This window comes from Camellia sinensis, unplaced genomic scaffold (assembly GCF_055761805.1).
Source record: "Camellia sinensis isolate YWXY unplaced genomic scaffold, ASM5576180v1 Unanchor2, whole genome shotgun sequence".
Lineage (NCBI taxonomy): Eukaryota > Viridiplantae > Streptophyta > Magnoliopsida > Ericales > Theaceae > Camellia > Camellia sinensis.
Window position 1 is genome coordinate 10,633,219 of NW_028129079.1, and position 144,179 is coordinate 10,777,397.

Sequence of the window (144,179 nt, forward strand, 5' to 3'; positions counted from 1 at the left end):
ATTTAATTTCCAAATAGATCGTCAAGGTATAGTTGTTTCTGGATTGAACTTCCATTTTTATTTTTATTCAACTTCCATTTTTATTCAATTTACTTTTCCATTAAACTTCCTTTTTTATTTAATTTCCAAATATATCGTTAAGGTATAGTGTTTCCTTGAATGAACTTCCATTTTTAATTTTCCGCAACTTCCATTTTTATTGTTATTCGGCTTCCATTTTTATTGAAGTTATTTTTCGATTCAACTTCCTTTTTTATTTAATTTCCAAATAGGTCGTTAAGGTATAGTGGTTTCTTGAATGAACTTCCAACTTTAATTTTCTGCAACTGCCATTTTTATTTCTATTCAACTTCTTTTTTTATTCAAGCTTCTTTTCTATTCAACTTCCTTTTTTATTTAATTTCCAAATAGATCGTTAAGGTATAGTGGTTTCCTTAATGAACTTCCATTTTTAATTTTATGCAACTTCCATTTTTATTTTTATTCAACTTCTGATTTTATTCAAGTTGTTTTTCTATTCAACTTCCTTTTTTATTTAACTTCCAAATAGATCATTAGCGTATAGTGGTTTCTTGAATGAACTTCCGTTTTTAATTTTCTGCAACTTCCATTTTTATTTTTATTTAACTTCCTTTTTTATTCAAGTATCTTTTCTACTCAACTTCTTTTTTTTTGTCATTTCCAAATAGATCGTTAAAGTATAGTGGTTTCTGGATTGAATTTCCATTTTTAATTTTATGCAACTTCCATTTTTATTTTTATTCTACTTCCTTTTTTATTTAATTTCCAAATAGATCGTTAAGGTATATTGGTTTCTTGAATGAACTTCCATTTTTAATTTTCTGCAACTTTCATTTTTCTTTTTATTCAGCTTCCATTTTTATTCAAGTTATTTTTCGATTCAACTTCTTTTTTTATATAAATTCCAAATAGATCGTTAAGGTATAGTGGTTTCTTGAATGAATATCCATTTTTAATTTTCTGCAACATCCATTTTTATTCAATTTCATTTTCTATTAAACTTTCTTTTTTATTAAATTTTCAAAAAGATCGTTAAGGTATAGTGGTCTCTTGAATGAACTTCCATTTTTAATTTTATGCAACTTCCATTTTCATTTTTATTCGACTTCAATTTTTACTCAAATCATTTTTCCATTCAACTTCGTTTTTTATTTAATTTCAAAATAGATCGTTAAGGTATAGTGGTTTCTTGATTGAACTACCATTTTTAATTTTCAGCAACTTCTATTTTTATTTTTATTTAACTTCCTTTTTCAAAGAAGTTTCTTTTCTACTCAACTTCCTATTTTATTTAATTTTCAAATAGATCGTTAAGGTATATTGGTTTCTGGATTGAACTTCCATTTTTAATTTTCTGCAACTCCCATTTTTATTTTTATTCAACTTCCATTTTTATTCAATTTACTTTTCTATTAAACTTCATTTTTTATTTAATTTCCAAATAGATCGTTAAGGTATAGTGGTTTCTTGAATGAACTTCCATTTTTAATTTTCTGCAACTTCCATTTTTATTTTTATTCGACTTCCATTTTTATTCAAGTTATTTTTCTATTCAACTTCCTTTCTTATTTAATTTCCAAATTGATCGTTAAGGTATAGTGGTTTCTTGAATGAACATCGATATTTAATTTTCTGCAACTTCCATTTTTATTTTTATTCGACTTCCATTTTTATTCAATTTACTTTTCTATTACCTTTTTTATTTAATTTCCAAATAGATCGTTAAGGTATTGTGGTTTCTTTAATGAACTTCCATTTTAAATTTTATGTAACTTCGATTTTTATTCAATTTATTTTTCTATTCAACTTCCTTTTTTATTTAATTTCCAAATAGATGGTTGAGGTATAGTGGTTTCTTGAGTTAACTTCCATTTTTAATTTTCTGCAACTTCCATTTTTATTTTTATTTAACTTCCTTTTTTATTCAAGTTTCTTTTCTACTCAACTTCCTTTTTTATTTAATTTCCAAATAGATCGTCCAGGTATAGTGGTTTCTGGATTCAACTTCCATTTTTAGTTTTATTCAACTTCCATTTTTATTCAATTTACTTTTCTATTAAACTTCCTTTTTTATTTTATTTCCAAATATATTGTTAAGGTATAGTGGTTTCTTGAATGAACTTCCAATTTTAATTTTCTGCAACTTCTATTTTTATTTCTAATCTACTTCTTTTTTTATTCCTGCTTCTTTTGTATTCAACTTACTTTTTTATTTAATTTCCAAATAGATCGTTAAGGTATAAGGCTTTCTGGATTGCACTTACATTTTTAATTTTATGCAACTTTCACTTTTATTTTTATTCCACTTCCATTTTTATTCAATTTACTTTCCTATTAAACTTCCTTTTTTATTTAATTTCCAAATAGATCGTTAAGGTATAGTGATTTTTTTAATGAACTTCCATTTTTAATTTTATTGAACTTCCATTTTAATTTTTATTCAGCTTATATTTTTATTCAAGTTATTTTTCTATTCAATTTCCTTTTTTATTTAATTTCAAAATAGATCGTTAAGGTATAGTGGTTTTTTGAATGAACTTCCATTTTTAATTTTCTGCAACTTCCACTTTTATTTTTATTTAACTTCCTTTTTTATTCAAGTTTCTTTTCTACTCAACTTCCTTTGTTATGTAATTTCCAAATAGATCGTTAAGGTGTACTGGTTTCTGGATTGAACTTCCATTTTTAATTTTCTGCAACTTCCATTTTTATTTTTATTCAACTTCCATTTTTATTCAATTTACTTTTCTATTAAACTTCCTTTTTTATTTAATTTCCAAATAGATCGTTAAGGTATATTGGTTTCTTGAATGAACTTCCATTTTTAATTTTCTGCAACTTCCTTTTTCAATCAGTTTATTTTCTACTCAACTTCCTTTTTTATTTAATTTCCATATAGATCGTTAAGATATAGTGGTTTCTTGAATGAATTTTCATTTTTAATTTTCTGCAACTTTCATTTTTATTTTTAAGTAACTTCTATTTTTATTCAAGTTACTTTTCTATTCAACTTCCCTTTTTATTTAATTTCCAAATAGATCGTTAACGTATAGTGGTTTCTGGATTGAACTTCCATTTTTAATTTTATGCAACTTTTATTTTTATTTTTATTCAATTTACTTTTCTATTAAACTTCCTTTTTTCTATAATTTCCAAATAGATCGTTAATGTATAGTGGTTTCTTGAATTAATTTTCATTTTTAATTTGCTGCAATTTTCATTTTTATTTTTATTTAAATTGCTTATTCATTCGAGTTTCTTTTCTGCTCAACTTCCTTTTTTATTTAATTTCCAAATAGATCGTTATGGTATAGTGGTTTCTGGATTGAACTTCCATATTTAATTTGATGCAACTTTCATTTTTATTTTTATTCAATTTCCATTTTTAATCAATTTACTTTTCTGTTAAACTTTCTTTTTTATTTAATTTCCAAATAGATCGTTAAGGTATAGTGGTTTCTTGAATGAACTTCCATTTTAAATTTCTGCAACCTCTATTTTTATTTCTATTCAACTTCTTTTTTTATGCAAGCTTCTTTTCTATTCAACTTCCTTTTTTATTTAATTTCCAAATAGATCGTTGAGGTATAGTGGTTTCCTTAATGAACTTCCATTTTTAATTTTATGAAACTTCCATTTTTATTTTTATTTAGCTTCCATTTTATTCAAGTTATTTTTCTATTCAACTTCCTTTTTTATTTAATTTCAAAATAGATCGTTAAGGTATAGTGGTTTCTTGAATGAACTTCCATTTTTAATTTTCTGCAACTTCCAATTTTATTTTTATTTAACTTCCTTTTTTATTCAAGTTTCTTTTCTACTCAACTTCCTTTTTTATGTAATTTCCAAGTAGATCGTTAAGGTATACTGGTTTCTTGATTGAACTTCCATTTTTAATTTTCTGCAACTTCCATTTTTATTCAATTTACTTTTCTATTAAACTTTCTTTTTTATTTAATTTCCAAATAGATCGTTAAGGTATATTGGTTTCTTGAATGAACTTCCATTTTTAATTTTCTGCAACTTCCATTTTTATTTTTATTTAACTTCCTTTTTCAATCAGTTTCTTTTCTACTCAGCTTCCTTTTTTATTTAATTTCCAAATAGATGGTTAAGGCATAGTGGTTTCTTGAATGAATTTTCATTTTTAATTTTCTGCCACTTCCATTTTTATTTATAAGTAACTTCTATTTTTATTCAAGTTACTTTTCTATTCAACTTCCCTTTTTATTTAATTTCCAAATAGATCGTTAACGTATAGTTATTTCTGGATTGAACTTCCATTTTTATTCAATTTACTTTTCTATTAAACTTCCTTTTTTCTTTAATTTCCAAATAGATCGTTAAGGTATAGTGGTTTCTTGAATAAATTTCCATTTTTAATTTGCTGCAATTTCCATATTTATTTTTATTGAAATTCCATTTTCATTCAAGTTTCTTTTTTGCACAACTTCCTTTTTTATTTAATTTCCAAATAGATCGTTAAGGTATAGTGGTTTCTGGATTGAACTTCCATTTTTAATTTGACGCAACTTTCATTTTTATTTTTATTCAATTTCCATTTTTATTAAATTTACTTTTCTGTTAAACTTTCTTTCTTATTTAATTTCCAAATAGATCGTTAAGGTATAGTGGTTTCTTGAATGAACTTCCATTTTTAATTTTCTGCAACTTCTAATTTTATTTCTATTCAACTTCTTTTTTTATTCATGCTTTTTTCTATTCAACTTCCTTTTTTATTTAATTTGCAAATAGATTGTTGAGGTATAGTGGTTTCCTTAATGAACTTCCATTTTTACTTTTATGGAACTTCCATTTTTATTTTTATTCAGCTTCCATTTTTATTCAAGTTATTTTTCTATTCAACTTCCTTTTTAATTGAATTTCCAACTAGATCGTTAAGGTATAGTGGTATCTTGAATGAACTTCTATTTTTAATTTTCTGCAACATCCATTTTTATTTTTATTCGACTTCGATTTTTATTCAAGTTATTTTTCTATTCAATTTCATTTTTTATTTAATTTCCAAATAGATCGTTAAGGTATAGTGGTTTCTTGAATGAACTTCCATTTTTAATTTTCTGCAACTTCCATTTTTATTTTTATTCAACTTCCATTTTTATTCAATTTACTTTTCTATTAAACTTCCTTTTTTATTAAATTTCCAAATAGATCGTTAAGGTATAGTTGTTTCTTCAATGAACTTCTATTTTTAATTTTCTGCAACTTCCATTTTTATTTTTATTCGACTTCCATGTAATTGATCATTCCGAGATCACAGTTAATGAAGATTTGGGCTACGAGGAGAAGCCAATGAGGATTGTTGATCGACAAGTGAGACAATTGAGGAACAGATTGATACCGATGGTAAAGGTCGAATGGAAGGAGCATTATGGCACAGAAGCCACGTGGGAAAAGGAAGAGGACATGAGAGTCCGTTATCCGGAGTTGTTCTGGGAACAAGGTAATCTAAGTTTGGGGACCAAACTTCTTTAAGGAGGGTAGGATGTAACAACCCTCACCTTACTCTTGCCATACTTGCATACTTTTTTTTTTTTGCATGGTCTAGCTTATTATGTTAATTTGAAGGTTTTGCCTTGTCTTGATTTGCTTAAAGTTTGCTTGCATGATTTTGTTCTTTGCTTAGTGTGTGTGTGCATAGCCGAGGTCATCTTGAGCTTAGTCCGCCTTTGACCCTTTGTACTTAGGACTATCTTGAGGTCTTGTTTAACCCCATCTTCACCTCGGGCATTCTTTGCCGAGATGTTTCGTACTTGAACCTTGTCCGCAGGCAGGTATGGCCTAGGCCGAGATGTGGCGCACCCCGGCCAAGGTGTGGCACAGCTTAGTCAAGTGTCGTCCTCCCTAGCCGATGTTTTTCTATTCCGTTACTGGATCCATGTTTTGAGCCGATGTCATCCCCTTGCCGATGTGTATTACCCGAGCTTGCTGCATACGATTTGTCAGAGACCTGTCTTGTCTATCAATCACCTTTTGGAGCTGAACCAACCCGATTATGCCACGTGTCCGAGCTGTTTGTTAAGGCAGCCGACAGACCTTGAAACAAATCATTTCTTGTCTCAAATCTTTGTTTTAGAGAGAGAAGCTCTAGAAAGGGAGGGAGAAGAGTTCTTGAGTGAGAGTAGTCTTCCAAGCTTGATCTTGGTGGCTTGAGCCGTTAGATCCGAGTTTTGAGGTTAGAATCTTGATCTCCTTCGGTTGTTCTTGCTGATCATCTAGTTGCATTGCACGATCGGATTTGTTTTGCATGTCATGCATCGTTTTGAAGTTGGTTTGGAAAGAGAAAATGGTTTTTCATGTGTTCTTGAACAAAGTCTCATTTTGATTGAAGAGTTTGGAACGAAAACCATGTTTTTGTGTTTGTTCTTGCATGACCTTCTTGAATGGGTACTTAAGCCCATATGTTTTGAACTCTTGGCATGAAAACTCAGATTTTGTAACAAGTTGTGAACTTGCATCCATCTTTCAAATGATCATGTTCTTCATATTCTCCAAAGGAAAACCCAGGTTTCTCCTGACCTTGTTTAGCGGGACCTCGGCCTAGCCCTGGTCAGTACCGGTGTGTTTTTATGAAACGGGAGCAGTAATTAAGCTCCCCGCTTGTTTTGTTTTGTCCTTGACTTAGATCTGGCATGAATGCCGAGATCATTTGCATGTATACATAGAGCTTGCTTTGAGAATGTGACTTGCCATGTGATTGTAGGTCCTTGATATTGCTTTGAGTTTGCACCGGAAGAACTAGGTGAGTGGTATTATTGATAAAGCTATGTTATACTTGTTTGATAAATCTTGTTGCCTTGTTTGACAAAGTATTTTGTTAGCATGAATAAATAGCCCTCGTTTTGATGTGCCAAGTATACTCCTCGTTTCGATACCATCTTTGGAAAGGATACGGTCCTTGTTAAATCGGGCTACGGGCCTAATTAACACAAGTCCCTTGTGCTGGAGGACTCTAAACTTTCGCAGTACTAAGTATAAAAGGATACGGTCCTTGTTAAATCAGGCTACGGGCCTAAGTAACACAAGTCCCTTGTATTGGAGGACTCTAAACTTTCGCAATACTTTTGACCAAACGATTACAGATCGTACATGTTATGATACTTGTAATACTTGATGATGAATACGGTTCATCCCTTGCTTTGCCGATGTTATGATACTTGATGATGAATACGGTTCATCCCTTGCTTCGCCGATGTTATGATACTTGATGATGAATACGGTTCATCCCTTGCTTTGCCGATGTTATGATATTTGATTGATGAATACGGTTCATCCCTTGTCTTGATAAAGTTTCGATATGTTCTGTTTTGAAAGACCTCGGCTTTATTCATGCAAAACCTTTATTTTTAGTACCATTCACTGAGTTTTGTACTCACCCCTCTATATATATGTAGGTGATGAGCAGGATGGCGGTGACGCCTAGACCGTTTTGGATGCTTGTTTTGGATTTGTGCTTACGTCGGCTTTACTGTTGTAATTACGTCGGCGATGCCCTGTTTTGCATGTCGGCAGATCTTGAAAATCATGCTTCTTGACTTATATTAGCTGTATTTTGTATATGTCGGCTCGAGAAGCCTTTTGATCAAGATGTAACCTGTATATTTTATCTTGATGTATCTAAGTTGCAAGTTAATTGGAATGTTTGGCATTGCTTTAATCTACGCACAGCTCTTATGGACCACTTGTATTTGACTTATTGCTTCCGCATTTGTGAGCCCCCTATATCCATACTCTGATTGTGTTGAGTTTGAAAAGTTGGCCTTCGGTAATTACGGATTACTGGCCATCGCGGCACCAAACTACTAGGGGCGGTTTGGGGTCGTGACACTTTTCTATTCAACTTCCTTTTTTATTTAATTTCCAAATAGATCGTTAAGGTATAGTGGTTTCTTAAATGAACTTCCATTTTTAATTTTCTGCAACTTCCATTTTTAATTTTATTCAACTTCCATTTTTATTCAATTTACTTTTCTATTAAACTTCCTTTTTTATTGAATTTCCAAATAGATCGTTAAGGTATATTGGTTTCTTGAAAAAACTTCCATTTTCAATTTTCTGCAACTTCTATTTTTATTTTTATTTAACTCTTTTTCAATCAAGTTTTTTTCTACTCAACAACCTTTTTTATTTAATTTCCAAATAGATCGTTAAGGTATAATGGTTTCTGGTTTGAACTTCCATTTTTAATTTTCAGCAACTTCCATTTTTATTTTTATTCAACTTCCATTTTTATTCAATTTACTTTTCCATTAAACTTCCTTTTTTATTTAATTTCCAAATAGATCGTTAAGGTATATTGGTTTCTTGAATGAACTTCCATTTCTAATTTTCTCCAACTTCCTTTTTTATTTTTATTTAACTTCCTTTTTCAATCAGTTTCTTTTCAACTCAACTTCCTTTTTTATTTAATTTCCAAATAGAACGTTAAGGTATAGTGGTTTCTTGAATGAATTTCCATTTTTAATTTGCTGCAACTTCCATTTTTATTTTTATTTAAATTCCTTTTTGACTCAAGTTTCTTTTCTACTCTACTTCTTTTTTATATAATTTCCAAATAGATCGTTAAGGTATAATGGTTTCTGGATTGAACTTCCATTTTTAATTTTATGCAACTTTCATTTTTATTTTTATTCAATTTCCATTTTAATTCAATTTACCTTTCTATTAAACTTCCTTTTTTATTTAATTTCCAAATAGATCGTTAAGGTATAGTGGTTTCTTGAATGAACTTCCATTTTTAATTTTCTGCAACTTCCATTTTTATTTCTATTCAACTTCTTTTTTATTCAAGCTTCTTTTCTATTCAACTTCCATTTTTATTTAATTTCCAAATAGATCGTTGAGGTATAGTGGTTTCTTTAATGAACTTCCATTTTTAATTATATGGAACTTCCATTTTTTTTTATTCAGCTTCCATTTGTATTCAAGTTATTTTTATATTCAACTTCCTTTTTTATTTAATTTCAAAATAGATCGTTAAGGTATAGTGGTTTCTTGAATGAATTTCCAATTTTAATTTTCTGCAACTTCCTTTTTTATTTTTATTTAACTTCCTTTTTCAATCAAGTTTCTTTTCCACTCAACTTCCTTTTTTATTTAATTTCCAAATAGATCGTTATGGTATACTGGTTTTTGGATTGAACTTTCATTTTTAATTTTCTGCAGCTTCCATTTTTATTTTTCTTCAACTACCATTTTAATTCAATTTATCTTTCTATTAAACTTCCTTTTTTATTTAATTTCCAAATAGATCGTTAAGGTATAGTGGTTTCTTGAATGAACTACCAATTTTAATTTTCTGGAACTTCCATTTTTATTTCTATTCAACTTCTTTTTTTATTCAAGATTCTTTTCTATTCCACTTCCTTTTTTATTTAATTTCCAAATAAATCGTCAAGGTATATTGTTTCTGGATTGAACTTACATTTTTAATTTTATACAACTTTCATTTTTATTTTTATTCAACTTCCCTTTTTATTCAATTTTCTTTTATATTAAAGTTCCTTTTTATTTAATTTCCAAAAAGATTGTTAAGGTATAGTGGTTTCTTTAATGATCTTCCATTTTAAATTTTATGCAACTTCCATTTTTATTTTTATTCAACTTCCATTTTTATTCAAGTTATTTTTCTATTCATCTTCCTTTTTTATTTAATTTGCTAATAGATCGTTAAGGTATAGTGGTTTCTTGAATGAACTTCCATTTTTAATTTTCTGCAACTTCCATTTTTATTTTTATTCAACTTCCATTTTTATTCAATTTACTTTTCTATTAAACTTTCTTTTTTTATTGAATTTCTAAATAGATCGTTAAGGTATAGTGGTATCTTGAATGAACTTCCATTTTTAATTTTATGCAACTTCCATTTTAATTTTTATTCGGCTTCCATTTTTATTCAAGCCATTTTTCTATTCAACTTCCTTTTTTATTTAATTTCCAAATAGATCCTTAAGGTATAGTGGTTTCTTGAATGAACTTCCAATTTTAATTTTCTGCAACTTCCATTTTTATTTTTATTTAACTTCCTTTTTCAATCAAGTTTCTTTTCCACTCAACTTCCTTTTTTCTTTAATTTCCAAATAGATCGTTATGGTATACTGGTTTTTGGATTGAACTTTCATTTTTAATTTTCTGCAGCTTCCATTTTTATTTTTCTTCAACTTCCATTTTAATTCAATTTATCTTTCTATTAAACTTCCTTTTTTATTTAATTTCCAAATAGATCGTTAAGGTATTGTGGTTTCTTTAATGAACTTCCATTTTTAATTTTATGGAACTTCCATTTTTATTTTTATTCAGCTTCCATTTTTATTCAAGTTATTTTTCTATTTGACTTCCTTTTTTATTTAATTTCCAAATAGATGGTTGAGGTATAGTGGTTTCTTGAATTTACTTCCATTTTTAATTTTTTGCAACTTCCATTTTTGTTTTTATTTTACTTCCTTTTTTATTCAAGTTTCTTTTCTACTCAACATCCTTTTTTATTTAATTTCCAAATAGATCGTCAAGGTATACTGGTTTCTGGATTGAACTTCCATTTTTATTTTTATTCAGCTTCCATTTTTATTCAATTTACTTTTCTATTAAACTTCCTTTTTTATTTAATTTCCAAATATATCATTAAGGTATAGTGGTTTCTTGAATGAACTACCAATTTTAATTTTCTGGAACTTCCATTTTTATTTCTATTCAACTTCTTTTTTTATTCAAGCTTCTTTTCTATTCCACTTCCTTTTTTATTTAATTTCCAAATAAATCGTCAAGGTATATTGTTTCTGGATTGAGCTTACATTTTTAATTTTATACAACTTTCATTTTTATTTTTATTCAACTTCCCTTTTTATTCAATTTTCTTTTATATTAAAGTTCCTTTTTATTTAATTTCCAAAAAGATTGTTAAGGTATAGTGGTTTCTTTAATGATCTTCCATTTTAAATTTTATGCAACTTCCATTTTTATTTTTATTCAACTTCCGTTTTTATTCAAGTTATTTTTCTTTTCATCTTCCTTTTTTTTTATTTAATTTCCAAATAGATCCTTAAGGTATAGTGGTTTCTTGAATGAACTTCCATTTTTAATTTTCTGCAGCTTCCATTTTTATTTTTCTTCAACTTCCATTTTTATTCAATTTATCTTTCTATTAAACTTCCTTTTTTATTTAATTTCCAAATAGATCGTTAAGGTATTGTGGTTTCTTTAATGAACTTCCATTTTTAATTTTATGGAACTTCCATTTTTATTTTTATTCAGCTTCCATTTTTATTCAAGTTATTTTTCTATTTGACTTCCTTTTTTATTTAATTTCCAAATAGATGGTTGAGGTATAGTGGTTTCTTGAATTTACTTCCATTTTTAATTTTCTGCAACTTCCATTTTTGTTTTTATTTTACTTCCTTTTTTATTCAAGTTTCTTTTCTACTCAACTTCCTTTTTTATTTAATTTCCAAATAGATCGTCAAGGTATACTGGTTTCTGGATTGAACTTCCATTTTTATTTTTATTCAGCTTCCATTTTTATTCAATTTACTTTTCTATTAAACTTCCTTTTTTATTTAATTTCCAAATATATCGTTAAGGTATAGTGGTTTCTTGAATGAACTACCAATTTTAATTTTCTGGAACTTCCATTTTTATTTCTATTCAACTTCTTTTTTTATTCAAGCTTCTTTTCTATTCCACTTCTTTTTTTATTTAATTTCCAAATAAATCGTCAAGGTATATTGTTTCTAGATTGAGCTTACATTTTTAATTTTATACAACTTTCATTTTTATTTTTATTCAACTTCCCTTTTTATTCAATTTTCTTTTATATTAAAGTTCCTTTTTATTTAATTTCCAAAAAGATTGTTAAGGTATAGTGGTTTCTTTAATGATCTTCCATTTTAAATTTTATGCAACTTCTATTTTTATTTTTATTCAACTTCCGTTTTTATTCAAATTATTTTTCTATTCATCTTCCTTTTTTATTTAATTTGCTAATAGATCGTTAAGGTATAGTGGTTTCTTGAACGAACTTCCATTTTTAATTTTCTGCAACTTCCATTTTTATTTTTGTTCAACTTCCATTTTTATTCAATTTACTTTTCTATTAAACTTTCTTTTTTTATTGAATTTCTAAATAGATCGTTAAGGTATAGTGGTATCTTGAATGTACTTCCATTTTTAATTTTATGCAACTTCCATTTTAATTTTTATTCGGCTTCCATTTTTATTCAAGTCATTTTTCTATTCAACTTCCTTTTTTATTTAATTTCCAAATAGATCCTTAAGGTATAGTGGTTTCTTGAATGAACTTCCAATTTTAATTTTCTGCAACTTCCATTTTTATTTTTATTTAACTTCCTTTTTCAATCAAGTTTCTTTTCCACTCAACTTCCTTTTTTATTTAATTTCCAAATAGATCGTTATGGTATACTGGTTTTTGGATTGAACTTTCATTTTTAATTTTCTGCAGCTTCCATTTTTATTTTTCTTCAACTTCCATTTTAATTCAATTTATCTTTCTATTAAACTTCCTTTTTTATTTAATTTCCAAATAGATCGTTAAGGTATTGTGGTTTCTTTAATGAACTGCCATTTTTAATTTTATGGAACTTCCATTTTTATTTTTATTCAGCTTCCATTTTTATTCAAGTTATTTTTCTATTTGACTTCCTTTTTTATTTAATTTCCAAATAGATGGTTGAGGTATAGTGGTTTCTTGAATTTACTTCCATTTTTAATTTTCTACGACTTCCATTTTTGTTTTTATTTTACTTCCTTTTTTATTCAAGTTTCTTTTCTACTCAACTTCCTTTTTTATTTAATTTCCAAATAGATTGTCAAGGTATACTGGTTTCTGGATTGAACTTCCATTTTTATTTTTATTCAGCTTCCATTTTTATTCAATTTACTTTTCTATTAAACTTCCTTTTTTATTTAATTTCCAAATATATTGTCACGACCCCAAACCGCCCCTAGTAGTTTGGTGCCGTGATGGCCAGTAATCCGTGATTACCAAAGGCCAACTTTTCAAAACTTAACACAATCAGAGTATGGATATAGGGGGCTCACAAATGCGGAAGCAATAAATCAAATACAAGTGGTCCATAAGAGCTGTGCGTAGATCAAAGCAATGCCAAACATTTCCAATCAACTTTACAACTTAAATACAACAAGGAAAAGGAAATACATGTTACATCTTGATCAAAAGGCTTCTTGAGCCGACATATACAAAATACAGCTAATACAAGTCAAGAAGCATGATTTTCAAGATTTGCCGACATGCAAAGCAGGGCATCGCCGACGTAAATACAAAAGTAAAGCCGACGTAAGCACGAATCCAAAACAAGCATCCAAAACGATCTAGGCGTCGCCGCCGTCCTGCTCATCACCTACATATATATAGAGGGGTGAGTACAAAACTCAGTGAATGGTACTAATAATAAAGGTTTTGCATGAATATAGCCAAGGTCCTTCAAAGCGAAACACATCAAACTTTAGCAAGACGAGGGATGAACCGTATTCATCAATCAAATAATACAAGTATCCAAAGATGTTTACTGACATAGGCAAACAAGGGATGAACCGTATTCATCATTCAAGTACCATAACATCGGCGAAGCAAGGGATGAACCGTATTCATCATTCAAGTAGCATAACATCGGCGAAGCAAGGGATGAACCGTATTCATCATTCAAGTACCATAACATCGGCGAAGCAAGGGATGAACCGTATTCATCATTCAAGTATCATAACATCGGCGAAGCAAGGGATGAACCGTATTCATCATTCAAGTACCATAACATCGGCGAAGCAAGGGATGAACCGTATTCATCATTCAAGTACCATAACATCGGCGAAGCAAGGGATGAACCGTATTCATCATTCAAGTATCATAACATCGGCGAAGCAAGGGATGAACCGTATTCATCATTCAAGTACCATAACATCGGCGAAGCAAGGGATGAACCGTATTCATCATTCAAGTATCATAATATCGGCGAAGCAAGGGATGAACCGTATTCATCATTCAAGTATCATAACATCGGCGAAGCAAGGGATGAACCGCATTCATCATTCAAGTACCATAACATCGGCGAAGCAAGGGCTGAACCGTATTCATCATTCAAGTATCATAACATCGGCGAAGCAAGGGATGAACCGTATTCATCATTCAAGTATCATAACATCGGCGAAGCAAGGGATGAACCGTATTCATCATTCAAGTATCAAGGGCTGTGCGATCCGTAATCGTTTAGTCAAAAGTATTGCGAAAGTTTAGAGTCCTCCAATACAAGGGACTTGTGCACTTGGTACCACGAAAGTTTAGAGTCCTCCAGTACAAGGGACTTGTGTTACTTAGGCCCGTAGCCCGATTTAACAAGGACCGTATCCTTTTATACTTAGTACTGCGAAAGTTTAGAGTCCTCCAGCACAAGGGACTTGTGTTACTTAGGCCCGTAGCCCGATTTAACAAGGACCGTATCCTTTTATACTTAGTACTGCGAAAGTTTAGAGTCCTCCAGCACAAGGGACTTGTGTTACTTAGGCCCGTAGCCCGATTTAACAAGGACCGTATCCTTTCCAAAGACGGCATCAACAAGGAGTATACTTGACACATCAAAACAAGAGCTATTTATTCATGCTAACAAAACACTTTTGTCAAAACAAGGCAAGCAAGATTTATCAAAAACTAGTATAACATAACTTTATCAATAATACCACTCACCTAGTTCTTCAGGTGTAGACTCAAAGCAAATATCAAGGACCTACAATCACATGGCAAGTCACATTCTCAAAGCAAGCTCCAAATACATGCAAATGATCTCGGCACTCTTGCCAGATCCAAGTCCAAGACAAAGCAAAACAAGCTGGAAGCTTAATCACTGCTCCCGTTTCATAAAAACACACCGGGTACTGCCCAGGACTAAGCCGAGGTTCCGTTAAACAAAGTCAGGAAAAACCTGGGTTTTCCTTCGAAGAGTATGAAGAACATGATCATTGAAAGATGGATGCAAGCTCACAACTTGTTACAAAAATCTGAGTTTTCATGCCAAGAGTTCAAAATATAGGGACCTGGGTACCCATTAAAGAGAGTCATGCAAGAATAAACACAAAACATGGTTTTCGTTCCAATCTATTCGATCAAAATGAGACTTTCTTCAAGAACGCATGGAAAACCATTTTCTCTTTCCGAAACCAACTTCAAAACAATGCATGACATGCAAAACAAATCCGATCATGCAATGCAGCTAGATAATCAGCAAGAATAACCAAAGGAGATCAAGATTCTAACCTCACAACTCGGATCCAACGGTTCAAGCCACGAAGATCAAGCTTGGAAGACTACTCTCACTCAAGAACTCTTCTCTAGAGCTTCTCTCTCTAAAACAAAGATTTGAGACAAAATGATTTGTTTCTAGGTCTGCCGGCTGCCTTATCAGTCAGCTCGGACACGTGGCGTTATCGGGTTGGTTCAGCTCCAAAAAGGTGATTGATGGACAAGACAAGTCTCTGACAAAGTGTATGCAGCAAGCTCGGCAAGACACATCGGCAATAAGATGACATCGGCTCAAATCAAGGATCCAGCAACAGGATAACAAAACATCAGCTAGGGAGGACGACACTTGACTAAGCTGTGCCACACCTTGGCCGGGGTGTGCCACATCTCGGCCTAGGCCATACCTGCTTGCGGACAAGGTTCAAGTGCAAAACATCTCGGCAATGAATGCCCGAGGTGAAGATGGGGTTGAACAAGATCTCAAGATAGTTCTAAGTACAAGGGTCAAAGGCGGACTAAGCTCAAGATGACCTCGGCCACACACACACACCAAGCAAAGATCAAACTCATGCAAGCAACTTTAAGCAAATCAAGGCAAGACAAAACCTTCAAATTAACATAACAAGCAAGACCATGCAAGAATGTATGCAAGCATGACAAGAGTAAGGTGAGGGTTGTTACATCCTACCCCCCTTAAGGAAGTTTGGTCCCCAAACTTAGATTACCTTGTTCAGAAAATAACTCCGGATAACGGATTCTCATATCCTCTTCCTTTTCCCACGTGGCTTCTGTGCCATAATGCTCCTTCCATTCGACCTTTACCATCGGTATCGATCTGTTCCTCAATTGCCTCACTTGTCTGTCAACAATCTTCATTGGCTTCTCCTCGTAGCCCAAATCTTCATTAACTGTGATCTCGGAATGATCAATTATATGCAGTGGATCTCGGATGTACTTCCTCAACATCGAAACATGAAACACATTGTGGACTTGGCTCAAATCTGGCGGCAAAGCAAGTCTGTAGGCAACGGGATTAATTCTCTCAAGAATTTCAAATGGCCCAATATAGCGGGGTGCTAACTTACCTTTCTTTCCAAATCTGGAAACTCCTTTCATTGGTGAGACTTTCAAGAATACATGATTCCCAACTTCGAATTCTATCTCATTCCTTCTCTGATCGGCGTAGCTCTTTTGTCGGCTCTGGGCAGTTTTAATCCTCTGTTGGATAAGTTTAATCTTTTCTGTTGTCACTTGAATCAATTCGGGACCAAGCAGAGCTCTGTCTCCGACTTCGGTGCAACATATCGGCGACCTACATTTTCTTCCATACAAGGCTTCATACGGCGCCATGCCAATGCTAGCTTGATAACCGTTATTGTAAGCGAATTCTACTAAGGGCAAATGTGTACCCCAACTTCCTTGGAAGTCCAACACACAAAGTCTAAGCATATCTTCAAGCGTCTGAATTGTCCTCTCTGTTTGTCCATCTGTCTGGGGATGAAAAGCTGTACTAAATCTCAGCTCGGCTCCAAAAGCCCTCTGTAAACTCTGCCAAAATCTAGAAACAAATTTAGGATCTCGGTCTGAAACAATTGACATCGGCACTCCATGAAGTCTGACAATCTCATTCACATATAGCAAAGCAAGTTGGTTGGCGTTGAAGGTAGTCTTAACGGGTAGAAAGTGTGCTGACTTAGTCAACCTATCCACAACAACCCAAATTGAATCCATACCCTTTGGTGTTCTCGGCAAACCAATCACAAAATCCATGGAGATGTGCTCCCATTTCCACTCAGGAATCGGCAAAGGTTGAAGAAGTCCTGCCAGTCTTTGATGTTCTGCTTTCACTTGCTGACAATGTAAACACTGGGACACGAATTCGGCTATTTCTCTCTTCATATTTGGCCACCAGAAGGTCCTCTTCACATCTTGATACATTTTGGTGTTCCCTGGATGGACAGCAAACTTAGAACCGTGAGCTTCTTGCAAAATTTTCCTCTTTAACTCTGGGATGTCGGCCACACATAACCTTCCTTCAAACTTGAGCACTTGGTTCTCGATGGTATACCCTGGTCTCGGCCTTGTGTCAATCTCCTCGGCTATTTTCTTGAGGAAGTTATCCTCCATCTGTCTTGTCTTTACTTCATCAACAATAGTCGGCTCCGCTGACATCACGGTTAAACACGCCAAATTTCCATCTGACTTTCTGCTCAAAGCGTAGGCTACACTGTTAGCTTTTCCCGGGTGATATTGAATTTGCATATCATAGTCTTTCAACAACTCAAGCCACCGTCTCTGTCTCAAATTCAATTCCTTCTGAGTGAATAGATACTTTAAGCTCTTATGATCTGTAAAAACCTGACAAGTAGCTCCATACAAATAGTGACGCCAAATCTTTAAAGCAAATACCACGGCCGCCAATTCTAAGTCATGGGTAGGATAGTTTTTCTCATGAGGTTTCAACTGACGTGATGCATAAGCTATAACCTTACCCTTTTGCATTAATACACAACCCAAACCCTTATGCGATGCATCACTATAGACATGAAACTCTTCGTTACCTGATGGTAGTACAAGTACTGGTGCTGTAATTAACCTCGTCTTCAGTTCCTGGAAGGCTAACTCCCGATCTTTAGTCCATTCATACAGTGTTCCCTTCTTAGTCAGTTGCGTCAATGGAATTGCAATCCTTGAGAAGTCTTTCACAAACTTTCTGTAATAACCTGCCAAACCCAGAAAACTACGAATCTCGGACACATTAGTCGGCCTCGGCCAATTTACTATGGCTTCAACTTTGCTAGGATCTACTGAAATACCCTCTTCATTAATCATATGACCCAAAAATGAGATGGTAGAAAGCCAAAACTCACACTTGTTAAACTTAGCATACAACTTCCGTTCTCTCAAGATCTGTAAGGCAAGTGTCAAATGGTTTTCATGTTCAATATCACTCCTGGAATAGATCAATATGTCATCAATGAAAACAACTACAAATTCATCTAAATATGGTTTGAAGATTCTGTTCATTAAATCCATAAATGCAGCAGGGGCATTGGTCACTCCAAAAGGCATTACTAAAAACTCGTAGTGGCCATATCTTGTCCGAAAAGCAGTCTTCTCAACATCTTCGGCTTTAACTTTAAGCTGATGGTAACCAGACCGAAGGTCGATCTTAGAAAAGACTCGTGCTCCTTGTAACTGATCAAGCAAATCATCAATTCTAGGTAACGGGTACTTGTTCTTAATGGTGACTTTATTAAGTTCTCTATAGTCAATACAAAGACGGAGTGTGCCATCCTTCTTCTTAACAAATAAAACAGGTGCTCCCCATGGTGAAGTGCTCGGCCTAATAAATCCCTTATCTAACAACTCTTGCAATTGCAGTTTCAATTCTCTAAGTTCAGCGGGGGCCATCCTATAAGGTGGTTTGGAGATCGGCTGCGTTCTCGATATAATATCGACAGTAAACTCTATTTCTCTATCGGTCAAGTGGCCAGGCAATTCGTCCGGAAAGACGTCGGGGAAATCATTAACAATCGGGATGTCGGCTAAGGTAAAATTTCCATTCTGATCACTCAGTATACTACACAAGTAACCTCGACACCCCTTCTGAATTAACTTACAGGCCTTAATGGACGAAATCAAGTATGGTGGGGGCACTATCCCTTTACCCTGGAAAATAACCTCGGCTAGGTGTGGGGGTCTCAGTGTAACACTTTTCGAAACACAATTAATAGATGCATCGTTTGCAACTAACCAGTCCATTCCCAGTATGATATCAAAATGAGCTAGGTCTAGAGGCATTAGATCTACTAGCAATTCAACATTCTCAATCATAACAACACATGCTCTGTATATGGATGCAACAATCATAGATCTCCCAGATGGAGTAGATACAGACAACACATAATCAAGGGGCTCTAGTTCTCTATTAATTTTCTCGACAAACTTAGTAGATATAAACGAATGAGTAGAACCCGAGTCAATCAACACATAAGCATCTTGGGAGCAAATTAGTAACATACCTGACACTACTGCCTCAACATTCTGAGTGTCTCCTGGCACTAACGCAAATACTCTGCCCTGTCTCTTCTGTCCTTTCCCAGCATTTCCCTTCTGAACGGAACCCGAGGTATTCTCTCCTTTCTTGCGGTCATCAGCCTTTGCTTTGGGGCAATCCCTCAAATAATGGCCCATCTCACCACATTCATAACAAGCTCCAGACGTTCGTCGACAGATTCCGAAATGCTGTTTCCCACAATCCGAACACATCGGTTTGGCACTCCCTTCCTGCCTTAGGTCACTAGTACTGCCCATATTCGTTCTCTTCTTGGTGCCCAGCTGTCCTCGGCGATTGTCATAGTTCTGCCTCTTTCGCTGGTTTTCTCCCGGGCTCTGGTATCGGTTCAGATTAGCTTCGGCCTGGATGGCTTTATCCAATACTTCGGCATAAGTCGGCATATCGAGCAAGTTGACCCGGTCTTGAATCGGTCCACGAAGCCCACACTCGAACTTCCTGGCCTTCATATATTCATCGTTGGTCATGTGAGGTACAAACCTTACCAATTCAGTGAAAGCGCGGTCATATTCCGCCACTGTTCTGTTGCCTTGCGTCAAAGTATGAAATTCGGTAGCCTTGCAGTTTCGAACACTTAGGGGAAAATGTTTCTTGTAGAACAACTCTAAGAATCGGGTCCAGGTCAAATCTGGATTGCTCCCTCTAACCATCATCCACCACCTGCGGGCGTCATCATCTAATGTGAATGCTGCCAACGTCACTTTCTGAGCGTCGGTGCTAGGGAAGATCTCGAACAACTTCTCCATTTCTAAAACCCATGCTTCAGCCTTCATCGGCTCTATACCCCCAGAGAATCTCAGTGGTCTCATCTTCTTGAACTCCCTGATCAAAGCTATCGTGCCATCCCCATATAAGGCTGGTTGCGGGGGAACCTGCGGCACTGGAGGAGGTGGAGGTGGAGCTACATTTCGGCCGTTGGTCTGCTCGGCCTGAGTCGACGTAGCACTAGCGAACTGCTGTCTGGTTTGCCTCAACTCGCGGGCCAAACCTTCAACTAATCTTTCCAATCTGTCCATTCTATCTTCGGGCTGATCTCGGCCAAGTGGTGGTCTACCTCTCCTCATGATACTATGAGTGTGCAAAGTATGATTTTAAAACAATTGAGCAAATAACCACATAGGCAAATAGCAAACAAGCATATCAAAACAATGCACACCTTGTTCGGATAGCAAACACCATGATGCAACCCTAACATCCTTCTAAGGGAAATCCTATGCTCTTTAGGACTCAAAGTGTGTGAATAGCGTATACCGAGGAACTTGTGCTCTGATACCATTCTGTCACGACCCCAAACCGCCCCTAGTAGTTTGGTGCCGTGATGGCCAGTAATCCGTGATTACCAAAGGCCAACTTTTCAAAACTTAACACAATCAGAGTATGGATATAGGGGGCTCACAAATGCGGAAGCAATAAATCAAATACAAGTGGTCCATAAGAGCTGTGCGTAGATCAAAGCAATGCCAAACATTTCCAATCAACTTTACAACTTGAATACAACAAGGAAAAGGAAATACATGTTACATCTTGATCAAAAGGCTTCTTGAGCCAACATATACAAAATACAGCTAATACAAGTCAAGAAGCATGATTTTCAAGATTTGCCGACATGCAAAGCAGGGCATCGCCGACGTAAATACAAAAGTAAAGCCGACGTAAGCACGAATCCAAAACAAGCATCCAAAACGATCTAGGCGTCGCCGCCGTCCTGCTCATCACCTACATATATATAGAGGGGTGAGTACAAAACTCAGTGAATGGTACTAATAATAAAGGTTTTGCATGAATATAGCCGAGGTCCTTCAAAGCGAAACACATCAAACTTTAGCAAGACGAGGGATGGACCGTATTCATCAATCAAATAATACAAGTATCCAAAGATGTTTACTGACATAGGCAAACAAGGGATGAACCGTATTCATCATTCAAGTACCATAACATCGGCGAAGCAAGGGATGAACCGTATTCATCATTCAAGTATCATAACATCGGCGAAGCAAGGGATGAACCGTATTCATCATTCAAGTACCATAACATCGGCGAAGCAAGGGATGAACCGTATTCATCATTCAAGTATCATAACATCGGCGAAGCAAGGGATGAACCGTATTCATCATTCAAGTATCATAACATCGGCGAAGCAAGGGATGAACCGCATTCATCATTCAAGTACCATAACACCGGCGAAGCAAGGGCTGAACCGTATTCATCATTCAAGTATCATAACATCGGCGAAGCAAGGGATGAACCGTATTCATCATTCAAGTATCATAACATCGGCGAAGCAAGGGATGAACCGTATTCATCATTCAAGTATCAAGGGCTGTGCGATCCGTAATCGTTTAGTCAAAAGTATTGCGAAAGTTTAGAGTCCTCCAATACAAGGGACTTGTGCACTTGGTACCGCGAAAGTTTAGAGTCCTCCAGTACAAGGGACTTGTGTTACTTAGGCCCGTAGCCCGATTTAACAAGGACCGTATCCTTTTATACTTAGTACTGCGAAAGTTTAGAGTCCTCCAGCACAAGGGACTTGTGTTACTTAGGCCCGTAGCCCGATTTAACAAGGACCGTATCCTTTTATACTTAGTACTGCGAAAGTTTAGAGTCCTCCAGCACAAGGGACTTGTGTTACTTAGGCCCGTAGCCCGATTTAACAAGGACCGTATCCTTTCCAAAGACGGCATCAACAAGGAGTATAGCGATCCCGGGTTTACCCTTGTTATACCGTGATCCGGACATGTGTCCGTGGATGTTGGTAGTTGTTTATTATTTTGTTTACATCCTTTTACTTCGTATTTGAGTTATAGGATGTGTTGGGCGGTTTTGTTTCAGGTTGGTTGAGTTTAGAAACCAAAACTAGTTGCCCAGATTTTTGGCCTGTGCGCTCAAGCGGAGGTATTGGCGCTCGAGCGGGGAATACACCCATCCAGTATTTGTTGTGCAGTGTTGTACGCTCGAGCGTAGGTTTGGCAGCTCGAGCGTAGGTCTGTTTCTGCAAAAGTGCTGAGCGAGTGCATTCTGCGCTCGAGCGGGAGGTTGGCCGCTCGAGCGTAAGTCTGTGAGTGGACGCTCGAGCGGGGTGTTTTACGCTCGAGCGGAGACCTGGGTTAAAGTCCCGAAATTGTGACTTTTCAAATCACTTTTTCACTTTCTCTTCTCTCTCTTACTTTTCCAAAATCACCATTGTTGAGCCTCTCACTCTAGACTCTACCTTCTCTCTAGGTTTTGATCTAGTAGGAGTGATTTACTCACCTTTGGCCTTTACAAAAAAGTTGTTGATCGTCGAGGGCTTCATTTTAATCTTAAAATCTCGGGTTTTGGAGCACGTTGGGTTTTGTCGTCTTCTCCTTTGGGACTCCGAATTTGAAGTAGGGATAACCTACTCCTCTCTATGGGTTTTGTCTTTAAATTTTGGTATTTTGAGATGTTGGGCTTGGTTTGGTAATTTTGTGAAAGATTGGGACTTTTGTGTAATTTTACAAAAGTTGGGGTTTTATTCATAATAAAACTAGATGCATGTTTGGCATAGAAAAATGGAATGATCGTTGAATCATTGATGAAAATGGGACCTAAGGGTTGAAATGGTAATTATGGAAAATGGCCTAATTACATTGTATAATTAATTGGGATAATTAATTGGTGAGAAATGAGGAAATGAAATGTTGATTGAATATCCATTTGTGCATTTATTTTCTGTTTTAGAAATAATTGCTATGGGCTATCGGTGGAGGATAGTCGAGATTGTTGTAGACAATGCATGATGATTAGGTAAACGGAAACTAATTAATGGAATGTGTCATGGAACTTGACGGTTGATAGAATACATTGATTGTGTGTATTGTGTGATTGTATATAGAACCAATGTGTTTATATACGTTATGTGTAGAGGAGGAGATAGGGGATGTACTCCGCGGTTTAGGGGAAGATAGGGGATGTACCTCTAAACCGGATAGGTATTGGGAGGAGATAGGGGATGAACTCCGTAGACAGAGCTCATATGCTTGTCTAGAGAAGTGAAGATAGAGCTCATATGCTTATCTTTGTGAAGTGTGGATATAGCTTGTATGCTTATCTGTGGATATTGTTGATATACATATCTGTTGTGAAGTGTGGATATAGCTTGTATGCTTATCTGTGGATATTGTTGATATACATATCTGTTGAGAATGTGGATATAGCTTTTATGCTTATCTGAATGAGAGATATTGTTTTTATACATATTTGTGGAAATGATGATAGAGCTAGCATGCTTATCTGTTGGAAAAAGGGAAAATGAAAAGTAATTGGGACTTGTAAGTCGTTGACATAAATATGTGATTTATGTGATTGTATCAGTGTTGACCATCTATCAATTGCTAATATTTTAGTCATTGTCCATGGTTGGTTTAGTGTATTTCTACTGGGCTGTGGCTCACCCTATATGGGAATATCATTTTCAGGTGCAGGAAGCATGCCACCTCCAAGGACATAGCTGGGAGGCTAGTGGCGGACATACTTTTGTCGCTTAACTTTTGATGTATTACATGTAACTTCAAGCCTAGGGCTTAATGTGTAAACGAGTTAGTACTCTTTGTTGTAACCAAGTGTTAACTTGGAAAGCTGTAAGCCCGTAGGGCATTTTGTTTTGATGTTAACATGTAATACTTATGTAATGAAACTCAATGAAATAAAGAAATATGGTTGGTTTATATGTAAATGCATGTCTTATCTGATGGGTTTAATGTTACTATTTTGAGGGCGTTACAACTTGGTATCAGAGCGTACCGGGTTCGAATACTTTGGGTACGTGGGAAGTGATTAGCATCACAATGGGTTTGTCTCGCTTGATAGAGACTTAGATGTAGTATCATATGATATGTGCTTAATTGATAACATGCTTATGTGACTATGTGGGTATGGGATTTAATTTCTGGGATATTGATTGGATCCTTGAGTTTCTGGGAGTCTTGTTGGAAAAGCACTTGATCAATGCTGTTTCTAACCGGAACTCTAGTAACGTCTCGGGACTATCATTATCCGGAAATGAAATTCGTAAGTGCTTATGTGTTTATGTGCTTATGTGGAGTGAATTACAGTGGTCCATGTATTAGGACGTGAGTGTTAGTTTCGGCACATTTATGAATGTGCTAACGTTCTGTGTTGCCTTTATTAGGATGTCAGGACGAGGAAGAGGTGCTAGGCGTGGTAGACCTGCGAGGCAGGAAGTACCGTTACAGGGTGAGATTCCGGCAGTGCAGGAGGGAGTTGGGCAGGCCAATGTGGCCGAGCCAGTAGGTCAGCAGGCTATGGGTGCCTTGGCCAGAGAGATAGCAGGAGCTTTGGGTATTCTTAGAGCTGGGAATCAGGCAGCCGAGACAGGGCCTTCCTTCTTGAAGAGGGAGTTCTTTCGGTGTAATCCGGACGAGTTTATCGGGGATCCTAAAGAGCCGCTTAAAGCAGATGAATGGCTCGAACAGACAACGAAGACGTTTGAGATGCTTGGCATCGAGGACGGAGCACTGAAAGTGACCTTGGCATCCTTCCAACTGAAGGGAGATGCGGGTCAATGGTGGAAGTACGAGAAAGCTCGTGTTGGTGGTACTTGGGAGGCGTTTGTGAATGCTTTTCAGGAGAGGTTTTTATCAGCAGCAGCTAGGGAGAAGCTGAGGGATCAGTTTAGCCGGCTTAATCAGCAGGGCTTGTCAGTGGCCGAGTTTGAGGCTACTTTTACCAGTCTGTCTAGGTTTGCACCTGAACTGGTGGCGTCTGAGGAACGCCGTTGCTATGAGTTTGAGCGGAAGTTGAGGCGGGGCCTCAAGTTGAGAATTGGTGGGTCTTATATTCGAGAGTATAGACACCTAGTGGACGCTGCAGCTCATATGGAGCTTATGATGCAGGAGGAGGATGAGGGTCAGAGAGGCTCCAAGAGGAGCCAGGATAGTCAGGGTGATGGCAGGAGACAGACGGGTTATAACCCTCAGCAGTCTCAGGGTGCAGTCTCTAGATCGACCTTTCCAGTGCCGAGTGTTGGCTCAGGGAGAGGCAGTCAGGGAGAATTCACCTGTTACAAGTGTGACCAGCTGGGTCACAAGGTATCTGTTTGCCCGCAGAAGGGTGGGGGTCAGAAAGCTGCTTCTTCTTCAGCTAGACCGCAGAGTCAGAGTTTGGGCAGGGGGCAGCTCTTGACTTGTTATCAGTGTGGACAACCTGGGCACATGAAGAGGTTTTGCCCACAGTTGAGTGCCACTTCGGGAGCGTCTGGTTCTAGGCAGACGCAGGGTTTTCAGCCAGCTCAGTCTGTGCAGGCCTCGAGGGCCAATCCGGGAGCTTCGTCATCCCAGTCTGTGCAGCAGTCTTTTGCTCCGAGAGGTGAGCAGGTAGACCAGGGGCCTACGGGGCGCGTGTATGCCGTTACCGCGCAGGATTTAGTACCGGCTCCATCAGTAGTGAGAGGTACTTTTCTGTTTTGCAACTCAGTTGCTAATGTGTTGATAGACACGGGTGCATCTCATTCTTTTGTATCTGCTGCATTTGCATCTGTTTTGGAATTGGAGTTAGCACAGTTAGCATCTCCTATTTGTGTGGTATCGCCTTTGGGCGGTGAGTTGATCCTGAAACAGGGTGTTAGAGGATGTGATATAGAGGTCGCCGATTATAGGCTTCCTTTTCCGTTTGTTGTCATGCCCATGAAGGGTTTTGATGTTATTTTGGGTATGGACTGGCTATCGTCATACCGGGCTGTTATTGATTGCTACCGCCAGAGGGTTACGTTATGTACCTTGAGCGGGGAGTGGTTCCATTTCTTGGGAGACCGGGTTGGTAGTGTTTTGCCACCGGGGTATGATTCGCGAGGGCGGAGTGAACTTAGTAGTCTACTTGCTAGTTTTGGGAGTGGTGAGAGTGGTGAGACCCAGCATGTATTGCCGAGGGTGGTTTGTGAGTATTCGGATGTCTTTCCCGAAGATCTTGTTAGTTTGCCACCTCACTGAGAGATAGAGTTCTCTATTGATTTAGTGCCTGGTACGGCGCCGATTTCTATGGCACCTTACCGTTTTGCTCCAGCAGAGTTGGTTGAGTTGAAAGTTCAGCTCCAGGAATTGCTCGATAAGGATTTTGTTCGCCCTAGCGTTTCACCGTGGGGAGCACCGGCACTCTTTGTTAAAAAGAAAGATGGTGCCTTGAGATTGTGTATTGACTATCGGAAGTTGAATCGGGCTACGGTTAAGAATAAGTACCCTATGCCCCGTATAGATGATTTGTTTGACCAGTTGAAGGGTTCCCGTTGTTTCTCTAAGATAGACTTGAGATCGGGTTACCATCAGTTGAGGGTCAGGGAGGAAGATATTCCTAAGACGGCATTCCGTACGCGGTATGGCCATTACGAGTTTTTGGTGATGCCATTTGGACTTACCAATGCACCGGCAGTCTTTATGGACTTGATGAACCGGATTTTCCGGGAGTTCTTAGACCGATTTGTGGTCGTCTTCGTGGACGACATTCTTATCTATTCGCCTTCTGAGGAAGAGCACGAGGCACACTTGAGAGTGGTGCTTGAGTTACTTAGAGTCCATAGGCTGTATGCCAAGTTTGGGAAGTGTGAGTTCTGGCTGAGGGAAGTCAAATTCTTAGGCCACGTGGTATCCGGAGAAGGGGTGTCTGTTGATACATCCAAGGTTGAGGCAGTGCAAGATTGGGCACAGCCTAAGAGTGTGTTCGAGATCCGCAGTTTTCTGGGATTAGCTGGGTATTACCGTCGGTTTGTGAAAGATTTCTCCAGGTTAGCGTCACCGTTGACTAGACTGACTAGGAAGGGAGTCAAGTTTGTGTGGAGTGAGACTTGTGAAAAGTCGTTCCAAGAGTTGAAAGTTAGATTGACCACCGCTCCGGTGTTGATTATTCCGGAGAGAGGGTTGGGTTATGCGATTTATTGTGATGCCTCACGAGAGGGTTTGGGTTGTGTGTTGATGCAAGAAGGAAAAGTGGTAGCTTATGGCTCACGTCAGTTGAAAATACACGAGAAGAATTACCCCACACACGACCTAGAGTTAGCAGCTGTGATCTTTGCCTTGAAAATCTGGAGGCACTACCTTTATGGTGAGAAGTTCGAGGTATTCTCGGATCATAAGAGTTTGAAGTATCTGTTTACACAGAAAGACTTGAATTTGAGGCAGAGGAGATGGATGGAGTTCATCGAGGATTATGATTTTGAGTTGCATTATCATCCCGGAAAGGCCAATGTTGTGGCCGATGCCCTTAGTAGGAAGACCATTAGTGATGTTGCTTGTATAGCCATCCGGGAATGGGAGATGTTGGGAGCACTTGGCGAGTTTGATTTGCTATTGGGCGAATCTGTCGAGGCTGCGGCCTTGTTTTCTGTTGTTGCGCAGCCTACACTTGTGATTAGAGTGTTAGAGGCACAGAGAGATGACCTTGAGGTAGAATCCCTCCGAGAGAAGATCTCCAGTGGGAAAGTTGAGAAGGGTTTGACGGTGTATCCCGACCTGAGTGTGAGATACCGAAACCGTTTGTTTGTACCGGAGTCTTGCAGAGAGGAAGTACTCCGAGAGTTTCATCATTCGCGCCTTGCGGTGCATCCGGGAGGTACTAAGATGTATCAAGATTTGGGTCGCCAGTTTTGGTGGCGGGGTATGAAGAGAGATGTGGCTGTTTTCGTATCGAAATGCCTTACTTGCCAACAGGTGAAGGCCGAGCATCAGAGGCCAGCGGGTTTGTTGCAACCCTTGCCTATTGCCGAGTGGAAGTGGGAGCATGTCACTATGGACTTCGTTGTGGGTCTTCCGAGGACTCAGCGGGGTAGTGATGCTATTTGGGTGGTTGTAGACCGGTTGACTAAGTCGGCGCACTTTATTCCTATGCGCGTGAGAGATTCGGTAGATCATCTTGCCGACCTGTATATTCGGGACGTAGTGAGATTGCACGGGGTCCCAGTGACGATCGTCTCAGATAGAGATCCTCGTTTTACTGCTAGGTTGTGGCAGAGTTTGCAGAGTGCCTTGGGCACTAAGTTGACCTTTAGTACGGCTTATCATCCTCAGACTGACGGGCAGTCCGAGCGTACTATTCAGATCCTCGAGGATATGCTTCGGGGTTGTGTCATGGACTTCAGTGGGACGTGGGAGAGGCACTTGCCATTGGTAGAGTTTGCCTACAACAACAGTTTTCAGTCTAGCATCGGTATGGCACCGTTTGAGGCCTTGTATGGCCGACCGTGTAGGTCTCCAGTGTGTTGGGCCGAGGTGGGTGATGCACCTTTGTTGGGTCCAGAGTTAGTTAGGGAGACGACGGAGAAAGTTGAGCTTATCCGTAAGAGGCTTGTTACAGCCCAGAGTCGACAAAAGAGTTATGCCGACCGTAGGAGGAGGCCTTTGGCGTTTGAGGTAGGTGATCATGTCTTTCTGAAGATATCACCTAGACGAGGCCTGATGAGGTTTGGAAAGAGTGGGAAGTTATCCCCTCGGTTTATTGGTCCTTTTGAGATCCTTGAGAGGATTGGTGAGGTTGCTTATCGATTAGCCTTACCACCGCAGTTGTCCGGAGTGCATGACGTGTTTCATGTGAGTATGCTTCGGAAGTATGAGCCAGATCCATCACATGTGCTGGATTGGAGCGATTTAGAGGTAGATGAGGATGCCTCGTATGAGGAGAGACCGGTACAGGTCTTGGATAGGCGGGATCAGGTCCTGCGTGGCAAGACCATTCCTTTGGTGAAAGTCTTGTGGAAACATCACGGAGTGGAGGAAGCCACTTGGGAACATGAGTCGGGAGTCCGTGAGAAATACCCGGACTTGTTTGTTGATATGTAATCTTGTATTTAAATTTTACTTTTGTTGAACTTAAGAGCTTTTATATATGTCTTAAGTTGTGAAACATTGAAAATGTTTTGATTATTGGAAGTATGTTTGGAACTTGCCTCATATGGAAGTTGAATGTGACACTATATGTGTTGAATATATTGTTGAAATTGAGAAGATAGTGCATAATGTTAATGCATGTTGAAAATACATATGTTGTTTACATATTGTGATATGTCTCTTGTTAAAGGGATATGATGACCGGTAATGGGTCGAATTGTTGAATGTTAAATTGTAACATTGTCTAAAATGAAGGAAAACTTGTTTTGAAAACTTGTGCTTAATTTCGGGGGCGAAATTCTTTAAGGGGGGGAGGTTATAGCGATCCCGGGTTTACCCTTGTTATACCGTGACCCGGACATGTGTCCATGGATGTTGGTAGTTGTTTATTATTTTGTTTACATCCTTTTACTTCGTATTTGAGTTATAGGATGTGTTGGGCGGTTTTGTTTCAGGTTGGTTGAGTTTAGAAACCAAAACTAGTTGCCCAGATTTTTGGCCTGTGCGCTCGAGCGGAGGTATTGGCGCTCGAGCGGGGAATACACCCATCCAGTATTTGTTGTGCAGTGTTGTACGCTCGAGCGTAGGTTTGGCAGCTCGAGCGTAGGTCTGTTTCTGCAAAAGTGCTGAGCGAGTGCATTCTGCGCTCGAGCGGGAGGTTGGCCGCTCGAGCGTAAGTCTATGAGTGGACGCTCGAGCGGGGTGTTTTACGCTCGAGCGGAGACCTGGGTTAAAGTCCTGAAATTGTGACTTTTCAAATCACTTTTTCACTTTCTCTTCTCTCTCTTACTTTTCCAAAATCACCATTGTTGAGCCTCTCACTCTAGACTCTACCTTCTCTCTAGGTTTTGATCTAGTAGGAGTGATTTACTCACCTTTGGCCTTTACAAAAAAGTTGTTGATCGTCGAGGGCTTCATTTTAATCTGAAAATCTCGGGTTTTGGAGCACGTTGGGTTTTGTCGTCTTCTCCTTTGGGACTCCGAATTTGAAGTAGGGATAACTTACTCCTCTCTATGGGTTTTGTCTTTAAATTTTGGTATTTTGAGATGTTGGGCTTGGTTTGGTAATTTTGTGAAAGATTGGGACTTTTGTGTAATTTTACAAAAGTTGGGGTTTTATTCATAATAAAACTAGATGCATGTTTGGCATAGAAAAATGGAATGATTGTTGAATCATTGATGAAAATGGGACCTAAGGGTTGAAATGGTAATTATGGAAAATGGCCTAATTACATTGTATAATTAATTGGGATAATTAATTGGTGAGAAATGAGGAAATGAAATGTTGATTGAATATCCATTTGTGCATTTATTTTCTGTTTTAGAAATAATTGCTATGGGCTATCGGTGGAGGATAGTCGAGATTGTTGTAGACAATGCATGATGATTAGGTAAACGGAAACTAATTAATGGAATGTGTCATGGAACTTGACGGTTGATAGAATACATTGATTGTGTGTATTGTGTGATTGTATATAGAACCAATGTGTTTATATACGTTATGTGTAGAGGAGGAGATAGGGGATGTACTCCGCGGTTTAGGGGAAGATAGGGGATGTACCTCTAAACCGGATAGGTATTGGGAGGAGATAGGGGATGAACTCCGTAGACAGAGCTCATATGCTTGTCTAGAGAAGTGAAGATAGAGCTCATATGCTTATCTTTGTGAAGTGTGGATATAGCTTGTATGCTTATCTGTGGATATTGTTGATATACATATCTGTTGTGAAGTGTGGATATAGCTTGTATGCTTATCTGTGGATATTGTTGATATACATATCTGTTGAGAATGTGGATATAGCTTTTATGCTTATCTGAATGAGAGATATTGTTTTTATACATATTTGTGGAAATGATGATAGAGCTAGCATGCTTATCTGTTGGAAAAAGGGAAAATGAAAAGTAATTGGGACTTGTAAGTCGTTGACATAAATATGTGATTTATGTGATTGTATCAGTGTTGACCATCTATCAATTGCTAATATTTTAGTCATTGTCCATGGTTGGTTTAGTGTATTTCTACTGGGCTGTGGCTCACCCTATATGGGAATATCATTTTCAGGTGCAGGAAGCATGCCACCTCCAAGGACATAGCTGGGAGGCTAGTGGCGGACATACTTTTGTCGCTTAACTTTTGATGTATTACATGTAACTTCAAGCCTAGGGCTTAATGTGTAAACGAGTTAGTACTCTTTGTTGTAACCAAGTGTTAACTTGGAAAGCTGTAAGCCCGTAGGGCATTTTGTTTTGATGTTAACATGTAATACTTATGTAATGAAACTCAATGAAATAAAGAGATATGGTTGGTTTATATGTAAATGCATGTCTTATCTGATGGGTTTAATGTTACTATTTTGAGGGCGTTACAAGGAGTATACTTGACACATCAAAACAAGAGCTATTTATTCATGCTAACAAAACACTTTTGTCAAAACAAGGCAAGCAAGATTTATCAAAAACTAGTATAACATAACTTTATCAATAATACCACTCACCTAGTTCTTCAGGTGTAGACTCAAAGCAAATATCAAGGACCTACAATCACATGGCAAGTCACATTCTCAAAGCAAGCTCCAAATACATGCAAATGATCTCGGCACTCTTGCCAGATCCAAGTCCAAGACAAAGCAAAACAAGCTGGAAGCTTAATCACTGCTCCCGTTTCATAAAAACACACCGGGTACTGCCCAGGACTAAGCCGAGGTTCCGTTAAACAAAGTCAGGAAAAACCTGGGTTTTCCTTCGAAGAGTATGAAGAACATGATCATTGAAAGATGGATGCAAGCTCACAACTTGTTACAAAAATCTGAGTTTTCATGCCAAGAGTTCAAAATATAGGGACCTGGGTACCCATTAAAGAGAGTCATGCAAGAATAAACACAAAACATGGTTTTCGTTCCAATCTATTCGATCAAAATGAGACTTTCTTCAAGAACGCATGGAAAACCATTTTCTCTTTCCGAAACCAACTTCAAAACAATGCATGACATGCAAAACAAATCCGATCATGCAATGCAGCTAGATAATCAGCAAGAATAACCAAAGGAGATCAAGATTCTAACCTCACAACTCGGATCCAACGGTTCAAGCCACGAAGATCAAGCTTGGAAGACTACTCTCACTCAAGAACTCTTCTCTAGAGCTTCTCTCTCTAAAACAAAGATTTGAGACAAAATGATTTGTTTCTAGGTCTGCCGGCTGCCTTATCAGTCAGCTCGGACACGTGGCGTTATCGGGTTGGTTCAGCTCCAAAAAGGTGATTGATGGACAAGACAAGTCTCTGACAAAGTGTATGCAGCAAGCTCGGCAAGACACATCGGCAATAAGATGACATCGGCTCAAATCAAGGATCCAGCAACAGGATAACAAAACATCGGCTAGGGAGGACGACACTTGACTAAGCTGTGCCACACCTTGGCCGGGGTGTCCCACATCTCGGCCTAGGCCATACCTGCCTGCGGACAAGGTTCAAGTGCAAAACATCTCGGCAATGAATGCCCGAGGTGAAGATGGGGTTGAACAAGATCTCAAGATAGTTCTAAGTACAAGGGTCAAAGGCGGACTAAGCTCAAGATGACCTCGGCCACACACACACACCAAGCAAAGATCAAACTCATGCAAGCAACTTTAAGCAAATCAAGGCAAGACAAAACCTTCAAATTAACATAACAAGCAAGACCATGCAAGAATGTATGCAAGCATGACAAGAGTAAGGTGAGGGTTGTTACATATATCGTTAAGGTATAGTGGTTTCTTGAATGAACTACCAATTTTAATTTTCTGGAACTTCCATTTTTATTTCTATTCAACTTCTTTTTTTATTCAAGCTTCTTTTCTATTCCACTTCTTTTTTTATTTAATTTCCAAATAAATCGTCAAGGTATATTGTTTCTGGATTGAACTTACATTTTTAATTTTATACAACTTTCATTTTTATTTTTATTCAACTTCCCTTTTTATTCAATTTTCTTTTATATTAAAGTTCCTTTTTATTTAATTTCCAAAAAGATTGTTAAGGTATAGTGGTTTCTTTAATGATCTTCCATTTTAAATTTTATGCAACTTCTATTTTTATTTTTATTCAACTTCCGTTTTTATTCAAGTTATTTTTCTATTCATCTTCCTTTTTTATTTAATTTGCTAATAGATCGTTAAGGTATAGTGGTTTCTTGAACGAACTTCCATTTTTAATTTTCTGCAACTTCCATTTTTATTTTTATTCAACTTCCATTTTTATTCAATTTACTTTTCTATTAAACTTTCTTTTTTTATTGAATTTCTAAATAGATCGTTAAGGTATAGTGGTATCTTGAATGAACTTCCATTTTTAATTTTATGCAACTTCCATTTTAATTTTTATTCGGCTTTCATTTTTATTCAAGTCATTTTTCTATTCAACTTCCTTTTTTATTTAATTTCCAAATAGATCCTTAAGGTATAGTGGTTTCTTGAATGAACTTCCATTTTTAATTTTCTGCAACTTCCATTTTTATTTTTATTCAACTTCCATTTTTATTCAATTTACTTTTCTATTAAACTTCCTTTTTTATTGAATTTCCAAATAGATCGTTAAGGTATAGTGCTATCTTGAATGAACTTCCATTTTTAATTTTCTGCAACTTCCATTTTTATTTTTATTCGACTTCCATTTTTATTCAAGTCATTTTTCTATTCAACTTCCTTTTTTATTTAATTTCCAAATAGAACGTTAAGGTATAGTGGTTTCTTGAATGAACTTCCATTTTTATTTTTATTCGACTTCCATTTTTCTTCAAGTTATTTTTCTATTCAACTTTCTTTTTTATTTAATTTCCAATTAGATCGTTAAGGTATAGTTGTTTCTTGAACGAACTTCCATTTTTAATTTTCTGCAACTTCCATTTTTATTTCTATTCAACTGCTTTTTTTATTCAAATTTCTTTTCTATTCCACTTCCTTTTTTATTTAATTTCCAAATAGATCGTTAAGGTATTGTTGTTTCTTTAATGAACTTCTATTTTTAATTTTATGGAACTTCCATTTTTATTTTTATTCAGCTTCCATTTTTATTCAAGTTATTTTTCTATTCAACTTCCTTTTTTTATTTAATTTCCAAACAGATGGTTAAGGTATAGTGGTTTCTCGAATTAACTTCCATTTTTAATTTTCTGGAACTTCCATTTCTTTTTTTATTTAACTTCCTTTTTTATTCAAGTTTCTTTTCTACTCAATTTCTTTTTTTTATTTAATTTCCAAATAGATCGTCAAGGTATAGTGGTTTCTGGATTGAACTTCTATTTTTATTTTTATTCAACTTCCATTTCTATTCAATTTACTTTTCTATTAAATTTTCTTTTTTATTTAATTTACAAATATATCGTTAAGGTATAGTGGTTTCTTGAATGAACTTCCAATTTTAATTTTCTGCAACTTCCATTTTTACTTCTATTCAACTTCTTTTTTTATTCAAGCTTCTTTTGTATTCAACTTTATTTTTTATTTAATTTCCAAATAGATCGTTAAGGTATAATGGTTTCTGGATTGAACTTACATTTTTAATTTAATAGAACTTTCATTTTTAATTTTCTTCAACTTCCATTTTTATACAATTTTCTTTTCTATTAAAGTTCCTTTTTTATTTAATTTCCAAATAGATCGTTAAGGTATAGTGGTTTCTTGAATGAACTTCCATTTTTAATTTTATGCAACTTCCATTTTTATTTTTATTCAACTTCCATTTTTATTCAAGTTATTCTTCAATTCAACTTCCTTTTTTATTTAATTTGTCAATAGATCGTTAAGGTATAGTGGTTTCTTGAATGAACTTCCATTTTTAATTTTCTGGAACTTCCATTTTTATTCAATTTAATTTTCTTTTAAACTTTCTTTTTTGTTGAATTTCCAAATAGATCGTTATGATATAGTGGTATCTTGAATGAACTTCCATTTTTAATTTTATGCAACTTCCATTTTTATTTCTATTCGACTTCCATTTTTATTCAAGTCATTTTTCTATTCAACTTACTTTTTTATTTAATTTCCAAATAGATCGTTAAGGTATACTGGTTTCTAGAATGAACTTCCATTTTTAATTTTCTGCAACTTCCATTTTTATTTTTATTCAACTTCCATTTTTATTCAATTTACATTTCTATTAAATTTCCTTTTTTATTGAATTTCCAAATAGATCGTTAAGGTATAGTGGTATCTTGAATGAACTTTCATTTTTAATTTTATGCAACCTCCATTTTTATTTTTATTCGACTTCCTTTTTCAATCATGTTTCTTTTCTACTCAACTATCTTTTTTATTTAATTTCCAAATAGGTCGTTAAGGTATACGGGTTTCTGGATTGAACTTCTATTTTTAATTTTCTGCAACTTCCATTATTATTTTTATTCAACTTTCATTTTTATTCAATTTATTTTTTATTAAACTTCCTTTTTTATTTAATTTCCAAATACATCGTTAAGGTATAGTGGTTTCTTTAATGAACTTCCATTTTTAATTTTATGGAACTTCCATTTTCATTTTTATGTAGCTTCGATTTTTATTCAAGTTATTTTTCTATTCAATTTTCTATTTTATTTAATTTCCAAATAGATCGTTAAGGTATAGTGGTTTCTTGAATGACCTTCCATTTTTAATTTTCTGCAACTTCCATTTTTATTTTTATTCGACTTCCATTTTTATTCAAATTATTTTTCTATTCAACATCCTTTTTTATTTAATTTCCAAATAAATCGTTAAGGAATAGTGGCTTCTTGAATGAACTTCCATTTTTCATTTTCTGCAACTTCCATTTTTATTTCTATTCAACTTCTTTTTTTATTCAAGCTTTTTTTCTATTCAACTTCCTTTTTTATTTAATTTCCAAATAAATCGTTGAGGTATAGTGGTTTCTTTAATGAACTTCCATTTTTAATTTTATGGAACTTCAATTTTTATTTTTATTCAGCTTCCATTTTTATTCAAGTTATTTTTCTATTCAACTTTCTTTTTTATTTAATTTCCAAATAGATCGTTAAGGTATAGTGTTATCTGAAATGAACTTCCATTTTTAATTTTATGCAACTTTCATTTTTATTTTTATTCGACTTCCATTTTTATTCAAGTTATTTTTCTATTCAACTTCCTTTTTTATTTAATTTCGAAATAGATCGTTGAGGTATAGTGGTTTCTTTAATGAACTTCCATTTTTAATTTTATTCCACTTCCATTTTTATTCAAGTTATTTTTCTATACAACTTCCTTTTTTATTTAATTTCCAAATAGATCGTTAAGGTATAGTGGTTTCTTGAATGAACTTCTATTTTTAATTTTCTGCAACTTCCATTTTTATTTCTATGCAACTTCTTTTCTTATTCAAGTTTCTTTTCTATTCAACTTCATTTCTAATTTAATTTCCTAAAAGATTGTTAAGGTATACTGGTTTCTGGATTGAACTTCCATTTTTAATTTTATGCAACTTTCACTTTTATTTTTATTCAACTTCCATTTTAATTCAATTTACTTTTCTACTAAACTTCCTTTTTTATTTAGTTTCCAAATAGATCGTTAAGGTATAGTGGTTTCTTTAATGAACTTCCATTTTTAATTTTATGGAATTTCCATTTTTATTTTTATTCAGCTTCCATTTTTATTCAAGTTATTTTTCTATTCAACTACCTTTTTTATTTAATTTCCAAATAGATCGTTAAGGTATAGTTGTTTCTTGAATGAGCTTCCATTTTTAATTTTCTGCAACTTCCATTTTTATTTTTATTTAACTTCCTTTTTTATTCAAGTTTCTTTTCTACTCAACTTCCTTTTTTATGCAATTTCCAAATAGATCGTTAAGGTATAGTGGTTTCTGGATTGAACTTCCATTTTTAATTTTCTGCAACTTCCATTTTTATTTTTACTAAACTTCCATTTTTATTCAATTTACTTTTCTATTAAACTTCCTTTTTTATTTAATTTCCAAATAGATCGTTGAGGTATATTAGTTTCTTGAATGAACTTCCATTTTTAATTTTCTGCAACTTCCATTTTTATTTTTATTCGACTTGCATTTTATTCAAGTTATTTTTCTATTCGACTTCCTTTTTTATTTAATTTCCAAATAGATCGTTAAGGTATAGTGGTTTCTTTAATGAACTTCCACTTTTAATTTTACGGAACTTCCATTTTTATTTTTATTCAGCTTCAATTTTTATTCAAGTTATTTTTCTATTCAACTTCCTTTTTTATTTAATTTCCAAATAGATCGTTAAGGTATAGTGGTATCTGAAAAAAACTTCCATTTTTAATTTTATGCAACTTTCATTTTTATTTTTATTCGACTTCCATTTTTATTCAAGTTATTTTTCTATTCAACTTTCTTTTTTATTTAATTTCCAAATAGATCGTTGAGGTATAGTGGTTTCTTTAATGAACTTCCATTTTTAATTTTATTCCACTTCTATTTTTATTCAAGTTGTTTTTCTATACAACTTCCTTTTTTATTTAATTTCCAAATAGATCGTTAAGGTATAGTGGTTTCTTTAATGAACTTCCATTTTTAATTTTCCGCAACTTCCATTTTTATTTCTATGCAACTTCTTTTTTTATTCATGTTTCTTTTCTATTCAACTTCTTTTCTAATTTAATTTCCAAAAAGATTGTTAAGGTATACTGGTTTCTGGATTGAACTTCCATTTTTAATTTTATGCAACTTTCACTATTATTTTTATTCAACTTCTCTTTTTATTCAATTTACTTTTCGATTAAACTTCCTTTTTTATTTAGTTTCCAAATAGATCGTTAAGGTATAGTGGTTTCTTTAATGAACTTCCATTTTTAATTTTATGGAACTTTCATTTTTATTTTTATTCAGCTTCCATTTTTATTCAAGTTATTTTTCTATTCAAATTTCTTTTTTATTTAATTTCCAAATAGATCGTTAAGGTATAGTTGTTTCTTGAATGAACTTCCATTTTTAATTTTCTGCAACTTCCATTTTTATTTTTATTCAAGTTTGTTTTCTACTCAACTTCCTTTTTTATGTAATTTCCAAATAGATCGTTAAGGTATAGTGGTTTCTGGATTGAACTTGCATTTTTAATTTTCTGCAACTTCCATTTTTATTCAATTTACTTTTCTATTAAACTTCCTTTTTTATTTAATTTCCAAATAGATCGTTGAGGTATATTGGTTTCTTGAATGAACTTCCATTTTTAATTTTCTGCAACTTCCATTTTTATTTTTATTCGACTTCCATTTTTATTCAAGTTATTTTTATATTCAACTTCCTTTTTTATTTAATTTCCAAATAGGTCGTTAAGGTATAGTGGTTTCTTTAATGAACTTCCATTTTTAATTTTTTGGAACTTCCATTTTTATTTTTCTTCAACTTCCATTTTTATTCAAGTTATTTTTCTATTCAACTTCCTTTTTTTATTTAATTTCCAAATAGATGGTTAACGTATAGTGGTTTCTTGAATTAACTTCCATTTTTAATTTTCTGCAACAACCATTTTTATTTTTATTTAACTTCCTTTTTTATTCAAGTATCTTTTCTTCTCAACTTCCTTTTTTATTTAATTTCCAAATAGATCGTTAAGGTATAGTGGTTTCTGGATTGAACTTCCATTTTTAATTTTCTGCAACTTTCATTTTTACTTTTACTAAACTTCCATTTTTATTCAATTTACTTTTCTATTAAACTTCCATTTTTATTTAATTTCCAAATAGATCGTTAAGGTATATTGGTTTCTTGAATGAACTTCCATTTTTAATTTTCTGCAACTTCCATCTTTATTTTTATTCGACTTCCATTTTTATTCAAGTTATTTTTCTATTCAACTTCCTTTTTTATTTAATTTCGAAATAGATCGTTGGGGTATAGTGGTTTTTTTCATGAACTTCCATTTTTAATTTTATGGAACTTCCATTTTTATTTTTATTCGGTTTCCATTTTTATTCAAGTTATTTTTCTATTCAACTTCCTTTTTTATTTAATTTCCAAATAGATCGTTAAGGTATAGTGGTATCTGAAAAGAACTTCCATTTTTAATTTTATGCAACTTTCATTTTTATTTTTATTCGACTTCCATTTTTATTCAAGTTATTTTTCTATTCAACTTCCTTTTTTATTTAATTTCCAAATAGATCGTTGAGGTATAGTGGTTTCTTTAATGAACTTCCATTTTTAATTTTATTCCACTTCTATTTTTATTCAAGTTGTTTTTCTATACAACTTCCTTTTTTATTTAATTTCCAAATAGATCGTTAAGGTATAGTGGTTTCTTTAATGAACTTCCATTTTTAATTTTCCGCAACTTCCATTTTTATTTCTCTGCAACTTCTTTCTTTATTCACGTTTCTTTTCTATTCAACTTCTTTTCTAATTTAATTTCCAAAAAGATTGTTAAGGTATATTGGTTTCTGGATTGAACTTCCATGTTTAATTTTATGCAACTTTCACTATTATTTTTATTCAACTTCTCTTTTTATTCAATTTACTTTTCGATTAAACTTCCTTTTTTATTTAGTTTCCAAATAGATCGTTATGGTATAGTGGTTTCTTTAATGAACTTCCATTTTTAATTTTATGGAACTTTCATTTTTATTTTTATTCAGCTTCCGTTTTTATTCAAGTTATTTTTCTATTCAACTTTCTTTTTTATTTAATTTCCAAATAGATCGTTAAGGTATAGTTGTTTCTTGAATGAACTTCCATTTTTAATTTTCTGCAACTTCCATTTTTATTTTTATTCAAGTTTCTTTTCTACTCAACTTCCTTTTTTATGTAATTTCCAAATAGATCGTTAAGGTATAGTGGTTTCTGGATTGAACTTCCATTTTTAATTTTCTGCAACTTCCATTTTTATTCAATTTACTTTTCTATTAAACTTCCCTTTTTATTTAATTTCCAAATAGATCGTTGAGGTATATTGGTTTCTTGAATGAACTTCCATTTTCAATTTTCTGCAACTTCCATTTTTATTTTTATTCGACTTCCATTTTTATTCAAGTTATTTTTATATTCAACTTCCTTTTTTATTTAATTTCCAAATAGATCGTTAAGGTATAGTGGTTTCTTTAATGAACTTCCATTTTTAATTTTTTGGAACTTCCATTTTTATTTTTCTTCAACTTCCATTTTTATTCAAATTATTTTTCTATTCAACTTCCTTTTTCATTTAATTTCCAAATAGATGGTTAAGGTATAGTGGTTTCTTGAATTAACTTCCATTTTTAATTTTCTGCAACATCCATTTTTATTTTCATTTAACTTCCTTTTTTATTCAAGTATCTTTTCTACTCAACTTCCTTTTTTATTTAATTTCCAAATAGATCGTTAAGGTATAGTGGTTTCTGGATTGAACTTTCATTTTTAATTTTCTGCAACTTCCATTTTTACTTTTACTAAACTTCCATTTTTATTCAATTTACTTTTCTATTAAACTTCCATTTTTATTTAATTTCCAAATAGATCGTTAAGGTATATTGGTTTCTTGAATGAACTTCCATTTTTAATTTTCTGCAACTTCCATCTTTATTTTTATTCGACTTCCATTTTTATTCAAGTTATTTTTCTATTCAACTTCCTTTTTTATTTAATTTCGAAATAGATCGTTGAGGTATAGTGGTTTTTTTCTTGAACATCCATTTTTTATTTTATGGAACTTCCATTTTCATTTTTATTCGGTTTCCATTTTTATTCAAGTTATTTTTCTATTCAACTTCCTTTTTTATTTAATTTCCAAATAGATGGTTAAGGTGCAATGGTTTCTTGAATTATCTTCCATTTTTAATTTTCTGCAACTTCCATTTTTATTTTTATTTAACTTCCTTTTTTATTCAAATTTCTTTTTATTCAACTTCCTTTTTTATTTAATTTCCAAATAGATCGTTGAGGTATAGTGGTTTCTTTAATGAACTTCCATTTTTAATTTTATGGAACTTCCACTTTTATTTTTATTCAGCTTCTATTTTTATTCAAGTTATTTTTCTATTCAACTTTCTTTTTTATTTAATTTCCAAATATATCGTTAAGGTATAGTGGTTTCTGGAATTAACTTCCATTTTCAATTTTCTGCAACTTCCATTTTTATTTTTATTTAACTTCCTTTTTTATTTAATATCCAAATAGATCGTTAAGGTATAGTGGTTTCTGGATTGAACTTCCATTTTTATTTTTATTCAACTTCCATTTTTCTTCAATTTACTTTTCTATTAAACTTCCTTTTTTAATAAATTTCCAAATAGATCGTTAAGGTATAGTGGTTTCTTGAATGAACTTCCAATTTTAATTTTCTGCAACTTCCATTTTTATTTCTATTCAACTTCTTTTTTTATTCAAGCTTCTTTTCTATTCAACTTCCGTTTTTATTTAATTTCCAAATAGATCGTTAAGGTATAATGGTTTCTGGATTGAACATACATTTTTAATTTTATGCAACTTTCATTTTTATTTTTATTCAACGTCCATTTTTATTCAATTTTCTTTTCTATTAAAGTTCCTTTTTTATTTAATTTCCAAATAGATCGCTAAGGTATAGTGGTTTCTTTAATGAACTTCCATTTTTAATTTTATGCAAGTTCCATTTTTATTTTTATTCAACTTCCGTTTTTATTCAAGTTGTTTTTCTATTCAACTTCCTTTTTTATTTAATTTCCTAATAGATCGTTAATGTATAGTGGTTTCTTGAATGAACTTCCATTTTTAATTTTTTGCAGCTTCTATTTTTATTTTTATTCAACTTCCATTTTTATTCAATTTACTTTTCTATTAAACTTCCTTTTTTATTTAATTTCCAAATAGATCGTGAAGGTATAGTGGTATCTTGAATGAACTTCCATTTTTAATTTAATGCGACTTCCATTTTTATTTTTATTCGACTTACAGTTTTATTCAAGTCATTTTTCTATTCAACTTTATTTTTTATTTATTTTCCATATAGACCGTTAAGGTATAGTGGTTTCTTGAATGAACTTCCATTTTTAATTTTCTACAACGTCCATTTTTATTTTTATTTAACTTCCTTTTTCAATCAAGTTTCTTTTCTACTCAACTTCCTTTTTATTTAATTTCCAAATAGATCGTTAAAGTATACTGGTTTCTGGATTGAACTTCCATTTTTAATTTTCTGCAACTTCCATTTTTATTTTTATTCAACTTCCATTTTTATTCAATTTACTTTTCTATTAAACTTCTTTTTTTATTTAATTTCCAAATAGATCGTTAAGGTATTGTGGTTTCTTTAAAGAACTTCCATTTTTAATTTTATGGAACTTCCATTTTTATTTTTATTCAGCTTCCATTTTTATTCAAGTTATTTTTCTATTCAACTTCCTTTTTTATTTAATTTCCAAACAGATCGTTAAGGTATAGTGGTTTCTCGAATTAACTTCCATTTTTAATTTTCTGCAACTTCCATTTTTATTTTTATTTAACTTCCTTTTTTATTCAAGTTTATTTTCTACTCAACTTCCTTTTTTATTTAATTTCCAAATAGATCGTCAAGGTATAGTGGTTTCTGGATTGAACTTCCATTTTTATTTTTATTCAACTTCCATTATTATTCAATTTACTTTTCTATTCAACTTCCTTTTTTATTTAATTTCCAAATATATCGTTAAGGTATAGTGATTTCTTGAATGAACTTCCAATTTTAATTTTTTGCAACTTCCATTTTTGTTTCTATTCAACTTCTTTTTTTATTCAAGCTTCTTTTGTATTCAATTTCGTTTTTTATTTAATTTCCAAATAGATCGTTAAGGTATAATGGTTTCTGGATTGAACTTACATTTTTAATTTCCTACAACTTTCATTTTTATTTTTATTCAACTTCCATTTTTATTCCATTTTCGTTTCTATTAAAGTTCCTTTTTTATTTAATTTCTAAATAGATAGTTAAGGTATAGTGGTTTCTTTAATGAAGTTCCATTTTTAATTTTATGCAACTTACATTTTTATTTTTATTCAACTTCCATTTTTATTTAATTTGCTAATTGATCGTTAAGGTATAGTGGTTTCTTGAATGAACTTCCATTTTTAATTTTCTGCAACTTCCATCTTTATTTTTATTCAACTTCCATTTTTATTCAATTTACTTTTCTATTAAACTTTTTTTTTATTGAATTTCCAAGTAGATCGTTAGGGTATAGTGGTATCTTGAATGAACTTCCATTTTTAATTTTATGCAACTTCAATTTTTATTTTTATTCGACTTCCATTTTTATTCAAGTCATTTTTCTATTCAACTTCCTTTTTTATTTAATTTCCAAGTAGATCGTTATGGTATAGTGGTTTCTTGAATGAACTTCCATTTTTAATTTTCTGCAACTTCCATTTTTATTTGTATTTAACTTCCTTTTTCAATCAAGGTTCTTTTCTACTCAACTTTCTTTTTTATTTAATTTCCAAATAGATCGTTAAGGTATACTGGTTTCTGGATTGAACTTCCATTTTTAATTTTCTGCAATTTTCATTTTTATTTTTATTTAACTTCCATTTTTATTCAATTTACTTTTCTATTGAACTTCCTTTTTTATTTAATTTCCAAATAGATCGTTAAGGTATAGTGGTTTCTTGAATGAAATTTCATTTTTAATTTTCTGTAACTACCATTTTTATTTTTATTCGACTTCCATTTTTATTCAAATTATTTTTCTATTCAACTTCCTTTTTTATTCAATTTCCAAATAGACCGTTAAGGTATAGTGGTTTCTTGAATGAACTTCCATTTTTAATTTTCTGCAACTTCCATTTTTATTCAATTTACTTTTCTATTAAACTTTTCTTTTTTATTGAATTTCCAAATTGATCGTTAGGGTATAGTGGTATCTTGAATGAACTTCCATTTTTAATTTTATGCAACTTCAATTTTTATTTTTATTTGACTTCCATTTTTATTCAAGTCATTTTTCTATTCAACTTCCTTCTTTATTTAATTTCCAAATAGATCGTTAAGGTATAGAGGTTTCTTGAATGAACTTCCATTTTTAATTTTCTGCAACTTCCATTTTTATTTTTATTTAACTTCCTTTTTCAATCAAGTTTCTTTTCTACTCAACTTCCTTTTTTATTTAATTTCCAAACAGATCGTTAAGGTATACTGGTTTCTGGATTGAACTTCCATTTTTAATTTTCTGCAACTTCCATTTTTATTTTTATTCAACTTCCATTTTTATTCAATTTACTTTTCTATTAAACTTCCTTTTTTATTTAATTTCCAAATAGATCGTTAAGGTATACTGGTTTCTTGAATGAAATTTCATTTTTAATTTTCTGCAACTACCATTTTTATTTTTATTCGACTTCCATTTTTATTCAAATTATTTTTCTATTCAACTTCCTTTTTTATTCAATTTCCAAATAGATCGTTAAGGTATAGTGGTTTCTTGAATGAACTTCCATTTTTAATGTTCTGCGACTTCCATTTTTATTTCTATTCAACTTCTTTTTTTATTCAAGTTTCTTTTCTATTCAACTTCCTTTTTTAATTAATTTTCAAATAGATCGTTAAGCTATAGGGGTTTCTGGATTGAACATCCATTTTTAATTTTATGCAACTTTCGCTTTTAATATTATTCTACTTCTATTTTAATTCAATTTACTTTTCTATTAAACTTCCTTTTTTATTTAATTTCCAAATAGATCGTTAAGGTATAGTGGTTTTTTGATTGAATTTCCATTTTTAATTTGCTGCAGCTTCCATTTTTATTTTTATTTAACTTCCTTTTTCATTCAAGTTTCTTTTCTACTAAACTTCCTTTTTTATTTAATTTCCAAATAGATCGTTAAGGTATAGTGGTTTCTGGATTGAACTTCCATTTTTAATTTTATGCAACTTTCATTTTTATTTTTATTCAATTTCCATTTTTATTCAATTTACTTTTCTATTAAACTTCCTTTTTTATTTAATTTCCAAATAGATCGTTAAGGTATAGTGGTTTCTTGAATGAACTTCCATTTTTAATTTTCTGCAACTTCCATTTTTATTTTTATTCAACTTCTTTTTTTATTGAAGCTACTTTTCTATTCAACTTCCTTTTTTATTTAATTTCCAAATAGGTCGTTGAGGTATAGTGGTTTCTTGTAGTGACCCTTATTCCTCACCTTAGCCTCGGGTGTAACACCCTCAAAATTAACCCATTATATATCATTGACATGCATTATTTAAAGAAGACAATTTATTAAATTCATTCATCAGAGTATTACTAAATAAAGCATTACATGTAACATCGAATAAAATGCCCTACAGACTTACATCTTTCCAAGCCAACACTTGGATTCAAAAATATGAGTTCTAATCTCAATACAAGAAAAGCCCTAGGCTTGAATGTTTACATGTACTAATAAATAAAAACTATTAACTAAAGGTAGTCTTCTTCGATCCAGAAGCCAAACCCTCCCAAGCTAAGTCCTTGGAGGTAGTTTATCACCTGAACCTGAAAATGATGTTCCCATAAAGGGTGAGCCACAGCCCAGTAGAAATATACTAAACCACATATAAGCAATGAATAAAGCAATAGCATTCAACAGATGGTTAACCAAAATAATCAATTACTTCATTTTACAGTCTCATGACACTATTGCCAAAGATACGTTTTACTTTCCAATTTTATCAACATGGCTCGGAACCTGGCCAAACTTACAACAGTGAGTCACATATATCACATTCACATCCTTCCAATATCAACAAACAAATGAGACTCAAGCTCAAATCAAACACTTCATACTTCCAGATTGATACATATTTTAGTGCTGTATCAATAAAACACTTCTATATAAATAAGCACACATAAAAGTGATGCTAATGGAGTCCATCCCCTATCTCCTCCCAAACAAAATCCGGTTTAGAGGTCCATCCCCTATCTTCCCCTAAACCGTGGAGTACATCCCCTATCTCCTCCCATACACAAAACAATGTATGCAAATGCAATGCTCAATCAATACACGTATTTTCCGTATCAATGCCTTAGTCAAAATTAATGACTTAACCAATGTGATTAGTTTCAGTTATTCCTAATCCACATGCAATGTCTACAACAATCACGACTATCCTCCACCGATAGCCCAAAACAGTTATTTCTAAACTGAAAATAACTATGTCAACAATTCAATAGACAAATGATTCCAATTACCCAATTACGCTATTTAATCAATGAATTCCCCAATTCCATGAATTTAACCATCTTTTCCCAATTCCATGAATTACTTATACAAATTAATTCAATAATACAACTAGGGTTTTTCCCAAAATTTACCAAAGTATCCCCAACATATCAAATTACCAAAGCTTAGAACAAAACCTATAAAATGGAGTAGGAAATCCCTACCTCGAAGAAAACAACACAAATGGTGAAGACAAAGATGAGTGCCCAAATACCAAAGTGCTCCAAATCGCCAAATGTTCAGATTAAATGAAAGCCCTCGACTCCCTCTATCTTTTTAATGAAGGATCTAGGGTAGAAACACACCCTAAGTGGATCAAATCTAAGAAAGAAGGTGAGTAGGGAGAGAGAGAAGTCGGACCTAGGGTTTGGAATCAAAAGAAAATCAAAAAGACTGATCAAAACCCGCTGCTGTGTATATAAACTGGACAGGCTCGCTCGAGCGAAGACATGGTTGCTCGAGCGACCAGACACAGAAAAGCAACGCTCGAGCCAAGGAAGCCTTGCTCGAGCCAACAATCCAAAAGCTCGCTCGAGCGAAAGAAAACTCGATCGAGCGAAAGAAAACTCGATCGAGCGAAGAACTCAAACCCACAGGTCTGTAACCAGACACACGCTCGAGCGAAGGAACTATTGCTCGAGCGAAGAACAAACTAACTCGCTCGAGCGAAGAAAAGCTCGCTCGAGCCAAGAATGCACAGCTACAGGTCCAAATCAGAAGCAACCTCTCGCTTGAGCGAAAAACTCCTCGCTCGAGCGAAGAACCAAAAACCTGTACAACAACACTTGGTTTCTAAACCCAACCAACCTGAAACAAACCTGCCCAACACATCCTATAATTCCAAATGAGAAAATAAGGGACAACAACAACAATTATACAATGACAGAATCTACGGAACCTAAGTCCGGATACAATAATCAAATGGAAAAGACCGGCGTCGCTATAACCTCCCCCCTTCAAAGAATTTCGTCCTCGAAATTAAGCACGAGTTTTTTGAAAACAGATTTTTTTTTTAACAATTCATTAGTAAACATCTTGACCCAAAACTGGTCATTTCATCTCTTTATCAAGAGGCATCTCATATTAAATATATAACACAACATATATCTCAACCTGTATCATTGTTATGCATTATTCCTTTCAATGTTAACAATCCCCATATCATATTCAATTGCATGATATATATAACACACTCAGCAATGTAATCAACATATGCAATGCTATACTAAACTTCTATAATGAAGCAAGTTTCAAGATACCCCCATTTACCAAAACATACTCAACGTTTTACAACTTAAGACATATGTAAAGCTCTTAAGTTCAACAATATTACAAAATCTAAATACAAGATTACCAATGAATAAACATGTCCGGGTATTTTTCGCGGACTTCCAATTCACGCTCCCAAGTGGCTTCCTCCACTCCATGATGTTTCCACAAAACTTTTACCAAAGGGATGGTCTTGCCTCGCAAAACTTGATCCCGCCTATCCAATACCCGAACCGGTCTCTCCTCATACGAGACATCCTCATCAACCACTAAATCGGTCCAATCCAACACATGTGATGGATCCGGCTCATACTTCCGAAGCATACTCACATGAAACACGTCATGTACTCCGGACAACTGCGGCGGCAAAGCTAAACGATAAGCAGCTCGCCAATCCGCTCAAGGATCTCAAACGGACCAATGAACCGAGGGGACAACTTCCCACTCTTCCCAAACCTCATCAAACCCCGTCTAGGTGATATCTTCAGAAAGACATGATCACCCACCGCAAACACCAAGGGTCTCCTCCTACGGTCGGCATAAGATTTCTGACGACTCTGTGCTGTAACAAGCCTCTTACGGATAAGCTCAACTTTCTCCGTCGTTTCCCTCACCAACTCCGGACCTAACAGAGGTGCATCACCCACCTCAGCCCAACAAACAGGAGATCTACATGGTCGGCCATACAAGGCCTCAAATGGTGCCATACCGATACTAGACTGGAAACTGTTGTTGTAGGCAAACTCTACCAACGGCAAGTGCCTCTCCCACGACCCACTAAAGTCTAGAACACAACCCCGAAACATATCCTCAAGTATCTGAATAGTACGCTCGGACTGTCCGTCAGTCTGAGGATGATAAGCCGTGCTAAAGGTCAACTTAGTGCCTAAGGCACTCTGCAAACTCTGCCACAACCTGGCAGTAAAACGAGGATCTCTATCCGAGACAATCGTCACAGGAACCCCGTGTAACCTCACTATGTTCCGAATGTACAAGTCGGCAAGATGATCTACAGAATCTCTCACGCGCATAGGAATGAAGTGCGCCGACTTAGTCAACCGGTCTACAACCACCCAAATAGCATCACTACCCCGCTGAGTCCTCGGAAGACCCACAACGAAGTCCATAGTGACGTGTTCCCACTTCCACTCAGCAATAGGCAAGGGTTGCAACAAACCCGCTGGCCTCTGATGTTCAGCCTTCACTTGCTGACAAGTAAGGCACTTAGATACGAAAGCCGCCACATCTCTCTTCATACCCCGCCACCAGAACTGGCGACCCAAATCCCGATACATCTTAGTGCCCCCTGGATGCACTGCAAGACGTGAATGATGAAACTCTCGGAGTACCTCCTCTCGGCAAGACTCTGGCACAAACAGACAGTCTCGGTATCTCACACTCAGGTCGGAATATACCATCAAACCCTTCTCAACCTTCCCACCAGAAATCTTCTCACGGAGAGATTCTACCTCAAAGTCACCTCTCTGAGCCTCTAACACTCGAGTCACAAGTGTAGGCCGTGCAATAACAGAAAACAAGGCCGCAGCCTCAACAGATTCGCCCAGAAGTAAATCAAACTCCCCAAGTGCACCCAACATCTCCCATTCTCGGATGGCTATACTAGCTATGACACCAACAGGTTTTCTGCTAAGGGCATCGGCCACCACATTGGCCTTTCCCGGATGATAATGCAACTCAAAGTCATAATCCTCTATGAACTCCATCCACCTCCTCTGCCTCAAGTTCAAATCTTTCTGTGTAAACAAATATTTCAAACTCTTATGATCCGAGAATACCTCAAATTTCTCACCATAAAGATAATGCCTCCAAATCTTCAAGGCAAATATCACAGCTGCTAACTCTAGATCATGCGTAGGGTAATTCTGCTCGTGAATTTTCAACTGACGTGAGCCATAGGCAACTACTTTCCCCTCTTGCATTAACACACAACCCAGACCCTCTCGTGAGGCGTCACAATAGACTGTATAACCCAACCCTCTCTCTGGAATAATCAATACTGGAGTGGTGGTCAGTCTAACTTTCAACTCCTGAAACAACTTTTCACAAGTCTCACTCCATACAAATTTGACTCCCTTCCGAGTCAATCTAGTCAAAGGCGAAGCTAATCTGGAGAAATCTTTCACAAACCGACGGTAATACCCAGCTAATCCCAGAAAACTGCGGATCTCAAATACACTCTTAGGCTGTGCCCAATCCTGCACTGCCTCCACCTTAGATGTATCAACAGACACTCCTTCCCCGGATACCACGTGGCCTAAGAATTTGACTTCCCTCAGCCAGAACTCACACTTCCCAAACTTGGCATACAGCCTATGGGCTCTAAGTAACTCAAGCACCACCCTCAAGTGTGACTCATGCTCCTCCTCAGAAGGCGAATAGATAAGGATGTCGTCCACAAAAACGACTACAAACCGATCCAAGAATTCCCGGAAGATCCGGTTCATCAAGTCCATAAAGACTGCCGGTGCATTGGTGAGTCCAAATGGCATCACCAGAAACTCATAATGGCCATACCGCGTACGGAATGCCGTCTTCGGAATATCCTCCTCTCTGACCCTCAACTGGTGGTAACCTGATCTCAAGTCTATCTTAGAGAAACAACGGGAACCCTTCAACTGGTCAAACAGATCATCTATACGAGGCATAGGGTACTTATTCTTAACCGTAGCCTGATTCAATTTTCGGTAATCTATACACAGTCTCAAAGCACCACCTTTCTTTTTAACAAAGAGGGCTGGTGCTCCCCACGACGAAACACTAGGACGTATAAAACCCTTGTCTAGCAATTCCTGGAGCTGAATCTTCAACTCAACTAACTCGGCTGGGGCAAAACGATAAGGTGCCATAGAAATCGGCGCCGTGCCGGGCACCAGGTCAATAGAGAACTCAATCTCTCGATGCGGTGGCAAACCAACAAGATCCTCGGGAAAGACGTCCGAGTACTCACAAACCACCCTTGGCAACACAATCTGAGTCTCAACATCCTCACTAATCGAAAGGTTAGCAAGTAGACCACTAAGCTCACTCCGTCCTCGCGGAACATACCCCGGTGGCAACACATCACCAACCCGGTGCCCCAGAAAATGAAAATACTCTCCGCTCACGGTACAACAAGTGACCCTCTGGCGGTAGCAATCAATAACTGCCCGGTATGACGATAACCAGTCCATACCCAAAATAACATCGAAACCCCTCATAGGCATAACTACAAAGGAAAATGGGATTCTATGATAATCAACCTCTATATCACAACCCCTAACACCTTGTTTCAAGATCAATTCACCCCCAAGAGGTGACACTACACAAATAGGAGATGCTAACTGTGCTAACTCCAACTCCAAAACAGATGCAAATGCAGTAGACACAAAGGAATGAGATGCACCCGTATCAATCAAAACATTAGCAACCGAGTTGCAAAACAAAAAGGTACCTCTCACAACTGATGGTGCCGGCACAAGATCCTACGCGGTAACAGCATACACGCGCCCAGACGACCTCTGATCAACCTGCTCACCCCTAGGAGCATAAGATTGCTGCACTGACTGGGACGATGAAGCCCCCTGATTGGCCCTCGAGGCCTGACCTGACTGAGCTGACTGCTGACCCTGAATCGGCCTCAAACCCGATGCACCAGGTGTGCCACCCAACTGCGGGCAATACCTCTTCATATGCCATGGCTGACCACACTGATAACACGAGAGTGGCTGGCCTCTACCCTGACTCTGGCTCTGAGATCGAGCTGAAGATGATGCTGCTCTCTGCACTCCTCCCCTCTGAGGACAAACTGGAGACTTGTGGCCCAGATGGCCACACTTGAAACAGGTAATGTCTCCCTGACTGCCTTTCCCCGAACTAGCACTCGGCACAGGAAAAGTCGATCTAGAAAAGCTACCCTGAGACTGCTGAGGATTAAAACCCTTCTGTCGCCTACCATCACTCTGACCATCCTGACTCCTCTTGGAGCCCTTCTGTCCTTCCTCCTCCTCCTGCATCATAATTTCCATGTGGGCTGCAGCATCAACCATACGCCCATAATCCCGAATCATAGTTCCCCCAACTCTCAACTTGAGGCCACGCCTCAACTTCTTCTCAAACTCAATACAACGGCGTTCCTCAGACGCCACCAACTCAGGTGCAAACCTGGACAAACTAGTAAATGCAGCCTCAAACTCGGCCACTGAAGAACTCGACTGCTTAAGCTGACAAAACTGGTCTCGTAGCTTCTCCCTGACAGCTGGAGATAAGAACTTCTCCTAGAAAGCATTCACAAAAGCCTCCCACGTACCTCCTATACGCCCCTTAGTAAACTTCCACCACTGGCCCGCATCCCCCTTCAACTGGAAAGATGCCAAGGTCACTTTCAACCCCTCGTCTTCGATGCCAAGCATCTCAAACGTCTTCGTTGTCTGTTCGAGCCATTCATCTGCCTTAAGCGGCTCTTTTGGATCACCCACAAATTCATCCGGATTAGACCGGAAGAACTCCCTCTTCAGGAAGGAAGGTCCTGCATCCGCAATAACAGCCTGAGCTTGATTCTCAGCTCTGAGAATGCCTACTGACTCCCTGAATGCCCCTGCTATCTCTCGGGCTAGAGCGCCCATAGCCTGCTGGCCTACTGGCTCGGCCACATTGGCCTGGCCAATTCCCTCTTGAACTGCCGGAATCTCTTCTGGCACAGGCACCTCCTGCCTACCCGGCATACCACGCCTACCGCGTCCTCGTCCTCGTCCTGACATCCTAATAAAGGAAACAAAGACATTAGCACATTAATAAATGTGCCGAAGCTAAACACTCGCGTCCTAATGCAATGGACAACAATAATTCATTCCACGTAAGCACATAATCACATAAGCACCTACGAATTTCATTCCCGGATAATGATAGTCCCAATGCGTTACTATAGTTCCGGTTGGAAGCAGCAGTGATCAAGTGCCTTTCCAACAAGACTACAAGAAACTCAAGGGTCCAATCAACATCCTAGAAACTACATTCCATACCCACATAATCACATAAACATGTTATCACATAAGCATATAACATTACACTAAGTCTCTATCAAACGAGACGAACCCAATGTGATACTAATCACTTCCCACGTACCCAAAGTATTCAAACCCGGTACGCTCTGATACCAAGTTGTAACACCTCAAAATTAACCCATTATATATCATTGACATGCATTATTTAAAGAAGACAATTTATTAAATTCATTCATCAGAGTATTACTAAATAAAGCATTACATGTAACATCGAATAAAATGCCCTACAGGCTTACATCTTTCCAAGCCAACACTTGGATTCAAAAATATGAGTTCTAATCTCAATACAAGAAAAGCCCTAGGCTTGAATGTTTACATGTACTAATAAATAAAAACTATTAACTAAAGGTAGTCTTCTTCGATCCAGAAGCCAAACCCTCCCAAGCTAAGTCCTTGGAGGTAGTTTATCACCTGAACCTGAAAATGATGTTCCCATAAAGGGTGAGCCACAGCCCAGTAGAAATATACTAAACCACATATAAGCAATGAATAAAGCAATAGCATTCAACAGATGGTTAACCAAAATAATCAATTACTTCATTTTACAGTCTCATGACACTATTGCCAAAGATACGTTTTACTTTTCCAATTTTATCAACATGGCTCGGAACCTGGCCAAACTTACAACAGTGAGTCACATATATCACATTCACATCCTTCCAATATCAACAAACAAATGAGACTCAAGCTCAAATCAAACACTTCATACTTCCAGATTGATACACATTTTAGTGCTGTATCAATAAAACACTTTTATATAAATAAGCACACATAAAAGTGATGCTAATGGAGTCCATCCCCTATCTCCTCCCAAACAAAATCCGGTTTAGAGGTCCATCCCCTATCTTCCCCTAAACCGTGGAGTACATCCCCTATCTCCTCCCACACACAAAACAATGTATGCAAATGCAATGCTCAATCAATACACGTATTTTCCGTATCAATGCCTTAGTCAAAATTAATGACTTAACCAATGTGATTAGTTTCAGTTATTCCTAATCCACATGCAATGTCTACAACAATCACGACTATCCTCCACCGATAGCCCAAAACAGTTATTTCTAAACTGAAAATAACTATGTCAACAATTCAATTGACAAATGATTCCAATTACCCAATTACGCTATTTAATCAATGAATTCCCCAATTCCATGAATTTAACCATCTTTTCCCAATTCCATGAATTACTTATACAAATTAATTCAATAATACAACTAGGGTTTTTCCCAAAATTTACCAAAGTATCCCTAACATATCAAATTACCAAAGCTTAGAACAAAACCTATAAAATGGAGTAGGAAATCCCTACCTCGAAGAAAACAACACAAATGGTGAAGACAAAGATGAGTGCCCAAATACCAAAGTGCTCCAAATCGCCAAATGTTCAGATTAAATGAAAGCCCTCGACTCCCTCTATCTTTTTAATGAAGGATCTAGGGTAGAAACACACCCTAAGTGGATCAAATCTAAGAAAGAAGGTGAGTAGGGAGAGAGAGAAGTCGGACCTAGGGTTTGGAATCAAAAGAAAATCAAAAAGACTGATCAAAACCCGCTGCTGTGTATATAAACTGGACAGGCTCGCTCGAGCGAAGACATGGTCGCTCGAGCGACCAGACACAGAAAAGCAACGCTCGAGCCAAGGAAGCCTTGCTCGAGCCAACAATCCAAAAGCTCGCTCGAGCGAAAGAAAACTCGATCGAGCGAAGAACTCAAACCCACAGGTTTGTAACCAGACACACGCTCGAGCGAAGGAACTATTGCTCGAGCGAAGAACAAACTAACTCGCTCGAGCGAAGAAAAGCTCGCTCGAGCCAAGAATGCACAGCTACAGGTCCAAATCAGAAGCAACCTCTCGCTCGAGCGAAAAACTCCTCGCTCGAGCGAAGAACCAAAAACCTAGACAGCAACACTTGGTTTCTAAACCCAACCAACCTGAAACAAACCTGCCCAACACATCCTATAATTCCAAATGAGAAAATAAGGGACAACAACAACAATTATACAATGACAGAATCTACGGAACCTAAGTCCGGATACAATAATCAAATGGGAAAAGACCGGGGTCGCTATATCGGGCATGAGCATTTGTATAATCTTGTTTTGCAAAGTTGCAGTAGTGAATTTTCTTGACTTGTCTTAGCTAGAATGAGATTTTTGTCTTGGTTTGTACTTATGTGAAATTTACTTGTTGAGTCTTGTTCTTTTCTGGTGAGTCTAGCCGAGGTCACCTTAAAGCCAGAACCACCTTGAAACCACTTTGGTTGACCCCTACCTTCGTCCTGGCATATTGGCCGAGATGTCATTTTCTAGGCTGGGGTGTATCATCAAGGCCGTGAGGTGTATCATCTAGGCCGAAATGTTAACCTTGAGCCCGAGTGATCTTGTTCCAGATTGGTGCGACCTAGACCGAGGTGTGGCACATCTAGGCCGAGGTGTGGCACAGTTAGGCCAAGTGTTGTTCGTCCTAACCGGGATCATGATACCTCACCTACCGGAGCCGATGTTTTCACCCGATGTCAGTACCTTGTCAGAGTGCCATGCCACTTTACTTGTTAAACACCCTTTTGCCATACTCTGTCTGGCCTGTCAGCCACCTTTTCGGGGAGAACCAACCAGCCGTTGCCAGGTGTCCGAGCTGAGTGTTAAATCAGCCGGCAGTGAGTAGAACCTATCATTTTGTATCATATCTTTTCCTTGAGAGAGAGAAGCTCTAGAAGGAGTTTTAGAGTGAAGGAGTGGATCTTCGAGCTTGATTCTTAGAGATCTAACCGTTAGATTCGTGTATTAAGGTTAGATTCTTGACCTACTCTTGTAGTCCTTGTTAATCATCTAGCTGCATTGCATGATCAAACCTGATTTGCAAGCCATGCATTGATTGAAAGTTTGGTTTTAGAAAGAGAAAGTAGTATTCATGTGTTCTTGAATAAAAGCCTTGTTTGATCCGAAAGTTTGCATTAAGGTTCATGCTTTTGTGTTTGTTTCCATAAGATCTTCGAGTATGGGTGCCCAGGTCCATGTTTTTGAATTCACAGCATGAAATCTCAGATGTTGTAATAGCAAATTATGATCTTGCATTCATTCTCCTCATGTTCATGTTCTTCATGTTCGACATGTTCTTCAAGAGAGGGAAACCCAGATTTTCCCGACCTTATTTCCTTGAATGTGGCCATCGAGGCAACACCTCGGCAAGGAGGTGTGGTATAGCGATCCCGGGTTTTACCCTTGTTGTACAGTGATCCGGACATGTGTCCGTGGATGTTGGTAGTTGTTTATTACCTTGTTTACATCCTTTCTTACTTTGTATTTGAGTTATAGGATGTGTTGGACGGGTTGGTTACAGGTTGGTTGAGTTTAGAAACCAAAACTAGTTGCCCAGATTTTTGGCCTGTCCGCTCGAGCGGAGGTGTTGGCGCTCGAGCGGGGAATACATCCATCCAGTATCTTGTTGTGCAGTGTTGTGAGCTCGAGCGTAGGGTTGGGAGCTCGAGCGGAGGCCTGGTTCTGCAAATGTGCTGAGCGAGTGCATTCTGAGCTCGAGCGGGAGGTTGGCCGCTCGAGCGGAAGTCTGTGAGTGGCCGCTCGAGCGGGGTGTTTTACGCTCGAGCGGAGACCTGGGTTAAAGTCCCGAAATTGTGACTTTTCAAATCACTTTTTCACTTTCTCTTCTCTCTCTTACTTTTCCAAAATCACCATTGTTGAGCCTCTCACTCTAGACTCTACCTTCTCTCTAGGTTTTGATCTAGTAGGAGTGATTTACTCACCTTTGGCCTTTACAAAAAAGTTGTTGATCGTCGAGGGCTTCATTTTAATCTGAAAATCTCGGGTTTTGGAGCACGTGGGGTTTTGTCGTCTTCTCCTTTGGGACTCCGAATTTGAGGTAGGGATAACCTACTCCTCTCTATGGGTTTTGTCTTTAAATTTTGGTATTTTGAGATGTTGGGCTTGGTTTGGTAATTTTGTGAAAGTTTGGGGCTTTGTGTAATTTTGCAAAAGTTGGGGTTTTATTCATAATAAACCTAGATGCATGTTTGGCATAGAAAAATGGAATGATCGTTGAATCATTGATGAAAATGGGACCTAAGGGTTGAAATGGTAATTATGGAAAATGGCCTAATTACATTGTTTAATTAATTGGGATAATTAATTGGTGAGAAATGAGGAAATGAAATGTTGATTGAATATCCATTTGTGCATTTATTTTCTGTATTAGAAATAACTGCTTTGGGCTATCGGTAGAGGATAGTCGAGATTGTTGTAGACAATGCATGATGATTAGGTAAACGGAAACTAATCAATGGAATGTGTCATGGAACTTGACGGTTGATACAATACATTAATTGTGTGTATTGTGTGATTGTATATAGAACCAATGTGTTTATATACGTTATGTGTAGAGGAGGAGATAGGGGATGTACTCCGCGGTTTAGGGGAAGATAGGGGATGTACCTCTAAACCGGATAGGTATTGGGAGGAGATAGGGGATGAACTCCGTAGACAGAGCTCATATGCTTGTCTAGAGAAGTGAAGATAGAGCTCATATGCTTATCTTTGTGAAGTGTGGATACAGCTTGTATGCTTATCTGTGGATATTGTTGATATACATATCTGTTGTAGAGTGTGGATACAGCTTGTATGCTTATCTGTGGATATTGTTGATATACATATCTGTTGAGAATGTGGATATAGCTTTTATGCTTATCTGAATGTGAGATATAGTTTTTATATATATCTGTGGAAATGATGATAGAGCTAGCATGCTTATCTGTTGAAACAGGGAAAATGAAAAGTAATTGGGACTTGTAAGTCGTTGACATAAATATGTAATTTATGTGATTGTATCAGTGTTGACCAACTATCAATTGCTAATGTTTTAGTCATTGTCCATGGTTGGTTTAGTGTATTTCTACTGGGCTGTGGCTCACCCTATATGGGAATATCATTTTCAGGTACAGGAAGCATGCCACCTCCAAGGACATAGCTTGGGAGGCTAGAGGCGGACATAGCGTAGTTGTTTTACTTTTGATGTATTACACGTAACTTCAAGCCAAGGGCTTAATGTGTAAACGAGTTAGTACTCTTTTGTTTTAACCAAGTGTTAACTTGGAAAGCTGTAAGCCCGTAGGGCATTCTGTTTTGATGTTAACATGTAATACTATGTAATGAAACTCAATTTCAAAAAAAGAAATGTGGTTAGTTTATATGTAAATGCATGTCTTATCTGATGGGTTTAATGTTATTTTTTTGAGGGCGTTACAACTTGGTATCAGAGCGTACCGGGTTCGAATACTTTGGGTACGTGGGAAGTGATTAGTATCACAATGGGTTTGTCTCGCTTGATAGAGACTTAGATGTAGTATCATATGCTATGTGCTTAAATGCTAACATGCTTATGTGACTATGTGGGTATGGGATTTAATTTCTAGGATGTTGATTGGATCCTTGAGTTTCTGGGAGTCTTGTTGGAAAGGCACTTGATCAATGCTGTTTCTAACCGGAACTCTAGTAACGTCTCGGGACTATCATTATCCGGAAATGAAATTCGTGAGTGCTTATGTGTTTATGTGCTGATGTGGAGTGAATTACACTTGTCCATGCATTAGGACGTGAGTGTTTAGTTTCGGCACACCTATGAATGTGCTAACGTTCTGTGTTGCCTTTATTAGGATGTCAGGACGAGGAAGAGGTGCTAGGCGTGGTAGACCTGCGAGGCAGGAAGTACCGTTACAGGGTGAGATTCCGGCAGTGCAGGAGGGAGTTGGGCAGGCCAATGTGGCCGAGCCAGTAGGTCAGCAGGCTATGGGTGCCTTGGCCAGAGAGATAGCGGGAGCTTTGGGTATTCTTAGAGCTGGGAATCAGGCAGCTGAGACAGGGCCTTCCTTCTTGAAGAGGGAGTTCTTCCGGTGTAATCCAGACGAGTTTATCGGGGATCCTAAAGAGCCGCTTAAGGCAGATGAATGACTCGAACAGACAACGAAGACGTTTGAGATGCTTGGCATCGAGGACGTAGCACTGAAAGTGACCTTGGCATCCTTTCAACTGAAGGGAGATGCGGGTCAATGGTGGAAGTACGAGAAAGCTCGTGTTGGTGGTACTTGGGAGGCGTTTGTGAATGCTTTTCAGGAGAAGTTTTTATCAGCAGCAGCTAGGGAAAAGCTGAGGGATCAGTTTAGCCGGCTTAATCAGCAGGGCTTGTCAGTGGCCGAGTTTGAGGCTACTTTTACCAGTCTGTCTAGGTTTGCACCTGAACTGGTGGCGTCTGAGGAACGCCGTTGCTATGAGTTTGAGCGGAAGTTGAGGCGGGGCCTCAAGTTGAGAATTGGTGGGTCTTATATTCGAGAGTATAGACACCTAGTGGACGCTGCAGCTCATATGGAGCTTATGATGCAGGAGGAGGATGAGGGTCAGAGAGGCTCCAAGAGGAGCCAGGATAGTCAGGGTGATGGCAGGAGACAGAAGGGTTATAACCCTCAGCAGTCGCAGGGTGGTGTTGCTAGATCGACCTTCCTAGTGCCGAGTGCAGGCTCCGGGAGAGGTGGTCAGGGGGATTTCACTTGTTACAAGTGTGGCCAGCTGGGTCACAAGGTATCTGTTTGCCCGCAGAAGGGTGGGGGTCAGAAAGCTGCTTCTTCTTCAGCTAGACCGCAGAGTCAGAGTTTGGGCAGGGGGCAGCTCTTGACTTGTTATCAGTGTGGACAACCTGGGCACATGAAGAGGTTTTGCCCACAGTTGAGTGCCACTTCGGGAGCGTCTGGTTCTAGACAGACGCAGGGTTTTCAGCCAGCTCAGTCTGTGCAGGCCTCGAGGGCCAATCCGGGAGCTTCGTCATCCCAGTCTGTGCAGCAGTCTTTTGCTCCGAGAGGTGAGCAGGTAGACCAGGGGCCTACGGGGCGCGTGTATGCTGTTACCGCGCAGGATTTAGTACCGGCTCCATCAGTAGTGAGAGGTACTTTTCTGTTTTGCAACTCAGTTGCTAATGTGTTGATAGACACGGGTGCATCTCATTCTTTTGTATCTGCTGCATTTGCATCTGTTTTGGAATTGGAGTTAGCACAGTTAGCATCTCCTATTTGTGTGGTATCGCCTTTGGGTGGTGAGTTGATTCTGAAACAGGGTGTTAGAGGATGTGATATAGAGGTCGCCGACTATAGGCTTCCTTTTCCGTTTGTTGTCATGCCCATGAAGGGTTTTGATGTTATTTTGGGTATGGACTGGTTATCGTCATACCGGGCTGTTATTGATTGCTACCGCCAGAGGGTTACATTGTGTACCTTGAGCGGGGAGTGGTTCCATTTCTTGGGAGACCGGGTTGGTAGTGTTTTGCCACCGGGGTATGATTCGCGAGGGCGAAGTGAGCTTAGTAGTCTACTTGCTAGCTTTGAGAGTGGTGAGCGTGGTGATACCCAGTATGTATTACCGAGGGTGGTTTGTGAGTATTCGGATGTCTTTCCGGAAGATCTTGTTAGTTTGCCACCTCACCGAGAGATAGAGTTCTCTATTGATTTAGTGCCTGGTACGGCGCCGATTTCTATGGCACCTTACCGTTTTGCTCCAGCAGAGTTGGTTGAGTTGAAAGTTCAGCTCCAGGAATTGCTAGATAAGGGCTTTGTTCGCCCTAGTGTTTCACCGTGGGGAGCACCGGCCCTCTTTGTTAAAAAGAAAGATGGTGCCTTGAGATTGTGTATAGACTACCGGAAGTTGAATCGGGCTACGGTTAAGAATAAGTACCCTATGCCCCGTATAGATGATTTGTTTGACCAGTTGAAGGGTTCCCGTTGTTTCTCTAAGATAGACTTGAGATCGGGTTACCATCAGTTGAGGGTCAGGGAGGAAGATATTCCTAAGACGGCATTCCGTACGCGGTATGGCCATTACGAGTTTTTGGTGATGCCATTCGGACTTACCAATGCACCGGCAGTCTTTATGGACTTGATGAACCGGATTTTCCGGGAGTTCTTAGACCGATTTGTGGTTGTCTTCGTGGACGATATCCTTATTTATTCGTCTTCTGAGGAGGAGCACGAGGCACACTTGAGAGTGGTGCTTGAGTTACTTAGAGCCCATAGGCTGTATGCCAAGTTTGGGAAGTGTGAGTTCTGGCTGAGGGAAGTCAAATTCTTAGGCCACGTGGTATCCGGGAAAGGGGTGTCTGTTGATACATCCAAGGTTGAGGCAGTGCAAGATTGGGCACAGCCTAAGAGTGTGTTTGAGATCCGCAGTTTTCTGGGATTAGCTGGGTATTACCGTCGGTTTGTGAAAGATTTCTCCAGGTTAGCGTCACCGTTGACTAGGCTGACTCGGAAGGGAGTCAAGTTTGTGTGGAGTGAGACTTGTGAAAAGTCGTTCCAAGAGTTGAAAATTAGATTGACCACCGCTCCGGTGTTGATTATTCCGGAGAGAGGGTTGGGTTATGCGGTTTACTGTGATGCCTCACGAGAGGGTTTGGGTTGTGTGTTGATGCAAGAGGGGAAAGTGGTAGCTTATGGCTCACGTCAGTTGAAAATACATGGGAAGAATTACCCCACACACGACCTAGAGTTAGCAGCTGTGATCTTTGCCTTGAAAATCTGGAGGCACTACCTTTATGGTGAGAGGTTCGAGGTATTCTCGGATCATAAGAGTTTGAAGTATCTGTTTACACAGAGAGACTTGAATTTGAGGCAGAGGAGATGGATGGAGTTCATCGAGGATTATGATTTTGAGTTACATTATCATCCGGGAAAGGCCAATGTTGTGGCCGATGCCCTTAGTAGGAAAACCATTAGTGATGTAGCTTGTATAGCCATCCGGGAATGGGTGATGTTGGGAGCACTTGGCGAGTTTGACTTGCTACTGGGCGAATCTGTTGAGGCTGCGGCCTTGTTTTCTGTTGTTGCGCAGCCTACACTTGTGACTAGAGTGTTAGAGGCACAGAGAGGTGACCTTGAGGTAGAATCCCTCCGAGAGAAGATCTCCAGTGGGAAAGTTGAGAAGGGTTTGACGGTGTATCCCGACCTGAGTGTGAGATACCGAGACCGTTTGTTTGTACCGGAGTCTTGCCGAGAGGAAGTACTCCGAGAGTTTCATCATTCGCGCCTTACGGTGCATCCGGGAGGTACTAAAATGTATCAGGATTTGGGTCGCCAATTTTGGTGGCGGGGTATGAAGAGAGATGTGGCTGTTTTCGTATCGAAGTGCCTTACTTGCCAGCAAGTGAAGGCCGAGCATCAGAGGCCAGCGGGTTTGTTGCAACCCTTGCCTATTGCCGAGTGGAAGTGGGAGCATGTCACTATGGACTTCGTTGTAGGTCTTCCGAGGACTCAGCGGGGTAGTGATGCTATTTGGGTGGTTGTAGACCGGTTGACTAAGTCGGCGCACTTTATTCCTATGCGCGTGAGAGATTCGATAGATCATCTTGCCGATTTGTATATTCGGGATGTAGTAAGATTGCATGGGGTCCCAGTGACGATCGTCTCAGATAGAGATCCTCGTTTTACTGCTAGGTTGTGGCAGAGTTTGCAGAGTGCCTTGGGCACTAAGTTGACCTTTAGTACGGCTTATCATCCTCAGACTGACGGGCAGTCCGAGCGTACTATTCAGATCCTCGAGGATATGCTTCGGGGTTGTGTCCTGAACTTCAGTGGGACGTGGGAGAGGCACTTGCCATTGGTAGAGTTTGCCTACAACAATAGTTTTCAGTCTAGCATCGGTGTGGCACCGTTTGAGGCCTTGTATGGCCGACCGTGTAGGTCTCCAGTTTGTTGGGCCGAGGTGGGTGATGCACCTTTGTTGGGTCCGGAGTTGGTTAGGGAGACGACGGAGAAAGTTGAGCTTATCCGTAGGAGGCTTGTTACAGCCCAGAGTCGACAAAAGAGTTATGCCGACCGTAGGAGGAGGCCTTTGGCGTTTGAGGTAGGTGATCATGTCTTTCTGAAAATATCACCTAGGCGAGGCCTGATGAGGTTTGGGAAGAGTGGGAAATTATCCCCTCGGTTTATTGGTCCTTTTGAGATCCTTGAGAAGATAGGTGAGGTTGCTTATCGGTTAGCCTTACCGCCGCAGTTGTCCGGAGTGCATGACGTGTTTCATGTGAGTATGCTTCGGAAGTATGAGCCAGATCCATCACATGTGCTGGATTGGAGCGATTTAGAGGTAGATGAGGATGCCTCGTATGAGGAGAGACCGGTTCGGGTCTTGGATAGGCGGAATCAGGTCCTGCGTGGCAAGACCATTCCTTTGGTGAAAGTCTTGTGGAAACATTACGGAGTGGAGGAAGCCACTTGGGAACGTGAGTTGGAAGTCCGTGAGAAATATCCGGACTTGTTTGTTGATGTGTGATCTTGTATTTAAATTTTACGTTTTGTTGAACTTAAGAACTTTTATATATGTCTTAAGTTGTGAAACATTGAAAATGTTTGGTTTAATGAAAGTACGTTTTGGAACTTGCCTCATATGGAAGTTGAATGTAACATTATATCTGTTGAATATATTGTTGAAATTGGAAAGATAGTGCATAATGTTAATGCATGTTGAAAGTACATATGTTGTTTACATATTGTGTTATGTCTCTTGTTAAAGGGATGGGATGACCGGTAATGGGTCGAATTGTTGACTGTTCAAGTGTAACACTGTTTAAAATGGAGGAAAGCTTGTTTTGCAACTTGTGCTTAATTTCGGGGGCGAAATTCTTTAAGGGGGGGAGGTTATAGCGATCCCGGGTTTTACCCTTGTTGTACAGTGATCCGGACATGTGTCCGTGGATGTTGGTAGTTGTTTATTACCTTGTTTACATCCTTTCTTACTTTGTATTTGAGTTATAGGATGTGTTGGGCGGGTTGGTTACAGGTTGGTTGAGTTTAGAAACCAAAACTAGTTGCCCAGATTTTTGGCCTGTCCGCTCGAGCGGAGGTGTTGGCGCTCGAGCGGGGAATACATCCATCCAGTATCTTGTTGTGCAGTGTTGTGAGCTCGAGCGTAGGGTTGGGAGCTCGAGCGGAGGCCTGGTTCTGCAAATGTGCTGAGCGAGTGCATTCTGAGCTCGAGCGGGAGGTTGGCCGCTCGAGCGGAAGTCTGTGAGTGGCCGCTCGAGCGGGGTGTTTTACGCTCGAGCGGAGACCTGGGTTAAAGTCCCGAAATTGTGACTTTTCAAATCACTTTTTCACTTTCTCTTCTCTCTCTTACTTTTCCAAAATCACCATTGTTGAGCCTCTCACTCTAGACTCTACCTTCTCTCTAGGTTTTGATCTAGTAGGAGTGATTTACTCACCTTTGGCCTTTACAAAAAAGTTGTTGATCGTCGAGGGCTTCATTTTAATCTGAAAATCTCGGGTTTTGGAGCACGTGGGGTTTTGTCGTCTTCTCCTTTGGGACTCCGAATTTGAGGTAGGGATAACCTACTCCTCTCTATGGGTTTTGTCTTTAAATTTTGGTATTTTGAGATGTTGGGCTTGGTTTGGTAATTTTGTGAAAGTTTGGGGCTTTGTGTAATTTTGCAAAAGTTGGGGTTTTATTCATAATAAACCTAGATGCATGTTTGGCATAGAAAAATGGAATGATCGTTGAATCATTGATGAAAATGGGACCTAAGGGTTGAAATGGTAATTATGGAAAATGGCCTAATTACATTGTTTAATTAATTGGGATAATTAATTGGTGAGAAATGAGGAAATGAAATGTTGATTGAATATCCATTTGTGCATTTATTTTCTGTATTAGAAATAACTGCTTTGGGCTATCGGTAGAGGATAGTCGAGATTGTTGTAGACAATGCATGATGATTAGGTAAACGGAAACTAATCAATGGAATGTGTCATGGAACTTGACGGTTGATACAATACATTAATTGTGTGTATTGTGTGATTGTATATAGAACCAATGTGTTTATATACGTTATGTGTAGAGGAGGAGATAGGGGATGTACTCCGCGGTTTAGGGGAAGATAGGGGATGTAACTCTAAACCGGATAGGTATTGGGAGGAGATAGGGGATGAACTCCGTAGACAGAGCTCATATGCTTGTCTAGAGAAGTGAAGATAGAGCTCATATGCTTATCTTTGTGAAGTGTGGATACAGCTTGTATGCTTATCTGTGGATATTGTTGATATACATATCTGTTGTAGAGTGTGGATACAGCTTGTATGCTTATCTGTGGATATTGTTGATATACATATCTGTTGAGAATGTGGATATAGCTTTTATGCTTATCTGAATGTGAGATATAGTTTTTATATATATCTGTGGAAATGATGATAGAGCTAGCATGCTTATCTGTTGAAACAGGGAAAATGAAAAGTAATTGGGACTTGTAAGTCGTTGACATAAATATGTAATTTATGTGATTGTATCAGTGTTGACCAACTATCAATTGCTAATGTTTTAGTCATTGTCCATGGTTGGTTTAGTGTATTTCTACTGGGCTGTGGCTCACCCTATATGGGAATATCATTTTCAGGTACAGGAAGCATGCCACCTCCAAGGACATAGCTTGGGAGGCTAGAGGCGGACATAGCGTAGTTGTTTTACTTTTGATGTATTACACGTAACTTCAAGCCAAGGGCTTAATGTGTAAACGAGTTAGTACTCTTTTGTTTTAACCAAGTGTTAACTTGGAAAGCTGTAAGCCCGTAGGGCATTCTGTTTTGATGTTAACATGTAATACTATGTAATGAAACTCAATTTCAAAAAAAGAAATGTGGTTAGTTTATATGTAAATGCATGTCTTATCTGATGGGTTTAATGTTATTTTTTTGAGGGCGTTACATGTGGGACCTCGGCCTAGACCTGGTAGTCGCCCAGCATGTTTTCCCGAGATAAGAAACTATGTTTTGTTTCGATTTGACTTAGCTTTTGAAGATTGCCGAGGTCATTTGCATGCATGCTGGACTTGTTTTGAGAAGTGCATTCAACAGACTTTGCCATGTGTTTGTAGGACTTGGACTTGCCTTGACCCCGATGTCTGAAGAGCTATGTGAGTGGTATTTTTAATAAAGTTATGTTATTAAGTTTTGATAAAAGTTTTTCCTTGACTGTTTTTGAAAAGTATTTGTGAAGCATGAATGGTGATCCCTATTTTGTATATCAAGCATTAGCCTTATTTTGAATGACAATCTTGAAAGTCCGTACGTGCTAGGGGACTATAAGCATTTGTAGCACAATCTTGAAAGTTCGTACGTGCTAGGGGACTATAAGCGTTTGTAGCACAATCTTGAAAGTCCGTACGTGCTAGGAGACTATAAGCATTTGTAGCACAATCTTGAAAGTCCGTACGTGCTAGGGGACTATAAGCATTTGTAGCACAATCTTGAAAGTCTGTATGTGCTAGGGGACTATAAGCATTTGTAGCATAACCCTTGTTAATATTATCCTTTGGAACTTGAAAGCCTTGAAAGACTTTAATTGTCGGGACTTGAAAGATTTGTTAGATAAGCTTGATTTACTCTTGGATTTTGTACAAGATGTGTTATGCTTTGATTTGATAAGGATTTTGGATATCATTCATGTGAACCCCTTTATTATCTGTACCATTCATTGAGTATCCAAGCTCACCCCTCTATATATATATGTAGTTGACGAGCAGGACGGCGGTGACGCCTAGATATACTTGCCACTTGTTTTGGACTTTGCACTTTTGCTGCATCTTGAAGATTATGCTTCTTAGTTGTATTTCATTGTATTTTGTATTTGATGGCTGAGAAGTCTTTTGGTCAAGATGTATTTTCCTTGTACTTCATTTGTTGTATTAAAGCTATGTAAAGATGTATGCCATTCCATTTAAACTTATGCACTGCTCTCATGGACTACTTAGCTTGAAATTTATTGCTTCTATATTTGTAAGCCCCATATGTATACTCTGTTTGTGTGTGAATCTTGAAAGTTGGCCTTCGATAATCACGAATTACTGGCCATCATGGCACCATTCTACTAGGGGCGGAATGGGGTCGTGACAGATTGGTATCAGAGCACAAGGTTCTTATAGTATGTTACTCACACTTCGAGTCCTAAAGAGCATAGGACTTTCCGTAGGATTGATGTTAGGATTGCATCATTATGCTTGCTACTTGACAATGTGTGCATCATTTCGGCGTGACTATTTGCTATTGCATGCATATTGTTTGATGATCTTGTTTTAAAGTCACATTTTGCACACTCTTAGCATCATGAGAAGAGGTAGACCACCCGTTGGCCGAGATCATCCTAAGGACAGATTGGATAGATTGGAGAGACTGGTAGAAGGTTTGGTCTGTGAGTTAAGGCAAACTCGGCCACAAGATGCTAGTACTACTTCTACCCAGGCCAAGCAGACAAATGGCCGGCATGCAGTTCCACCTCCACCTCCTCCAGCGCCACAAGTGCCTCCACAGCAAGCTTTATATGGGGACAGCACCATAGCCCTGATCCGAGAGTTTAAAAAGATGAAACCGTCGAGATTCTCTAGAGGCATAGAGCCGATGAAAGCCGAAGCGTGGGTCTTGGAAATAGAGAAACTGTTTGAGATTTTTCCCAACACCGACGCCCAGAAGGTGTCATTAGCAACATTCACCTTAGACGACGATGCACGAAGATGGTGGATGATGACCCGAGAAAGCAACCCAGGTCTGACTTGGGCCAGATTTTTGGAGTTGTTCTACAACAAGCATTTCCCCCTTAGTGTTCGAGACCGTAAGACCACAGAGTTTCAGACTTTGACACAAGGCAACAAGACAGTGGCAGAATATGACCGTGCTTTTACCGAGTTGGCGAGATATGCGCCTCACATGGTCGATGATGAATACAGAAAGGCCAGGAAGTTCGAAAGTGGATTACGTGGACCAATTCAGGATCGAGTTAACATGATCAATATGCCGACCTACACCGGAGTGTTGGACAAGGCCATCCTGGCAGAGGCTAACTTGAACCGATATCAGAACTCAGGAGAAAATCAGAAGAAGAGGAAAAACTATGATAATCACCGAGGTCCGTTTAACACCAAGAAGAAAGCGAATGTGGGCAGCTCCAGCAACTCGAACCAAGAAGGTAATACTAGGCCGACGTGTGCAAGCTGTGGGAAGCCACATTTCGGAGTTTGTCGTTGGGCATCGGGAGCTTGTTTTGAATGTGGTGAAATGGGTCATCGCGTGAAAGACTGTCCGAAGGCAAGAACTGACGATGGTAAGAAGGATGGGAGCACCTCGGGCTCTGCGCAAAGAAATAACATCGGGAGGGCCCAAATGAGACAGGGCAGAGTTTTTGTGTTGGTACCAGGAGACACTACGAATGCTGAGATAGTGGTGTCAGGTACACTCTCAATTTGCTCTCAAGATGCATACATATTAATTGATTCGGGATCTACACATTCCTTCATATCTGTTAAGTTTGCCGAGAAATTAAATAGAGAACAAGAACCCCTTGATTATATGTTACATGTGGCTACCCCATCTGGGAGAACTATGATTGTTACATCCATTTATAGGGTGTGTATTGTTGTAATTGAGGGTGTAGAATTATTAGTTGGCTTGATGCCGTTAAGCATGACCCACTTTGATGTCATATTGGGGATGGACTGGTTAATAGCGAATCACACATCTATTAATTGTGTTTCAAAGAATGTCACATTGAAACCCCCAAACCAAGCCGAGGTTACTTTCCAGGGTAAAGGAGTAGTACCCCCACCTTACTTAATCTCATCTATGATGGCCTATAAATTGATCCAAAAAGGGTGTCGAGGTTACCTGTGTAGTATACTAAGTAATTTGGATGGAAGCGTTGAGCTAGCCGACACCCCAGTTGTCAAGGAATTCCCCGACGTCTTTCTAAATGACTTGCCTGGCTGCTTGGTCGATAGAGAAATAGAATTTACGATTGATATTACGTCGGGAACTCAACCCATCTCCAAAACACCCTACAAAATGGCCCCAGCCGAACTTAAAGAACTGAAACTGCAATTACAAGCATTGCTGGGTAAGGGATTTATTAGGCCGAGTACTTCACCACGGGGAGCACCCGTTCTGTTTGTTAAGAAAAAGGATGGCACACTTCGTCTTTGTATCGACTACCGAGAACTGAACAAGGTAACCATTAAGAACAAGTATCTGTTGCCGAGGATTGATGATTTGCTTGACCAACTACAAGGGGCACGAGTCTTTTCTAAGATTGACCTCAGGTCAGGCTACCACCAGCTGAAAGTTAAGGCCGAGGATGTCGAGAAGACTGCTTTCCGGACAAGGTATGGCCACTACGAATTTTTGGTAATGCCTTTCGGAGTGACCAATGCTCCTGCAGCATTCATGGATTTAATGAATAGGGTCTTCAAGCCGTACCTAGACGAGTTCGTGGCTGTTTTCATCGACGACATATTGATCTATTCCAAGAATGAAGTTGAGCATGAGAAGCACTTGGCACTAGCCTTACAAGTCCTAAGAGACAAGAAATTATATGCCAAGCTTAGCAAGTGTGAATTTTGGCTCTCCAGTATCTCGTTCCTAGGGCATGTGATTAACGAAGTGTCACAATCCCAAACCACCCCTAGTAGTTTGGTGTCGTGATGGCCAGTAATCCGAGATTACCGAAGGCCAACTTAAAAGAAATTCACACACAACAGAGTATAAATATAGGGGGCTCACAAATACGGAAGCAATACATACAATCAGATTAGTCCATAAGAGATGTGCATAAGTTAAATGAAACAGCAATCATCTGCAGATGGGTTACAACTCAATTACAACCGAAGCAAAGTACAAATTACATCTTACATATTAACAAAAGGGCTTCACAAGCCGACATGAACAAATACATGAAATACAGCTAGAAGCAAAATCTTCAGAATTGCTGACATCCTCACTGCCGACATAACATGTACACAAAACACATCTTGATCAAAAGGCTTCTCGAGCTGACACATGCAACATACAAGTACTACAAATCGAGAAGCATAATTTTCAAGACTGCCGACGTAATTACAGGCTAAGCTGACATAATCAAAATCCAAAATAAGCTCCAGAATCACATCTAGGCGTCACCACCTTCTTGCTCATCACCTACATATATATATAGAGAGGGTGAGCTTGGATACTCAGTGAATGGTATAAATAATAAAGGGTTTGCATGAATAACAGCCGAAGTCCTCTCAAAACAATACAAGTCAAAACTTTATATATATAACAAGGAATGGACCTCGTCCAACTAACAGATCTTCAAAGCTTCAAGGGACACTTACTAGCACCACATATTGCAAATAATAACATTCCAGCAAACGTATCCACACGGCAAACCGCCCGTGGCAAAACAAGACGAAGCAAGAGGGGCATCTCGAACAATGGTGCTACAAAAGTTTAGAGTCCTCTAGCACAAGGGACTTTCAAGGCAAGATGTGCTGTGAAAGTTTAGAGTCCTCCAGCACGAGGGACCTATGTTACAAAGGCCCGTAGCCCTTTAACACTATAGTACAAATCAAGGGTGCTGCGAAAGTTTAGAGTCCTCCAGCATAAGGGACTTTCAAAACAAGGTGTGCTGCGAAAGTTTAGAGTCCTCTAGCACAAGGGACTTTCAAAACAAGATGTGCTGCGAAAGTTTAGAGTCCTCCAACACAAGGGACTTTCCGAGAAGGTCATCAAGACAAGATCATACTTGATATACAAAACAGGGACAATTATTCATGCTTAATAACTCTTTCAAAACAAAGCAAAGCAAAGTCTTTATCAAAACATATAACATAGCTTTATTAAAAATACCACTCACCTAGTCTTCAAACGACGGGGTCAAGGCAAGTCCAAGTCCTGACAAACACATGGCAAAGTCCATTGAATGCACTACTCAAAACGAGTCTAGCTTACATGCAAATGACCTCGGCATTCTTCAAAACTAAGTCAATCAAATCAAAGTACAGTTTCTTATCCTTGGAAGAGCATGCTTGGCAACTACCAGGTCTAGGCCGAGGTCCCACACCTCCTTGCCGAGACGTAGCCTCGATGGCCACATTCAAAAGCGAAGTCGGGAAAAATATGGGTTTCCCTCTTGATAAACATGAAGAACATGAGCATGAAGAACTTAAAGAACATGAACATGAGGAAGATGAATGCATAGATCGAAACTTGCTATTACAACAGCTGAGACTTCATGCTATGAATTCAAGAACATGGATCTGGGTACCCATTTAAGGATCTTATCAAAACACACACAAAAACATGAGCTTTAAAGCAAACTTTTGGATCAAACAAGGCTTTTCTCCCAAAAGCTCAAGAAAACCGTTTTCTCTTTCTAAAACCGATTTCAAATCAATGCATGACGTGCCGGACAGGTTCGATCATGCAATGCAGCTAGATGATCAATAAGAACAGCCAGAGTAGGTTAAGATTCTGACCTTAAAACTGGAATCTAACGGTTCAAGCTCCAACGATCAAGCTTGAAAGTCACCCTCTCTAGCTCAAACTTCTCCTCCTTCTGACTAGAGCGTCTCTCTCTAAAAAGGCAAGATTTATACAAAAATGATATGCTTCACACGACAAACACTGACTTAATCCCTTTGTCGGGACACGTGGCATCGGCTGATTCGCTCAACTCAAAAAGGTGACTGACTTGACAAGACAAGACCAAGACAAAGCGTACTCAGCAAGCTGGGCGGCACAAACACACCGGCAAGAAACGACATCGGCTAACAACAAGATTCCGAAAATCAAAGGGCAAGGACATCGGCTTGGAAGGACAACACTTGACTAAACTGTGCCACACCTTGGCCTAGATGTGCCACACCTCGGTCTAGGTCATACCATTCCGGGAACAAAATCACTCATGCAAGGATCAAGGATCTAGAACGCCTAGATATTAACATCTCGGCCCAGATGATGCACATCTCGGCCTAGGCAACGCCCATCTCGGCCTAGATGGTGACATCTCAGCCAATATGCCAGGGCGAAGATGGAGGTCAACCAACGGGGTTCCAAGATAGTTCTAAGTGATAAAGGTCTCGAAGGTGTCGAGGCCTAAGATGACCTCGGCAACACACCCATCAAGAACAAAGCATGCAAGCAATCATTCAAGCAAAACAAGACAAGGTTTGCAACCGCACATATTAATACAAGATCATCCATAATTGTAAGCAAGTATGACACAGTCAAAATGAGGGTTGTTACACGAAGAAGGTATTTCAGTCGATCCAAGTAAGATTGAAGTCGTTGTGAATTGGCCGACACCGACTAATGTATCCGAGATTCGTAGTTTTCTGGGTTTGGCCGGCTATTACAGGAAATTTGTGAAGGATTTTTCAAGGATTGCAGTACCGCTGACACAACTAACTTAGAAAGGAGTGGCGTATGAATGGACCGAGGATAGGGAGTCCGCTTTCCAAGAGTTAAAGACGAGGTTGGTTACAGCGCCGATACTTGCTTTACCGTCAGGCAAGGAAGAATTTCAGATTTATAGTGATGCTTCACATAAGGGGTTGGGCTGTGTGTTAATGCAAAGAGGTAAGGTTATAGCATACGCATCTCGTCAGTTAAAACCCAGTGAAAAGAATTATCCTACCCATGATTTGGAACTGGCAGCCGTGGTCTTTGCTTTAAAGATATGGCGCCATTACTTGTATGGAACTTCTTGCCAAGTTTTCATAGACCACAAAAGTCTGAAGTACTTGTTCACTAAAAAGGAATTATGAGACAGAGAAGATGGCTTGAACTATTAAAGGACTACGACATGCAGATTCAGTACCATCCAGGTAAGGCAAACTCCGTAGCCGACGCGTTGAGCAGGAACTTAGTTGGAAGTTTGGCGTGCCTGGCAATGATTTCAGTAGAGCCGACCATAATTGAGGAAGTGAAGACCAGACAGATGGAGGATAAGTTCCTCAAGAAGGTAATTGATGAATTTGTCACCAAGCCAAGGCCAGGGTACACCATTGAAAATCGAGTGCTTATGTTTGAAGGGAGATTGTGCGTGGCCGACGTCCCAGAGTTGAAAAGGAAGATTTTGCAGGAAGCCCATAGCTCCAAATTTTCCGTTCATCCGGGAAGCACCAAGATGTACCAAGATGTGAAGCGGACTTTCTGGTGGTCAAATATGAAAAGGGAAATAGCCGAGTTTGTATCCCCGTGTCTATGTTGTCAGCAAGTGAAAGCCGAACACCAGAGGCCAGCAGGACTTCTTCAACCCTTGTCAATCCCTGAGTGGAAATGGGAAGATGTCTCCATGGATTTTGTGATTGGTTTGCCAAGGACGCAAAAAGGTATGAACTCAATTTGGGTTATAGTTGATAGATTTACTAAGTCAGCACACTTTTTGCCTGTCAAGACTACATTCAATGCTGACCGGCTTGCTGGACTGTATATGAATGAGATTGTGAAGCTTCATGGAGTGCTGATGTCCATAGTGTCAGACCGAGATTTGAAGTTTGTTTCTAGATTTTGGCAGAGTTTACAAAGGGCTTTGGGAACCGAGTTGAAGTTTAGCACAACATTTCATCCCCAGACTGATGGACAAACAGAAAGAACGATTCAGACACTCAAAGATATGCTCAGACTATGTGTGTTAATTTCAAGGGAAATTGGGAAGTACATCTACCATTAGTAGAGTTTGCCTACAACAATAGTTATCAAGCCAGCATTGGCATGGCACCGTATGAAGCTTTGTATGGAAGGAAGTGCAGGTCGCCGATATGTTAGACTGAAGTGGGAGATAAAGCCTTGATTGGTCCCGAACTGGTTAGAGTTACAACCGACAAGATTAAGCTCATTCAATAAAGGATTAAAACTGCACAGAGCCGGCAGAAGAGTTATGCCGACCAGAGAATGAGGGAATTAGAATTTGAGACTGGCGATCATGTATTTTTGAAGATCTCGCCGACGACAGGGGTTTCAAAATTTGGGAAGAAGGGTAAATTAGCACCTCGATATATTGGGTCATTTGGGATTCTTGAGAAGGTCAACCCTGTTGCCTACAGGCTTGCCATGCCGCTAGAATTAAGCCAAGTTCACAACGTGTTTCATGTTTCGATGTTGAAGAAATATATCCGAGATCCACTACATGTGATTGATTATTCTGAGATTGTGGTTAATGAAGATTTAGGCTACGAGGAAAGGCCGATGAGAATTATTGACAGGCAAGAGCGGCAGTTGAGAAACAAATTGATACCAATGGTAAAGATCGAATAGGAGGAGCATTATGGCAAGGAGGCTACATGGGAAAAGGAAGAGGAAATAAAAATCCGCTATCCAGAGTTATTTGTAGAGCAAGATAACTGAAGTTTGGGGACCAAACTTCTCTAAGGAGGGTAGACTGTAGTGACCCTTATTCCTCACCTTAGCCTCGGGCATGAGCATTTGTATAATCTTGTTTTGCTAAGTTGCAGTAGTGAATTTTCTTGACTTGTCTTAGCTAGAATGAGATTTTTGTCTTGGTTTGTACTTATGTGAAATTTACTTGTTGAGTCTTGTTCTTTTCTGGTGAGTCTAGCCAAGGTCACCTTAAAGCCAGAACCACCTTAAAACCACTTTGGTTGACCCCTACCTTCGTCCTGGCATATTGGCCGAGATGCCATTTTCTAGGCCGGGGTGTATCATCAAGGCCGAGAGGTGTATCATCTAGGCCGAGAGGTGTATCATCTAGGCCGAAATGTTAACCTTGAGCCCGAGTGATCTTGTTCCGGATTGGTGCGACCTAGACCGAGGTGTGGCACATCTAGGCCAAGCTGTGGCACAGCTAGGCCAAGTGTTGTCCGTCCTAACCGGGATCATAGATACCTCACCTACCGGAGCCGATGTTTTCACCCGATGTCAGTACCTTGTCAGAGTGCCATGCCGCTTTACTTGTTAAACACCCTTTCGCCATACTCTGTCTGGCCTGTCAGCCACCTTTTCAGGGAGAACCAACCAGCCGTTGCCACGTGTCCGAGTTGAGTGTTAAATCAGCCAGCAGTGAGTAGAACCTATCATTTTGTATCATATCTTTTCCTTAAGAGAGAGAAGCTCTAGAAGTAGTTTTAGAGTGAAGGAGTGGATCTTCGAGCTTGATTCTTAGAGATCTAACCGTTAGATTCATGTATTAAGGTTAGATTCTTGACCTACTCTTGTAGTCCTTGTTAATCATCTAGCTGCATTGCATGATCAAACCTGATTTGCAAGCCATGCATTGATTGAAAGTTTGGTTTTAGAAAGAGAAAGTAGTATTCATGTGTTCTTGAATAAAAGCCTTGCTTGATCCGAAAGTTTGCATTAAGGTTCATGCTTTTGTGTTTGTTTCCATAAGATCTTCGAGTATGGGTGCCCAGGTCCATGTTTTTGAATTCATAGCATGAAATCTCAGATTTTGTAATAGCAAATTATGATCTTGCATTCATCCTCCTCATGTTCATGTTCTTCATGTTCGACATGTTTTTCAAGAGAGGGAAACACAGATTTTCCCGACCTCATTTCCTTGAATGTGGCCATCGAGGCAACACCTCGGCAAGGAGGTGTGGGACCTCGGCCTAGACCTGGTAGTCGCCCAGCATGTTTTCCTGAGATGAGAAACTGTGTTTTGTTTCGATTTCACTTAGCCTTTGAAGAATGCCGAGGTCATTTGCATGCATGCTAGACTTGTTTTTGAGAAGTGCATTCAATAGACTTTGCCATGTGTTTGCAGGACTTGGACTTGCCTTGACCCCGACGTCTGAAGAGCTATGTGAGTGGTATTTTTAATAAAGTTTTGTTATTAAGTTTTGATAAAAGTTTGGCCTTGAATGTTTTGGAAAAGTATTTGTGAAGCATGAATGGTGATCCCTATTTTGTATATCAAGCATTAGCCTTATTTTGAATGACAATCTTGAAAGTCCGTACATGCTAGGGGCTATAAGCATTTGTAGCACAATCTTGAAAGTCCGTACGTGCTAGGGGACTACAAGCATTTGTAGCACAATCTTGAAAGTCCGTACGTGCTAGGGGACTATAAGCATTTGTAGCACAACCCTTGTTAATATTATCCCTTGAAATTTGAAAGCCTTGAAAGACTTTAATTGTCGGGACTTGAAAGATTTGTTAGATAAGCTTGATTTACTCTTGGATTTTGTACAAGATGTGTTATGCTTTGATTTGATAAGGATTTCAGATATCATTCATGTAAACCCCTTTATTATCTGTACCATTCACTGAGTATCCAAGCTCACCCCTCTATATATATATGTAGGTGACGAGCAGGACGGCGGTGATGCCTAGATGTACTTGCCACTTGTTTTGGACTTTGCACTTTTGCTGCATCTTGAAGATTATGCTTCTTAGTTGTATTTCATTGTATTTTGTATTTGATGGCTGAGAAGCCTTTTGGTCAAGATGTATTTTCCTTGTACTTCATTTGTTGTATCAAAGCTATGTAAAGATGTATGTCATTCCATTTAAACTTATGCACTGCTCTCATGGACTACTTAGCTTGAAATTTATTGCTTCCGTATTTGTAAGCCCCATATGTATACTCTGTTTGTGTGTGAATCCTGAAAGTTGGCCTTCGGTAATCACGAATTACTGGCTATCATCGCACCATTCTACTAGGGGCGGAATGCGGTCGTGACATTTCTTTAAGGAACTTCCATTTTTAATTTTATGGAACTTCCATTTTTATTTTTATTCAGCTTCCATTTTTATTCAAGTTATTTTTCGATTCAACTTCCTTTTTTATTTAATTTCCAAATAGATCGTTAAGGTATAGTGGTATCTGAAATGAACTTCCATTTTTAATTTTATGCAACTTTCATTTTATTTTTATTCCACTTCCATTTTTATTCAATTTACTTTTCCATTAAACTTCAATTTTTATTTAATTTCCAAATAGATCGTTAAGGTATAGTGGTTTCTAGAATGAACTTCCATTTTTAATTTTCTGCAACTTCCATTTTTATTCAAGTTATTTTTCTATTCAACTTCCTTTTTTATTTAATTTCCAAATAGATCGTTAAGGTATACTGGTTTCTTGAATGAACTTCCATTTTTAATTTTCTGCAACTTCCATTTTTATTTCTATTCAACTTCTTTTTTTATTCAAGTTTCTTTTCTAGTCAACTTCCTTTCTTATTTAATTTCCAAAAAGATCGTTAAGGTACAATGGTTTCTGGATTGAACTTTCATTTTTAATTTTACGCAAATTTCACTTTTATTTTTATTCAACTTCCATTTTTATTCAATTTACTTTTCTATTAAACTTCCTTTTTTATTTAATTTCCAAATAGATCGTTAAGGTATAGTGGTTTCTTTAATGAACTTCCATTTTTAATTTTATGGAACTTCCATTTTTATTTTTATTCAGCTTCCATTTTTATTCAAGTTATTTTTCTGTTCAACTTCCTTTTTTATTTAATTTCAAAATAGATCATTAAGGTATAGTGGTTTCTTGAATGACCTTCCATTTTTAATTTTCTGCAACTTCCATTTTTATTTTTATTTAACTTCCTTTTTTTACTCAACCTTCTTTTCTACTCAACTTCCTTTTTTATGTAATTTCCAAATAGATCGTTAAGGTATAGTGGTTTCTGGATTGAACATCCATTTTTAATTTTCTGCAACTTCTATTTTTATTTTTATTCAACTTCCTTTTTTATTTAATTTCCAAATAGATCGTTAAGGTATAGTGGTTTCATGAATGAACTTCCATTTTTAATTTTCTGCAACTTCTATTTTTATTTTTATTCGATTTCCATTTTTATTCAAGTTATTTTTCTATTCAACTTCCTTTTTTATTTAATTTCCAAATAGATCGTTAAGGTATAGTGGTTTCATGAATGAACTTCCATTTTTAATTTTCTGCAACTTCTATTTTTATTTTTATTCAACTTCCATTTTCATTCAAGTTATTTTTCTATTCAACTTCATTTTTTATTTAATTTCCAAATAGATCGTTAAGGTATAGTGGTTTCTTGAATGAACTTCCACTTTTAATTTTCTGCAACTTCCATTTTTATTTGTATTCAACTTCCATTTTCAATCAAGTTTCTTTTCTATTAAACTTCCTTTCTTATTTAATTTCCAAATAGATCGTTAAGGTATACTGGTTTCTAGATTGAACTTCTATTTTTAATTTTCTGCGACTTCCATTTTTTTTTTATTCAACTTCCATTTTTATTCAATTTACTTTTCTATTAAACTTCCTTTTTTATTTAATTTCCAAATAGATCGTTAAGGTATAGTAGTTTCTTTAATGAATTTCCATTTTTAATTTTATGGAACTTTCATTTTTATTTTTATTCGGCTTCCATTTTTATTCAAGCTATTTTTCTATTCAACTTCCTTTTTGATTTAATTTCCAAATAGATGGTTAAGGTATAGTGGTTTCTTGAATTAACTTCCATTTTTAATTTTCTACAACTTCCATTTTTATTTTTATTTAACTACCTTTTTTATTCAAGTTTTTTTTCTACTCAACTTTTTTTTTTATTTAATTTCCAAATAGATCGTCAAGGTATAGTGGTTTTTGGATTGAACTTCCATTTTTATTTTTATTCAACTTCCATTTTCATTCAATTTACTTTTATATTAAACTTCCTTTTTTATTTAATTTCCAAACATATCATTAAAGTATAGTGGTTTCTTGAATGAACTTCCAATTTTAATTTTCTGCAACTTCTATTTTTATTTCTATTCAACTTCTTTTTTTATTCAAGCTTCTTTTCTATTCAACTACCTTTTTTATTTAATTTCCAAATAGATTGTTAAGGTATAATGGTTTCTGAATTGAACAAACATTTTCAATTTTATGCAACTTTAATTTTTATTTTTATTCAACTTTCATTTTTATTCAATTTTCTTTTCTATTAAAGTTCCTTTTTTATTTAATTTCCAAATAGATCGTTAAGGTATAGTGGTTTCTTCAATGAACTTCCATTTTTAATTTTCTGCAACTTCCATTTTTATTTTTATTCGACTTCCATTTTTATTCAAGTTATTTTTCTATTCAACTTCCTTTATTATTTAATTTCCAAATAGATCGTAAGGTATAGTGATTTCTTGAATGAACTTCCATTTTTAATTTTCTGCAACTTCCATTTTTATTTTTATTCAACTTCCATTTTTATTCAAGTTAGTTTTCTATTCAACTTCATTTTTTATTTAATGTCCAAATAGATCGTTAAGGTATAGTGGTTTTTTGAATGAACTTCCATTTTTAATTTTTTGCAAGTTCCATTTTTATTTGTATTCAACTTCCATTTTCAATCAAGTTTCTTTTCTATTAAACTTCCTTTTTTATTTAATTTCCAAATAGATCGTTAAGGTATACTGGTTTCTAGATGGAACTTCTACTTTTAATTTTCTGCGACTTCCATTTTTTTTTTATTCAACATCCATTTTTATTCAATTTAGTTTTCTATTAAACTTCCTTTTTTATTTAATTTCCAAATAGACTGTTAAGGTATAGTGGTTTCTTTAATGAACTTCCATTTTTAATTTTATGGAACTTTCATTTTTATTTTTATTCGGCTTCCATTTTTATTCAAGCTATTTTTCTATTCGACTTCCTTTTTTATTTAATTTCCAAATAGATGGTTAAGGTATAGTGGTTTCTTGAATTAACTTCCATTTTTAATTTTCTGCAACTTCCATTATTATTTTTATTTAACTACCTTTTTTATTTAATTTCCAAACAGTTCGTCAAGGTATAGTGGTTTCTGGATTGAACTTCCATTTTTATTTTTATTCAACTTCCATTTTCATTCAATTTACTTTTATATTAAACTTCCTTTTTTATTTAATTTCCAAACATATCATTAAAGTATAGTGGTTTCTTGAATGAACTTCCAATTTTAATTTTCTACAACTTCCATTTTTATTTCTATTCAACTTCTTTTTTTATTCAAGCTTCTTTTCTATTCAACTACCTTTTCTATTTAATTTCCAAATAGATCGTTAAGGTATAATGGTTTCTAGATTGAACTTACATTTTCAATTTTTTGCAACTTTAATTTTTATTTTTATTCAACTTTCATTTTTATTCAATTTTCTTTTTTATTAAAGTTCCTTTTTTCTTTAATTTCCAAATAGATCGTTAAGGTATAGTGGTTTCTTCAATGAACTTCCATTTTTAATTTTCTGCAACTTCCATTTTTATTTTTATTCGACTTCCATTTTTATTCAAGTTATTTTTCTATTCAACTTCCTTTTTTATTTAATTTGCAAATAGATCGTTAAGGTATAGTGGTTTCTTGAATGAACTTCCATTTTTAATTTTCTGCAACTTCCATTTTTTTTTTATTCAACTTCCATTTTTATTCAAGTTATTTTTCTATTCAACTTCATTTTTTATTTAATTTCCAAATAGATCGTTAAGGTATAGTGGTTTCTTGAATGAACATCCATTTTTAATTTTCTGCAACTTCCATTTTTATTTGTATTGAACTTCCATTTTCAATCAAGTTTCTTTTCTATTAAACAACCTTTCTTATTTAATTTACAAATAGATCGTTAAGGTATACTGGTTTGTAGATTGAACTTCTACATTTAATTTTCTGCGACTTCCATTTTTTTTTTATTCAACTTCCATTTTTATTCAATTTACTTTTCTATTAAACTTCCTTTTTTATTTAATTTTCAAATAGACCGTTAAGGTATAGTGGTTTCTTTAATGAACTTCCATTTTTAATTTTATGGAACTTTCATTTTTATTTTTATTCGGCTTCCATTTTTATTCAAGCTATTTTTCTATTCAACTTCCTTTTTTATTTAATTTCCAAATAGATGATTAAGGTATAGTGTTTTCTTGAATTAACTTCCATTTTTAATTTTCTGCAACTTCCGTTTTTATTTTTATTTTACTACCATTTTTATTCAAGTTTTTTTTCTACTCAACTTCCTTTTTTTATTTAATTTCCAAATAGATCGTCAAGGTATAGTGGTTTCTGGATTGAACTTCCATTTTTATTTTTATTCAATTTTCATTTTCATTCAATTTACTTTTATATTAAACTTCCTTTTTTATATAATTTCCAAATATTTCATTAAAGTATAGTGGTTTCTTGAATGAACTTCCAATTTTAATTTTCTGCAACTTCTATTTTTATTTCTATTCAACTTCTTTTTTTATTCAAGCTTCTTTTCTATTCAACTACCTTTTTTATTTAATTACCAAATAGATCGTTAACGTATAATGGTTTCTGGATTGGACTTACATTTTCAATTTTATGCAACTTTAATTTTTATTTTTATTCAACTTTCATTTTTATTCAATTTTCTTTTCAATTAAAGTTCCTTTTTTATTTAATTTCCAAATAGATCGTTAAGGTATAGTGGTTTCTTCAATGAACTTCCATTTTTAATTTTCTGCAACTTCCATTTTTATTTTTATTCGACTTCCATTTTTATTCAAGTTATTTTTCTATTCAATTTCCTTTTTTACTTAATTTCCAAATAGATCGTTAAGATATAGTGGTTTCTTGAACGAACTTCCATTTTTAATTTTCTGCAACTTCCATTTTTATTTTTATTCAACTTCCATTTTTTTTCAAGTTATTTTTCTATTCAACTTCATTTTTTATTTAATTTCCAAATAGATCGTTACGGTATAGTGGTTTCTTGAATGAACTTCCATTTTTAATTTTCTGCAACTTTCACTTTTATTTGTATTCAACTTCCGTTTTTATTCAATTTACTTTTCTATTAAACTTCCTTTTTTATTTAATTTCCAAATAGATCGTTAAGATATATTGGTTTCTTTAATGAACTTCCATTTTTAATTTTATGGAACTTCCATTTTTATTTTTATTCAGCTTCCATTTTTATTCAAGTTATTTTTCTATTCAACTTCCTTTTTTATTTAATTTCCAAATAGATCGTAAAGGTATAGTGGTTTCGTGAAAGAACTTCCATTTTTAATTTTTTGCAACTTCCATTTTTATTTCTATTCAACTTCCTTTTTTATTTAATTTCCAAATATATCGTTAAGGTATATTGCTTTCTTGAATAAACTTCCATTTTTAATTTTCTACAACTTCCATTTTTATTTTTATTCAACTACCATTTTTATTAAATTTCCTTTTCTATTAAACTTCCTTTTTTATTTAATTTCCAAATAGATCGTGAAGGTATAGTGGTATCTTGAATGAAATTCCATTTTTAATTTTATGCAACTTCCATTTTTATTTTTATTTAACTTCTTTTTTCAATCAAGTTTCTTTTCTACTCAACTTTCATTTTTTTTTTAATTTCCAAATAGATCGTTAAGGTGTACTGGTTTCTAGATTGAACTTCTATTTTTAATTTTCTGCGACTTCCATTTTTATTTTTATTCAACTTTCATTTTTATTCAATTTACTTTTCTATTAAACTTCCTTTTTTATTTAATTTCCAAATAGACCGTTAAGGTATAGTGGTTTCTTTAATGAACTTTCATTTTTAATTTTATGGAATTTTCATTTTTATTTTTATTCGGCTTCCATTTTTATTCAAGCTATTTTTCTATTCAACTTCCTTTTTGATTTAATTTCCAAATAGATGGTTAAGGTATAGTGGTTTCTTGAATTAACTTTCATTTTTAATTTTCTGCAACTTCCATTTTTATTTTTATTTAACTACCATTTTTATTCAAGTTTTTTTTTCTACTCAACTTCCTTTTTTATTTAATTTCCAAATAGATCGTGAAGGTATAGTGGTTTTTGGATTGAACTTCCATTTTTATTTTTATTCAACTTCCATTTTCATTCAATTTACTTTTATTTTAAACTTCCTTTTTTATTCAATTTCCAAACATATCATTAAGGTATAGTGGTTTCTTGAATGAACTTCCAATTTTAATTTTATGCAACTTCCATTTTTCTTTCTATTCCACTTCTTTTTTTATTCAAATTTCTTTTCTATTCAACTTCCTTTTTTATTTAATTTCCTAATAGATCGTTAAGGTATAGTGGTTTCTTGAATGAACTTCCATTTTTAATTTTTTGCAACTTCCATTTTTATTCATGTTTTTTTTCTATTCAACATCATTTTTTATTTAATTTCCAAATAGATCGTTAAGGTATACTGGTTTCTTGAATGAACTTCCATTTTTAATTTTCTGCAGCTTTCGCTTTTATTTGTATTCAACTTCCATTTTTATTCAATTTACTTTTCAATTAAACTTCCATTTTTATTTAATTTCCAAATAGATCGTTAAGGTATAGTGGATTCTTTAATGAACTTCCATTTTTAATTTTATGGAACTTCCATTTTTATTTTTATTCAGCTTCCATTTTTATTCAAGTTATTTTTCTATTCTATAGCGATCCCGGTATTTCCTGTTGTTGTATAACTATAATCTGGACTCAGTTTCGTAGATTCGTTGTTGTCTTATCCTCATTTCTATCCCTTACTCTTTGTTTTAGAGTTTTGGGTTGTGTTGGGCAAGTTGGGAATTAGTTGGTTGTGTTTTAAAGCTTTGAAATTTTGCCCAGGTTTTGGTCTCTCCGCTCGAGCGGCGGTTTTGTGCTCGAGCGAGCTTTTGTTGCTGCCTTTACGCTCGAGCGGCAGTTTGGACGCTCGAGCGTGAATTTCCTTCTCTCAGCATTTTGGTCGTCTGCAGAAAATTCTAGGAGAGTGCACCCGGCGCTCGAGCGGATCTTTGGACGCTCGAGCGTGAACTTGTGTCTGTACGCTCGAGCGGGGTGTTGTACGCTCGAGCGGACCTGCTTTTATATCAGTTCGTGAAACCACCTTTTTGATCACTTTTTGATTTCCTTTCTCTCTCTTACTTTTTCAAAACCTCCATTGGAGAGCACCTCACTCTAAAACCGAACTTCTCTCTTAGGATTGATCTACCTAGAGTGTTTTCCTCACCTTGGGCCTTTGTAAGAAGTGTGTTGATCGTCGAGGGCTTTGTTGAGATCTGAGAAATTTGGGATTTGGAGCACTTCTGAGTTTTACTCATCTTCTCCCTTGGAGCTCTGAATTTGAGGTAGGGATATCCTACTCCTCTCTATGGATTTTGTCTTTAAATTTTGGTAATTTGAGATGTTGGGGTTGGTTTGGTAATTTTGTGAAAGTTTGGGCCATTTGTGTTATTTTACAAAAGTTGGGGTTTTATTTGTAATAAACCTAGATGCATGTTTGGTATAGAGAAATGGAATAAATGTTGAATCATTGATGAAAATGGGACCTAAGGGTGGTAATGGTAATTATGGAAAATGACCTAATTACATTGTTTAATTAATTGAGATAATTAATTGTGGGAAATGAGGAAATGAAATGGAATTGCTGAGATTGGGAGTGCATGGGGTTAAAGGGTGTAGTTGAATTATTTATTACTCACCGAATTGAAATGTCGATTGAATATCCATTGTGCATTTATTTCCTGCTTAGAAATAGTTGCTTTGGGCTACCGGTGGAGGGTAGTGTTGATTGTTGTAGACAATGCTTGATGATTAGGCAAACTAAAACTAATCAATTGGATGTGTCATAGAGCATGTCGGTTGATAGAATACATTAATTTTATGTATTGATTGATTGCATATGTGATTCTGTGTTTATATGCATTACTTGTGTATGGGAGGAGATAGGGGATGTACTCCACGGTTTAGGGGAAGATGGGGGATGTACCTCTAAACCGGTTAATGGTTTAGGGGAAGATGGGGGATGTACCTCTAAACCGGTTGTTGGAATGTTGATATAGCTCATATGCTTATCGGTTGAAGTGTCGATACAGCTCATATGCTTATCTATCGGAATGTTGATACAGCTCATATGCTTATCTGTTGTAGTAGTGATATAGCTCATATGCTTATCTATTGAAAAGTTTGTTTGATTTGATATAGCACTAAAATGTATATCATCATTGTTTGCGAAGTATGGGAGTAGTTTATGTGTTAGTGATACAACAAAATAATGTGTATCCACCTTGGATTTCGAAAGTGTTCTAGTGATGAACTATAATCTCATCAAATGTTCTGGCCAGAGTACTGAGCCTTGTTTTCAAACTCAAAGTTGAACAAAACCGAAAAGTGAATTGTAACATAGACTTGGCTGTCATGGAAACGTAGGGAGATGTAAATGGAAGTGTCGGTGTTGACCGTCTATCAGTTGCTAATCTTTTAGTCATTGTTCATGGTTGGTTTAGTGTATTTCTACTGGGCTGTGGCTCACCCTATATGGGAATATCATTTTCAGGTACAGGTAGCATGCCACCTCCAAGGACGTAGCTTGGGAGGCCAGAGGCGGACTTTTTGTTGTTTTACTTGATGTATTACATGTAAATTCAAGCCAAGGGCTTAACGTGTTTGAGTTAGTACTCTTTTGTTGTAACCAAGTGTTAACTTGGAAAGCTGTAAGCCCATAGGGCATTTGCTTTTGTTGTTAACATGTAATATTTTTTGTAATGAAACTCTGTTAATTGAAAGAATGTGGAGCTTTTGAATATCAATGCATGCCTTATTTAATGGGTTTAAAACTATTATTTTGAGGGCGTTACAACTTGGTATCAGAGCGTACCGGGTTCGAATACTTTGGGTACGTGGGAAGTGATTAGTATCACAATGGGTTTCTCTCGCTTGTTAGAGACTTAGACGTAATGTTATGTACTTTTGTGATAACATGTTTATGTGACTATTTGGGTATGGGATGTAGTTTCTTGGATGTTGATTGGATCCTTGGGTTTCTGGGAGTCCTGTTGGAAAGGCACTTGATCAATGCTGTTTCTGATCGGAACTCTAGTAACGCCTCGGGACTATCATTATCTGGAAATGAAATTCGTAAGTGCTTACATGTTTATGTGCTTATGTGGAGTGAATTACAGTTATCCATGTGCTAGGATGTAAGTGTTTAGCTTCGGCACATGTATGAGTGTGCTAACGTGTCTCCGTTACTTTTACTAGGATGCCTAGGCGAGGAAGTTGCGATTTCCCTCCTTCCGCTCAGGAAGAGCTGCGGAAACAATTTGTGGAATTACGCCAAGGTACTACACCTTTGGTGCGGTTCGAAAGATGGTTTGCTAATCTGTCGAGGTTTGCTCCAGAATTGGTGGAGACGGAGTACTTACGTTGTTTCGAGTTTGAGAGTAAGCTGCATGACGACATCCGTGTAAGGATAGCGGGGTCTTGGCATAAAAGATATAGGGCGCTTGTTGAGGCGGCCGCCCATGTAGAGGCCGCAGTGCTAGCAATGGGGCAGAGTGGGGAGGAAGCCATCTCGGCGACTCCTGTGACTCAGGGTGTTGGTAGGCCATTTAAGAGGCAGAGGGTTTTAAACTCGCAACAGGAAGGACGGGCTAGAACTGCCCTTCTAGTGTCAGATTTGGGTTCGGGGGAAAATAAGCAGAGGGGCATCATTTGTTTCAGATGTGGTCTGCTGGGCCACAGGGTTTCGGTTTGCCCACAGAAGAAAGGGGTGGGGTTAGCAGTTCAACCAGTAGTTGTACCACCAGGATCATCCAACCAGCCGGGTTTTGGACCGATTAAATGCTCAGTGGGGAGGCAGTTGTTGGGGTCTTCATCAGCCCAGATTCTGAACCAATCTCGTGCTCAGGCACCGCCTACCTGTTGGGTGTGTAATCAGCCGGGTCATATTCGACGTTTTTGTACTCAGTCGGGAGCTTCTTTAGGGGTTTTGCAACCTAGCCAGGCTCAGTTTCTTTCGACTGGGCAGGAACAGTATCGTTTTGGGGGACTAGCAGGCCAGATTGCGAGGGCCTCAGTAGAGTCGAGTTCCCAAGCCCCAGCTAGGGAAGTTTGTAGTTGTTCCAGGTGTGGGCAGAGGGGGCATACCAGTGGTTCTTGTCCGTGACTTGTAAGCTCGTAGGTTGCCTTATGTTCGGGGATGACCAACTTCGGCGGTCCAACAAGGGACGGTAGTAGTAGTAATACTGATGGGATGGTTTTGTTTTGACTAATCCGTTTTGTAATCAGTGGATTATTGTTTTGTGATCATTGGGTTCCGTTGTGTAACCAATGTGTTTTGGGAAGGTTGAAACATCTAAACTGTTTGTTTATCTATATATATACATATATGCTTTGTTTGTTAATTTCCCTAGAGTGGGTGAATTGGAACATGTCGTAGCTCTAAAATTTTATTAATGTATAAAGTTGCTAAAAAAAAAATTTATGCTTGTGATTTGATTTGGGGAGGATGAGGGCTAGAGAGCCATGTTTTCAAAATTTGGAAGAACCACCGAGGGGTACGTGTCCTAGCCAAGGTAATATTGGAGCGAGAACTGTTTTACTTGCCGAGTGTGTGGAATTACATGGGTACTACCCATTTAAAGTTTTGTGCGTGGTATAGCTTTTGATCTACTGTCGAGTGAACTTGAGAGGATGTGAAGTGTACGATTAATACTAGATGTAACACGTATTTAATATGGTGTCCTACGGGGGCATGGCACATAATTTTGTCAAGGTTGGACTCGTACCTTCGTGGTAAGTAACGTTGTCTAGATTGCAGGTGTACTGATTGGCCGTTTCAAGTGAAGGGATGTCAGTCCCTATATAAGGTTGTGATTGTTGTATCGGGAGCGATGTGTTGTGAGTAGCTGGTACTATACCTCGGGCTGTAGTATAATGGATGTCTCCCTAAGTTTTCAAATTTCTTTATTTGGATTGAATGTGATAAGTTCGTACCTTAGCACTGGTCAAGTCAGAGGATATTATCAGAAGCGTTAATTGGGTATATAGCCCATGGTTAGAGTGTGACCCGTGGGTGGAGTCACAGTGGTATGGTGTTTGCGGATGAAGATGTGGGTTAATGACGAGGGAGGCGAGGACTTTTACCCCTCTGGAAAGTTAGAAGAGTGAATCTTTGGAAGCCCTATCGGCGACTTGTGACGGTGTCGGGGTTTGGTTCATGATGGTTGCCTAGCGGTAGTGTGGACTAGTGGTTTAGCACGGAGGCCGGGCCTCTTGATGGTACTCTCGAGATGAGTGACAAGTAAGATATAGAGTAACGAGTGGACCCTATGAGTTATTGGAGGATTCGGTGTAGGAGTAAGAGGGCTTGCAAAATAAGGAGGTTTTGCCTAGTACGGTTGAATGTATTAGATGGGATGGTTTCGAGAGTTGCGCGGTGTTGGCAAGACTATATGAGAATGTTCGAGGGAACGTGAGATTTGTATCTCGAGTTAGTGGGAATGGTACCTGTATGCTGGTTCGTGTGTTGGGCCTTGCTAGATAGTGAGTCCGTGGTGACCCCCTTGGTTGTATAGGGGTAGTGTTCATATTGTGATTTGTTATCCATTGTTGGGTGTGGGTTATGAGTGGATGCTGCCAGCATTCTTTGAATTAAGAGCAATTCGTGTTCTAAAGTAATGAGTATAGCGTGGGTCAAAGTAGTCCTTCGTATTCGGGATGTTGTGATTGAGGTTGACCATGTCGGTCTTCGGTCAAGGAAGTGAGCAGGCTTGCTAGATAACCATGGCGGGGGATGGTGATTCCCTTAGACGCGATGTTGAGGCGGTTAAATTTTAGGAAATCCGATGAGATTCCAAAATTTGTGGTTCGTGTAGAGAACTCTGTGGTTGGGGTTAGTGGTCTGAGTAGCACATCAGTGTGTGGATTACTGAGTGTAGAGTTTATTGAGTTGACTAGTCAGCTTGTCGGTATCGGATGTTGGGGTGGCATTGGTCACCTTGAGTTTAGTCTCGTTCGTTGTAGACTCCGTATGTTGATTAAGGAAAACTGAAATTAATCGAACATGTTTTGTCGTTGAGTCTGACGGTTGGAATAATACATCTAATATATGTATTGATTGATCATTGTGAATGATTGGCTTTTTATACATTATGAATGTATGGTGTCTAGTTTGATGTTGATACAGCACTATAATGTGTATCATTTGTGTGTTTCTGAGCCCTGTTTATGATTATAAAATGGTTAAGTAAAGGGAGGCGGGATAAAATTGCAAAACCATGAATTTCTTATACCTTATGTGTTGGTAGTACGGTTGTTATTTCTATTAATTATCATTATAGAAATGTTGTGTTCCGTGTTGGTTGTGTCATCACTACGTGAGTGATGGTTGTTGATAGTGTTAATTTGGAAAGAAATGGAAAACAAAATTTTCCTAGTGTTTGGGGTCATCCAAATGCATTGTTGAAAAGTTGATTTAATTCAAGGATTTTCTTTTTTAGAATTCCAGATTACTCTTTTGGGCAAATAAACTGTGGATAACTCTGCGTTTTGGGTAACAGCGTATTTGTGAAAAATGTTTACAAAGCTTTTGAGTTTTCGTATGGAAAATGCAAGATTTATCCTGGAACGTTAACGTTGAAAATTTAAACATCTTTGAGAAATGCCTCTTGAACAAGAAAATGTTTTCTTATTATCTACTTTAAGATTTGTTTTAGTCGTGTTGTTGAGTAGTGACTAAGCTTGGAGCACTAGTCGGTTTTTGGTGAATTGTTTCGGGGGAGGTTTGGTTTGTTGAGACTTGCGCACCTAAGGTGGTGTTATTTAGAATGTGTTCCCTTGGTTGTTCTTTTCCTTGGTAGAGTGAGTCGGAGGCTTGTTTTGAAAGTAATTTCTTTCCTTGGGGTTCGGTTGTTGAATGCTCTATGATCATTTGGCCTTGTGTTTTGATGTATCTTTAATTTCGAGGACGAAATTCTTTAAGGGGGGGAGGTTATAGCGATCCCGGTATTTCCTGTTGTTGTATAACTATAATCTGGACTCAGTTTCGTAGATTCGTTGTTGTCTTATCCTCATTTCTATCCCTTACTCTTTGTTTTAGAGTTTTGGGTTGTGTTGGGCAAGTTGGGAATTAGTTGGTTGTGTTTTAAAGCTTTGAAATTTTGCCCAGGTTTTGGTCTCTCCGCTCGAGCGGCGGTTTTGTGCTCGAGCGAGCTTTTGTTGCTGCCTTTACGCTCGAGCGGCAGTTTGGACGCTCGAGCGTGAATTTCCTTCTCTCAGCATTTTGGTCGTCTGCAGAAAATTCTAGGAGAGTGCACCCGGCGCTCGAGCGGATCTTTGGACGCTCGAGCGTGAACTTGTGTCTGTACGCTCGAGCGGGGTGTTGTACGCTCGAGCGGACCTGCTTTTATATCAGTTCGTGAAACCACCTTTTTGATCACTTTTTGATTTCCTTTCTCTCTCTTACTTTTTCAAAACCTCCATTGGAGAGCACCTCACTCTAAAACCGAACTTCTCTCTTAGGATTGATCTACCTAGAGTGTTTTCCTCACCTTGGGCCTTTGTAAGAAGTGTGTTGATCGTCGAGGGCTTTGTTGAGATCTGAGAAATTTGGGATTTGGAGCACTTCTGAGTTTTACTCATCTTCTCCCTTGGAGCTCTGAATTTGAGGTAGGGATATCCTACTCCTCTCTATGGATTTTGTCTTTAAATTTTGGTAATTTGAGATGTTGGGGTTGGTTTGGTAATTTTGTGAAAGTTTGGGCCATTTGTGTTATTTTACAAAAGTTGGGGTTTTATTTGTAATAAACCTAGATGCATGTTTGGTATAGAGAAATGGAATAAATGTTGAATCATTGATGAAAATGGGACCTAAGGGTGGTAATGGTAATTATGGAAAATGACCTAATTACATTGTTTAATTAATTGAGATAATTAATTGTGGGAAATGAGGAAATGAAATGGAATTGCTGAGATTGGGAGTGCATGGGGTTAAAGGGTGTAGTTGAATTATTTATTACTCACCGAATTGAAATGTCGATTGAATATCCATTGTGCATTTATTTCCTGCTTAGAAATAGTTGCTTTGGGCTACCGGTGGAGGGTAGTGTTGATTGTTGTAGACAATGCTTGATGATTAGGCAAACTAAAACTAATCAATTGGATGTGTCATAGAGCATGTCGGTTGATAGAATACATTAATTTTATGTATTGATTGATTGCATATGTGATTCTGTGTTTATATGCATTACTTGTGTATGGGAGGAGATAGGGGATGTACTCCACGGTTTAGGGGAAGATGGGGGATGTACCTCTAAACCGGTTAATGGTTTAGGGGAAGATGGGGGATGTACCTCTAAACCGGTTGTTGGAATGTTGATATAGCTCATATGCTTATCGGTTGAAGTGTCGATACAGCTCATATGCTTATCTATCGGAATGTTGATACAGCTCATATGCTTATCTGTTGTAGTAGTGATATAGCTCATATGCTTATCTATTGAAAAGTTTGTTTGATTTGATATAGCACTAAAATGTATATCATCATTGTTTGCGAAGTATGGGAGTAGTTTATGTGTTAGTGATACAACAAAATAATGTGTATCCACCTTGGATTTCGAAAGTGTTCTAGTGATGAACTATAATCTCATCAAATGTTCTGGCCAGAGTACTGAGCCTTGTTTTCAAACTCAAAGTTGAACAAAACCGAAAAGTGAATTGTAACATAGACTTGGCTGTCATGGAAACGTAGGGAGATGTAAATGGAAGTGTCGGTGTTGACCGTCTATCAGTTGCTAATCTTTTAGTCATTGTTCATGGTTGGTTTAGTGTATTTCTACTGGGCTGTGGCTCACCCTATATGGGAATATCATTTTCAGGTACAGGTAGCATGCCACCTCCAAGGACGTAGCTTGGGAGGCCAGAGGCGGACTTTTTGTTGTTTTACTTGATGTATTACATGTAAATTCAAGCCAAGGGCTTAACGTGTTTGAGTTAGTACTCTTTTGTTGTAACCAAGTGTTAACTTGGAAAGCTGTAAGCCCATAGGGCATTTGCTTTTGTTGTTAACATGTAATATTTTTTGTAATGAAACTCTGTTAATTGAAAGAATGTGGAGCTTTTGAATATCAATGCATGCCTTATTTAATGGGTTTAAAACTATTATTTTGAGGGCGTTACATATTCAACTTCCTTTTTTATTTAATTTCCAAATAGATCGTAAAGGTATAGTGGTTTCTTGAATGAACTTCCATTTTTAATTTTCTGCAACTTCCATTTTTTTTTCTATTCAACTTCTTTTTTTAATTAAGTTTCTTTTCTATTCAACTTCTTTTCTTATTTAATTTCCAAAAAGATCTTTAAGCTACTCTGGTTTCTGGATTGAACTTCCATTTTAAATTTTATGCAACTTTCACTTTTATTTTTATTCAACTTCCATTTTTATTCAATTTACTTTTCTATTAAACTTACTTTTTTATTTAATTTCCAAATAGATCGTTAAGATATAGTGGTTTCTTTAATGAACTTCCATTTTTAATTTTATGGAACTTCCATTTTTATTTTTATTCAGCTTCCATTTTTATTCAAGTTATTTTTCTATTCAACTTCCTTTTTTATTTAATTTCCAAATAGATCGTTAAGGTATAGTAGTTTCTTTAATGAACTTCCATTTTTAATTTTCTGCAACTTCCATTTTAATTTTTATTTAACTTCCTTTTTTATTCAAGTTTCTTTTCTACTCAACTTTCTTTTTTATGTAATTTCAAAATAGATCGTTAAGGTATACTAGTTTCTGGATTGAACTTCCATTTTTAATTTTCTGCAACTTCCATTTTTATTTTTATTCAACTTCCATTTTCATTCAATTTACTTTTCTATTAAACTTTTTTTTTATTTAATTTCCAAATAGATCGTTAAGGTATATTGGTTTCTTGAATGAACTTCCATTTTTAATTTTCTACGACTTCCATTTTTACTTTTATTCAACTTCCATTTTTATTCAATTTCCTTTTCAATTAAACTTCCTTTTTTATTTAATTTCAAAATAGATCGTGAAGGTATAGCGGTATTTTGAATGAACTTCCATTTTTAATTTTATGCAACTTCCATTTTTATTTTTATTCGACTTTCATTTTTATTCAAGTCATTTTTCTATTCCACTTTCTTTTTTGTTTAATTTCCAAATAGATCGTTATGGCATAGTGGTTTCTTGAATGAACTTCCATTTTTAATTTTCTGCAACTTTCATTTTTATTTTTATTTAACTTCCTTTTTTATTCAAGTTTCTTTTCTACTCAACTTCCTTTTTTATGTAATTTCCAAATAGATCGTTAAGGTATAGTGGTTTCTGCATTGAACTTCCATTTTTAATTTTCTGCAACTTTCATTTTTATTTTTATTCAACTTCCGTTTTTATTCAACTTAATTTTCTATTAAACTTCCTTTTTTCTTTAATTTCCAAATAGATCGTTAAGGTATAGTGGTATCTTGAATGAACTTCCATTTTTAATTTTATGCAATTTCCATTTTTATTTTTATTCGACTTCCATTTTTAGTCAAGTCATTTTTCTTTTCAACTTTCTTTTTTATTTAATTTCCATATAGATCGTTAAGGTGTAGTGGTTTCTTGAATGAACTTCAATTTTTAATTTTCTGCAACTTCCATTTTTATTTTTATTTAACTTCTTTTTTCAATCAAGTTTCTTTCCTACTCAACTTCCTTTTTAATTTAATTTCCAAATAGATCGTTAAGGTATACTGGTTTCTAGATTGAACTTCTATTTTTAATTTTCTGCGGCTTCCATTTTTATTTTTATTCAACTTCCATTTTTATTCAATTTACTTTCCTATAAAACTTCCTTTTTTTTTTTGATTTCTAATTAGACCGTTAAGGTATAGTGGTTTCTTTAATGAACTTCAATTTTTAATTTTATGGAACTTTCATTTTTATTTTTATTCAGCTTTCATTTTTATTCAAGCAATTTTTCTATTCAACTTCCTTTTTTATTTAATTTCCAAATAGATGGTTAAGGAATAGTGATTTCTTGAATTAACTTCCGTTTTTAAATTTTCTGCAACTTCTGTTTTTATTTTTATTTAACTTCCTTTTTTATTCAAGTTTCTTTTCAACTCAACTTCCTTTTTTATTCAATTTCCAAATAGATCGTCAAGGTATAGTGGTTTATAGATTGAACTTCCATTTTCATTTTTATTCAACTTCCATTTTCATTCACTTTACTTTTCTATTAAACTTCCTTTTTTATTTAATTTCCAAATATATCGTTAAGGTATAGCGGTTTGTTGAATGAACTTCCAATTTTAATTTTCTGCAACTTCCAATTTTATTTCTATTCAACTTCTTTTTTTATTCAAGCTTCTCTTCTATTCAACTTCCTTTTTTATTTAATTTCCAAATAGATCGTTAAGGTATAACGGTTTCTGGATTGAACTTATATTTTCAATTTTATGCAACTTTAATTTTTATTTTTATTCAAATTCCATTTTTATTCAATTTTCTTTTCTAATTCCATTTTTATTCAATTTTCTTTTCTATTAATGTTCCTTTTTTATTTAATTTCCAAATAGATTGTTAAGGTATAGTGGTTTTTTAGTGAACTTCCACTTTTAATTTTATGCAACTTCCATATTTATTTTTTTTCAACTTCCTTTTTTATTCAAGTTATTTTTCTATTCAACTTCCTTTTTTATTTAATTTCCTAATAGATCGTTAAGGTATAGTGGTTTCTTGAATGAACTTCCATTTTTAATTTTCTGCAACTTTCATTTTTATTTTTACTCAACTTCCATTTTTATTCAATTTACTTTTCCATTAAACTTCCTTTTTTATTCAATTTCCAAATAGGTCGTTAAGGTATAGTGGTATCTTGAATGAACTTCCAATTTTAATTTTATGCAACTTCCATTTTTATTTTTGTTCGACTTCCATTTTTATCCAATTCATTTTTCTATTCAACTTTCTTTTTTTATTTAATTTCCAAATAGATCGTTAAGGTATAGTGGTTTCTTGAAAGAACTTCCATTTTCAATTTTCTACAACTTCCATTTTTATTTTTATTTAACTTCCTTTTTCAATCAAGTTTCTTTTCTACTCAACTACCTTTTTTATTTAATTTCCAAATAGATCGTTAAGGTATAGTGGTTTCTTTAATGAACTTCCAATGTTAATTTTATGGTACTTCCATTTTTATTTTTATTCAACATAAATTTTTATTCAAGTTATTTTTCTATTCAACTTCCTTTTTTCTTTAATTTCTTGATAGATCATTAAGATATAGTGGTTTCTTGAATGTAATTCCATTTTTAATTTTCTGCAACTTCTATTTTTATTTTTATATAACTTCCTTTTTTATTCAAGTTTCTTTTTTACGCAACTTCCTTTTTTATTTAATTTCCAAATATATCGTTAAGGTATAGTGGTTTCTGGATTGAACTTCCATTTTTAATTTTCTGCAACTTCCATTTTTGTTTTTATTCAACTTCCATTTTTATTCAATTTACTTTTCTATTAAACTTCCTTTTTTATTTAATTTCCAAATAGATCGTTAAGGTAAAGTGCTATCTAGAATAAACTTCCATTTTTAATTTTCTGCAACTTCCATTTTTTTTTATTTAACTTCCTTTTTCAATCAAGTTTCTTTTCTACTCAACTTCCTTTTTTATTTAATGTCCAAATAGATCGTTAAGGTATACTGGTTTCTGGATTGAACTTCCATTTTTAATTTTCTGCAACTTCCATTTTAATTTTTATTCAACTTCCATTTTTATTCAATTTACTTTTCTATTAAACTTCCTTTTTTATTTAATTTTCAAATAGATCGTTAAGGTATACTGGTTTCTGGATTGAACTTCCATTTTTAATTTTATGAAACTTTCACTTTTATTTTTATTCAACTTCCATTTTTAATCAATTTACTTTTCTATTAATCAGCCTTTTTTATTTAATTTCCAAATAGATCGTTATGGTATAGTGGTTTCTTTAATGAACTTCCATTTTTAATTTTATGGAACTTCCATTTTTAATTTTATTCAGCTTCCATTTTTATTCAAGTTATTTTTCTATTCAACTTCCTTTTTTATTTAACTTCCAAATAGATCGTTAAGGTATAGTGGTTTCTTGAATGAACTTCTATTTTTAATTTTGTGCAACTTCCTTTTTTAGTTTTATTTCACTTCGTTTGTTATTCAAGTTTCTTTTCTATTCAAACTTCCTTTTTTATTTAATTTCCAAATAGATCGTTAAGGTATACTGGTTTCTGGATTGAACTTCCATTTTTAATTTTCTGCAACTTCCATTTTTATTTTTATTCGACTTCCATTTTTATTCAATTTACTTTTCTATTAAACTTCCTTTTTTATTTAATTTCCACATAGATCGTTAAGGTATAGTGGTTTCTTTAATGAACTTCCTTTTTTAATTTTATGGAACTTCCATTTTTATTTTTATTCAGCTTCCATTTTTATTCAAATTATTTTTCTATTCAACTTCCTTTTTTATTTAATTTCCAAATAGATCGTTAAGGTATAGTCGTTTCTCGAATTAACTTCCATTTTTAATTTTCTGCAACTTCCATTTTTATTTTCAAGTAACTTCCATTTTTATTCAAGTTACTTTTCTATTCAACTTCCTTTTTTTATTTAATTTCCAAATAGATCGTCAACGTATAGTGGTTTCTAGATTGAACTTCCATTTTTAATTTTATGCAACTGTCAATTTTGTTTTTATTCAATTTCCATTTTTATTCAATTTACTTTTCTAATAAACTTCCTTTTTTATTTAATTTCCAAATAGATCGTTAAGGTATAGTGGTTTCTCGAATGAATTTCCATTTTTAATTTGCTACAACTTCCATTTTTTTTTATTTAACTTCATTTTTCATTCAAGTTTCTTTTCTACTCAACTTCCCTTTTTATTTAATTTCCAAATAGATCATTCAAGAAACCACTTGTAACGCCCTCAAAATAATAACATAAAATCCATCAATATGGACATGCATTGATTTACAAAAGTTCTACATTCTTCAATTCATCAGAGTTTCATAACAAAAAGTATTACATGTTAACAATAAAAGCAAATGCCCTAAAGGTTGGGCTGCCTTGGCCGTGGCATGGCATGCTGCTGGCCTAGGCCTTGGCATGGCATGCTGCTGGCTTTAGCTGGGCTGCATTGGCCGTGGCATGGCATGCTGCTGGCCTTGGCCTTGGCATGGCATGCTGCTGGCTTTGGCTGGGCTGCCTTGGCCGTGGCATGGCATGCTGCTGGCCTTGGCCTTGGCATGGCATGCTGCTGGCTTTGGCTGGGCTGCCTTCGCCGTGGCATGGCATGCTGCTGGCCTAGGCCTTGGCATGGCATGCTGCTGGCTTGGGCTGGGCTGCCTTGGCCGTGGCATCGCATGCTGCTGGCCTTGGCCTTGGCATGGCATGCTGCTGGCTTTGCCTGGGCTGCCTTGGCCGTGGCATGGCATGCTGCTGGCCTAGGCCTTCCATTTTTATTCAATTTACTTTTCTATCAAACTTCCTTTTTTATTTAATTTCCAAATAGATCATTAAAGTATAGTGGTTTCTTTAATGAACTTCCATTTTTATTTTTATGGAACTTCCATTTTTATTTTTATTCAGCTTCCATTTTTATTCAAGTTATTTTTCTATTCAACTTCCTTTTTTACTTAATTTCAAAATAGATCGTTAACGTATAGTGGTTTCTGGATTGAACTTCCATTTTTAATTTTATCCAACTTTCATTTTTATTTTTATTCAATTTCCATTTTTGTTCAATTTACTTTTCTATTAAACTTCCTTTTTTATTTAATTTCCAAATAGATCGTTAAGGTATAGTGGTTTCTTGAATGAATTTCCATTTTTAATTTGCAGCAACTTCCATTTTTATTTCTATTTAACTTCGTTTTTCATTCAAGTTACTTTTCTACTCAACTTCCTTTTTTATTTAATTTCCAAAAAGATCGTTAAGGTATAGTGGTTTCTGGATTGAACTTCCATTTTTAATTTTATTCATACTTTCATTTTTATTTTTATTCAATTTTCATTTTTATTCAATTTACTTTTCTATTAAACTTTCTTTTTTATTTAATTTCCGAATATATCGTTAAGGTATAGTGGTTTCTTAAATGAACTTCCATTTTTAATTTTCTGCAACATCCATTTTTATTTTTATTTGACTTCCATTTTTATTCAAGTTATTTTTCTATTCAACTTCCTTTTTTATTTAATTTCCAAATAGGTCGTTAAGGTATACTGGTTTCCTGAATGAACTTCTATTTTTAATTTTTTGCAACTTCCATTTTTATTCTTATTTAACTTCCTTTTTCAATCAGTTTCTTTTCTACTCAATTTCCTTTTTTTTTTAATTTCTAGTTGAACGTTAAGGTATAGTGGTTTCTGGATTGAAGTTTCATTTTTAATTTTATGCAACTTTCATTTTTATTTTTATTCAACTACCATTTTTATTCAATTTACTTTTCTATTAAACTTCCTTTTTTTATTTAATTTCCAAATAGATCGTTAAGGTATAGTTGTTTCTTAAATGAACTTCCAATTATAATTTTCTGAAACTTCCATTTTTATTTCTATTCAACTTTTTTTTTATTCAAGTTTCTTTTCTATTCAACTTCCTTTTTTATTTAATTTTCAAATAGATCGTTAAGGTATACTGGTTTCTGGATTGAACTTCCATTTTTAATTTTATGAAACTTTCACTTTTATTTTTATTCAACTTCCATTTTTAATCAATTTACTTTTCTATTAATCAGCCTTTTTTATTTAATTTCCAAATAGATCGTTATGGTATAGTGGTTTCTTTAATGAACTTCCATTTTTAATTTTATGGAACTTCCATATTTAATTTTATTCAGCTTCCATTTTTATTCAAGTTATTTTTCTATTCAACTTCCTTTTTTATTTAACTTCCGAATAGATCGTTAAGGTATAGTGGTTTCTTGAATGAACTTCCATTTTTAATTTTGTGCAACTTCCTTTTTTATTTTTATTTAACTTCGTTTTTTATTCAAGTTTCTTTTCTATTCAAACTTCCTTTTTTATTTAATTTCCAAATAGATCGTTAAGGTATACTGGTTTTTGGATTGAACTTCCATTTTTAATTTTCTGCAACTTCCATTTTTATTTTTATTCGACTTCCATTTTTATTCAATTTACTTTTCTATTAAACTTCCTTTTTTATTAAATTTCAAAATAGATCGTTAAGGTATAGTGGTTTCTTTAATGAACTTCCTTTTTTAATTTTATGGAACTTCCATTTTTATTTTTATTCAGCTTCCATTTTTATTCAAGTTATTTTTCTATTCAACTTCCTTTTTTATTTAATTTCCAAATAGATCGTTAAGGTATAGTCGTTTCTCGAATTAACTTCCATTTTTAATTTTCTGCAACTTCCATTTTTATTTTCAAGTAACTTCCATTTTTATTCAAGTTACTTTTCTATTCAACTTCCTTTTTTTATTTAATTTCCAAATAGATCGTCAACGTATAGTGGTTTCTAGATTGAACTTCCATTTTTAATTTTATGCAACTGTCAATTTTGTTTTTATTCAATTTCCATTTTTATTCAATTTACTTTTCTAATAAACTTCCTTTTTTATTTAATTTCCAAATAGATCGTTAAGGTATAGTGGTTTCTCGAATGAATTTCCATTTTTAATTTGCTACAACTTCCATTTTTTTTTATTTAACTTCATTTTTCATTCAAATTCCTTTTCTACTCAACTTCCTTTTTTTATTTAATTTCCAAATAGATCGTTAAGGTATAGTTGTTTCTGGATTGAACTTCCATTTTTAATTTTATGCAACTTTCATTTTTATTTTTATTCAATTTTAATTTTTTTTTTCAATTTACTTTTCTATTAAAGTTCCTTTTTTATTTAATTTCCTAATAGATCGTTAAGGTATAGTGGTTTCCTGAATGAACTTCCATTTTTAATTTTCTGCAACTTCCATTTTTACTTTTATTTGACTTTCATTTTTATTCAAGTTATTTTTCTATTCAACTTCCTTTTTTATTTAATTTCCAAATTGATCGTTAAGGTACAGTGGCTTCTGGAATGAACTTCCATTTTTAATTTTCTGCAACTTCCATTTTTATTTTTATTTAACTTCCTTTTTCAATCAGTTTCTTTTCTACTTCACTTCCTTTGTTATTTAATTTCCAAATAGAACGTTAAGTTATAGTGGTTTCTGGATTGAGCTTTCATTTTTAATTTTATGCAACTTTCATTTTTACTTTTATTCCACTTCCATTTTTATTCAATTTACTTTTCTATTAAACTTCCTTTTTTATTTAATTTCCAAATAGATCGTTAAGGTATAGTGGTTTATTGAATGAACTTCCAATTTTAGTTTTCTGCAACTTCCATTTTTATTTCTATTCCACGTCCTTTTTTATTTAATTTCCAAATAGATCGTTAAGGTATAATGGTTTCTGGATTGAGCTTACATTTTTAATTTTATGCAACTTTCATTTTTATTTTTATTCAACTTCCATTTTTATTCAATTTTCTTTTCTATTAAAGTTCCTTTTTTATTTAATTTCCAAATAGATCGTTAAGGTATACTGGTTTCTTTAATGAACTTCCATTTTTGATTTTATGCAACTTCTATTTTTATTTTTATTCAACTTCCATTTTTATTCAAGTTATTCCTCTATTCAACTTCCTTTTTTATTTAATTTCCTAATAGATCGTTAAGGTATAGTGGTTTCTTGAATGAACTTCCATTTTTAATTTTCAGCAACTTCCATTTTTATTTTTATTCAACTTCCATTTTTATTCAATTTACTTTTCTATTAAACTTCCTTTTTTATTTAATTTCCAAATAGATCGTTAAGGTATAGTGGTTTCTTTAATGAACTTCCATTTTTAATTTTATAGAACTTCCATTTTTATTTTTATTCAGCTTCCATTTTTATTCAAGTTATTTTTCTATTCAACTTCATTTTTTGTTTAATTTCCAAATAGATCGTTAAGGTATAGTGGTTTCTTGAATTAACTTCCATTTTTAATTTTCGGCAAGTTCCATTTTTATTTTTAAGTAACTTCCATTTTTATTTAAGTAACTTTTCTATTCAACTTCCTTTTTTATTTAATTTCCGAATAGATCGTTAAGGTATAGTGGTTTCTTAAATGAACTTCCATTTTTACTTTTCTGCAACTTCTATTTTTGTTTTTATTCGACTTCCATTTTTATTCAAGTCATTTTTCTATTCAACTTCCTTTTTTATTTAATTTCCTAATAGACCGTTAAGGTATAGTAGTTTCTTGAATGAACTTCCATTTTTAATTTTCTGCAACATCCATTTTTATTTCTATTCAGCTTTCATTTTTATTCAAGTTATTTTTCTATTCAACTTCCTTTTTTATTTAATTTCCAAATAGATGGTTAACATATAATGGTTTCTTGAATTAACTTCCATATTTAATTTTCTGCAACTTCCTTTTTTATTCAAGTTTCATTTCTACTCAACTTCCTTTTTTATTTAATTTCCAAATAGATCGTCAAGGTATAGTGGTTTCTGGATTGAACTTCCATTTTTATTCAATTTACTTTTCTATTAAACTTCCTTTTTTATTTAATTTCGAAATATATCGTTAAGGTATAGTGGTTTCATGAATGAACTTCCAATTTTTATCTTCTGCAACTTCCATTTTTATTTCTATTCAACTTCTTTTTTTATTCAAGCTTCTTTTATATTCAACTTCCTTTTTTTATTTAATTTCCAAATAGGTCGTTAAGGTATAATGGTTTCTGGATTGAACTTACATTTTTAATTTTATACAAGTTTCATTTTTATTTTTATTCAACTTCCATTTTTATTCAATTTTTTTTTCTATTAATGTTCCTTTTTTATTTAATTTCCAAATAGATCTGTCACGACCCCAAACCGCCCCTAGTAGGTTGGTGCCGTGATGGCCAGTAATCCGAGATTACCGAAGGCCAACTTTCAAAATTCACACACAATCAAAGTATAGATATAGGGGGCTCACAAATGCGGAAACAATAATCTAAAATACAAGTGATCCATAAGAGCGGTGCATAAGTCAAATGAAATGGCATACATCTTTACATAGCTTTACAACTTGAATACAAATAGAAATGAAGTACAAAAATACATATTACACCTTGGAAAAAGGCTTCTCGAGCCGACATGTTCAAAATACATAAGCTTCAAAAATTGCCGACATAAACAAAAACACTTGAGCCACAAATAATGAAACATAATCTTCTAGTTTGCTGACATCCTCACTGCCGGCATAAACATACATGCAAAACACACATCTCGGCATAGCCGACTTCTTGCTTGTTACCTACATATATACATAGGGAGGGTGAGCTTGGATACTCAGTGAATGGTATAAGTAATAAAGGGGTTAAATGAATGATTCCCAAGGTCTTTCAAAACATTACATAATATATCTTTGACAAAACCATACTTATCATAGCTTGTACAAAACATGAGATAAATCTTGTTCATCAAACTTGATCTTACAAAACTTACATACTTTACATGCGTCAAATCTTATAACATAACCTCGGCATAACCTTGGTCCTTCAAAACTTACTTACTTACAAGACCCACGCGGTAAACCGCCAGTGGCAAAACAAGACCAAGCAAGAGCCCGTAGCCCTTTAACACTTGGGTGTTGCTCAAGTTTAGAGTCCTCTAGCACAAGGGACTTATGTTACAAGAGCCCGTAGCCCTTTAACACTTGGTGCTGCGAAAATTTAGAGTCCTCCAGCACAAGGGACTTTCAAATCAAGAGGTGCTGCGAAAGTTTAGAGTCCTCCAGCACGAGGGACTTTCTGAGAATGTCGTTAAAACAAAGCTTTCTTGATACATTGCCATTCAAAACAAAGCTTATACTTGATTCATAAAATAGGGATATCATTCACGCTTAACAAATACTTTTATCAAAACAAGGCAAAGCTTTATCAAAACCTTAAGAACATAACTTTATTAAAAATACCACTCACTTTAGTTCTTGGGACGTCGGGATCAAGGCAAAGGTCCAAGTCCTACAACACATGGCAAGCATACTGAACATACTTCTCAAAACAAGTGTCACATGCATGCAAATGATCTCGGGAAAACATGCTGGAAGTCAAAACACTGTTTTACATGTCAGGAAGACATGCTGGGTACCAACCAGGTCTTTGCCGAGGTCCTACACCTCCTGGCCGAGATGTGGCTACCTAGGCTTCGGCATGCGGCTGCACGCCGAGGTTCACACAAGACAAACTAAAAGTGTAAGTGATCATGCAAGGTAGGCCAAGGTGAGATACGATGCTTGGCCTAAGTGTGAGGTCTAGGTGAGAGTGATCTCGGCGACTACACCTCGGGAAGTGAGGTCTGGAGATCTGGGTTTTCACCCGTGAAGAACAGGAAGAATATGAACATGAAGAACATGAGGAACATGCACGCCAAAATCATAACTTCTTTATTTACAAAATCTGGGATTTCATGCTATGAGTTCGAAAACATGGACCTGGGTACCCATACTTGAAAATCATGTGAAAACAAACACAAAAACATGGATCTAGGCATGAGCCTTCGGATCAAAACATGACTTTTCTTGAAGAACACATGAATGCCATTTTCTCTTTCTAAAACCGAACCTCAAAGCAATGCATGGCTTACAAATCATATTCAATCATGCAATGCAATAATATAAACATAAAGAACAACAAGAGCGGATCAAGAATCTAACCTTAGAACACGGATCTAACGGTTTGATCTTTAGGAATCAAGCTTAGAAATCTTCTCTCCCTCAAGAACTCTTCTTCCTCTCTTAGAGCTTCTCTCTTTTCTTCAAACATGTATAGAAACAAATGATGGGTTTCTCTCTCTGCCGGCTAACTTAACCCTCAGCTCGGACACGTGGCAACGACTGGTTGGTTCTCTTCAAAAAGGTGATAGATTGACAAGACAAGACTATGACAAAGCGTATCTAACAAGCTACTCGGTAAGGCACTCCGGCAATTGATGACATCCGCTAAGAACAAGGCTTTGGCAACTAAGGTGACAATGACCTCGGCTAGGAAGGACAACACTTGACTAAGCTGTGCCACACCTTGGCCTAGATGTGCCACACCTCGGTCTAGGTCATACCACTCCAGGACAAGGTCACTCAGGTGCAAAGGTAACATCTCGGCCTACATGATACACATCTCGGCCTTGGTGATTCACACCTCGGCCTAGATAATGACATCTCGGCCAATATGCCAGGGCGAAGGTGGAGGCCAAACAAAGGGGTTTCCAAGATACTTCTAGGCTGAAGATGACATCGGCTTGGAATGATCTAGGTGTAACGGAACCTAGGCTTGGCATAACTTCGGCTTAACATAGCAAGAAAGGGACAAAGCATGCATACAATACTTAGGCAAAACACATAAAACACAAAGCAAGAGGAGATTCATGAATGCAAGCTTATCGAGACAAAGTTATGTAAATGAACATGAATATGACCATGACAAGAATATGGGTCGCTACAACATCTTAACATGGCAAAACATACAAATGTATGCAAACATGACTAAGCCATAAATGTGGGTTGTTACAAGATCGTTAAGGTATAGTGGTTTCTTTAATGAACTTCTATTTTTAATTTTATGCAACTTCCATTTTTATTTTTTTTCAACTTCCATTTTTATTCAAGTTATTTTTCTATTCAACTTCATTTTTTATTTAATTTGCTAATAGATCGTTAAGATATAGTGGTTTCTTGAATGAACTTCCATTTTTAATTTTCTGCAAATTCCATTTTAATTTTTATTGAACTTTCATTTTTATTCAATTTACTTTTCTATTAAACTTCCTTTTTTATTGAATTTCCAAATAGATCGTTAAGGTATAGTGGTATCTTGAATGAACTTCCATTTTTAATTTTATGCAACTTCCATTTTTATTTTTATTAGACTTCCATTTTTATTCAAGTCAATTTTCTATTCGACTTCCTTTTTTATTTAATTTCCAAATATATCGTTAAGGTATAGTGGTTTCTAGAACGACCTTCCATTTTTAATTTTCTGCAACTTCCATTTTTATTTTTATTTAACTTCCAATTTTATTCAAGTTATTTTTCTATTCAACTTCCTTTTTTATTTAATTTCCAAATAGATCGTTAAGGTATAGTGGTTTCTTGAATGAACTTCCATTTTTAATTTTCTGCAACTTCCATTTTTATTTTTATTTAACTTTCTTTTTTATTCAAGTTACTTTTCTATCAACTTCCTTTTTTATTTAATTTCCAAATTGATCGTTAACGTATAGTGGTTTCTGGATTGAACTTCCATTTTAATTTTATGCAACTTTCATTTTTATTTTTATTCAATTTCTATTTTTATTCAATTTACTTTTCCATTAAACTTCCTTTTTTATTTAATTTCCAAATACAACGTTAAGGTATAGTGGTTTTTTGAATGAATTTCCATTTTTAATTTTTTGCAACTTCCATTTTTATTTTTATTTAACTTCCTTTTTCATTCAAGTTTCTTTTCTACTCAACATCCTGTTTTATTTAATTTCCAAATATATCGTTAAGGTATAGTGGTTTCTGGATTGAACATTCATTTTTCATTTTATGGAACTTTCATTTTTATTTTTATTCAATTTCCATTTTTATTCAATTTACTTCTCTATTAAACTTTCTTTTTTATTAAATTTCCAAATTGAACGTTAAGGTATAGTAGTTTCTTGAATGAACATCCATTTTTAATTCTCTGTAACTTCCATTTTTATTTTTATTCGACTTTCATTTTTATTCAAGTTATTTTTCTATTCAACTTCATTTTTTATTTAATTTCCAAATAGATCGTTAAGGTATAGTGGTTTCTTGAATGAACTTCCATTTTTAATTTTCTGCAACTTCCATTTTTATTTTTATTTAACTTCCTTTTTCAATCAGTTTCTTTTCTACTCAACTTCCTTTTTTATTTAATTTCCAAATAGATCGTTGAGGTATAGTGGTTTCTTTAATGAACTTCAATTTTTATTTTTATGGAACTTCCATTTTTATTTTTATTTAGCTTCCATTTTTATTCAAGTTATTTTTCTATTCAACTTCCTTTTTTATTTAATTTCCAAATATATCGTTAAGGTATAGTGGTTTCTTGAATTAACATCCATTTTTAATTTTCTGCAACTTCCATTTTTATTCAATTTTTCTTTTCTACTCAACCTCCTTTTTTATTTAATTTCCAAATAGATCGTCAAGGTATAGTGGTTTCTTTAATGAACTTCCATTTTTAATTTTATGGAACTTCCATTTTTATTTTTATTCAGCTTCTATTTTTATTCAAGTTATTTTTCTACTCAACTTCCTTTTTTATTCAATTTCCAAGTAGATCGTTGTGGTATAGTTGTTTTTTGAATGAACTTCTATTTTTAATTTTTGCAACTTCCATTTTTATTTTTATTTAACTTCGTTTTTTATTCAGCTTTCTTTTCTACTCAACTTCCTTTTTTATGTAATTTCCAAATAGATCGTTAAGGTATAGTGGTTTCTGGATTGAACTTCCATTTTTAATTTTCTATAACTTTCATTTTTATTTTTATTCAACTTCCCTTTTTATTCAGTTTACTGTTCTATTAAATTTCCTTTTTTATTTAATTTCCAAATAGATCGTTAAGGTATATTGGTTTCTTTAATGAACTTCCATTTTTAATTTTCTGCAACTTCCATTTTTATATTTATTCGACTTCCATTTTTATTCAAGTTATTTTTCTATTCAACTTCCTTTTTTATTTAATTTCCAAATAGATCGTTAAGGTATAGTGGTTTCTTTAATGAACCTCCATTTTTAATTTTATGGAACTTCCATTTTTATTTTTATTCTGCTTCCATTTTTATTCAAGTTATTTTTCTATTCAACTTCCTTTTTTATTTAATTTCCAAATAGATCGTTAAGGTATAGTGGTTTCTTGAATTAACTTCCATTTTTAATTTTCTGCAACTTCCATTTTTATTTTTATTTAACTTCCTTTTTTATTCAAGTTTCTTTTCTATTCAATTTCCTTTTTTTATTTAATTTCCAAATAGATCGTTGAGGTATAGTGGTTGTTTTAATGAACTTCCATTTTCAATTTTATGGAACTTCCATTTTTATTTTTATTCAGCTTCCGTTTTTATTCAAGTTATTTTTTTATTCAGCTTCCTTTTTTATTTAATTTCCAAATATATCGTTAAGGTATAGTGGTTTTTTGAACTAACTTCCATTTTTAATTTTCTGCAACTTCCATTTTTATTTTTATTTAACTTCATTTTTTATTCAAGTTTCTTTTCTACTCAGCTTCCTTTTCCTTTTTTATTTAATTTCCAAATAGATCGTCAAGGTATAGTGGTTTCTGGATTGAACTTCCATTTTTATTTTTATACAACTTCCATTTTTATTCAATTTACTTTTCTATTAAACTTTCTTTTTTATTTAATTTCCAAATAGATCGTTAAGGTATAGTGGTTTTTTGAATGAACTTCAAATTTTAATTTTTTGCAACTTCCATTTTTGTTTCTATTCAACTTCTTTTTTTATTCAAGCATCTTTTCAATTCAACTTCCTTTTTTATTTAATTTCCGAATAGATCATTAAGGTATAATGGCTTCTGGATTAAACTTACATTTTTAATTTTATGCAACTTTCATTTTTATTTTTATTCAGCTTACATTCTTATTCAATTTTCTTTTCTATTAATGCTCCTTTTTTATTTAATTTCCAAATAGATCGTTATGGTATAGTGGTTTCTTTAATGAACTTCCATTTTTAATTTTTTGGAACTTCCATTTTTATTTTTATTCAGCTTCCATTTTTATTCAAGTTATTTTTCTATTCAACTACCTTTTTTATTTAATCTCCAAATAGATCGTTAAGGTATAGTGGTTTCTTGAATTAACTTCCATTTTTAATTTTCTGCAACTTTCATTTTTATTTTCAAGTAACTTCCATTTTTATTCAAGTTACTTTTCTATTCAACTTCCTTTTTTATTTAATTTCCAAATAGAACGTTAACGTATAGCGGTTTCTTGAATGAACTTCCATTTTTAATTTTCTGCAACTTCCATTTTTGTTTTTATTTAACTTTCTTTTTTATTCAAGTTACTTTTCTATCAACTTCCTTTTTTATTTAATTTCCGAATAGATCGTTAACGTATAATGGTTTCTGGATTGAACTTCCATTTTAATTTTATGCAACTTTCATTTTTATTTTTATTCAATTTCTATTTTTATTCAATTTACTTTTCCATTAAACTTCCTTTTTTATTTAATTTCCAAATACAACGTTAAGGTATAGTGGTTTTTTGAATGAATTTGCATTTTTAATTTTTTGCAACTTCCATTTTTATTTTTATCTAACTTCCTTTTTCATTCAAGTTTCTTTTCTACTCAACTTCCTATTTTATTTAATTTCCAAATAGATCGTTAATGTATAGTGGTTTCTGGATTGAACATTCATTTTTCATTTTATGGAACTTTCATTTTTATTTTTTTTCAATTTCCATTTTTATTCAATTTACTTCTCTATTAAACTTTCTTTTTTATTAAATTTCCAAATTGAACGTTAAGGTATAGTAGTTTCTTGAATGAACATCCATTTTTAATTTTATGCAAGTTCCATTTTTATTTTTATTCGACTTTCATTTTTATTCAAGTTATTTTTCTATTCAACTTCATTTTTTTATTTAATTTCCAAATAGATCGTTAAGGTATAGTGGTTTCTTGAATGAACTTCCATTTTTAATTTTCTGCAACTTCCATTTTTATTTTTATTTAACTTCCTTTTTCAATCAGTTTCTTTTCTACTCAACTTCCTTTTTTATTTAATTTCCAAATAGATCGTTGAGGTATAGTGGTTTCTTTAATGAACTTCTATTTTTATTTTTATGGAACTTCCATTTTTATTTTTATTTAGCTTCCATTTTTATTCAAGTTATTTTTCTATTCAACTTCCTTTTTTATTTAATTTCCAAATATATCGTTAAGTTATAGTGGTTTCTCGAATTAACTTCCATTTTTAATTTTCTGCAACTTCCATTTTTATTCAATTTTTCTTTTCTACTAAACCTCCTTTTTTATTTAATTTCCAAATAGATCGTCAAGGTATAGTGGTTTCTTTAATGAACTTCCATTTTTAATTTTATGGAACTTCCATTTTTATTTTTATTTAGCTTCCATTTTTATTCAAGTTATTTTTCTACTCAACTTCCTTTTTTATTCAATTTCCAAGTAGATCGTTGAGGTATAGTGGTTTTTTGAATGAACTTCTATTTTTAATTTTTGCAACTTCCATTTTTATTTTTATTTAACTTCGTTTTTTATTCAACTTTCTTTTCTACTCAACTTCCTTTTTTATGTAATTTCCAAATAGATCGTTAAGGTATAGTGGTTTCTGGATTGAACTTTCATTTTTAATTTTCTGTAACTTTCATTTTCATTTTTATTCAACTTCCCTTTTTATTCAATTTACTGTTCTATTAAACTTCCTTTTTTATTTAATTTCCAAATAGATCGTTAAGGTATATTGGTTTCTTTAATGGACTTCCATTTTTAATTTTCTGCAACTTCCATTTTTATATTTATTCGACTTCCATTTTTATTCAAGTTATTTTTCTATTCAACTTCCTTTTTTATTTAATTTCCAAACAGATCGTTAAGGTATAGTGGTTTCTTTAATGAACTTCCATTTTTAATTTTATGGAACTTCCATTTTTATTTTTATTCTGCTTCCATTTTTATTCAAGTTATTTTTCTATTCAACTTCCTTTTTTATTTAATTTCCAAATAGATCGTTAAGGTATAGTGGTTTCTTGAATTAACTTCCATTTTTAATTTTCTGCAACTTCCATTTTTATTTTTAATTAACTTCCTTTTTTATTCAAGTTTCTTTTCTATTCAATTTCCTTTTTTTATTTAATTTCCAAATAGATCGTTGAGGTATAGTGGTTGTTTTAATGAACTTCCATTTTCAATTTTATGGAACTTCCATTTTTATTTTTATTCAGCTTCCGTTTTTATTCAAGTTATTTTTCTATTCAGCTTCCTTTTTTATTTAATTTCCAAATATATCGTTAAGGTATAGTGGTTTTTTGAACTAACTTCCATTTTTAATTTTCTGCAACTTTCATTTTTATTTTTATTTAACTTCATTTTTTATTCAAGTTTCTTTTCTACTCAGCTTCCTTTTCCATTTTTATTTAATTTCCAAATAGATCGTCAAGGTATAGTGGTTTCTGGATTGAACTTCCATTTTTATTTTTATACAACTTCCATTTTTGTTCAATTTACTTTTCTATTAAACTTTCTTTTTTATTTAATTTCCAAATAGATCGTTAAGGTATAGTGGTGTTTTGAATGAACTTCAAATTTTAATTTTTTGCAACTTCCATTTTTGTTTCTATTCAACTTCTTTTTTTATTCAAGCATCTTTTCAATTCAACTTCCTGTTTTATTTAATTTCCGAATAGATCGTTAAGGTATAATGGCTTCTGGATTAAACTTACATTTTTAATTTTATGCAACTTTCATTTTTATTTTTATTCAGCTTACATTCTTATTCAATTTTCTTTTCTATTAAAGTTCCTTTTTTATTTAATTTCCAAATAGATCGTTAAGGTATAGTGGTTTCTTTAATGAACTTCCATTTTTAATTTTTTGGAACTTCCATTTTTATTTTTATTCAGCTTCCATTTTTATTCAAGTTATTTTTCTATTCAACTACCTTTTTTATTTAATCTCCAAATAGATCGTTAAGGTATAGTGGTTTCTTGAATTAACTTCCATTTTTAATTTTCTGCAACTTTCATTTTTATTTTCATGTAACTTCCTTTTTTATTTAATTTCCAAATAGAACGTTAACGTATAGAGGTTTCTTGAATGAACTTCCATTTTTAATTTTCTGCAACTTCCATTTTTATTTTTATTTAACTTTCTTTTTTATTCAAGTTGCTTTTCTATCAACTTCCTTTTTTATTTAATTTCCAAATAGATCGTTAACGTATAGTGGTTTCTGGATTGAACTTCTATTTTAATTTTATGCAACTTTCATTTTTATTTTTATTCAATTTCTATTTTTATTCAATTTACTTTTCCATTAAACTTCCTTTTTTATTTAATTTCCAAATACAACGTTAAGGTATAGGGGTTTTTTGAATGAATTTCCATTTTTAATTTTTTGCAACTTCCATTTTTATTTTTATCTAACTTCCTTTTTCATTCAAGTTTCTTTTCTACTCAACTTCCTGTTTTATTTAATTTCCCAATAGATCGTTAAGGTATAGTGGTTTCTGGATTGAACATTCATTTTTCATTTTATGGAACTTTCATTTTTATTTTCTTTCAATTTCCATTTTTATTCAATTTACTTCTCTATTAAACTTTCTTTTTTATTAAATTTCCAAATTGAACGTTAAGGTATAGTAGTTTCTTGAATGAACATCCATTTTTAATTCTCTGCAACTTCCATTTTTATTTTTATTCGACTTTCATTTTTATTCAAGTTACTTTTCTATTCAACTTCATTTTTTATTTAATTTCCAAATAGATCGTTAAGGTATAGTGGTTTCTTGAATGAACTTCCATTTTTAATTTTCTGCAACTTCCATTTTTATTTTTATTTAACTTCCTTTTTCAATCAGTTTCTTTTCTACTCAATTTCCTTTTTTATTTAATTTCCAAATAGATCGTTGAGGTATAGTGGTTTCTTTAATGAACTTCAATTTTTATTTTTATGGAACTTCCATTTTTATTTTTATTTAGCTTCCATTTTTATTCAAGTTATTTTTCTATTCAACTTCCTTTTTTATTTAATTTCCAAATATATCGTTAAGTTATAGTGGTTTCTTGAATTAACTTCCATTTTTAATTTTCTGCAACTTCCATTTTTATTCAATTTTTCTTTTCTACTAAACCTCCTTTTTTAATTTCCAAATAGATCGTCAAGGTATAGTGGTTTCTTTAATGAACTTCCATTTTTAATTTTATGGAACTTCCATTTTTATTTTTATTTAGCTTCCATTTTTATTCAAGTTATTTTTCTACTCAACTTCCTTTTTTATTCAATTTCCAAGTAGATCGTTGAGGTATAGTGGTTTTTTGAATGAACTTCTATTTTTAATTTTTGCAACTTCCATTTTTATTTTTATTTAACTTCGTTTTTTATTCTACTTTCTTTTCTACTCAACTTCCTTTTTTATGTAATTTCCAAATAGATCGTTAAGGTATAGTGGTTTCTGGATTGAACTTCCATTTTTAATTTTCTGTAACTTTCATTTTTATTTTTATTCAACTTCCCTTTTTATTCAATTTACTGTTCCATTAAACTTCCTTTTTTATTTAATTTCCAAATAGATCGTTAAGGTATATTAGTTTCTTTAATAAATTTCCATTTTTAATTTTCTGCAACTTCCTGTTTTATATTTATTCGACTTCCATTTTTATTCAAGTTATTTTTCTATTCAACTTCCTTTTTTATTTAATTTCAAAATAGATCGTTAAGGTATAGTGGTTTCTTTAATGAACTTCCATTTTTAATTTTATGGAACTTCCATTTTTATTTTTATTGTGCTTCCATTTTTATTCAAGTTATTTTTCTATTCAACTTCCTTTTTTATTTAATTTCCAAATAGATCGTTAAGGTATAGTGGTTTCTTGAATTAACTTCCATTTTTAAATTTCTCCAACTTCCATTTTTATTTTTATTTAACTTCCTTTTTTATTCAAGTTTCTTTTCTATTCAATTTCCTTTTTTTATTTAATTTCCAAATAGATCGTTGAGGTATAGTGGTTGTTTTAATGAACTTCCATTTTCAATTTTATGGAACTTCCATTTTTATTTTTATTCAGCTTCCGTTTTTATTCAAGTTATTTTTCTATTCAGCTTCCTTTTTTATTTAATTTCCAAATATATCGTTAAGGTATAGTGGTTTTTTGAACTAACTTCCATTTTTAATTTTCTGCAACTTCCATTTTTATTTTTATTTAACTTCATTTTTTATTCAAGTTTCTTTTCTACTCAGCTTCCTTTTCCTTTTTTATTTAATTTCCAAATAGATCGTCAAGGTATAGTGGTTTCTGGATTGAACTTCCATTTTTATTTTTATACAACTTCCATTTTTATTCAATTTACTTTTCTATTAAACTTTCTTTTTTATTTAATTTCCAAATAGATCGTTAAGGTATAGTGGTTTCTTGAATGAACTTCAAATTTTAATTTTTTGCAACTTCCATTTTTATTTCTATTCAACTTCTTTTTTTATTCAAGCTTCTTTTCAATTCAACTTCCTTTTTTATTTAATTTCCGAATAGATCATTACGGTATAATGGCTTCTGGATTAAACTTACATTTTTAATTTTATGCAGCTTTCATTTTTATTTTTATTCAACTTCCATTCTTATTCAATTTTCTTTTCTATTAAAGTTCCTTTTTTATTTAATTTCCAAATAGATCGTTAAGGTATAGTGGTTTCTTTAATGAACTTCCATTTTTAATTTTTTGGAACTTCCATTTTTATTTTTATTAAGCTTCCATTTTTATTCAAGTTATTTTTCTATTCAACTACCTTTTTTATTTAATCTCCAAATAGATCGTTAAGGTATAGTGGTTTCTTGAAATAACTTCCATTTTTAATTTTCTGCAACTTTCATTTTTATTTTCAAGTAACTTCCATTTTTATTCAAGTTACTTTTCTATTCAACTTCCTTTTTTATTTAATTTCCAAATAGAACGTTAACGTATAGCGGTTTCTGGATTGAACTTCCATTTTTTATTTTATGCAACTGTCATTTTTATTTTTATTCAATTTCCGATTTTGTTGAATTTACTTTTCTATTAAACTTCCATTTTTATTTAATTTCCAAATAGATCGTTAAGTTATAGTGGTTTTTTGAATGAATTTCCATTTTTAATTTGCTTCAACTTCAATTTTTATTTTTATTTAACTTCCTTTTTTATTCAAGTTTCTTTTCTATTCAACTTCCTTTTTTATTTAATTTCCAAATAGATCGTTGAGGTATAGTGGTTTCTTTAATGAACTTCAATTTTTATTTTTATGGAACTTCCATTTTTATTTTTATTCAGCTTCCATTTTTATTCAAGTTATTTTTGTATTCAACTTCCTTTTTTATTTAATTTCCAAATATATCGTTAAGGTATAGTGGTTTCTTGAATTAACTTCCATTTTTAAATTTCTGCAACTTCCATTTTTATTTTTATTTAACTTCCTTTTTTATTCAAGTTTCTTTTCTACTCAACTTACTTTTTTATTTAATTTCCAAATAGATCATCAAGGTATAGTTGTTTCTTTAATGAACTTCCATTTTTAATTTTATGGAACTTCCATTTTTATTTTTATTCAGCTTCCATTTTTATTCAAGTTATTTTTCTACTCAACTTCCTTTTTTGTTTAATTTCCAAATAGATCGTTAAGGTATAGTGGTTACTTGAATGAACTTCTATTTTTAATTTTTTGCAACTTCCATTTTTATTTTTTTTAACTTCGTTTTTTATTCAACTTTCTTTTCTACTCAACTTCCTTTTTTATGTAATTTCCAAATAGATCGTGTAACACCCTCAAATTAATAACATTAAACCATCAATTAAGACATTCATTGACACGCAAAATATCCACATTCTTCTATTAACCAGAGTTGATCCTTACAAAAGTATTACATGTTAACAACAAAAGCAACTGCCCTACGGGCTTACAGCTTTCCAAGTTAACACTTGGTTACAACAAAAGAGTAGTACTCATTTACACTTTAAGCCCTTGGCTTGAAATTACATGTAATACATCAAGAATAAAACGACAAAAGTATGACCGCCTCTAGCCTCCCAAGCTATGTCCTTGGAGGTGGCATGCTACCTGTACCTGAAAATGATATTCCCATATAGGGTGAGCCACAGCCCAGTAGAAATACACTAAACCAACCATGAACAATGACTAAAAGATTAGCAATTGATAGATGGCCAACACAGATACATCCACATAAAACCACATTTTTATGCCATACGACTTATGAGTCCAAGTTACCTTTCATTTTTCCCTTTTCAACAGATAAGCATATTAGCTCTATCATCATCTCAACAGGTATGTATAACAACTATATCCCACATTCACAGATAAGCATATAAGCTATATCCACATTCTCGACAGATATGTATAACAACAGTATCCCACATTCACAGATAAGCATACAAGCTATATCTATACTTCACAAAGATAAACATATGAGCTCTATCTTCACTTCTCTAGACAAGCATATGAGTTCTGTCAACGCATTAATAGATAAGCATATGAGCTCTATCTATGGAGTCCATCCCCTATCTCCTCCCGACACATCCGGTTTAGAGGTCCATCCCCTATCTTCCCCTAAACCGTGGAGTACATCCCCTATCTCCTCCAACACAACACAATGCATATAAACCATAATTATACACATCATCAAGCAACACATAAATTTAACGTGTTCTTTCAATCATCATACTCAATGACTCTTTCCAGTGATTAGTTTCCGTTTGCCTAATCATCATGCATTGTCTACAACAATCACGACTATCCTCCACCGATAGCCCAAAGCAGTTATTTCTATACAGAAAATAAATGCAACAAATGGATATAAAATCAACATTTCCAACTAGGTGAGTGACATAAGATCCAACTACACCCTTTAATCCCATATATTTCCAATCTCAACATTTCCAATTCAATTCCTCATTTCTTACAATTAATCTTATAAATTAATTAACCAATGTAATTAAGGCATTTCCCATAATTAACATTACAACCCTTAGGTCTCATTTTCATTAATGTTTTAACATTAATTCCACTTTTCCATGCCAAACATGCGTCTAGCTTTGTTACGAATAAAACCCCAACTTTTAGAAAATAACACAAAAGCCCCAAACTTTCACAAACTTACCAAACCAACCCCAACATCTCAAAATAATAAAATTTAAAGACAAAATCCATAGAGAGGAGTAGGATATCCCTACCTCGAAGTTTGAGCTCCAATGGAGTTGAAGACCAAAACCAAAATGCTCCAAATCCCGAAATTTTCAGATTAGAACGACGCCCTCGACGATCAACACGACTTTTACAAAGACCGAAGGCGAGGAACTCACCCTAGCTAGATCAAAATCTAGGGAGAAGGCAAAATTTTAGAGAGAGGAGCTCTCAAAATAGCTTTTAGAAAAAGTAGGAGAGAGAAAGAGATGTAAAAAATGATTTAAAATCACCCAGCGGATAACTCATATACGTATGACCCGCTCGAGCGGAGAACACGACGCTCGAGCGCCAAGAACAAAACTCTGGACACGCACGAGCGCAATAAGGCCCGCTCGAGCGCCAAGACACAAGAATAAAGCACATCCGCTCGAGCGCGAAAACCAGTACGCTCGAGCGCAGATTTTCACCTCCCAGAACTTATACCCAGAAAGTACTACCCGCTCGAGCGCCAAACGACCCGCTCGAGCGCCACCGCTCGAGCGTAAACAAACCCGCTCGAGCGCAGAAATCACGTCTGCAGAAGTTTTGCAGGAACCCGAAATACTGGAGGTGTGCAATACCCGCTCGAGCGCAAGAAGACCCGCTCTAGCGGAACGCCTAAAAACTGAACGACAAGGGATTGAAACCAAGGCCTAACCAACCTGTAACAACTCTGCCCAACACATCCTATAACTCAAATACAAAGTAAAAAGGATGTAAACAAGATACTAATCAACTACCAACATCCACGGACAGATGTCCGGATCACTGTACAACAAGGGTAAACCCGGGATCGCTATAGATCGTTAAGGTATAGTGGTTTCTGGATAGAACTTCCATTTTTAATTTTCTGCAACTTCCATTTTTATTTTTATTCAACTTCCATTTTTATTCAATTTACTTTTCTATTAAACTTCCTTTTTTATTTAATTTCCAAATAGATCGTTAAGGTATATTGGTTTCTTCAATGAATTTCCATTTTTAATTTTCTGCAACTTCCATTTTTATTTTTATTCGACTTCCATTTTTATTCAAGTTATTTTTCTATTCAACTTCCTTTTTTATTTAATTTCCAAATAGATCGTTGAGGTATAGTGGTTTCTTTAATGAACTTCCATTTTTAATTTTATGGAACTTCCATTTTTATTTTTATTCAGCTTCCACTTTTATTCAAGTTATTTTTCTATTCAACTTCCTTTTTTATTTAATTTCGAAATATATCATTAAGGTATAGTGGTTTTTTGAATTAACTTCCATTTTTATTTTTATTTAACTTCCTTTTTTATTCAAGTTTCTTTTCTACTCAGCTTCCTTTTCCTTTTTTATTTAATTTCCAAATAGATCGTCAAGGTATAGTGGTTTCTGGATTGAACTTCCATTTTTGTTCAATTTACTTTTCTATTAAACTTTCTTTTTTATTTAATTTCCAAATAGATCGTTAAGGTATAGTGGTTTCTTGAATGAACTTCAAATTTTAATTTTCTGCAACTTCCATTTTTATTTCTATTCAACTTCTTTTTTTATTCAAGCTTCTTTTCTATTCAACTTCCTTTTTTATTTAATTTCCAAATAGATCATTAAGGTATAATGGCTTTTGGATTGAACTTACATTTTTAATTTTATGCAACTTTCATTTTTATTTTTATTCAACTTCCATTCTTATTCAATTTTCTTTTCTATTAAAGTTTCTTTTTTATTTAATTTCCAAGTAGATCGTTAAGGTATAGTGGTTTCTTTAATGAACTTCCATTTTTAATTTTATGGAACTTTCATTTTTATTTTTATTCAGCTTCCATTTTTATTCAAGTTATTTTTCTATTCAACTACCTTTTTTATTTAATCTCCAAATAGATCGTTAAGGTATAGTGGTTTCTTGAATTAACTTCCATTTTTATTTTCAAGTAACTTCCATTTTTATTCAAGTTACTTTTCTATTCAACTTCCTATTTTATTTAATTTCCGAATAGAACGTTAACGTATAGTGGTTTCTGGATTGAACTTCCATTTTTTATTTTATGCAACTGTCATTTTTATTTTTATTCAATTTCCATTTTTGTTCAATTTACTTTTCTATTAAACTTCCTTTTTATTTAATTTCCAAATAGATCGTTAAGGAATAGTGGTTTCATGAATGAATTTCCATTTTTAATTTGCTTCAACTTCAATTTTTATTTTTATTTAACTTCCTTTTTTATTCAAGTTTCTTTTCTATTCAACTTCCTTTGTTATTTAATTTCCAAATAGATCGTTGAGGTATTGTTGTTTCTTTAATGAACTTAAATTTTCATTTTTATGGGACTTCCATTTTTATTTTTATTCAGCTTCCATTTTTATTCAAGTTATTTTTCTATTCAACTTCCTTTTTTATTTAATTTCCAAATATATCGTTAAGGTATAGTGGTTTCTTGAATTAAATTCCATTTTTAATTTTCTGCAACTTCCATTAATATTTTTATTTAACTTCATTTTTTAATCAAGTTTCTTTTCTACTCAACCTCCTTTTTTATTTAATTTCCAAATAGATCGTCAAGGTATAGTGGTTTCTTTAATGAACTTCCATTTTTAATTTTATGGAACTCCCATTTTTATTTTTATTCAGCTTCCATTTTTATTCAAGTTATTTTGCTACTCAACTTCCTTTTTTATTTAATTTCCAAATAGATCGTTAAGGTATAGTGGTTTCTTGAATGAACTTCTATTTATAATTTTTTGCAACTTCCATTTTTATTTTTATTTAATTTCGTTTTTATTCAACTTTCTTTTCAACTCAACTTCTTTTTTATGTAATTTCCAAATAGATCGTTAAGGTATAGTGGTTTCTGGATTGAACTTCCATTTTTATTTTTATTCAACTTCCATTTTTATTCAATTTACTTTTCTATTAAACTTCCTTTTTTATTTAATTTCCAAATAGATCGTTAAGGTATATTGGTTTCTTCAATGAACTTCCATTTTTAATTTTCTGCAACTTCCATTTTTATTTTTTCTTAACTTCCTTTTTCAATCAGTTTCTTTTCTACTCAACTTCCTTCTTTATTTAATTTCCAAATAGTTCGTTAAGGTATAGTGGTTTCTTTAATGAACTTCCATTTTTAATTTTATGGAACTTCCATTTTTATTTTTATTCAGCTTCCATTTTTATTCAAGTTATTTTTCTATTCAACTTCCTTTTTTTATTTAATTTCCAAATAGATCGTTAAGGTATAGTGGTTTCTTGAATTAACTTCCATTTTTATTTTTATTTAACATCCTTTTTTATTTGATTTCCAAATAGATCGTTGAGGTATAGTGGTTTCTTTAATGAACTTCCATTTTTAATTTTATGGAACTTCCATTTTTATTTTTATTCAGCTTCCACTTTTATTCAAGTTAATTTTTTTTTTCAACTTCCTTTTTTATTTAATTTCGAAATATATCATTAAGGTATAGTGGTTTTTTGAATTAACTTCCATTTTTATTTTTATTTAACTTCCTTTTTTATTCAAGTTTCTTTTCTACTCAGCTTCCTTTTCCTTTTTTATTTAATTTCCAAATAGATCGTCAAGGTATAGTGGTTTCTGGATTGAACTTCCATTTTTGTTCAATTTACTTTTCTATTAAACTTTCTTTTTTATTTAATTTCCAAATAGATCGTTAAGGTATAGTGGTTTCTTGAATGAACTTCAAATTTTAATTTTCTGCAACTTCCATTTTTATTTCTATTCAACTTCTTTTTTTATTCAAGCTTCTTTTCTATTCAACTTCCTTTTTTATTTAATTTCCAAATAGATCATTAAGGTATAATGGCTTCTGGATTGAACTTACATTTTTAATTTTATGCAACTTTCATTTTTATTTTTATTCAACTTCCATTCTTATTCAATTTTCTTTTCTATTAAAGTTTCTTTTTTATTTAATTTCCAAGTAGATCGTTAAGGTATAGTGGTTTCTTTAATGAACTTCCATTTTTAATTTTATGGAACTTTCATTTTTATTTTTATTCAGCTTCCATTTTTATTCAAGTTATTTTTCTATTCAACTACCTTTTTTATTTAATCTCCAAATAGATCGTTAAGGTATAGTGGTTTCTTGAATTAACTTCCATTTTTATTTTCAAGTAACTTCCATTTTTATTCAAGTTACTTTTCTATTCAACTTCCTATTTTATTTAATTTCCGAATAGAACGTTAACGTATAGTGGTTTCTGGATTGAACTTCCATTTTTTATTTTATGCAACTGTCATTTTTATTTTTATTCAATTTCCATTTTTGTTCAATTTACTTTTCGATTAAACTTCCTTTTTATTTAATTTCCAAATAGATCGTTAAGGTATAGTGGTTTCATGAATGAATTTCCATTTTTAATTTGCTGCAACTTCAATTTATATTTTTATTTAACTTCCTTTTTTATTCAAGTTTCTTTTCTATTCAACTTCCTTTTTTATTTAATTTCCAAATAGATCGTTGAGGTATTGTTGTTTCTTTAATGAACTTAAATTTTTATTTTTATGGGACTTCCATTTTTATTTTTATTCAGCTTCCATTTTTATTCAAGTTATTTTTCTATTCAACTTCCTTTTTTATTTAATTTCCAAATATATCGTTAAGGTATAGTGGTTTCTTGAATTAAATTCCATTTTTAATTTTCTGCAACTTCCATTAATATTTTTATTTAACTTCATTTTTTAATCAAGTTTCTTTTCTACTCAACTTCCCTTTTTATTTAATTTCCAAATATATCGTCAAGGTATAGTGGTTTCTTTAATGAACTTCCATTTTTAATTTTATGGAACTTCCATTTTTATTTTTATTCAGCTTCCGTTTTTATTCAAGTTATTTTTCTACTCAACTTCCTTTTTTATTTAATTTCCAAATAGATCGTTAAGGTATAGTGGTTTCTTGAATGAACTTCTATTTTTAATTTTTTGCAACTTCCATTTTTATTTTTATTTAACTTCGTTTTTTATTCAACTTTCTTTTCTACTCAACTTCTTTTTTATGTAATTTCCAAATAGATCGTTAAGGTATAGTGGTTTCTGGATTGAACTTCCATTTTTAATTTTCTGTAACTTCCATTTTTATTTTTATTCAACTTCCATTTTTATTCAATTTACTTTTCTATTAAACTTCCTTTTTTATTTAATTTCCAAATGGATCGTTAAGGTATATTGGTTTCTTCAATGAACTTCCATTTTTAATTTTCTGCAACTTCCATTTTTATTTTTTCTTAACTTCGTTTTTCAATCAGTTTCTTTTATACTCAACTTCCTTTTTTATTTAATTTCCAAATAGTTCGTTAAGGTATAGTGGTTTCTTTAATGAACTTCCATTTTTAATTTTATGGAACTTCCATTTTTATTTTTATTCAGCTTCCATTTTTATTCAAGTTATTTTTCTATTCAACTTCCTTTTTTATTTAATTTCCAAATAGATCGTTAAGGTATAGTGGTTTCTTGAATTAACTTCCATTTTTAATTTTCTGCAACTTCCATTTTTATTTTTATTTAATTTCCTTTTTTATTTGATTTCCAAATAGATCGTTGAGGTATAATGGTTTTTTAATGAACTTCCAATTTTAATTTTATGGAACTTCCATTTTTATTTTTATTTAGCTTTCGTTTTTATTCAAGTTATTTTTCTATTTAACTTCCTTTTTTATTTAATTTCCAAATAGATCGTTAAGGTATAGTGGTTTCTTGAATTAACTTCCATTTTTAATTTTCTGCAACTTCCATTTTTATTTTTATTTAACTTCCTTTTTTATTTGATTTCCAAATAGATCGTTGAGGTATAGTGGTTTTTTAAATGAACTTCCATTTTTAATTTTAGGGAACTTCCATTTTTATTTTTATTCAGCTTTCGTTTTTATTCAAGTTATTTTTCTATTCAACTTCCTTTTTTATTTAATTTCCAAATAGATCGTTAAGGTATAGTGGTTTCTTGAATTAACTTCCATTTTTAATTTTCTGCAACTTTCATTTCTATTTTTTTTCAACTTCCATTTTTATTCAATTTACTTTTCTATTCAACTTGTTTTTTTATTCAAGCTTCTTTTCTATTCAACTTCATTTTTTATTTAATTTCCGAATAGATAATTAAGGTATAATGGTTTCTGGATTGAACTTACATTTTTAATTTTATGCAACTTTCATTTTTATTTTTATTCAACTACCATTCTTATTCAATTTTCTTTTCTATTAAAGTTCCTTTTTTATTTAATTTCCAAATAGATCGTTAAGGTATACTGGTTTCTTGAATTAACTTCCATTTTTAATTTTCTGCAACTTCCATTTTTATTTTCAAGTAACTTCCATTTTTATTCAAGTTACTTTTCTATTCAACTTCCTTTTTTATTTAATTTCCAAATAGAACGTTAACGTATAGTGGTTTCTGGATTGAACTTCCATTTTTTCTTTTATGCAACTGTCATTTTTATTTTTATTCAATTTCCATTTTTGTTGAATTCACTTTTCTATTAAACTTCCTTTTTTATTTAATTTCCAATTAGATCGTTAAGATATAGTGGTTTCTTGAATGAATTTCCATTTTTAATTTGCTTCAACTTCAATTTTTATTTTCATTTAACTTCCTTTTTCATTCAAGTTTCTTTTCTACTCAACTTCCTTTTTTATTTAATTTCCAAATTGATCGTTAAGGTATAGTGGTTTCTTGAATGAACATCCATTTTTAATTTTCTGCAACTTCCATTTTTATTGTTATTCGGCTTCCATTTTTATTCAAGTTATTTTTTCGATTCAACATCCTTTTTTATTTAATTTCCAAATAGATCGTTAAGGTATAGTGGTTTCTTGAATGAACTTCCATTATTAATTTTCTGCAAATTCCATTTTTATTTTTTCTTAACTTCCTTTTTCAATCAGTTTCTTTTCTAGTCAACTACCTTTTTTATTTAATTTCCAAATAGATCGTTAAGGTATAGTGGTTTCTTGAATGAATTTCCATTTTCAATTTTCTGCAACTTCCATTTTTATTTTTAAGTAACTTCCATTTTTATTCAAGTTACTTTTCTATTCAACTTCCTTTTTTATTTAATTTCCAAATAGATCGTTAACGTATAGTGGTTTCTGGATTGAACTTCCATTTTATTTTAATTTTATCCAACATTCATTTTTATTTTTATTCAGTTTACTTTTCTATTAAACTTCCTTTTTTATTTAATTTCCAAATAGATCGTTAAGGTATAGTGCTTTCTTGAATGAATTTCCATTTTTAATTTTCTGCAACTTCTATTTTTATTTTTATTTAACTTCCTTTTTCATTGAAGTTTCTTTTCTACTCAATTTCATTTTTTATTTAATTTTCCAAATAGATCGTTATGGTATAGTGGTTTCTGGATTAAACTTCCATTTTTATTTTTATTCAATTTCCATTTTTATTCAATTTACTTCTCTATTAAAATTCTTTTTTATTAAATTTCCAAATTGAACGTTAAGGTATAGTGGTTTCTTGAATGAACATCCATTTTTAATTTTCTACAACTTCCATTTTTATTTTTATTCGACTTTCTTTTTTATTCAAGTTATTTTTCTATTCAACTTCCTTTTTTATTTAATTTCGAAATAGATCGTTAAGGTATAGTGGTTTCTAGATTGAACTTTCATTTTTAATTTTATGCAACTTTCATTTTTATTTTTCTTCAGCTTCCATTTTTATTCAAGTTATTTTTCTATTCAACTTCTTTTTTTATTTAATTTCCAAGTAGATGGTTAAGGTATAGTGGTTTTTTGAATTAACTTCCATTTTTAATTTTCTGCAACTTCCATTTTTATTTTTATTTAACTTCCTTTTTTATTCAAGTTCCTTTTCTATTCAACTTCCTTTTTTATTTAATTTCCAAATATATCGTTGAGGTATACTGGTTTCTTTAATGAACTTCCATTTTTATTTTTATTTAGCTTCCATTTTTATTCAAGTTATTTTTCTATTCAACTTCCTTTTTTATATAATTTCAAAATATATCATTAAGGTATAGTGGTTTCTTGAATTAACTTCCATTTTTAATTTTCTGCAACTTCCATTTTTGTTTTCATTTAACTTCATTTTTTATTCAAGTTTATTTTCTGCTCAACTTCCTTTTTTATTTAATTTCCAAATAGATCGTCAAGGTATAGTGGTTTCTTTAATGAACTTCCATTTTTAATTTTATGGAACTTCCATTTTTATTTTTATTCAACTTCCATTTTTATTCAAGTAATTTTTCTGTTTAACTTCTTATTTTATTTAAATTCCAAATAGATCGTTAAGGTATAATGGTTTCTTGATTGAATTTCTATTTTTAATTTTCTGCAACTTCCATTTTTATTTTTATTTAACTTCCTTTCTTATTCAAGTTTCTTTTCTACTCAACTTCTTTTTTATGTAATTTCCATATAGATCATTAAGGTATAGTGGTTTCTGGATTGAACTTCCATTTTTAATTTTCTGCAACTTCCATTTTTATTTTTATTCAACTTCCATTTTTATTCAATTTACTTTTCTATTAAACTTCCTTTTTTATTTAATTTCCAAATAGATCGTTAAGGTATATTGGTTTTTGAATGAACTTTCATTTTTAATTTTCTGCAACTTCCATTTTTATTTTTATTCGACTTCCATTTGTATTCAAGTTATTTTTCTATTCGACTTCCTTTTTTATTTAATTTCCAAATAGATCGTTAAGGTATAGTGGTTTCTTTAATGAATTTCTATTTATGGAACTTCCATTTTTCTTTTTATTCAGCTTCTATTTTTATTCAAGTTATTTTTCTATTCAACTTCCTTTTTTATTTAATTTCCAAATAGATGGTTAAGGTATAGTGGTTTCTTGGATTAATTTCCTTTTTTAATTTTCTGCAACTTCCATTTTTACTTTTATTTAACTTCCTTTTTTATTCAAGTTTCTTTTCTATTCAACTTCCTTTTTTATCTAATTTCCAAATAGATCGTTGAGGTATAGTGGTTTATTTAATGAACTTCCATTTTTAATTTTATGGAACTTCCATTTTTATTTTTATTCAGCTTGCATTTTTGTTCAAGTTATTTTTCTATTCAACTTCCTTTTTTGTTTAATTTCCAAATATATCGTTAATGTATAGTTGTTTCTTGAATTAACTTCCATTTTTAATTTTCTACAACTTCCATTTTTATTTTTATTTAACTTCCTTTTTTATTCAAGTTTCTTTTCTACTCAACTTCCTTTTCCTTTTTTATTTAATTTTCAAATAGATCGTCAAGGTATAGTGGTTTCTGGATTGAACTTCCATTTTTATTTTTATTCAACTTTCATTTTTATTCAATTTACTTATCTATTACACTTTCTTTTTATTTAATTTCCAAATAGATCGTTAAGGTATAGTGGTTTCTTGAAAGAACTTCCAATTTTAATTTTCTGCAACTTCCATTTTTATTTCTATCCAACTTCTTTTTTTATTCAAGCTTCTTTTCTATTCAACTTCCTGTTTTATTTAATTTCCAAGTAGATCGTTAAGGTATGATGGCTTCTTGATTGAACTTCTATTTTAAATTTTATGCAGCTTTCGTTTTTATTTTTATTCAACTTCCATTTTTATTCAATTTTCTTTTCTATTAAAGTTCCTTTTTTATTTAATTTCCAAATAGATCGTTAAGGTATAATGGTTTCTTTAATAAACTTCCATTTTCAATTTTATGGAACTTCCATTTTTACTTTTATTCAACTTCCATTTTTATTCAAGTTATTTTTCTATTCAACTTCCTTTTTTATTTAATTTCCTAATTGATCGTTAAGGTATAGTGGTTTCTTGAATGAACTTCCATTTTTAATTTTTTGCAACTTCCATTTTTATTTTTATTCAACTTCCATTTTTATTCAATTTACTTTTCTATTAAACTTTCTTTTTTATTTAATTTCCAAATAGATCGTGAAGGTATAGTGGTATCTTGAATGAACTTCCATTTTTAATTTTATGCCACTTCCATTTTTATTTATATTCGACTTCCATTTTTATTCAAGTCATTTTTCTATTCAACTTTCTTTTTTATTTAATTTCCAAATAGATCGTTAAGGTATTGGGGTTTCTTGAATGAACTTCCATTTTTATTTTTCTGCAACTTCCATTTTTATTTTTATTTTTATTCAACTTCCATTTTTATTCAATTTACTTTTCTATTAAACTTCTTTTTTTTATTGAATTTCCAAATAGATCGTTAAGGTATAGTGGTTTCTTTAATGAACTTCAATTTTTAATTTTATGGAACTAACATTTTTATTTTTATTTTTATTTAGCTTCCATTTTTATTCAAGTTATTTTTCTATTCAACTTCCTTTTTTATTTAATTTCCAAATAGAACGTTAAGGAATAATGGTTTCTTGAATTAACTTCCATTTTCAATTTTCTGCAACTTCCATTTTTATTTTTATTTAACTTCCTTTTTTATTCAAGTTTCTTTTCTACTCAACTTCCTTTTTCATTTTATTTCAAAATAGATCGTTAAGGTATAGTAGTTTCTGGATTGAACTTCCATTTTTATTTTTATTCAACTTTCATTTTTATTGAATTTATTTTTCTGTTAAACTTCCTTTTTTATTTAATTTCCAAATATGTCGTTAAGGTATAGTGGTTTCTTGAATGAACTTCCAATTTTAATTTTCTACAACTTCCATTTTTATTTCTATTCAACTTCTTTTTTTATTCAAGCTTCTTTTCTATTCAAATTCCTTTTTTATTTAATTTCTAAATAGATCGTTAAGGTATAATGGTTTCTGGATTGAACTTGCATTTTTAATTTTATAAAACTTTCATTTTTATTTTTATTCAACTTCCGTTTTTATTCAATTTTCGTTTCTGTTAAAGTTCCCTTTTTATTTAATTTCCAAATAGGTCGTTAAGATATAGTGGTTTCTTTAATGAACTTCCATTTTTAATTTTATGCAACTTTCGTTTTTATTTTTATTCCACTTCCATTTTTATTCAATTTCTATTTCTATTCAACTTCCTTTTTTTTTTAATTTGCTAATAGATCGTTAAGGTATAGTGGTTTCTTGAATGAACTTTCAGTTTTAATTTTCTGCAACTTCCATTTTTATTCAATTTACTTTTCTATTAAACTTCTTTTTTTATTCAATTACCAAATAGATCGTTAAGGTATACTGGTATCTTAAATGAACTTCCATTTTTAATTTTATGCAACTTCCATTTTTATTTTTATTCGACTTCCATTTTTATTCAAGTCATTTTTCTATTGAACTTCCTTTTTTATATAATTTCCAAATAGATCGTTAAGGTATAGTGGTTTCTTGAGTGCACTTCCATTTTTAATTTCCTGCAACTTCCCTTTTTATTTTTATTTAACTTCCTTTTTCAATCAAGTTTCTTTTCTACTCAACTTCCTTTTTTATTTTATTTCCGAATAGATCGTTAAGGTATACTGGTTTCTGGACTGAATTTCCATTTTTAATTTCTGCAACTTACATTTTTATTTTTATACAACTTCTATTTTTATTCAATTTACTTTTCAATTAAACTTCCTTTTTTATTTAATTTCCAAATAGATCGTTAAGTTATAGTGGTTTCTTTAATGAACTTCCACTTTTAATTTTCTGCAACTTCCATTTTTATTTTTTAGTACTTCCATTTTTATTCGAGTTACTTTTCTATTCAACATCCTTTTTTATTTAATTTCCAAATAGATCGTTAAGGTATAGTGGTTTCTTTAATTAACTTCCATTTTTATTTTTTTGCAAATTCCGTTTTTATTATTATTCAACTTCCATTTTTATTCAAGTTACTTTTCTATTCAACTTCCTTTTTTATTTAATTTCCAAATAGATCGTTAACGTATAGTGGTTTCTGGATTGAACTTCCATTTTGAATTTTATGCAACTTTCATTTTTATTTTTATTCAATTTTCATTTTTATTCAATTTACTTTTCTATTAAACTTCCTTTTTTATTTAATTTCCAAATAGATCGTTAAGGTATAGTGCTTTCTTAAATGAATTTCCATTTTTAATTTTCTGCAACTTCTATCTTTATTTTTATTTAACTTCATTTTTCATTCAAGTTTCTTTTCTACTCAACTTCCTTTTTTATTTAATTTTCCAAATAGATCGTTAAGGTATAGTGGTTTCTGGATTGAACTTCCATTTTTAATTTTATGCAGCTTTCATTTTTATTTTTATTCAAATTTTCATTTTTATTCAATTTACTTCTCTATTAAACTTTCTTTTTTATTAAATTTCCAAATTGAACGTTAAGGTATAGTGGTTTCTTGAATGAACATCCATTTTTAATTTTCTGCAACTTCCATTTTTATTTTTATTCGATTTTCATTTGTATTCAAGTTATTTTTCTATTCAACTACCTTTTTTATTTAATTTCCAAATAGATCTTTAAGGTATAGTGGTTTCTTGAATGAACTTCCATTTTTAATTTTCTGCAACTTCCATTTTAATTTTTATTTAACTTCGTTTTTTATTCAAGTTTCTTTTCTACTCAACTTCCTTTTTTATGTAATTTCCAAATTGATCGTTAAGGTATAGTGGTTTCTGGATTGAACTTCCATTTTTAATTTTATGCAGCTTTCATTTTTATTTTTATTCAATTTCCATTTTTATTCAATTTACTTCTCTATTAAACTTTCTTTTTTCTTAAATTTCCAAATTGAACGTTAAGGTACAGTGGTTTCTTGAATGAACATCCATTTTTAATTTTCTGCAACTTCCATTTTTATTTTTATTCGATTTTCATTTGTATTTAAGTTATTTTTCTATTCAACTACCTTTTTTATTTAATTTCCAAATAGATCTTTAAGGTATAGTGGTTTCTTGAATGAACTTCCATTTTTAATTTTCTGCAACTTCCATTTTAATTTTTATTGAACTTCGTTTTTTATTCAAGTTTCTTTTCTACTCAACTTCCTTTTTTATGTAATTTCCAAATTGATCGTTAAGGTATAGTTGTTTCTGGATTGAACTTCCATTTTTAATTTTCTGCAACTTCCATTTTTATTTTTATTTAACTTCCATTTTTATTCAATTTACTTTTCTATTAAACTTACTTTTTTATTTAATTTCCAAATAGATCGTGAAGGTATAGTGGTATCTCGAATGATTTTCCATTTTTAATTTTATGCAACTTCCATTTTTATTTATATTCGACTTCCATTTTTATTCAAGTCATTTTTCTATTCAACTTTCTTTTTTATTTAATTTGCAAATAGATCGTTAAGGTATTGGGGTTTCTTGAATGAACTTCCATTTTTAATTTTCTGCAACTTCCATTTTTATTTTTATTCAACTTCCATTTTTATTCAATTTACTTTTCTATTGAACTTCCTTTTTTATTGAATTTTCAAATAGATCGTTAAGGTATAGTGGTTTCTTTAATGAACTTCCATTTTTAATTTTATGGAACTAACATTTTTATTTTTATTTAGTTTCCATTTTTATTTAAGTTATTTTTCTATTCAACTTCCTTTTTGATTTAATTTCCAAATAGATCGTTAAGGAATAGTGGTTTCTTGAATTAACTTCCATTTTTAATTTTCTGCAACTTCCATTTTTATTTTTATTTAACTTCCTTTTTTATTCAAGTTTCTTTTCTACTCAACTTCCTTTTTCATTTAATTTCCAAATAGTTCGTCAAGGTATAGTGATTTCTGGATTGAACTTCCATTTTTATTTTTATTCAACATCCATTTTTATTCAATTTACCTTTCTATTAAACTTCCTTTTTTATTTAATTTCCAAATATATCGTTAAGGTATAGTGGTTTCTTGAATGAACTTCCAATTTTAATTTTCTCCAACTTCCATTTTTATTTCTATTCAACTTCATTTTTTATTCAAGCTTCTTTTCTATTCAACTTCCTTTGTTTTTTAATTTCTAAATAGATCGTTAAGGTATAATGGTTTCTGGATTGAACTTACATTTTTAATTTATACAACTTTCATTTTTATTTTTATTCAACTTCCGTTTTTATTCAATTTTTGTTTCTGTTAAAGTTCCCTTTTTATTTAAATTCCAAATAGATCGTTAAGGTATAGTGGTTTCTTTAATGAACTTCCATTTTTAATTTTATGCAACTTTCTGTCACGACCCCAAACCGCCCCTAGTAGTTTGGTGCCGTGATGGCCAGTAATCCCAGATTACCGAAGGCCAACTTTCAAAAGTTTAACACAATCAGAGTATAATAAACAGGGCTCACAAACGCAGAAGCAATAAATCAAAAAGCAAGTGGTCCATAAGAGCAGTGCATAAGTCCAATGATATGGCATACATCTTTACAAAGCTTTACAATTTGAATACAACAAAGTAAAATACGTATTACATCTTGATCAAAAGGCTTCTCGAGCCGACATATACAAAATACAGTGAATTCAAGCCAAGAAGCATGATTTTCAAGATTCGCCGACGTAAAAGAAATGATATCGCCGACATGAATACAAAACAAAGCCGACCAAAAATCAAGGATCCAAAACAGTCTTTCAAAACACATCTAGGCGTCGCCGCCGTCCTGCTCATCACCTACATATATATAGAGAGGGGTGAGCTTGGATACTCAGTGAATGGTACAAGTAATAAAGGTTTTGCATGAACATAGCTGAAGTCTTTCAAAATAAAACATGCCAAAATCATACGAATATTAGCCGAGGTCCTTACAGAACCAAAACACGTCAAAACTTTATCAGAACAAGGGATGAACCGTATTCATCTATCAAGTCTTACAAGTCTCAAGGGATGCTTATTGACATCGGCAAAACTTATCAAAACCTTATCGAAACGAGGGATGAACCGTATTCATCTATCAAGTCTTACAAGTCTCAAGGGATGCTTACTGACATCGGCAAAACACATCAAAACCTTATCGAAACGAGAGATAAACCGTATTCATCTATCAAGTCTTACAAGTCTCAAGGGATGCTTACTGACATCGGCAAAACACAGATCAAGTTCTCCGAACAAACAAACCCACGCGGTAAACCGTCAGTGGCAAAACAAAGACTGCACGATCCGTAATCGATTAGTCAAAAGTACTGCGAAAGTTTATAGTCCTCCAGCACAAGGGACTTATGTTACTTAAGCCCGTAGCTCTTTTTAACACGATGGTCTTGTATTACTTAGGCCCGTAGCCCGCTTTAACATGATAGTCTTCTCAAGAAAGGACCGTATCCTTTTATACTTAGTGCTGCGAAAGTTTAGAGTCCTCCAGAACAAGGGACTTTTATACTTGGTACTGCGAAAGTTTAGAGTCCTCCAGTACGAGGGACTTTTATACTTGGTACTGCGAAAGTTTAGAGTCCTCCAGTACAAGGAACTTTTCAAGAATGACATCAAAACAAAGCTTATACTTAATACATCAAATCAGAGCTATTCATTCATGCTTAGCAAATACTTTCGTCAAAACAAGGCAAGGCAAGATTTACCAAAACAGTATAACATAGCTTTATTAAAAGCACCACTCACCTAGTTCTTCAGGTGTAGGCTCAAAGCAAAGATCAAGGACCTACAATCACATGGCAATCACATTTTCAAAACAAGCTTTATATGCATGCAAATGATCTCGGCATCCTCACCAGATCCAAGTCAGTAGCAAAGCAAAACATGCTGGGAGTTTGAACACTGCTCCCGCCTCATGGAAACACACTGGGTACCAACCAGGTCTTTGCCGAGGTCCCACACCCCCTTGCCGAGGTATGGTCCCGATGGCCTTATTCAAAAACAAAGTCGGGAAAACCTGGGTTTCCCTTTGAAGAACATGAAGAACATGATCATGAAGAAGGTGAATGCAAAGATCATAACTTGTTACAAAAATCTGCGATTTCATGCCATGAGTTCAAAACATGGATCTGGGTACCCATACAAGAAGGTCATTCCAGAACAAACACAAAAACACGGTTCTAGTTCCAAACTTTCGGATCAAAATGAGACTTTTCTTCAAGAACACATAAATACTATCTTTCTCTTCCGAAACCAACTTCAAGTCGATGCATGACATGCAAAACAGACTCGATCATGCAATGCAGCTAGATGATCATTAAGAGCAACAAGAGTAGGTTAAGATTCTAACCTCAAAACTCGAATCCAACAGTTCAACCCTCGAAGATCAAGCTTGGAAGAATCTATTCTCACTCAAGAACTTCTCCTCCCTTCTCTAGAGCTTCTCTCTCTTAAGACAAAGATTTGAGACAAAAATGATTTGTTTCTAGGTCTGCCGGCTGTCTTAACAATCAGCTCGGACATGTGGCGCTACCGGGTTGGTTCAACTCAAAAGGTGATTGATTGATAAGACAAGTCTATGACAAAGCGTATACAGCAAAGCTTGGGCAAGACACGTTGGCAAGTAATGACATCGGCTTAAGTCAAAGGTTCGGCAACAGGGTGACAAAGACATCGGCTAGGGAGGACGACACTTGACTAAGCTGTGCCACACCTTGGCCGGGGTGTGCCACACCTCGGTCTAGGCCATACCTGCCCAAGGACAAGGATCACTAAGTGCAAAACATCTCGGCAACATGCCCGAGGTGAAGATGGGGGCAGACCAAGTGGTTCCAAAACAATTCCAAGTACAAAGGTTCAAAGGTGAACTAAGCTCAAGATGACCTCGGCTACACACCGAGCAAAGAACAAAATCATGCAAGCGATTCTTAACCAAAACAAGGCAAGGTAAAACTTGCAAAACAACATAACAAGACAAGATCATGCATGAATGTATGCAAGTATGACAAGAGTAAGGTGAGGGTTGCTACAGTCTACCCCCCTTAAAGAAGCTTGGTCCCCAAACTTAAATTACCTTGCTCTATGAACAACTCCGGCTAACGAATTCTCACATCCTCTTCCTTTTCCCACGTGGCTTCTATGCCATAATGCTCCTTCCATTCGACCTTTACCATTGGTATCGATTTGTTTCTCAACTGCCTCACTTGCCTGTCAATGATCCTCATTGGTTTCTCCTCGTAGCCCAAATCCTCATTAACCGTAATCCCAGAATGATCAATTATATGTAGTGGATCTCGGATGTACTTCCTCAACATCGAAACATGAAACACATTGTGGACTTGGCTTAAATTTGGCGGCAAAGCAAGTCTGTAGGCGACGGAGTTAACCTTGTCAAGAATTTCAAATGGCCCAATGTAGCGAGGTGCCAACTTACCTTTCTTCCCAAATCTGTTAACTCCTTTCATTGGTGAAACTTTCAGGAATACATGATCCCCAACTTCGAATTCTAACTCATTCCTTCTCTGGTCGGCGTAGCTCTTTTGTCGGCTCTGGGCAGTTTTAATCCTCTGTTGGATGAGTTTAATCTTCTCTGTTGTTACTTGAATCAATTCGGGACCAAGCAGAGCTCTGTCTCCAATTTCGGTCCAACATATTGGCGACCTACACTTTCTTCCGTACAAAGCTTCATACGGCGCCATGCCAATGCTAACTTGATAATTGTTGTTGTAAGCGAATTCCACTAAGGGCAAGTGCGCTCCCCAACTTCCTAGGAAGTCCAATACACAAAGTCTAAGCATATCTTCTAGTGTCTGAATTGTCCTCTCTGTCTGCCCATCCGTCTGGGGATGAAAAGCTGTACTAAATTTCAGCTCGGCTCCGAAAGCCCTCTGTAGACTCTGCCAAAATCTAGAAACAAATTTAGGATCTCGGTCTGACACAATAGACATCGGCACTCCATGAAGTCTAACGATCTTGTTTACATATAACAAGGCAAGTTGATCGGCGTTGAAGGTAGTCTTAGCAAGTAGAAAGTGTGCTGACTTAGTTAATCTATCAATAACAACCCAAATCGAATCCATACCTTTCGGTGTCTTCGGCAAACCAATCACAAAATCCATGGAGATGTGTTCCCATTTCCATTCAGGGATCGGCAAAGGTTGAAGAAGTCCTGCCGGTCTTTGATGTTCTGCTTTCACTTGTTGACAATGCAAACATTGGGACACGAATTCGGCTATTTCTCTTTTCATATTTGGCCACCAAAACGTTTGTTTCACATCCTGATACATCTTGGTGTTCCCTGGATGAACAGCAAACTTGGAAGCGTGAGCTTCCTGCAAAATTCTCCTTTTCAACTCTGGGATGTCGGCTACACATAACCTTCCTTCAAACTTGAGCACTTGATTTTCGATGGTATACCCTGATCTCGGATTTGCGACAATCTCCTCGGCCACTTTCTTGAAGAATTTATCCTCCATCTATCTTGTCTTTACTTCATTAACAATAGTCGGCTCCACTGTTATCATGGTCAAACACGCCAAATTTCCATCTGACTTTCTGCTCAAAGCGTCGGCTACACTGTTAGCTTTACCTGGGTGATATTGAATTTGCATATCATAGTCTTTCAACAACTCAAGCCACCTTCTCTGTCTCAAATTCAATTCTTTCTGAGTGAACAGGTACTTTAAACTCTTATGATCTGTAAAAACTTGACAAGAAGCTCCATACAAATAGTGACGCCAAATCTTCAAAGCAAATACCAGGGCCGCTAATTCTAAATCATGGGTAGGATAGTGTAGACACCCCATTTTTGACCGACCTTAAGACTCAGACGTCACCAGTTGAGCACTTGGTGATATTGCATGTTGTGCTTGTTCAGAAGTCTCAGAGTCGCGGCTGCGAGCCCTGCCTCCGGACTTCCGAACCCTTTTCTGTGCCTTGCCTCGGTTTGCGAATCAGACTCGGTTTTTCTCTGTTTCTTTTCCTGAGGGGAGGGAGAGGTCCCGTAGACCATCTCTCAGTGGCTGTGGGCTACATTTTGTGGCCGTAGGCCATTTTGCCCATTTCGGAGCCCGGTTTTCAATTTTTCGGGACCGTTGGCCGTGTGCCTCGGTTCGGGACCGCCTAACCATCTCCGTTTGCTCCGGTTTTTGGCATACTTCTTATTTTCTCCCTTTTGAGGGACACTGAGGTCTGAGAGACCCACTTCGTGGTCGAATGCCACTTTCAGTGCTTAACAGGCAGTTTTTGGGGCCCCGAACTGCGCGTTCTGGCTCCCGAGCATTCGTTTTGCATCGGTTTTCGTTCATTTTTGGCAGGTACCTCTGTTTTATCACCAGGAAGGCCGTAGAAGGGTGGGAGGCCAGCAATTGTCTCAGCAACCAGTTATATTCCTCCGGCGCCCTCCGACGCCCGTTTTTTCTCACTTCCGAGCCAATGTTGAACAACCTTGGGCCATTTTCTTGAACTTTTAACCACATATTTGTGATGTACACACATGGGAGGACCCTAAAAGTTGGTGGCCGGCCAGTAATTCCACCTGACCCTTTTGACCCCCCCTAAAAATGGCCCATTCTCTCTCTTGTTTTACAGTTGCCAATTTTGAACCACAGGGTTGTGATGAGGGAACCTGGGAGGACAGCAATTTGTGGTGGTCGGCCACTAATTCACCTTGACCTTTTTGACCCTTGGCCGGCCGGCCAGGGGAGGTAGCCGGCAGGCCACCTGCAACTCCAAAAAGTAGCCGGCCATCCTCACACTGTGCACTTTACAGCTGTATAGCTGTTTTCCCCCAAAAACATCTGTATCCGGGGGATATTTTTTGGGGGAAAACTTGCCTCCTTTTCCCCCACCTTTTCCCCACCTTTTCTCCCTCTCTTTGGTCCATATAACCAGCAGGCAGCATTGGTCTTAGGGGTTAGAAAAAATTACCTCCAAGCTTGCATACAAAAATCTCCCTCCATCTATCTCTTTCAAGCAAAAAACTTCCTAAGTTCTACCACCATTTCTTCTACACCACCAACCCTCACGCCCCCAAACCGCCCCTAGTAGTTTGGGTGCCGCGATGGCCAGTAATCCGAGATTACCGAAAGCCGACTTACAAAATCACACACAATCAGAGTATAAAATATGGGGCTTACGAGTGCGGAAGCAATATATATACATATACAGAATCTAAATAGTCCATGAGAGCCGTGCTTAAGTCCAATGAAATGACATACATCCTTACAAAGTCTTACAACTTAAATACAATAGGAAAATGAGATACAAAACACATCTTGACCAAAAGGCTTCTCAAGCCGACGTATACAAGTACAAACGAAAACAAGCCGAGAAGCATGATCTTCAAGACGGTACAAAATGATAATCCAAAACATGTCGGCAATGCACCCAAAAACACATCGGCTACACGTCTAGGCCTCAATGCCTTCTTGTTCATCACCTACATATATATAGAGAGGGTGAGCTTGGATACTCAGTGAATGATATTAGAAATAAAGGTTTTTCATGATTGATATCCGAGATTTCTTTCAAAACAATACATAGCATAATTTACAATCAAGGGGAAAATCAAGTTCATTGCCGGCCTTTCAAGTTCTTTGGATGTTATTACATCTACTTAATACAAGAGGGTGATGACAATTCCAAGACAAGAGTGCAGTTGCATTATAGTCCCCTGCAACTAAGGACTTTCAAGACAAGAGTGCAGTTGCATTATAGTCCCCTGCAACTAAGGACTTTCAAGACAAGAGTGCAGTTGCATTATAGTCCCCTGCAACTAAGGACTTTCAAGACAAGAGTGCAGTTGCATTATAGTCCCCTGCAGCTAAGGACTTTCAAGACAAGAGTGCAGTTGCATTATAGTCCCCTGCAACTAAGGACTTTCAAGAAATGTCATCAAAACAATATAGGGTTTAATATACAAGTAGGGATAGCCATTCATGCTAGATCAAGTACTTTTCAAAACAAGGCAAGACGAGATTTTATGAAAGCAAGTATAACATAGCTTTATTAAAAATACCACTAACATAGTTTCTTCACACGTCGGGGTCGAGACAAGCCCAAGTCCTACAAACACAGGGCAAGGCCTATTGAATGCACCTTCAACAAGTTTCGGATGTACACAAATGGTTTCAGAAAACATGCTGGGCACCAACCAGGTCTAGGCCGAGGTTCCACACCTCCTCGCTGAGGTGTGTTCCCAAGGGCCTCATGCAAGGAAAAGAGGTCGGGAAACTCTGGGTATCCCTCTGCTGATGAACGTGAAGAACATGAGTGTGAAAATATGAAAAATATGGATGTTCAATCATAATTTGTCATCAAAATCTGGGGTTTTCGTGCTATGAGTTTGAAAACATGGACCTGGGTACCCGTACTTGGAATTCTTGCGGAAACAAACACAAAAACATGATTCTTTATGCAAGCTTTCGGATCAAAACAAGACTTTTCTTGAAGAACACATGAATGTCATTTTCTCTTTCTAAAATCGAGCTTCAAAACGATGCATGGCTTACAAATCATTTTCAATCATGCAATGCAATAACATAAACATAAAGAACATCATGAGTAGATCAAGAATCTAACCTTAGAACGCGGATCTAACGGTCGGATCTCTAGGAATCAAGCTTGAGGATCTACTTCCTCACTCTAAAACTCTTTCTCCTTCCTAGAGCTTCTCTCTCTACAAGACAAGGTTATGACACCAAATGATAGTTTTCTATACCCGGTTCTGGGGTTAACCCTCTGCTGAGACACGTGGCGGCGGCTGGTTGGGTTCTACCTGAAAAGGTGGCTGACAAACCAGACAAGGCATGGTGGAAAGGGTGTTCAACAAGCAAAGCGGTATGGGCTCTCTGACGAGGCAAGGACATCGGCTAACAACAAGGCGTATCTAACACGCTACACGGAATGGCACTCCGGCAAGGGGTGACATCGGCTAACAAAGGACTTCGGCAACTAAGGTGACAATGACCTCGGCTAGGAGGACAACACTTGACTAAGCTGTGCCACATCTTGGCCTAGATGCGCCACACCTCGGCCTAGGTCGTACCACTCCAGGACGAGATCGCTTGGGTGCAAGGTAACATCTCGGCTAATGTGGTCAAGGCAAGGACGGAGGTCAACAAGGGGTTCCAAGATACTACTACTAGACTAAGGATGACCTCGGCTCGGAATAACATCGGCTAGTATAACTCAGGCAAGGCGTGACCTAAGTTTCACATCAAGGAAGGAACAAGATAAGCATACTACACTTAGACAAATCACAAGGCTTCAAAACAAGGCATGGATCACATTAACTCAAGCGAAACAATCACAACATACACATGCAAGCTAAACAAGTCATAATCATACCGATGCTCATGGACATAATGAGGACATAAAATGTGGGTTCCTACACCCACCCTTCCATCCTCCATTCCATAAGTTTGAAGGTATTCTCCAAGGCCTAAGGGTGCTAGAAACTCAAGCCAAGAGTTGCTAAAGACTTGTCTTCAAGGGTGAGTTTCATTTCCCATTTTTTTGGTCCATTTCTTGTATCATTTGTAAGCCATACATTCTTGCTGTTTTGAGATCCGGCCCTAACTGAAAGTGGCCTTCTTTTGAGCTCTTTTTCACTTTTTCTTAAGGGCTCAACACTGTTTGAGCCCCCCATCTTGCACTTGCTTCATTACCCCTCTAGAATGTCATTTTCTTGCATGATATTTTTAGCTTGTGTGTGATCTGTTTTGGAGCATGATGTAAACTGTAAGTAGGATTATTTTGAGCCCCTATTCAACATTGAATAAGGGCTCACCATTTTTTGGGACCTCCATATGCCACTTGCCATTATACCTCTCTTTGGTCCCCATTTTTGCATGTTTTATTAGCCTATTGTGCTTCCATTTTTGGACGATTTTCAGAGCTAGAAAAGGTCTTATTTTGGCCATCTATTCATATTTCATTGAGGGTCCTTCACTGTTTGAGGTACCCTTCCTATACTTTGTGTTGTATCTCTCTTTTAATCCCCTTTTTTACATGAGTTGTTAGCCTCGGATGATTCTGTTTTTGGGTGTTTTTCAGAACTGAAAACAGTCTTATTTTGGCCTCCTCTTCATGTTTTATTAAGGGTATTTCACTGTTTGAGGCATCCTTAATATACTTTGTGTTATATCCCTCTTCTTGGCCATATTTTGCATGATATTTTTGGATTGTATGCATACTGTTTTGGGTCCGGCCATCAATTGTAAAATGCATTATTTTTGGTCCCTCTTTAATATTGTAGAAGGGTCCTTTTTTGTTTGGGCTTTGCATCTACCACTTCCTTCTTTGGCCATCTTTTGGCCCATTTCTTGCATAATAGTGTAGCTATACCTGTGTTTGTTTTTTGGGCTATTTTCAGAACTGAAAAGATCATATTTTGGGCCCCTCTTCAGCTTTGTTGAAGGGCCCTAATCGGTTTGAGGCCAGCAGCTGTGAGTTGCTTCTTAATCTCATATTTAGGGCCATTTCTTGCATGCTAGTTTTTCCCTGTTTGTGTTCACTGTTTGGCTTTGATATAAACTGGAAAAGTGCTTATTTTGGGGCTTCCTTGCTTCTGTCTTTTCATTCCATGTACCAATTATGCATGCTTTGTATAGCTGTAAGCCATTTCATAGGCCCAATGTTACATTTCGGGAGAAATCCCATGTATCGGGTGTCATTTCGCCTTGTTTCGGGGCTGTTTCCCCCCCTCATTTTGCTACTGATTTTTGCATATTTTCATATCATATTCCATGTCTTTGCCATGTCTCATTAGAGTGGCATTTCGGTGCCTGAGGGCCGGTCCTCGATTTGCGTGCCCGCGTGCACGCATTTCGAGTTGTCTTGTTTTCATCTGATGGCCTCCTATGTGAGTGTGGCTGAGGCTCTCTCATGTTGGTGTAAGCCCATTATTGCATTGCGTATGCCATTTCATCCATAGCATTGTGTATGCTCGGTTGTGTATTACCTCGTATAGCGTGTATGCCATTCCATAACATTGTGTATGTTAGGATTGTATCTTAGTTGCATTTCATGCATGTCATGCATATTGCATTGTGCTTGGGATAGGAGTTAGCCTGGGCACGGGAAACGAGGTACATTCCGTACTCCGAGTGACGGAATGTATCTTAATTCCCCAGTCACCGACACTCCGGATTATCCATGATGAAGTTAGGTTTTTGTTGTGTTTTCATGTGCATTCATCCTATATTGAATTGTGCAATTCGACTCCTTGGCCATCATGCCTCGATATGCGTGATTGGTGGCACGAGGATCGAGGCATGCATATATTTATGAAAATACATTGCTATGCCCCCTTTCCTGCTCTCTGTTGCAGCAAATCAAGAATCAGCGGTCTTCCGAGGCTTGGCACGCATTTCAAGAACAGGTGCAAACAGAGGCTAATTGGGGCATCCCGGTGGATTTCCGCGCAAGGCAGCCTAAATGTACATCATTCATCAGAAGCAAGGCAGTCCCTGGCTTGCACGCCAGTTTTACAGCTTTCTTAGTTATTTTGTTAATTAATTAGGAATTTGTATATTATTTGGACTGTAACATTTGGACTATACTATTTCTTTTATTCGGGACTGTACTATTCTTTCATTTGGGACTGTATATTTATTCGGACCCTCTGCGCGAGGGCATAACTGTAATAAGTGTGCGTGTGTGTGTTGTATGTCTTCCAACCCCACGTCTTTCTCCCTTTTATTTATCCGCTTATGATGGTTAGATTAGGGCATATTTCAATTAGCATACAGTATGATAGCATGTTTGCATTCATTCATATGTTTTGCATGCACCGGGCTCGGCGCATCATACTAACTGCATTGTACTTTCAATTCCAAATTGAATACATGTTAGTTGTCGCATTCCATGTGCTATGTTTAAAATAGCCGAGCCTGCCATAGTTTGCATTTTTGCATGTGTTGCATTAGGCATTTCTGTATACTTAGGATCATGCATGATTTCTAATGTGGTCTCTGTTTTGGCTTGGAGTACTCGGTGAGTTTTACGCTTTAGCATCCTTGCATGCGTGTGAGTGACTGTCATGAATAGCATGCTTGCCATGAGGATATGTGCTTATGTGATATAACTGCCTGAATGCCTGTGGGTGAAGGTTGGGTTACTTGGATTGGAATAAATCATCAACTGTTTGTTTTAAGCCCACTAGATAGTGGCAAAACCATCTTTTCTAAGCCCACCTGCGGGTGGCAAAATCTGCATTTTAAGCCTACTTGCGAGTAGCAAACCATCTTTCAAATAAACAAGCATGAAATGTTCTGTTCCAATTCGGGCGACCCGATCTATACTTGTATGCTGTGCGCATCACATAGTAAATCTAGGCTAATAACCGGAATAAGAACACACAATGTTTTCAAAAATAGATATCATGGTTAGTAGAGGCCGATCTTTGATCGGGCGAGCGGGGGTGCTCACGAAGTGACCTTCCCCAATCGTACCCAAGTTCCCGAGCCGAGGCAACTTTGGTGATGACGGACACGTGGCCTTAGGCAACGAGTCAGGGTTTCTTAAATTTCCCAAAATAAAATATTTAGGTGGCGACTCTGTATCAGGCAAAGCAGTCCATGTTTGGCACTTCTTTCAAAATCTGTTTTCTCAAAACGATTTGCCGGATTTGGAATCTTTGGTTCAGATTAAGAACCGTGACAAAATTAGAGAGTCCTGAGCTGTAGTGACCCCAAATGAACGGAACGGGAGCTCAACCCTCCCGGGAGCGTTCGGGGACGTCTACAGTTTCTGGCGACTCTGCTGGGGATTTAAAGAACTTGACTCGAACTCATGATATCTGTTTTTTACTACACGTGTGTTTCTTTGCATTGCATTTGCATTGGTGCGCCTAGGACACCGTGTTTGCCATCTGCTATTCCTGAACGGTTTGCCGGAGGCTTGTCTTGTCAAGGCATGACCATAAGGCTGACCGGTTGTGGGCTCTACCAGTATGGGAACACAAACCCCGGTTTTACCGGGGCACCCTTTTTGACCATTCGACCTAGTGCATATTCGGATCCATAGTGACCATTCCAAACTAGGACAGGTTGCTTACCCGTTTATAGGTTGTTTGAAACCGCTGCGTGCGTAGTGAAACCCTAGCTCCTAACAAAATAGGACAGGGAAACCCTACCCCAACATAGGGGTGTTTTGGCTCTCACTTATCTGTTATGTGCTTTAGAGTGCATCTCTACAGGAATGCATGTATCAGTGTTTGAGTTTGGGCATCAGGCCTGCGGGCATCAGTTCAGTATTGTGGGTATCAGGCCTGCGGGCATCAGTCAGTATTTCAGAATCAGTTATCTGCGGGTATTAGAGATTCAGTTTGGGGATAGTGATACAGGGATAATAATCAGTGTTTGAGGACAGTGTGTATTCAGCTTATCAACTGTGTGTTGTTATGCCCGACTGTGTGTCATGCATTTACTTTACGCTGTTATGTTGTCCGTTTATCTGTTTATTTATTTCCTTATTGCTTCATCTATCTTTTTACTAGGGGCAGTTCTAGCACAATTGCTTCAAACCCAGCAGATACCCCCAAGCACTTTGGACACGAGGTCGCCGACTCAATTGATCTGAGGATCTAATTGACGGACAGCCAGTGTTCCATTCTCTACCCCCCGTCGTCAGGAGAAGGCAGAGAAAGCGCAGTGTATCTGAACAGAGATCGCCAGAACAGTGGTTTCCCCCATCAACGGACAGTCGGATTGAGATCCCCATTGCTGCTATAGAGATAGATCTGCCAGCAGTTCAGATAGATCAAAACAGTATGACGGCACCAACAGGAGTTGATGAGATGATACGCCAAATGCAAGATACCATGCGGGCCATGCAGCAGGATACCATTCGCCGAGATGAGTTCGCCAAGCAACAAGCCGAGATCATGGCCCAGCAGGCTGAACTAATTACCAAACTGCAATAGCAGAATGCGGCATCTGCTTCGCATCAAGTCCCTCCTCCGGCAGGGGCTCCTTTACCTGAGCAGACACCTACTGTTCAGAACGCTCCACCAAACATCTAGAATACCGTGCCAAATATCCAAAACCTGCAAGAGGACACGAACCTCCCAACGGGGCCAGCTCCGCCCCCGCTTCCGCCACAACTGTCCAAGATCCATGCACCCAATCATCTGGACTCTCCTTTTGAGTTTGAGATTGACCACACAGCTCTGAAATTGAGCAAACTTGAGAAGCTCTTCAAGAAATCGCAAAGGGTGAAAGCTATTCCGGACATCGAGGATGGATATACCGATGTAGCCGTGACATTGCCCGATAGGTTCAAAATGCCGCAAATTGACCGCTTTGACGGGTCCGGCGACCCCATGGTCCATCTTCGGCTATTCTCAGACATCCTCCGGCCAATGGACCTAACTAGACCTCAGAAGCTCTCACTATTTGGCCAGACTCTGTCGGGTGTGGCCGCCACCTGGTATGCAAAGCTAGAAGATGAAGTAAAGAGGAACTGGGATGAAATGGCTGAGGCCTTTGTCGCACAGTATTCATACAACGCTCAGATCGAGATTACGACTCGTGATCTCGAGACGACAAGGCAGGAGCCCAAGGAAATCTTTTCTGATTTTGTAACCCGGTGGAGGGCAAAGGCGTCGATGATGACCTTGAGGCCCACCGATAAAGATCAAATCCGGATGATTGTGCGCAATCTCCAACCAAAGCTGATGCAGAGAATGATTGTAATCCCCTTTCCCACCTTCTCAGATTTACACGAGATGGGGGTGCAAATTGAGGATGCCATGAAACAAGGTCTGATTGACCAAGACCGGGAGCAACCCCGGAAAACATTCAACCGGAACAACAATGAGGGCCCGAGTGGCGATGCGACTGCAAAAGCTTCAGAGGTGAGCGTGGTCACCACCATCCCCCCTCCCCTTCCAAGGCCCATGGCCGCCACACCTTTCTCTGGCGCGTCCGGGAGCAACACACAACCCACCAGATTCCAACCTCGAGGCCAAAGAACCTTCACACCCTTATACATGCCCCTGACCAAAGCTCTGGGGGTATTGATCAGGAAAAAGCATTTGAAACCCCTGGAGCCGAAGCCACTGCCGAATCCACTCCCTCCCTCTCATGACCCAGCAAAAGACTGCGCGTATCACCAACAACACGGTCACGACACCGACCGTTGTTATAGATTGTGTCACGAGATCCAGGATCTTATTGACAAACAGGTGATCGCGCCTCCCAACAAACCCAATGTCACGACCAATCCTCTTCCAACACATAATCAAGCCCCCCATCCCAATAGAATCAATTTCATCCAAACTGGGGTCGCATCTTACGATCCTAATATCTATATCACCCCATCCCACCTACCCAAGCCGGAGGTGTTCCTCCCCGACTGCACCGAATCTTTGTGCATGTTGGACATCTCCACAACCCAATCAGAACCGACGGCGGTGACCACCGAAGATGGGGCAGGGCAGACTTTAGGAAATGATGGGATTGTTGAATCTGGGAATGAACAGAGTTTCACTAGGGGAACCTACAATCCAAGCGAGTACATCATATCAACAAGCCAGAATGGGCTAGGTATAGAATTGCCAGAGACGGGAGAGCTGTGTGTAATCCAAGGAGATGGATTTAGGTAAGGGGCAGATGATTTGACAGCTATAGAGGAGGACTTTGCCAACCTGCAATTTTTCGATGATCAGGAACCAGGGGATGCATCAATCAACTGGTTTGACTATGAAGAATCGGCAAAGGCCACTGGGTGGCTCGATGATCAAACAGATGTAGTGGGGGAACCCCAACCAGAACGGGGCCCGGTAGGGGCAAGAGTATCAGCTGTGGCCGGAAGGGCCGGAAGTCAAGTTATACCGCCGGAGAGCGTCGGTGCTAAGAATTCCGCTTGAGACTTGGGCATTATGGATACGGGAATTGTTGAACAATCAGCTATACTGATGCAGGTGGAAGGAGAAAAGTTTGAGGATGCCGAGAGAATTAGGAAAGCTAAGGGCCCTGAGGGGACCGAGAGTGCTGTGTGCACGAAGATAGAGAATGCTGTGAGCATGTGGATGGAGAGCACTGCGAGTGCGAGTGGACCGGAGCCAAACAGGTGTCTGTTGGCTACCAGCGGAATGTGGTGGGAAGACGACAACTTATGTCTTGCCCACACAGACGAAGACTGGGGAAGTGGCCAACCGGATGACACTTGGTATCTTGATGAAGTGGATCACATGACGAGAAGTGGGCGGTACTTCAAGCCCCCACACTTAGACCGACCTGAGGCATCCGGGAAGGATAGAGAAGCTGAGAGGCAAAAAGAGAAGCAGATTGAGGAGGAAGCTGTGCTGAGACAGCTAAAGAAGATA